Source organism: Dermacentor andersoni, chromosome 2 (genome assembly GCF_023375885.2).
Source record: "Dermacentor andersoni chromosome 2, qqDerAnde1_hic_scaffold, whole genome shotgun sequence".
NCBI lineage: Eukaryota > Metazoa > Arthropoda > Arachnida > Ixodida > Ixodidae > Dermacentor > Dermacentor andersoni.
Genome location: NC_092815.1, coordinates 174127274 through 174271452, shown reverse-complemented (window position 1 = coordinate 174271452; position 144179 = coordinate 174127274). Strand labels below are relative to the sequence as shown.

The 144179-nt window shown below is 47.1% G+C and overlaps 1 protein-coding gene across 4 annotated transcripts; it reads right to left on the bottom strand.

Moving 5' to 3' along the window:
• Positions 1–81189: 81189 nt before the first annotated feature.
• Positions 81190–143657, bottom strand: LOC126540424 (arylsulfatase B-like). Of its 4 annotated transcripts, XM_050187236.2 has the most exons (9): positions 143279–143657; positions 142701–142860; positions 114727–114839; positions 114262–114372; positions 111994–112122; positions 109649–109775; positions 108396–108695; positions 94320–94801; positions 81190–81667 (listed from the first exon to the last, which is right to left on the bottom strand). In XM_050187236.2, exons 1-9 carry the CDS (start codon positions 143609–143611, stop codon positions 81536–81538), a joined length of 1887 nt encoding a protein of 628 aa, XP_050043193.1. In that variant the 5' UTR covers positions 143612–143657; the 3' UTR covers positions 81190–81535. The 4 variants fall into 4 exon arrangements, with proteins under 4 accessions (XP_050043193.1, XP_054931995.1, XP_054931996.1 ...); XM_055076020.1 differs by lacking the exon at positions 114262–114372; XM_055076021.1 differs by lacking the exon at positions 142701–142860 and having other exon boundaries at positions 143446–143657.
• Between the last annotated feature and the right edge of the window lie 522 nt (positions 143658–144179).

The following is a 144179-nucleotide window of genomic DNA, read 5'->3' as shown; positions in this document are numbered from 1 at the left end:
CTCCTCCTATAACTACCGGATTTTCTCCAGCAAGTCTGAGTGTTTTCTGGAATAGGTTCTTGAATTTGTGTTTATGTAGCATGGGGTCGCTCAAAATGTTGAAAATAAATAAGCTACGTCCTGTCTTTTTTTGTGGGATGAGTTCCAATAGAATATTGTCAATGTGCGTTATGCCTGTGTTGTGCTGCACGCAAGTTATGTTTCTTTTTACCAGGGTAGTTAATGCCCTGGTGTCCCCTTCGGCATAGCCAAAAGATCTTTATCCTGCTAGCTTTGCAATCCCGTGTGTTTCCTGCAGAATTATGACGCCCGGTGTATCCTTGTCTTTTAAATACTGCTGCGAAACTGAGTTTTTGTTTTCGTAACTTCTACAATTCCACTGCCATATCCTGAACCCTTTTTTAGCGCGCCTCATTTCGGGTGCGACCATGGGAGGGAGACGGGAGGCTGGAGAGAAGCTGATCTTATATAATTATGTGGTTGTGAAGTGGGTAAGGATTGTGGTGCTTCTGACGCAATGGAGGGGAGTCCATTACCTGGTGACTGGTTTGCTTCTAGGATGTCTAATCTACTCATAATTGCTGCTATTTCCTTAGCCATTTGATTCATCATTTCGTCCCGTTTTTCATTTGACTTTTGTATTTCTGCTAGGGTCTTTTGAATATCGGCTAACGCTTTATCTACCACTGCGTTATCTTGTTTATCACTGATGGCTTGGGCCTTGCGTTTGAGTGGAGGGGGGTCATCCCCTTCGTCCATCTTATTGTCCGGGATTTTAGATGGCTCTTTCGTGCTCGCGTGTGGAGCGGGAGTTACCTGGTTTATTTGGTTTTTTTCCTTCCTTGAGAATTTTGATTTCATCACTCGTACGTGCTACGAAGTCCTCAACTGGTCGTTCTCGTGTTTTAGTTGCTTGATCTCGTTATTAATGGCAGTCTCACCGCCAGCCCCCGGGCGCACGCCATCGACCACGTCTGCCCAGCTCACCGTGTTAGTCTGGTTTGCTGAGGAGGATGGCCTAGTTCTGGATCTGGATCTGGATCGTGTCCCCGGTGTCCTGGAGCCGGACCGGCATAAGGCTCTGGTGGTGGATGGAGACCTTGTTCTCGATCTGGAGCGTCGTTCCCTGGTGTTTAGGAGACCAGGCGTTCCGCGAGACTCTCCTCTGTCTTCTCTTGAGATAGCGTCTTCATGTTCTTCTTGTCGTTCTCGTTGCAGTCTGTGCCATTGGCTCTGTTTAACGATGAAGGGCTTTTTGAATTTGGCTTTGCACGTCTTGTCTGCGGTCGGATGGTCCTCTCCGCATAACTGACATTTAGGTTGGCACCTGTGGTCTTTATCTGGGTTTGATGTTCTACATCCCGCACAAATCTTGTTGTCAGGGTTGGGATATACATCTCCTCTGTGTCCAAGTCTGTTGCATTGGTGACAGAAATCCACTTGTTTCCTGTACAGGGAGCAAGGGCGTAGCGCTGCCCTGTATCGGACGTACGTGGGCACTTTGTGTCCTTCAAAGAGCACAATCACTGTGGTAGTAGTACTGAGTCTCTGAGTAACCACCGCTGCTGTGATGTCTCTTGGGCCCTCGTCGAGTGGGATTCCTCTGATGACTCCTTTGGCCGTCATGTCAGGCGCTGTCTCGTAAGCATTGGTCTCGTAAAACGTGTCTTGAATCTTGATACGTGCTACTTCCTGATATTTGTTTGCACGCTCTTGATCCGATCTACTGACGATGAGGATATCTTGATAATTGTTGGGGCAGACAATGTCCTCCTCCCTTTCGTCTCGAGCAGGGCCTGCCGCATCTTGTACCGCAGCTGTGAGGGGAACTATACCGTGGTCGGATATTTTGAGTCCTCCACGCGGTCTGATCACAATCTTGTAATCCCCTCTTGGCAAATGTGGCATTCTGCTTGCATTGCGTATTTGCTCTAGCCTGCCTTTCCATGGGTTATTGTTGCGCTTGTCGAGCCGCGTCGGCGACAAGGTGCTCTCGCGATGTTGGGAGGTTCGCCGGTCTGATCTTCTGTGTCTGATCCTCCTTCCACCCCTTGCTTGTATCCATTTCTTCCTGGGATATGCTGCGCCCCTCTACGGTGACTTCCATCATTGAGAAAATGATCGGCTATTGTAGAGGAAGCCGGCTCCGGCGCGTGGCCTCGCGGCTCTCCCGCCACGAGGTCCGGCCAAAATATTGTCGTAGAGGCTTGCAAAATGGGAATCGCACCTGGTTTTCGGTATCCACTTGTTCCTGGGAACGAGCTGAGTCCGTTGGCGTGCAATAGCGGGTGGCTTTTTGGCGATTTGCGCTACAAGAACATTCGTGGAATACGGAGCCGACGTGATGTGCATCCGCTCCCTCCGGCTTCTTCTCGTCGTCGCATTTTTTGCTTGCTTACGGAGTATGAGCCATTGCGGAGGATGGCAGTTTTTTGTGCCATTGGACCGGTCGGTGCATTTTTTTTTCAATGCCGTCGGGAGTATGAGCTACTTAACGCTTTAACGTTAATAATTTGAACTATGTTCTACAATATGAAAATCATTTCCACAATATAAAAATCCACTGTTACCTTGAGAAGAGACCTTGTAAGCTAGAAACGGCACGAAAACAAAATACACGCGGCGAGGGCCTCTCGAAGTTGCGGCACCAGCTCGGCCAAACTTAATAAATTATGATGCCCCAACCGTTGATCGAGTTAATTTCTTTATTAATAATGATGCAGAGCATTGTATTGTAAATAGCCAAGGACCCTTGTCAACAAGTTTCAGAATATTCCTTCAGAGTCACAATGACCCAAGTACGAAAATTTATTTCAAATTCCTTGACGTGCACTGACGTGCCGGTTCTGGGGTTCTGGCGCGAAGTCCTGAAGATTGCACTTCATCTTTCAGTTTGTCTTCACGTCCTCACATTGAACCTATTGTATGAAATAAAAGACAAAAGAGTTTCAAATAAATATCACTTTACAGGAGTGTTTCTCTTCAGTGTCTCTGTAAGTCACATCACCAAGTATTCCTACATCGACGAAATAGAGAAACACCATTTACTGGTGCTAAACATAGCGGGGTGTGCCTGCGTGTATTCGTAAAGGGAAACTTGCTTTGCCTCTTCGCTGGGGATCGGCAACGCGCAGTGGCTCTCGCATGTAACGGCCCTGATGAAATACGAACAGCCCACTACTGTAATTGTTGCTGTGTAATGGAACTTCATTATCATTATAAGCGGCCTTTGATAAAGACAAGATGTAAAATTATTATTTATTCTAGATGTTTAACCAATCCTGACAAAATCACGTAGATTACGAAAGGAGACCAAAATGTTTCACAAAAGTTTTTTTTCTGTTGGTTTTTAAGATCATACGAACTCTCGACATGATTGCTTCTGCGACATCAGCGCTATGCATGATTACGTAATGTTTCTACTGCCTGTCACATGACAACTAGGATTTCACATCAGTTCGGTTGCACTGATATGAACGCAAGTGAATGACCCGGAAAGAAATAATCGTTGTGACAAGTTCTAGCGAGTAATGGTGATTATGTGAGGCGTAATATTTTAGTGAGAATGAGCGCATTCTAACAGCACAGAAAGAGAAAGTGTTACATAGTGCTCTTACAGAATGGTTTGGAATTCGGCGTTACCTAGAGGACTCCAGTTTGCTTGAGCACAGAAGACAAAATGAGATAGGAGAAAGAAGAGAGGTGGACATTGCAGCTGGCCAGTAATGAGGAGAAAATACACAAGAATACGTTGGTTCGTTCAGCTTTTACATGCATACGCTTGCGAAGGCGGAACTAACTGTGAGTGTGAAGTATGGTTAACATTATTAGGAACGGCACACAACTTGCAAATCCAAAAGGCTTCATCAAATCCATTTGCTACTCTTGAACGCCATGAGCCGCTACTCTCGCAGATGAGCAGTACGCACTCATGTTCTGTTTTTCGTATTGCGTCACTGAATGAGTTCTAGAAGTGGCTCCCATACATGAGCTATTTGCAGTGCAGATACTTAACAACAAGCGTCGCCAGCTCGCGAACAAACATGCCCATTTAAATGCATCTGCCTTGTCGTTATCGTTGGGTGAATTTTCTTTATTATGCAAACTATTGCAACGTACGATGGGCTTTTTCTCGGTGATCTGGGGCCGCTATAACGTAACTCTATTCCAAGCTTTTCTATTCCAATTGTGCAATCAGTGCTCCACGATGGTCAAAAACATTTATGGACCACCCCCACTTCACCTGTGTGTCACGCGTCGTCACGAAAACCGCGATAGCTCCCCATGTGATATCCTGTCTACACAGTGTTTATGCATGATTTGACCGAACAAAAGAAAAACAGTTATTTTTGATTCGGCGCCTTTTCGCCACGAGCCCTGGACTATTGGTCCAAAGTTTTCGTGCGGCACCCATTTCACCTGCCTGTCACACGACGTCACAAAACCCCAAAAACTCACCGCCTGAAAGAGACGTGTACGCGTTAAAGTGCATTAATGTGCCGAACAAATCTGAATTTTCTTCTGAATAGCCACAGGCTGCGCCATTCCGAAAGTAATAAAAGATGGCTGCCGCCGATCGCTCAGGCACTGGCTACTCGTACCTGCCGGAGAGCATGGGTTTATTTGCGTATAACAAAACTTATTGCGTGGCCCTGTAACGTTTTCGAGGAGTTTCGGCACGTTTCCGACATGGTTCTGCCAACTCTTCTTTACTGAGGATCCGGTTTAGCGTCATTCCTAAATTTCCGTTGCATGCCGCCGCGATTTTCGACGAGTCGCCGCAAGCCAAATAAGGGAAAGCGGACCAATCGCAGATGTTGGCACCAACCACTTCTTCTGGTTATCGATTTTCAATGCAGTGGCTCGGCGCCATCGAATCCCTCTCCACTTGAACGTGCCTCTTGCTAGCCACTTAGTTAAAACAAGGCGCTCAGTGTGGGCAATGTTATTCGTTTCTCAAGCAAACAAAAGTGACCTCCTATGAACGAGGAGAGCGTTTGAATGGTCTGTTCAGACAAACCTGCGGGCGAGCAGCCGATGCTTGCGTCAGCGATTACGCAAGTTTGACGTCAGGAGATTGGAACAAAAACATCTTGGAATAGTTTTACGTTATAGGGCCCCGGGAGTGAAAGAGAGGTAAACTTTCGTCCGAGGCCGCCGGGATTGGCGATTGCTCAATTTGCGATCGTCAAGAATGCCGAAGAAATACAGAAGCACGTGCAGCCTGTTCGCTTTGTGATTGAGCCACGTGTGGTGTCGGGAGAAGGCAAGCACACCCGTTGTGTGGTCGTTGGAAAACCCCTATAGGTAACAACGTTAATCCGGAGCCGTTCACTACGGACATACATAAGCATCAATGGCAACTGGGCACCATCTTCATAATTATCCTTCGCTGCGGTAGTCTGAGTCCATCTTCTGCATGAAATATGCTGTAGTGCCGCATAAGCGTGTACGGCTAGAAGACCTAACGGTGGCGAACAGCTGTTGCAGAAAATGGGTAAGGTGTGCAGACACGGATACGAGAGAAAAGTGCACAACACGAACGCCAACTATCAAATGAAGGAAGCACTGAGGCGAAAAAATAAGCACACAAAACTTATATGCGCATACTCTGGAATGGTAGCGCCACGTGTCATTCGGGTACACGTGCCGGTCTACGTGAGAGATAAATGTTAAGGCAAATGATCTCTTTCTTATGTAAGGTAATCGAAGGCTGACTCACGCATGCACTTCCACTATTATTGTTATGCCATACCTCGACCATAAGACGCGTATTTTCCTTCTTATGCCTGTACATTATCGCGCGTTCATCTAACTCAGGCGTGCAGTTACATTCTTGGCAATGTAAGGAAAGATTAGAAGGCGATCCACCGGTTAACGGCCTTTTATGTTCTATTAGCCGCTGACTGTTACACCACCCCGTTTGCCCTACGTAGAAATGGCCACAGCTAAATGGAACTTTATATACCAGACCCATACGACAGTCAGTAAAATTGTTCTTCTTGATGTCGTTCACTGGATAAATATCTGTTCTTTTTTTTTTGCTTTTCACCTGCTCCTTCTTCCTCTGCACGACAGCGCATATCTTATCTAGCTTATTGGGAGCAGTGAAAACAAACAACATCAACACAATATCTACTTGAAACTTTTCAAGCTTGTGCGATACTGAATGAATGTAAAGAATAGCCAATACTCTTTTCTTGCCATTACTGCTTTCTGTAATCACGTCCGTCCCCTAGAAATATACTTATTTAGGCGTTCAGCCACAGTCACCACTGCTACACTAGGATAACCTGCTTCTAATAGGCGCCGGACCTGTGCATTAAAACTGGCACTCATTTCGTGCATGTATGATTTGGTGAGAGAAGACTTAAGGCTCGACATGGCAATTCCGTTTTTTACTACTTTGGAATGCTAAAAAAAATTAAATTATGGGGTTTTACGTGCCTAAACCACTTTCTGATTATGAGGCACGCCGTAGTGGGGGACTCCGGAAATTTCGACCACCTGGGGTTCTTTAACGTGCACCTAAATCTAAGTACACGGGTGTTTTCGCATTTCGCCCCCATCGAAATGCGGCCCCCGTGGCCGGGATTCGATCCCGCGACCTCGTGCTCAGCAGCCTAACACCATAGCCACTGAGCAACCATGGCGGGTTTTTGGAATGCTGGCATTGAAAGTTTAACAATGACTTCGAAGATCTAGAGGAGTACTGCCAACACACGTGATTTTGTTCTAAAACCAAGGAAACGTCTAGGAACTGTATTACGCTTGTCTGAGGAAATTCCTTTGTAAACTTTAATCCTCCTCCATAATGTATAAATTGCTCACTGACTGAGGCAGCAGCGGAATTAAATTAGTTCTTATTGCAGAAAGTCAGGTAATCATCAGCGTGACCTTAATAACAAAATCGCCTAAGGCCTTCTCTAAGCATCTGTTAATTTGGCGGAGGTAATTTATATTGCTACGGCACATTATGCGCGATCACGAAAGGCCAGCAGTGTGAAGACGACGACGACGATTAGAAGCTAGCGCGGGCTGTTGCCTCTTGGCCAAGCGCAGCGTATTTTCCTTGTAAATATATTTGTAAATAGCTTTTCGTCTGCGTCTTCCTACGTAACATATCTGGTGGAGGTGGACGTTCCCTGTACCTCGTCACGGAGCTTCGCAGTGGACGGTACGTCGAGCCTTCCTTCATGGCTCCCGGCGACGACAACCCGACTCCGCCGGCTCCGACACCTGCTGCCACTTCGACGACCTACATCACTCTCCCCGCTCCCCGTGATCCTGGCGTATTCTCGGGCCAAGATGGGGAAGACGTCGATGACTGGATCAGCCTGTATGAACACGTCAGCCGCAATAACCGGTGGGACCCTACTATTATGCTCGCCAACGTAGTCTTTTACCTCGGTGGCACACCTCGAGTTTGGTATCGCACGCACGAAGATGAGCTCACCAGTTGGGATTCACTTAAGACACAGCTTCGAGACTTGTTCGGCAACCCCTACGGTCAACAACTTGCCGCGCAGAAGGCGCTTTCCGGCCGTGTGCAGACGTCAACAGAGCCCTATGTCACGTACATTCAGGACGTCTTGGCTCTGTGCCGCAAAGTTGACACCCACATGACTGAGTCAGACAAGGTTTCCCACATCCTCAAAGGCATTGCCGATGACGCCTTCAACTTGCTCGTTTGCAACAACGTAGCGACGGTGGATGCTGTTATAAGAGAGTGCCGCCGCCTGGAGCTCGCCAAAAGCCGACGTATTGACCAGCAGTTTGCCCGTCTGCCCAACACCCCAGCGACATCTTCCTGTGCCGACGCTCCTCGTCCCAACAACACTGCCGATGTTACCAGGATCGTCCGGCGTGAGATCGAGGCCGCCTATCCGGCTGCCTTCGACTCCAGTCCCACCAACACATCTGCAGTCACGGTCTCACTGATCCAGGCAGTTGTCCGCCAGGAGTTTGAAAACATGGGTCTTCACACCATCTGCTCGGCCCATCGCCCTAATACCCGCCCGGCTTCTTCGATTTCGCCCCGTCCCGCATCTTCTTACCCACCACGTTTCCGCAACCCATCTGAATGGCGCACTGCTGACGACAAGCCTATTTGTTTCCACTGCCATCGAATCGGGCACATTTCTCGGCACTGTCGTAGTCGCTGGAGTTCCCCGAGCCGGCCTACTTATACTGCCTACTCTCGCCCCTCAGGTGGCCCTTCTCGTCCCTATGCCGCACGCTCCGATAATGCCGCCACTGATTCTCCTGCAACGAACCGCCCCTATTCTCGTTCGCCTTCGCCCCAACGACGACAATCTCGCTCTCCCCAGCCCCGTCGCGCCTATTCGCCGACTCCCTTTGGACGCCGCTCCCAGCCGGAAAACTAGACGATGCAGCGCCTCGAGGTGACGCTGCATTGCTCCCTACGCCGCCAAATCCTCTACTGACTTTGCCCACTCATCTGAACCTTCTTGACGTGCAAGTCGACGGTGTTTCTGTGTCTGCTCTCATAGACACTGGGGCGCATTTGTCCGTAATGAGCGCTGACCTTCGTAACCGGCTCAAGAAAATTATCACGCCCGCCACGACGCCTGTTGTCCGTGTCGCCGATGGCGGAACAGCCCCCGTAATTGGTATGTGTACCGCCCGCGTCTCCTTCGCCGATCGCTCAACAATCGTGCTATTCACAGTCATCGCCCACTGTCCCCACGACATCATCCTCGGCTTAGACTTCCTTTCCGCACATTCTGCTCTCATCGATTGTTCCGCCAGTACTCTCCGCCTTGACCTGCCTGTTCTGGATCCTGCTGAACCACACCCCAGTCGCCTCAGTTCCGCCGACTTCGTTCGCTTGCCACCTTCGGCACTGACCTACGTTGACCTAGTGTCATCCCCACCAGTCCCCGACGGTCACTACATCGCGGCTCCTATGCAAGACGTCCTCCTTACACATGGGATCACAGTACCCCATACAGTTTTATCTATTACGGCGAATTGCGTCTGCCTGCCAGTGGTCAACTTTGGCTTGACGACACAAGTGCTGCCACGTGGGATGTCTTTGGCCCAGCTTTGTTCATTCGAGGATCACTCAGTAGCATCCATTGCAGTAGACGACACTTCATCCGATACTCCTCTACCATCGCAGTCGGCAAATTGTACCATCGCTGACTTACGGAAAATGATTGCCCCCGACTTGCCCTCCGAGCACGCTCGTGAACTCTACCGCGTTCTGTTTTCCTACCACGCTATTTTTGACTTTAACGATCGTCCTTTAGCCCAAACTACAGCTGTCAAACATCGCATTAATACCGGCGATGCCCCTCCTATTCATCGCCGCCCGTATCGAGTGTCACCAGCTGAGCGTCAAGTTATTCACGCAGAAGTTCGCAAAATGCTTGCCAAGAACATTATTGAACCATCATATAGTCCATGGGCGTCACCTGTAGTACTGGTCAAAAAGAAGGATGGCTCATGGCGCTTTTGCGTGGATTATCGGCACCTTAACAGGGTTACCAAAAAGGACGTGTATCCCCTACCTCGGATTGATGACGCCCTTGACTGCCTCCACGGTGCTCGCTATTTCTCTTCTATTGACCTTCGCTCCGGCTACTGGCAGATTGCCGTGGACGATCTCGACCGCGAGAAGACTGCTTTTGTCACACCCGACGGTCTTTATCAATTCAAAGTGATGCCGTTCGGTCTATGTAACGCCCCTGCCACTTTTGAACGCATGATGGACTCCCTTCTTCACGGTTTCAAGTGGTCCACGTGCCTGTGCTACTTGGACGACGTTATCGTATTCTCCCCAACGTTCGCTACGCACCTCGAGCGCCTCTCAGCAGTTCTGGACGTTTTTCGGCGAGCCGGTCTGCAACTCAACGCATCGAAGTGCCAATTCGGCCGTCGCCAGATTACCGTCCTTGGACATCTCGTTGACGCGAACGGAGTGCAACCGGACCCAGGCAAGATCCATGCTGTTACGCACTTCCCTGTTCCGAAGTGTGTCAAGGATGTGCGCAGCTTCATCGGCCTTTGTTCGTACTTCCGCCGTTTCGTGAGAAATTTCGCCGCCATAGCACGACCACTAACCGACCTTTTGAAAAAAGACGCTCCTTTCCAGTGGGGCGATAACGAGGCCTCTGCATTCTCTCATCTAATCGACATTCTCACAACGCCTCCCGTTTTGGCCCATTTCGATCCTTCTGCGCCTACCGAAGTCCGTACTGATGCCAGCGGTCACGGAATTGGAGCAGTACTGGCACAACGCCAGCGTGGCCACGACCGTGTTATCGCTTACGCCAGCAGGCTCCTCTCACCCGCGGAGCGCAACTATTCCATCACTGAGCGTGAGTGTCTGGCCCTAGTTTGGGCGGTTGCGAAATTCCGCCCATACTTATATGGCCGATCCTTTTCCGTTGTCACAGACCATCACGCGCTTTGCTGGTTATGCTCACTGAAAGATCCCACAGGAAGACTTGGTCGCTGGGCCTTACGCCTCCAAGAATATTCGTATACTGTCACCTATAAATCTGGCCGACTACACAAGGACGCTGACTGCCTGTCTCGCTACCCGGTCGACGAGCCTGACGACGCCGACAGTAGTAGCCCCAACGGCATTTTCTCTGTCTCTGCCTTCGGTAACATCGCCGATGAGCAGTACCGAGACCTATCGCTGCGAGCACTTATCGAGCGTCTGCGCTCTACACCTACCGACGCATCCGTTCGCCGATATGTCCTCCAGGGTGGCATTCTGTATCGAAGGAACTTCCTCCCTGACGGCTCTGACCTTCTTCTTGTCGTGCCAAAACAGCTACGACAGACTGTGCTCTTTGAGATGCATGACGCACCCACTTCAGGACATCTTGGGGTAACCCGCACGTACGACCGCGTCCGCCGCCGCTTCTATTGGCCTGGTCTCGCTCGCTCCGTTCGACGCTATGTTGCTGCCTGTGATCCCTGCCAGCGTCGGAAGACACCTCAGGTGCTACCTGCCGGTCATCTCCAGCCGATCACCGTCCCTGTGGAACCGTTCTTTCGTGTTGGATTAGACCTGCTCGGTCCCTTTCCCACGTCATCTTCTGGGAACAAATGGGTAGCCGTCGCGACTGATTACGCCACCCGATACGCTATCACTCGGGCTCTCCCTACCAGCTGCGCCACTGACGTCGCGGACTTTCTCTTGCGTGACATTATCTTGCTTCATGGCGCCCCGCGACAGCTGCTTACTGACCGTGGTCGAAACTTCCTCTCGAAAGTTATCGCTGACATTGTGCGTTCCTGCTCCATTCAACACAAACTGACTACTTCATACCATCCTCAAACCAATGGCCTGACAGAGCGGTTAAACCGTACTCTTACCGATATGCTGGCCAAGTACGTTTCCAAGGACCACCACGACTGGGACATTGCCCTTCCTTACGTAACATTTGCGTACAATTCTTCCCGGCACGACACCGCCGGATTTTCTCCCTTTTATCTACTGTACGGTCGCGAACCTACCTTGCCCCTAGACACGGCACTTCCTCCTGCTGCGGTCTCAACAAGCGAGTATGCGCGCGACGCCATCGCCCTCGCTGACCATGCACGCCAGCTTGCCCGTGCTCGACTGACGGCCTCACAGACCACTCAGCAGTGTCAGTACAACGCCCGCCATCGTGACGTACAGTTTTCACCTGGTGCGCTCGTGCTCCTGTGGTCGCCCTCTCGTCACGTCGGACTTTCAGAGAAGCTCCTTTCGCGATACACAGGGCCCTACCGCGTGCTGCGCCAGGTGACGCCTGTGACTTACGAAATTGCTCCTGTGGCCTCAACCTCGTCCTCTCCTGTGGCATCTAGTGATGTCGTACACGTCAGTAGGCTCAAGGCCTACTACACTGCTTCCGAGTCCGATCTTTAGTCGCTCCGGGACGGCGCTTTTGCAGCCGGGGGTAGTGCTACGGCACAATATGCGCGATCACGAAAGGCCAGCAGTGTGAAGACGACGACGACGATTAGAAGCTAGCGCGGGCTGTTGCCTCTTGGCCAAGCGCAGCGTATTTTCCTTGTAAATATATTTGTAAATAGCTTTTCGTCTGCGTCTTCCTACGTAACAATATTTCCAGTCAAAGCTCATATGCACTCATACAGTATTCCAATTAATAGTCGTTACGAAACACTTTGTATAAATGTGTCGTACTGTCAGGAAATAATATAGTAATCGCTGCTTACCGACCACCTGAATGCGATCATGCTTTTCTTCATGAACTGCACTCTGTGGTATATTATTTAAATACCCGGTTTCCTCTCTCTAATTTCTTTCTCCGCGGAGGCTTCAACCTGCCTGATATAGATTGAGTTAACCTGACAGCATCTTCACGGCCATCTAAAGATTTCATGAACTCTATCTGTTCTTCAACCTGACCCACATTACTAACACTCCGACTCGCGGAATCAATATCCTTGATGTTGCCATTGTGTCACAACCCGATCTCATTCAGCCACCTACGTGTATAAATAGCCTCAATGACCACCATACCTTATTATTTAATCTGTTGATTCCGAGTGCTGCGCATCGATTCCGAAAGAAAGTTATACGAGAATATAACAATGACAACTTTGAGGCAATCATTTCTGGGCAGGAAAAGTTTTCCACTTCATTCTCGACAACCGCTTAAACAAGAAGTGTTGAACAAAACTAGTCATTGTATGAACAGAAGATATTAAACACTAATCCATGAATACGTCCGCCTCGTGCATATTCATTGTGACACCGGCCATTCATCGTATACTAATACGCTCGGAAAGCTTTCGAAAAAGAAAAACCCGTCTATTTCACTTAGCGAAAGGCGACACCTCCGCTATAAAATAGAATCGACATTTTGCTTGTGCAGGAGAATACACCAGCATGCTGGAAAACCTAAAAGAAAGTGTTATCACTAGGATTTACTCAACATTATCCGAGATATCCCTAAAAAGTTTTGGAATATCATAAACCCAAAGAATTCATCGCATAACATTTCACTGAGAAACACTGATAGGTCACGAGTACCCCCTCAGCAACGTTCTGACCTAATGAATCCGAGATTTCCTGGGTTTTTTACTAAGAAACCAACCGACAATACTCCTTTTTCACCTAGAGATACTTTCCCCAGATGCCACCGATTACAGTGACCGCTGAAGGACTCCCGAGAATTATTAACCAGCTAAAACCATCAAGCGCCCCCGGATCTGGTAACGTCTCGGCAAAAATTCTAGAATCAACTGGCGTTATAACAAGCCACATGTTATCCATTATATTTGCTCAGTCACTTTCGGAATGCTGGATACCAGACTACTGGAAAATAGCCAACGTAACACCAGTATTCAAATCAGGTGAACGTTGTAATCCTTCAAATTACCGCCCTATTTCGCTTACATGCATTGCCTGAAAAATTCTCGAGCACCTTATTGACTCGCACGTTTCACTTCAACTTCAAAGTAATCGTTTCTTCTTTTAGAATCAACATGGCTTCCGACGTGGTCTGTTTTGCGAGACTGAGCTTTTCGAATTCATCACCGACCTACAAATAAACTTAGCCTCCTCGTTCCAAACTGAAATCTTATACATAGATTTCTCTAAAGCCTTTGACCGCGTTTGCCATAAACGCCTATAAAATAAACTCTGTTGTCTCAATCTGGAGACCTTAACCCTCTCATGTTTTAAATCCTTTTAATCCGATCGTTTGCACTTCAGAGTGATCGGTGATCATCACTCCGCCATGACACCCCTCCGTCAGGGGTCTGTGATTGGCCCTTACTCCTTTTCATTTATTTAAATGACTTGCCTTGAGGAATTTCAACATCCACTCATCTATTCACTGATGACTACATCATGTACCGCCGCATAACCACCACTAAAGACCATGAACTACTGGAAAACAATCTCTGTTTGATAGGACAGAGATAGTTTGCATTAATTTGCGATCCCTGATCGTTCGAAAAGAGATCGAACAGAGCTCGTGTGGGATGATGGAGACTAGTGCTTCTAAACGTAAAGTTTTGCGAGTATCGCACGAGCAGTCTAACTCGGAATACGATTACTCATTAAATTCAATGAACCTAGTGCATGCAGACAAATACAAGTACCTTGACATCCTAATCAGTAGCAACCTAACGTGATCCAAACACATTCCTCAACTTGTGACTAATGCATCAAGGAAACTTGGTTACATTAGAAAAACGTTGTGTCTGTGCCCACCCTCAGTCCATCAAATAGCATGTGTAACCTTCCGTTGCACTAAATTTGAATACGCATCGTATATTTGGAGTCCTTATGAAACCTACCCAATTAAGCTACTGGAATCCGTGCAAAATTGTGCTGCTCGCTTCATAACGCTTGCTCCTACCATTCGAGAACAGCTACCATTCAAGCATCAATAGTATTATGGAGTCGCACGCATTGCGATCTCTAGACCTCAGACGCAAGCTATCTCGACTCTGCTAATGTCATAAATTTAATTGTTGCTTTTTAATTTGCATGGCTCTTAATTACTATTACCTCCCGCCCGCCATTCATATCGTCTATTCAATTCTATGATCATCCAAAGACTTTTTGGTAAAATGACCGCATTTAGCAGATCACTTCTTCCTGTAGCCATTGAGGAATGGAACAACTTACCTCGGTCGTTGCAGAACGTGACTCAAATTCAAACCGCTAATAGTAAATCATTTTTGCTCAGAATCACGTTAATACTCTCACCACACGCCTGCCCCTTCATACATACATACATATGTATGTATGTATGTATGTAAGCATGCATGTATGTATGTATGTATGGTCACGTCACAATACATATATATATATATATATATATATATATATATATATATATATATATGACATTTATAATCACTGTTACTTGTTAAGCATTCAGGTAATCAGTATGTTGCCTTTCGAGCGGTCTGTGTACATACGCTTTCTGAGGCATCCCTTCCACGCTAATTGTCATATCGCTTCGGGCCGATCATGCTTTCTGCTATTCTTACTGATGCCCCACCTCCTCTATGTAATGCCTCTCAAGGGGCCTTTAAGGGTCTAATAAATGATGATCACGAAGTCAAGTGTTGCCTGCTTCTATTGGAAATTGTCTCGGTGAACATTTTATGCAGCTGAGAAAGCAAGCCCAGCTGCCTATAATTATTCAATTATTTAACGTTTTCCTTCTCTTAGGTGAATATGTAGCGGCTACCGACGCTGCAAAGCTGGGATGCTGAGGCCGGGGCTCCCAGAAAGTGCCTTGGTGCCGGCTGCGAAATTCGAGTAAAATAAAGATAGACAGCGCATGCTCGATGCGCAAGCACGGCACAGGTAGTTTTGTTCTATAAGCCCACTACGCTGGTCCTCTCGTTCTGGCGCTCGGCTGCGACCCCTCGACTCCCGACAAGTATATTGTTGGCGTGATTCCAGCGCTCTGGTACATTTTAAGTCGTGAAGCTTTGAATATAAAGGGCCGCAAATTAAAATAAATTATGGGGTTTTACGTGCCAAAACCACTTTCTGATTATGAGGCACGCCGTAGTGGAGGACTCCGGAAATTTCGGCCACCTGGGGTTCTTTAACATGGACCTAAATCTAAGTACACGGGTGTTTTCGCATTTCGCCCCCATCGAAATGCGGCCGCCATGGCCGGGATTCGATCCCGCGACCTCGTGCTCAGCAGCCTAACACCATAGCCACTGAGCAACCACGGCGGGTGAAAGGGCCGCAAGCTTTTCAAGGAAACTATGTCCCCCGTCTTTGATTAAACCGACTCTTATTCCATCTTCTCCTATAGCATTTCGCCTGCTCATGCCTTGTAAGGCCCTTCTAACTTTATCGCTACTCATAGGACAAGCGTCTGGATGCTCTTCATCACTACTTAGTTTGAAAATAGCGTGGCTACTCTGGATACTGTACAGGTCTGTAAAGAATTATTCTGCTGCATTTACTTTAGCATCAAAATTGCTGATGACATTACCCTGCTTATGTTGAAGAGCACACATTTTGCCTTGTCCTCTGCGAAGCTTTCTCCTCACTGACTTCATGCTGCGGTTATTTTTACTGTTTCCTCAATGTTTACCACGCTATAATTTCCAATATCGTTTGGTTTCTTCTTGTTGATCAGTTTGGACAGTTCGGCAAATTCTATTTGATCTCTTGAGTGGGACACTTTCATGCTTCGTCATTTCCTTCACAGATGATGTGATAGTAGGGATACCTCACCTACTGGTTGCCTTGGTGCGTTACCTCGTGCTTCAATTAATACTTCTCAAATCAGGCTAGTTACGATTTCATGAATTACCTCGATACTATCTTCATCTTTCTGTTCTAAAAATCTGCGTATTTGTTTGAGTGCAGCTGCGTGAATTCGTCTGCTTTAGCTCCTGCTGCGTCAAGGTGGGCCTGTTTCTTCTTGACTAATCTTACTCTTTCTTTGTTCAAATTCAGAGAAATTCTAGAACTCATTAACCTATTTTCACTGCTCTTTAACGTATTAACACTTGTACATCCTGCACTAAGTTGGCATCTGCTGAAAATATGAAATCCATTTAATTTCTCGTTCCTTCATTAGGGCTTTTCCAGGTCCACTTCCCCTTAGTGCACTTCCTGAAGAAGGTATTCATTATTCGGAGCCTGTTCGTTTCCGGAAACACTACCAACATCTCTCCTCTAGTGTCCTTAGGATTGATGCAGTAGTTGCCAATTTATTGTACCCAGCCTGCTTTTTCCACAAATTTTGCATCGAAGTCATCAAATACCAGAGTATATTGATTTTTCACTTTTCTCTTCGCTAATTGAAGATCTTCATAAAACCGTGACTGCAGGTTGGAGCGTGGGCTTGTACTACATTTATTTTACAGCTCCTCTTCATCATGATTACGGCAAGTGCTGCCCCCTCGTTAATGCTGTAGAATTCATCAATGTTGCCCACTGTGGCCTTATAGATTAGAAGTAATGCCCCGTATGCTGTTCTATCGGGAAGACCGTCGTAGCAGAGGACGTGGCCGTTAGTGAGCACAGTATACACCTCGCCAATTCTTTTAACTTCATGCAGGCCACTAACACTCAGGCTACTAATATCTCAGGCTATTTCTGATAATTCCTTGAAGAGCCCTACTAAGCTATCCTCACTCGAGAGGGTTCACGTGTTGAACATTGCCAGGTCCAAGATAACTTCGTAGTTGTTGGGGATGAGAAAGCCACCTCCATGTACTGGGATCTATGATCTAACCGTGCTCATAAGCTTGATCTCGTTTTCCCGGTTTCGCCATGCATATCACTGTATGGAAATTATCGCCCTCTGCTTAAGGTCTCAGATATCGATTACAGTGTTGGTCTCAGCCTGCTGCTGGAAAATTTGCTCCAGGCTGAAGCAATCTGCAAAGAGTTGATGAGGGAAGTTGAGAGGCGTTCATTTATTGCGAGTTTGTTATTGGGGCACACAATAAGGCAAATCGAAGTAAAATGCTTCAGATGCTCTGAAAGAATCTTAAGAAGTTAGCGCAAAGTCTCAATTCATGGGTTTCCAAAAATGAGGCAGCCCATGTAGAAAAATTTGAGTGTGAGATTTAGTGACGCTATCGCTTATGCGACCTTGTCAAATTCATAATTTTAGGCGGAAAACAAGTAGCACCTTCATTATTACTTGTACGCACGAATAAGAAAGCACCATAGCATTTCGTATTCCCATTGCATGTAACAAATCCGAGCATATTAACATTCGCTGTCTATATGTAATCAACGCCGGAGGTGCAGAGCTGCGGCTTGGTATCAACATAAATACGCTGCGCGTATTGGCGTATGAACAGCTGTTCAGTATCACCTACACTACCACGCCGACCCTTCTTATCAATAGGGACGTAGAACACAAGCACATCAGCTTCGGAACAACTGTCTCAGCCCGTGACCCATTAGGTTCTCAAAGGTTTTCGTACTAAAAAGTATCATTTCTAATACTTAGTTGAATATAGACGAATTACGGGAGACAGATGAGATCAACTGCGCTGCGCACTTTGCTAGTGACAAAGCAAGTGCCCATGCTTACAATATGTACGAGAAATACGTAAACGTTGGAAGAAGACATTACACCAGTAAGAATGTGCGTTACCCTGAAAAAGTAGAAACACATATTTTCAACGTAAGATTGAATATGTGAGTTACTCTGTGAGAACTATTAAAATAATACATAGCAGGTTGAAACCCGGGAAGCCACTGCAAAACAACAATAAAAGGATTTGGGAAAAGTATGTTTAAACACTTTGACGGCCAATCTATCAGGGTGACATGACAAGATATGCCGACACCTGCCTAGGCGCTGTGCACAAGGATGCACCAATGTTCGTGGCAGCAACAGCAACGAGGGGGTAAGCGAGGAAAACAAATGCTCGAATGCTTTTCCTTTCAGCTGCGCAAGCAGCAAGAAGGGCTTCGAGTGCTGACAGCAGCAATATAAATCAAAGTGATCCTTTGAACTCGTGAGATAAAATGCAGAAGAAGAATGATCCCGCTGAGTGCTATTAATAACGTGGAGAAAACTTCGACGCTCACAGGCAGATTCATTTCAGTGTTACCTGGCCGTCTCCAAAAGAACCGAGATCCGGCGGTTGATTCCAGAAATGGCGGTACGGTCAATATGGCCTTTTCTAGTAATTACCTTAACGCTTGACAAAGCTGCGTGCGCCAAATTCGAGTACTGCGGCAGAAAGCCTGGTGGGTCTCTTTTTCGTGTGCTTTTCTTTCAATTTAATGGGTAAACAGAGTTGATTCTCTTTTGAGTTATTTGATAGCAATTATTCCTTACGATGTAAAAATTTGTTGTATAAAAGATATATGTAGCCTACTACTTTTGCGTTATGTCAATGCACTAATACGAGAGACAGTTGTTTTCAGGCACTAGGCACTTTACGTAAGCCGTTTTAAGGTGTGACTCGCTGTCCCTCGCCGTTCTTAGGCCATAAAAACGCTATTAGGCACCTAGGCTTTCAAAAAGGTATGCACAAAGATGGCGGCAGTTTCATGTATCCTCAGTTTTTATGTCACTACCCTAAAATATTCTTGATGCTGGTTCCAAGAATAAACATAAAATGCACTGAGGTGCACGTCTGAATTACTGAAACAGTAATGGTAAATATGTCTAATGCTATATGTTGCGCTGATTTTATAACTTATTCATATTGTGAAGTTTGATGCACAATTCTATTGTTTCCTCTTATACATTGTTTTGGTTATAACTTCGGTTTACCATTTCACGATCATCGCTTTTCTAGTCCGCCAGGCTCAACTCGCCGTGTTTGTTTGGTGATTAGGGTGTTCGGCTGCTAAGCACGAGGTCACGGGATTGAATTCCGGCCTGAGGTGGTCCGAATTAATCCGGAGTCCCTCACTACGGCGTGCCTCATAATCAGATCTTAGTTTTGGCATGTGGGGCCCCTTAATTGATTCCGCTAGGCTCTGCATGTTAAGCCCTGTGTAACTTTGGTAGGCCTTACTTGTGTATCTTTAGGTCTATTTATTGTAATGTATTCTTTTTTTGAGCTCTCTTTTCATATTATTATTCGTTGCTGTGGCTGCTGCATCCTGCCACCATCTATTATTAACCTCCTGATGTTGAAGCCGTGTTGCCTCAAAGTCATTGCGTCTAATAAATCCACATTGTAGTTAGAGTCGCTCCTAAGCTCTTAATTGTTCTTAGCAGACAGGTAATTCTACCAAAATATTTAGCTACCAGACAGTGGCAAATAATTATAACCAACGACTCCTGGCTGTTTGACCACACTGCTACAAGCTGACTGCATTGTATATATTGTACATTAGACAAAACGTCAGCTTTCATGTTTCGCAGAAAGTAATGACATTAATGGAAATTTTCTAAATTCATCATACCATACAGCCGGCAGAAAAACTAACATCGCTGCTTTTCTGTCCGTACTTCGTCTGCTTCTGCGCCGTTGAAATAACATAGATCGACAACTAGTCCATTCCCACACTTTGGTTCAGTATATATATAGTTCGTCGGGCTCTCCTAACTGCGTCGTCGTCAAGCCATCGTCGCCATGCAGTCGGAATGCATTTTCTGTCTTTCCATTGCCGTCATGGCATCGTTGTGATAAAGCCTTTTAGGTACAGCCACCATCGTGTCATCATCGTCATACACTAGTGATCACCAATTGCCCTCATGCCATTTACATCGTTGTAATGTCGACGTCGTCATACAGTCGTCGCCGTGCATCCGCTCTCATACCGGCACGGTTGTTTCGACGTCTTAATTGTAGATTTCTCATGCAGCTGGCGTCGTGCTGTCTCCCTTACGCTGTCGTCGCGATATCATTGTCATCGCTTCATAAACGTCATACCGCTCTTATAATGTCGTCGTTATCATAACACCTTCGTCATTCCGTCTCGTCAGTAAATCGCAAGTACGCTGTCATCATTCGATCGCGATTATGCCGCCGTTGTCATAGCATTGTCGGCAGGGCGTTAACGTCAGACAGCCGTTGTTATGGATCCCTTGTCATACCGTCGCCGCCCTGACTTCGTGGTCATGCCATCGTTCTCATATCATAATCGTCATATCGTTGTCGTCAGGCCGCCATCGCCATGCCGACTTTGTAATTCCGTCGACGTCACTCGTGAGCTGCTGAGCACGAGGTCGCGGGATCGAATCCCGGCCGCGGCGGCCGCATTTCGATGGAGGCGAAATGCGAAAACACCCGTGTACTTAGATTTAGGTGCACTTTAAAGAACGCAAGGTGGTCAAAATTTCCGCAGTCCTTCACTACGGCATGCCTCATAATCAGAAAGTGGTTTTGGCACGTAAAACCCAATAATTTAATTTAATTTTAATTTAATTAACGTCACTCGTTCTTCGTAATTCCATGGTGGCCACAGCGCCGTTCCCATGCTGTCATGCTGATGGCCGACCTTGGAAAGCGACGGCGAAGCAAAATTGGCCGATGCATTAGTGAATTTATGGTGTATATATTTGAAGTAATAGAAATATCACAATGAACAAGTGTGCCCCCAGCAAAATGCTACCGTTAGGTTGCTTGAATACATATCGCATGAGCATAGATAGCCATCATGAGATGGCTTCTGCTGTAATTTATTGTTTGTCTCTGCTGAATAAAAACTGACACAGATTCAACGCGCTTGTTGGAATCAGTGTTAGGAAAAATTGAAACGGTTGAAGTAAACGCTGTGCAAAGACACCTAATGCGTGCCATTTTATCTATGTCTAAGAAAGCGCGCGGAACAATTTACATTCTTCGTCCATCTAAGAATTTTTATCTCATTTCGGTTTGCAATAACGCGCAAATAGCTGTTCCTGCCCTGCACTGCGTTTTGTAGCGCAGCGAATACGTGCATGCCCCGTGAGGTGGGAAGAAGTAGCAACACGGGTGGCATCGCGTGAACTACGTGATCGAATATTAGAGCTTCTGAGATCGAGATAATCTTGATTACACTGTTTGCGAGGTCGGCCCGTTATTAAAGCGTTTAGATCCTTCGGAACTAACCTCAATTTTTAGTGTCTAGTCATTGCCGTGGGCTGCTTTTGAAGATAGTGCAATCTAACGGGATTTTCAAACTAGTCCTTGAGTATGCGGCGCTTCAGGTGCCAGTTGTCTCACTTGTACAGGTAAGGCACGATGGTGCCTAAAGCACCAACTACAGCACATAGTGCAATATAGTGCTCCATATCCACATACCGAAGCATGCTGGGTGCATTCTTGGATAGTAACCGGGGTTGGTGGTTTCCTACGCCCTGATTTCCTGTGATCCTGGGGCAGACTGTACGATGTTTGACGCTGCGGAACGGTTCACATTGTGAAGCAAGTGGCTGAGCGAAACGCTTGCTTCGAGAACGAGCTGGCGCTCCTTATCCTGCGCCCATGGTGCGCCCGTGGTTTGCACATGGTGACAACGCGTACGCGCGGTCATCGAGCGAAATATGTTATTCTATGTCGTTAAGCTGGTGAAACTACTTTTGCTTACATAGTAAGTGAACGTATACCTTAACTAATACGTAAGTAAGTTGTAGATGCCTTTACCTATCTTCAGGCGCATGAACTACACTCTTGACCTGCATTCTCGGAAATATAAGGGGAACACACCAGTCTGCATAAAACGGGAACGGCCTCATATGCATTTCGTCGGATGCCGTTTAGGAAGGCTAAATATCTAAACAAAAGCCGTGCTTCCGAAGCAAAGGCGATTACGCCTAACGTAGGCGTTGTTGATATTGAATTAAATACTTCAAAAAGTGACTGTGGCATGATGGCCCAAAACGTTGTGGCCTTCTCTGAGATAGAAATACTTCAAAACAGCTCGTTGTCGGTTTAGCTGGTGACTCCGTCGCGCGTACCCATTGCTATTGATTTATGGTAGTGGCAGTCACAATAAGTAAGGCCAGTGAATAAACAGCTCAGATGCTATCATTGCCTGCAAAAAATGCAAGCTAAACTGCAGCCCTAATGATGGCACTTACTATTACATCATCATCATCAGCCTAGTTACGCCCACTGCAGGGCAAAGGCCTCTCCCATACTTCTCCAACTACCCCGGTCATGTACTAATTGTGGCCATGTTGTCCCTGCAAACGTCTTAATGTCATCCGCCCACCTAACTTTCTGCCGCCCCCTGCTACGCTTCCCTTCCCTTGGAATCCAGTCCGTAACTCTTAGTGACCATCGGTTATCTTCCCTCCTCATTACATGTCCGGCCCATGCCCATTTCTTTTTCTTGATTTCAACTAAGATGTCGTTTACCCGCGTTTGTTGCCTCACCCAATCTGCTCTTTTCTTATCCCTTAACGTTACACCCATCATTCTTCTTTCCATAGCTCGTTGCGTCGTCCTCAGTTTCAGCAGAACCCTTTTCGTAAGCCTCCAGGTTTCTGCCCCATATGTGAGTACTGGTAACACACAGCTGTTGTACACTTTCCTTTTGAGGGATAGTGGCAACCTGCTGTTCATGATTTGAGAATGCCTGCCAAACGCACCCCAACCCATTCTTATTCTTCTGGTTATTTCAGTCTCATGATCCGGATCTGTGGTCACTACCTGCCCTAAGTAGATGTATTCCCATACCACTTCCAGTGCTTCTCTACCTATCGTAAACTGCTGCTCTCTTCCGAGACTGTTAAACAATACTTTAGTTTTCTGCAGATTAATTTTCAGACCCACCCTTCTGCTTTGCCTCTCCAGGTCAGTGAGCATGCATTGCAATTGGTCTCCTGAGTTACTAAGCAAGGCAATATCATCAGCGAATCGCAAGTTGCTAAGGTATTCTCCATCAACTTTTATCCCCAATTCTTCCCACTCCAGGCCTCTGAATACCTCCTGTAAACATGCTGTGAATAGCATTGGAGATATCGTATCTCCCTGTCTGACGCCTTTCTTTATAGGGATTTTGTTGCTTTCTTTGTGGAGGACTACGGTGGCTGTGGAGCCGCTATAGATATGTTCCAGTATTTTTACATATGGCTCATCTACACCCTGATTCCGTAATGCCTCCATGACTGCTGAGGTTTACTATTACATATTCTAACTTAAATAATTATATGGGACCAGTTCAGCAAGCTTCGCGTTCCTGTTCATTGCAAGAATACAATAGCACTCTGCTTCTTTTACAGACTTCTGGCTTTTCGGTCATTTCTCTTGTTTATTGTTATAATAGAAGACAATGAACAAAATGACATATTAGCAAATTTTTTTTTCCATTAGCTAAGTCTCCTTTCTTGCTCTCCGGAGATGCTGGGCGTTTCAGCGAACACATTCAAGAAAATTGAGGAGGCATTCCACTCTGTGAAGGTGGATTATTACCAGTGAAACTGTAGCACATTACACTGAGTTAGACAAAAGTAAATGTACTTATTTTCATCATTTGGTAATGGCAATGACGATAGTTTTCTGATTACTGTAATAGGCACTGATTATTTTGGTAAGAATCATACGCAGAATCTTGGTCAAAGGTAAATCTGCACACTATCGTTTTCTAGTAGCTGAGTGACTTCTATTGGTGTGGCATTTCAAACCAAACTCTTCTAGCATAAACTGAGCGAACCATTTCTTGTCTCGTTTTCAAATGTCCGCACTGAAGCCTCCAACGATGATCATAGGGGAGCCGGAGGAAACTAGCCAGGAACATGATTGGAGCGCGGACAAACAGAGAGTAGTTCGCGCGCAGACATGGCCGAGGCCAGTTGCACACCGGCAAGTTGTAACAGAGTTGAATGGCTCAAAATGTTTTTGTCTAACGATACATGCCTTCCTATAGCATCTGCAGACCACAAAGTAAATGCGCTGCTCCGAGGAACCCAATGCTTAAGGGGGTTTGAGCCATTAATGATGGAAGTTTTCGGCATGCCATTCTGTATGTTTGTTGTATGCGTGATTTAGAAGAATGTAAGCACTTTTCGCTTCCCTTCGCTGAGTGCGTGTAGCCTCTGCATTGCGGGCCTATGAGCCATAGCAACTTTTTTCTGCTTCGTGGGTATGAGTGATTATGGGGGTGCGAGCAATTGATGGTGATAGTTTTTGTTGACGCACACGAAAAATGCATGGAACCCTAGCCATATACAGTTTCGCTGTAAAATTTTTAGAACTTGCCTGTGGCAGATAGCAAACTTATAGTACATGAGCCAGTCTACTTGAAGAGGGGGACATTACTTGCATAAAAAAATGGAATTGAACTAAAATTCAGTGATTAAATTTTAACTAATTACTTTATAGCGTATATTTCAATTTAAATTTTTTTTGACGGGGAGATCGTAAGGCGGATTCACTTGGTACGAATTCTCAGGATGACGCCAGTTTCGAGACCTTAGTTCCCGAAGTTTGTGGTCAAATGCATCGGCATTCTCGTCAGGTTTGTCCTTGAATGCATAAAACGACATTTTGTTAAGAAAGTAAGTGGAACGGCAGTGCATTTTACCGCAGGTTTGACGGAGCATATTCCGTAAATGGTGTAGTGCACACAATTCATTTCAAGTGGATATGCCTTGCAGTCTAAACCGTTAGAGTTTGTATATTGCAATATGTGCCATAAGGTAATTAGTAACATAAGGTAACTTAATTTCGCAGTGTTGTTTTATTAGTTGATTAGGCATTCCAATTCTTTGTGCAATTGATATTCGCCTCTTCAATTACAGTCCAGCTCATAGACTAGAATTGTGCTAACTGCCCCTACCAATTTAAAAATTTTTGATAGTGTTCAATGAAACACCCTGTATTTATGCTACATGCTATGCTGTATGCCGTGTTCTGTATTCGGGTTATATTGCCACACTTTTCTATCATTTAGGTTGCTCATACCATTTTTGCATTCTTCACGAAACTACTCCTTAAAATTTTGAGAATGTCCGCCCACAAGGAAATGTTATGAAACACAAAACTCACAGCGCATGCCTTTTATCTTGAATTATCTAAGACCATTAAATATTGAAGGCGGAAATAGCATAAGCGCTCAGATCTGAAAGTGGTGTCATTTTACTGGCGCGGCTCTGCTCGTGCCATTGCACAGGCAGCGTAGTGGCCTGCCTGTGCAATGTCATTACAGGCACTGTTAAGAATGGCCATACGGGGTGGCAAAGTGCCAGCTTTCAGCCCGCTGCACGTGTTTCAAGCCCACCAGTTCGGAGAACTGCGAAGAGCCGACAGCCACGAGGCGCGTGATCAACTCCGGAAATTGGTACTTGGCCGCACCACCCGGGACAAAGCAGTTCTACGAGGCCCTCTGACGTCGGCACTAAAAGCTGGGCAGTACCGAGAACTGCGGATGACCGGCAGCCACGTGGCGCGCGGTCAGCTCAGGCATGTGGCACTCCGCCGCGCCACACCAGACGGAGCAGTTCTACGAAGCCCTCGGTCGTCGACTCCGGAGCCTTTGTGTGTATGGTTTCGCACCTGTGTGTTTGCGTGTGTTTGGGCGATAAACGATAGTGCGGGGCGGCGACAAGTTTACAATGCTTGGACGAACCTTCCCGACCATTCCTGCTCCGACCCACCTCATCCTCCAAGCCGGCACACCTCACCCTCCATTCCTGCTCCGTCCTCGTCCGAACGATGACGTCAAACTATGACGTCAAGCGGAGAGCTGATAAGCAGCGTTTGCCGGCTGCTAGGTGTGCTCGTGTCGTGATCATTGTCGGGAGCTGACTGCTCTGTCATACTAGAAATGTACTAGTGAGCTGTGTGCTCGTAAACTGTTTGCTGTATGTTAGTTTTGCGGGCTCCATATGGGAGTCGCGCAAGTCTGCCAATGTATTTTGCTTAATCTGTTAATATGTAAATAAATCCTGTTCACCGAGTTCCTGTCTACGACCTTCATCTCCTTCAAATGGTGGCAGCGGCGAGATAGTCCGACGACTCCTACATCTAGTCGACAGCGGTAGGACCGTCCGACGAATCTGACAGCACTACATGGTATGGTAAAGCCTTCAATGGTGCGAGAAATTTCGCCGGACCCACGTATATCCATCTGCGTTAGAACAACGTTCTAGAGGTTGAAGCTCAACGGTAAACCCTGATATCGCAGTCAGTTCTCCACACTTTTCTGGACTACACTATCTCCGGTATCGGTCCACAAAAGAAGTTTGAAACATACGCGATACGGAAAACTCGTGACAAGTTACTTATACAGAACTTTTCATTAATAAATTAGCACAAATGAAATTGCACGACGGCAGGGTTTCAACAGAGTACCCCTAGCACAACAGCTCTGTCCTCTAACCACTAGGCCACGGGCGCGTGTCGTGCTTCAGCAAATGAAATATATTATTTTAAAGAAATTCTTCCGTGGAAGCCGGCGCGTTGCGACGCTTGGCGCGTTTTATCGACACTCCATCGATGTATGGCTTTCATCAATAGTTGCACATAAACGTACTTATTTCTTTAATTGTATTATGTTTTCTCAAGAGCGTTGCTCGCATTAGCTGTACGATTTTCCGTCATGTCAGTATTTGAACGCCGGGGGGCGAAATATGTCAAGACGTGTTCGCGTGCCAATCGCAGAGAGCGGCGCACAAAAGAATCTGTATTACAACATCTCCGGTTAGACAACTTTACCTGCTGGAACGAATTGCAACACAGTCTACGCAGACTATCCAAACCGAGCAGACCCTGTCGGTTTCTGCCATCGTTTCCTCACATGTAGTAGCCAATGTAAGTTGTGTAGAATAGTGCCTGGCAGTGCGTGGTTTCCGCAGCGAAGTCCTTCACATCGTGCAATCATGCCCGCCACGTGTTGTCAGAACGCCAGCCGAGAAGCTCCAGCGAAACGTTAATCACAATAAAGCAAGGCGGACCCGCAAAGTGCGAAGACCACTCCACTAATTCAGATGCAGAAATACTGTGTGCTGCGCAACACGCTGCCGCTCAGCAGCGGAGGCGCCCGGACCGGGCGCTGCGGGAACATGAGGCCGAGGTTAAGTGACAACGTCAGCAATGTCGCGCTGCTCAAGGGCACCAAGCGGACACACAGATTTTGCCCGCCGTCAACGCGAGGACAACGCAACGCTGATCACTGTCATCGCGTTCTCTCTGTTCACGGGTTTACAAACGCCACACCACGCATATTTAGTCAGTCAGGTTATGTTTTCTGCAATTCGTACTGCCACCGCAGCTACGAGTCTTACACTTCGTGTAATACTCTCACAAGTTGCCATCGCATTATTGCTTTGACCTTATAGCGAGACTGTAATTTCTTTCCTCGCAATGTGGCGAGAAAAAATTTTAGTATGAAGGAATGACCTGACGATAATGGCAATACCTTGACAATGCTGACGACACTGAAATGGAAAGGACGCACGGGCGGACAGAGAAAATCTATGATTAAACCTTATAGGTACTGCAGCTGGAAAAAGAAAGCACAAGAAGACGCTTGGGAAGGACGAACAAAGCCCAGAAATATAACCTTAGCACTTGACCATTGCTTTATTGCGAAGCATTCTTTGCGGACTTCAGGCGTTTTGAGTGCATCTAGCTGCCCTCCTACGTGGTGATGCCGTCGCGATGGTTTCTTGAACTAGATACATATGAGAATAGGCATGGGACAACATGTCATGCATGCATATATAACATGACTGACATGTAATGACATCAATGATGTCGTATAAATGGTATGAAAACATGATGCAGTCGTGGCCTTTTCTTCGTCTCGGTATATATCAGGGTAAGAATGAAATGCATGCATGACTTTGCATGAATGAGATGGCATGAATGACACGCGTGCCATGACATGAATGACATAGGTTCAATGAGATGTCATGCGCGTCACTATGCGAATGACAAGGCATACAAGAGCATGTGATGTCATGACATTAATGACATCAAATTCTTGTCACGGAATGTATGTCTTAACGTAAATGGTATGAGTGCAATGTTGCTGTCATGGTGGTTCTTTAACTAGATATATATCTGGATATGAATGACATGACAGAAATTTCATGGCATGAATGACATGCGCGGCGTGACATGAATGTTATGAATTATATAACATGGCAATATTTACAATACATGTGTGAGCATGTCAGTCCGTCACATTCTTGTCATTACATGCACGCACGTATCGCCCCACACATTTTGACCGATATCAAGCTAATTAAATGACCACGACATCATAATCTCGGGTAATTTATGTCATTCATGAAAATCACGTCATGACATGCATGACATTTCATTCATGTCTTGGATATCCTGATATACAACTTGTTAGAAAATGAAACTGACATGAGTCACAGTCATGTCATGACATCAGTGTCATAAATGAGGGAACTGTAGTCTAGTGAGTGACATGAAATATATTTCTTTTACTGGACATATCCTAAATATCCATGTCATGACATCCTTGTGTGACAATAATAATATGTAGCGCCATTTATGTCATAAAATGTTTGAGATGAATGACATGGTCTATATGTCTAGCCATGACATGATTCCCAGGAAAGTCATGACATGCATGGCAAAAATGTGATAAATTAATGCCATGCATGCATGCATGCATGCACGGCATGACATTACCATGGCAATAACATATGGCCACCCCGTGGACCAAGCTGTCTAATAACATGGGCCGATGAATATATGCTTGGGCTCGTGATGCCGTGATGGTGGTTTTATCGTCATTCTAGCTCCGTAATCTTACTCTCGCCTCTGATTCTCGCGTGCCATTGCGCGCGAACCAGGCGGCACGTTTAAGGTCCCGGCATCTCGAACGCAGCACACCGGATGGTGGTTCATTCATTCAAACAGCGATTGAAAAACAATTTCTCCACGAGCGTTCATTTCGAGCGCCAGACAGCAACGGACTGCCTCCCCATTTCTCCCAAATTTCGTACCGGACTTTGACCTTCCTTCTCGTCGTCACCAGGCCGCATAATCAATCAGCCAGGCGTGCTCTTTCCTGGGGCACATAGTGACCGAACGCGACAATGCTGCAGCGAATTCTCCAATGGTAGCGTCATCAGAGCTCGGCCAAGGCGAGCACCGCGTCACTCGTCCGAATGGCTATAAAACGATAGTTTCAGGTTGCGCTACAGCGTCGCCGTCAAGTCATCCATTTGAGTCGTCCAAGTGATACCGCTTGCCGCCGTCAGTGAGCGTTCAGGGGCCCTATAACGTAAAACTATTCCAATGCGTTTCTATTCCAATCACCTGACGTCAAATTCGCGTAACCACCAACGCAAGCACCGGGCGGTCACCCGCACGGTTGTCTGAACAGACCAATCAAACGCTTTCCTCGTTCATAGGAGGTCACTTTTGTTTGCTTGAAAAACGAATAACATTGCCTACACTGAGCGGCTTGTAGTATCTAATTGGCTGACAAGAGGCGAGGATAATGCTCAAGTGGAGAGGGATTCGATGGGGCCGGGCCAATGCACTGAAAGTCGATAACAGGATGAAGAGGGTGGTGCCGGCGTCTACGATTCGTCGGCTTTCCCTTACTTAGCTTGCGGTGGCTGGTCGAAAATCGCGGCGGCATGCAACGGAAGCTCAAGAATGACGCTAAAACGGACCCTCAGCAAAGAAGAGTTGGCAGAATGAGGGGGTAAACGTGCTGAAAGTGCTCGAAAACGTTACATGGCCACGCAAGAAGCTTTATTATACGCAAATGCACGCATGCTTTCCGGCAGGTGCGAGTAGCGAGCGTCTCAGCGATCGACGGCAGCCATCTTTTATTCCTTTCAGGACGGGGCAGCCTGCGGCTATTCCGAAGAAAATTCAGTTTTGTTCGCCATACTAATGCACCTTTATCGCGTACACATCACTTTGACGCGGTGAGTTCTTGCGGTTTCGCGACGTCGCGTGACAGGCAGGTGAAGTGGGTGCAGCCCGAAAACTTTTTACCAATAGCCGAGGGCTAATGGCGAAATGGGGTCGAATCAGAAATAACAGTTTTTCTCTTTTCTGTCAAATTATGCATAATCAGTGTGTACACATCATATCAGATGGGGAGGTATCACGATTTTGTGACGTCGCGTGACAGACAGGTGAAGTGGGGGTGGTCGAAAAAAGTTTTGGACCAATCGTGGAGTGCTGATAGCAGAAGTGGAATAGAAAAGTTTGGAATAGTTTTACGTTTCAGCGCCCCAGATTTTGCGTTTCTTATTCATCTTCTTATTCAGTTGGTTCACCGCCAAATGTAAGTTGACCCACTCCCAAATTTATGTTAGCCTACCCCCCAATTTCAGTTGGCCCCCGCTAATATAGGCTTAACCATTATTTTATATGGAGCCCTACGTATTACTATGGATATGCATAAATCTTGACATGTGGATATTCTGTCTTACAATTTGTACTTTTTTTTTAATTAGCAAGCATTTCTATGCTGACCCAGCGAGGAAAGCCGTCCGTCCGTCCCACACATAAGACGATCGCTGTGAAGATTGGGCCCGCAGGAGTGAGCGAATTAACCTTCGTGCTGTCTCTCGCTTCAACGCGAACAAAGCAGCGGGAACACACGGCTCACGAAGATATCACACTCACCGCACTTTGCCCCAATCTCACATCGCTTTGAAGATAGAGACCCGCACGTCTAGCTTTAATGCGAACTAAGCGGCGACAACAGAGTACGCACGAAGGTATGAGCACTGGGCGCTCTCTGTCTCCATCGCAGATCCATTTAAAGATAGATGTCCGCGCGGCTGTGTCATATGCAGTCGTCGCCTGAGTGTGGCTGATCACGGTGCATAATAGTATAATAGTTCGACGGTCAAGAATACGGCACTAAAGAGTGATAACGGCTTATAATGACCGGAACGGTCATCAGCGCACTCGGTGCTGTCACCTGCAATAGTTTGCTTGCCTCATCGATTCACTTTGCGCCACCGTCTGCAGCAGTTCGTTTCGGCGCATAGCTGTCGTTTATACTGGTCGGATCAAGTTTCATAATTTTCATAACGACTCCGGGCTACGTGGGGGTGAGCAAGTGACACAATGTTTACGCATACCTAGACAACTCCCAGAGGAGTTTATGGGTGACTTCTTTTGGTTTCAGTTGTTCCTTAACGCGTATAAAGTGAACAATCTACATTTACACTATTATAACGATTAAATGTTTTAACTTCGCAAGTTACGTATTTTCGCGCAAATTTAAGTCACTAATCTTTTCGCGCGATGAAGAAATCTTGCTGGGGTATTCCCTAAAAAACGCTTAAGCATTAGAAGGCATGTCGCTATTTTAGATTTTATTTGCGAGACCAATATTGATGTATGCTGAGCTTTCACTCTCGTATGAAGAAAAATATCGCTTTTATTGACTCACTTTTTCATTGGCAAGCTGCATGCTTTCAGTTTCCGATCTCCCTTGGCGTTTATGAAGACTTCTTATCCTTCAGCAATATTTCAAAAATGGTTCCAAACGCAAATTTTATTTTTTATGTAACTTGTTGGGTACACACATGCGATATCCTACAATGTGCCCCAGCTAAGCAGGTGTTAGGATTTTATTTACGTAAGGTTGGCCACTAGTGTACGACTATGGCACTAGTCAATCAGTCTAATTTTCTGCTGTCCTCGCTCTCAGTATCGCAAATTGACGCATAAAACTGGCCGGGATATAAAGCACACGACATTCTCAAAGGCTTCTGCATAAGCTCGGATGCTGCACTAGCACCGCCTCAGAAAAAGAGCAAAATATTAACTTTCTTTATTTGAAGACGAACACTCCTAAATACTCAAGATATAATGATGCATTATGATCATGCGATTATAATCAGACGTCAACGCTTGGTCCTATTTTGTGAAACATTACCTTTAGGAGCTCTGTACTGTAGTTCTATTTGACTCCAACAGGTATATTGTTTTTGACATTTTTTCGAATATGCAGAAATAACTAGCTTTCGTGGTGGTGGTTTCCAAGCGTTTATTGTGCTAGAAAAATTACGCGTCCTGCGGATCAATATTGTGGATGGTGGCAAAGTATAATTACCACAATTTTTTCACAGGTGTCGTGACAGCGTCCCGTGGAGCAGCGTTGGCTACCAAATATATCCGGAAGTGCGGCAAAGACATCATTTTGAGCTACCCTTGGACGACGTCCAACATGATTCAGGTATAGGGTAGTAGAGTGGGGGCTATTAGAGGGTCGCTAGACTAACCCATTGTCACTTTTCAAGAGGACTAGCTAGCCTATGCCATGGGGGCGTCACACGAAGGATAAGCGGGGCCTAGCCTTCTTCGGCCTTTCCAAGCGGAGAGGCTTGCCGGTGGGGAGTTAGTGGTGGCGATATGCGAGGAACCACACAGGGATAATTTTACATACCTACAGGATGTGTTGGAGCGCCCTTATTTATAGAATATAGTGGTCTCTAGTTAAGCTATTGGCTTGCGACAAAACTTCACAACTACTACGGCGACTTTTCGCTTGAGTAGAGCATGTCTAAACGACTTTATAATAATGATGTGCCGCTCCTGCTGGAATATGTGCTTGCCATTAGTTTAGTCATCGCACCGACGAGCCCCGTCAAGCGCAATGCCATTCTTGACAGCGTTGCAGTGATGACGCCTGTATACCCCAACCTAATAGAATGCAATTCGTAACTGCGGCCACTTATTGTTGTAAGACATATATATCAGCCATTATTTATCACTGCAAAGAGACGACATGCACTGATGTTTAATTTCGATGTTTCCAAGATACACTTTATTATAAGGTAGAAGCGAGAATGTGAGTGTAGGCGACAGAGTGCTTTTCTTGTAACCCATGGATTTCTCTTACAGATGGCTGGGAAATGTTGCCTCGCTGCACAAATATGCTACGAATATCACAAAGAGAAAAAACAGCAGGTAAAACACCTTTAACAGTATTCGAAGTACAGAAATATCAGGAAGGTTCACAAGCAGCGCTACTCGATGACAAACTCACTGTAACTTATTCGGTCAATGACTAAATTTAATACTTTTGTACAAATAAGTTTTTAGTAATGTTGCTTGTTGCTTTGCTGACATTGTCGCAGCACTAGATTCGGTGGCAGGATCAATATTTGGTCGAGTTGGTAAGGTAACTTACTTGTTGCCACGCGAAAAGAGGAAGACGAGGCGCGCAGGACACGCGCTGTGCAGGACACAGGACAGCGCTCGTCCTGTGTGTCTTGTCCATTTCGGCGCGTTTTCGGTATGTAACAAGTGCGCAGGTTCAGTGTTTAGATGACATGACGTCGTTGAACCGCACCTGTAAGTATTTAGTGAAAGCATGAAAGCCAGCAGTACGCGTCGCCTTCAGCTATATGCAATGTCACAATGGATGGCGTGTACAAGCCACCTCTATAAGAGTGTCTACTTGAAAGGAATCAGCCTTAAGTCAGTGTAGTTATACACCGTAATGTACATGCTGAAAGGCGTCCTGTATCAGGTATGTATTCAGCCAACCTCCTTTCTCACACTTCTCTCTAGACATGCTGCGCCATATAGCACTGGCCCAACCAAGTTCGCAGTTGTGCGTGTGTCAGTGAACATTAAGACATGTTTGTGTTAATATATACGACGTGGTTTGATTCTGCTCAGCAACCAAGTAATCTGAAGAAGTGTTTTCTTCAAAAATCTGGCAAATACCCAGTGGCACATAGGCAGACACCCAAATTAATGGAAAATTGGTTCGTTGAAGAGCGGCCCTTAGCCATTGCACGTACCCAGCGACTCAAGTTGGCGTGAAAGATGTTGAATGAAGAGCACCTATTACCCAGCGTTACATAACCAGTGACCCAACTTGGTCCAAGGACAGGTTTTGAACCTGAATTTCTGAACCTGAGGAAGAGACAGACATACACCGGAAAGTTTGTGAAGTATCATAATAATTCTAATCGTATGAACAGTTCTCTTCTAATCTTAAAGGCTATTCATTTTGACCACCTTCATTTTCATTATTCTTGCTCTTGTTGATGTCCATGGCGTTAGGTATGCCGGCGACAGACCCTTCTCTGTGAGACACACTACACTGGAGAGCACGTCAGGGTCCTGCGGATGTTTTAACACTTCAGAACCATAGCAGTCGAAGATAATGATGACTGGAGGAGGTGCGCACGCTTTCAAAGGGAAAAAAAATTACGGCAGAACCAATCTCATGGTGAAAATTGGAGGATGCTCAAGCTTTGTCTTTAAGAGTGGTGCTCGATAGCATTGAAAGATCCCCTGAGTGCTTCTCACGATCCCCGGCAAGTGCAGGCTGTGTCACCGTAATGTTTATCGGGAAACGGTGGTGGTACGCACGCTATGCTGGAAGGCGAGCTTTCGCCTAGAAACGCGGCCTCTTTCGTGTGCCGCGGCAAGAAAATTACGTAATTTTCACGTTTCTGTTATTGTTTGGCACTTTTATAATGAAAGCCTGAAATTTAACATAAACGCATTGGTTGTGGGAATCTTGTTTTATAACATTTATTTGTGGGCGTCATTCTCGAAATTCCGAGAAATAATTTCGTCAAATATGTAAGACAAGCAATGAAGAAATTTGGTGTTAGAATGGCGCGGCAATATAACCTGCATATACCACAGGTCGTATAGTAAAGCGTGGCACATACGTGTCCCTAAATATATCCGGAAATTTTTGCTCACAGACAACTCCGCCGACACCAATGCCGACACTGTATTTTCTGCGACACGCGGCCTTTCACGCTCTCGCGTTAATATTGACCTTAATGCGAGAAGCAGTGTCGTATTGCGGGCACACACGGTATTGCCGCCGCAAGACTTGTCATGTTTGGGGTCTGCAAGCAGCTTGGTACTTCGCTCTCGCTCCTTCAGGGATACGAGGGCGCTTTAGGGATTCAAGGGCGCCACCACGATTTCCGCGCATTGTTATGGTTGGCGTCTGGCACAACGTGCAGAAAGGGATTTCACCCGACCTTCTCTCACCATGCCTCGTCGAAATGAGACGTGGCTGCTCCTGCTATGGTTGGCGTCCCGCACCACATACAGAAAGACATTTCTGTCACCCGACCTTCAAACGCCTTGCCTCGTCGAAATGAGGCGTGACTGCTCCTGCTACGGTTGCTGTCCCGCACCACGTGCAGAAAGGAATTTCTCTCAGCCGACCTCCACACACCTTGCCTCGTCAAAATGAAGCGTGACTTCCTAATTCGCCATGACCATTTCGAGTGTCTGCCGCTCTGGCGGATGCCCAGCAGTGCGCACAGGCCTCTTTTGTGTGTTTGTGTGTGTGTGTGTGTGCGACTTCAGAGGGACCCTTTCCTCGAACGGCCAAAGGCTACAGGAGAACTTCCACGAACCAGCAACGCGCAAAGGAGACGGACAGGCGTCTACAATTCGAGGAGGCGGGACGACCTCCTCCTTGCAGCAGGCTTTCTGTGCCGGTCACGTGACGTCGGCGGAAGCAAGATCCCTCCCATGATTGTAGAGAGCCTATTTAAGGGGCTCCGAAATGTACTTTTGAGATCACTTCATTCTCTTCTCTTGATTTTTCATCAACTTTTGAATAAACCGTGCAAGTATTGCACTAGCAATCGTCGCGTCCTTGCTCGGTTGCCATGGTCTACCGGATGCCTGCAGCCCGCCGAGAACGCCACGCTACCCAATGGTAACGTCGGTCGAGCTTCGATAGGCAGGCGTTGCTACTACTCGGCAGCAGTACGATACGCTACCCTGGAGTATGCAACAGCATGGCGCTTGCGTGCATATAGCATTCTAGCATTCAAAAAAGCTTAAATATTGCTACGGAGATGTGTAAAAATGGTTTATGTAGTGTATTTTTATGGCGACAGCGAGTGGCACCAGTACCAAAATGACAGTTACCAGGCTACATTACCCCCTGTTTCTCGTCTGCAGTACAACTTCGTCCGCAAGATAGGTGACAGCGACGGCTTCAAGGTGGTGAGTCATCGGAAGCAAAGAACGGTCGGAATCCCAGTGATAGTTTTACCAACAGAGAAAGGTGCTGATTTTAGAGAGCAGAACCCTATCAGGCTCTTCGAAGCCATTAAAGTGCTGCTGGGATCTGCTCCGATTCGCAGTCGCTTCACAACGCAAGGTGCTCTTCATCTAGATATCGCAACGGAAGAGCAAGTTGACGTTCTTCTCCGGTGCTCTCAGCTTTGTGACATAAGAGTTAAAGCCCGGTTGCCCCACTCCTACATGACGAACACATGTGTTATTAGGGGAGTACCAGTGTGGTATTCAGAAAGCGACCTTCTTGACTACTTGAAACCGCAAGGTGTATTGCACGTGAAACGTATGATGCGCCGGGTGGAAACTCAAGAAAAAGAATGGGCAGCGAAGCCTACTACCTCTGTTGTGCTAACGTTTGCTCCCAACACCGAGCGCCCAGAGAAAATTAACCTCGGTTTCACCAAGCATGCAGTCAAAGAATTCGTTGAAACTCCTCCCCGATGCTTTAAGTGCCAACGCTTTGGGCATGTAGCCAAAGTTTGCATCAAAGATCAACGTTGCAAACGATGTGGTGGCGCCCACGATTACAAAGCCTGCAAGGCAGATTTTGCTTGCGCTAATTGTGGGGGCGACCATCCAGCGAGTTTCGGTGGCTGCCCCTTCCGTGTAAGCGCCTTACACCGTCGAGTGTCCTTCATTAGTGGTCCCAAACCACGACCTACTGAGAAGCCGACACCTGGAAGTGACAAGTTCCCTGCGTTAGAGTCGGAAGTTGAGTTCCCTGCGTTAGAGTCGGAAGTTCGTGGCTTGGTAACAAGCGACGTCAGTGAGCGACCTGACCCTAGCAAGACGGCAAAGTCCTCTGTGAGTGAGTCGGTTGTTCGATCTGCTTCAACCAAAACTGTCCAAGTTCCTCAGCGACCAGATCACAACCAGACTCGAAGACAAGGAGGACATTCCCTTGCCTCAAAAGAGACGAAGAAACCAGCTGCAGCGACGAAGAGTGAGTCCCAGTCCGCATCTTTTGTTGAAGTGGTGAGGCAGTGCGTTCAACAAAATAAGGAGCTCAAAAATCGGGATCTGTCCGACCTTCTGCGAGTTCTGTTTGAAGTCCTCCGCTCCTATGTTCAAGCGATGCAGGCTGGCACCCTGAAGACCTTTCTACAGCTCGTTCTTTCGTTTGAGTCCATGATTACCGCCTTCGCAGCGAACTTTGCCTTATAATATGGCTAGTTTTCTTCAACCTCGTGCAACCAAAAATCACCGAAAAGTGCCGTTTATTATGCAATGGAACTGCGCTGGGATTCTAAGTCGATTAGCAGAACTGAAATTATTTTTGAAAGAAACTTGTGTTCCAGTATTGGCGCTCTCGGAGGCTGGCCTACCAAGGGGGAGATCTTTGACTGGATATGTTGCGCACAAGAATTGCAGCATAAAGTCATTTCCCACAGGAAGTGCCGCCCTTTACGTACGAAGAGAGATTCCTCATGTGGCTGTGAACGTTACCGATCTTTGCACCGATAGCATTGAGGTAGCGGCTGTGAAGATACGGCTCGGCTTTCGAACTCTTTCAGTTGCATCCGTATACGTGTCTCCGCGGAAGAAGGTAGCAATGGATTTGTTTCTCCAGCAGCTTTGTGACCGTTGCCCAGCGCCCCGAATTATCTGCGGTGACTTCAACGCCCATCACTCGGTCTGGGGTGACAGGAACACAGACTCCCGCGGACGCGAACTGGTAGAAGTTATCGACAGTTTGGACCTGTGCGTGGCCAATGACGGAAGTCCCACTTTCTTCCGGCCTCCCGCCTCAGCCACATCTATAGACCTCACTCTGCATTCACCTGACATTCGTGTGAAGTGGTCAACTGCACCTGACCGCATGGGAAGTGATCACTACCCAATTTTTGTGTTTACTGCCGACTTCAATACGCGCGGCACTAAAAGAAGCCATGTTGTTAATTGGGACAAATACAGGGAGCAACTTGCACGTGTTTCTGGAGATGTGATAGAAAAAATGATTTATGGCAAGATGGCAGCTACCACGGCGGTCAAGTTGCCTAATCATTTTCCGACTCCAGATTTAAAACTCAGGAACCTTTGCGCAGCGCGCAGAAGGGCGGAGCGACAAATGATGCGGAAGAAGGACGACAGATCCTTGAAGACGACCTATAACAGGCTTAACTCTGCCATTCGTCGCCATACGAACAAGCTCTGTAGGTCGCAGTGGGCGTCCTTCTGCGCCAGCTTGTCTGTTTTTTCACCAATGACGAGAATTTGGCGAGTCATTGGCAGCCTTGCTGGGGATTCTCGTCCTCGTAAGCCTTTCGAAGCGCTTGCACTGCTAAAGCAGAAACCTCTCGCTTGCTTGGCAGAGGAATTTGCAGATGCATTTGTACGTGCAAGCTCAGGAATTCATCAGTGCGCTCGGCCTGCAACATCTACGTCTGTTATGGACGCCCCGTTCACACTTCGAGAGCTACAGACAGCACTCAGCAGCCTGCGGCGTCGATGTGCACCAGGTCCTGACGACATTACCAACCAGATGATGCAGAACCTACCTCTAGAACACCGGAAGATGCTCCTAAGCTTTCTCAATCGAGTATGGGAGACTGGCGACGTCCCTCCTTCATGGAAGGTGGCTTGTGTTGTCCCAGTGCTGAAACCTAGCAAAGAAATGACAGACTTGGCCTCGTATCGACCTGTATCATTGACGTCGTGTGTGGCTAAGCTCATGGAGAAGCTGGCAAGTAAGCGTTTATCATGGTGGCTTGAAGATAGAAGGGCTCTGCCAACATGCATGACTGGATTCCGCACAGGTCTAAGCGCGCAAGATAGCGTCTTGGACTTGATAAGCCACATTGAACATCAAAGAGCTTCCGGCCTCTCAACACTAGCTATTTTCCTAGACGTATCAAAGGCTTATGATAACGTACTTCAAAGTTCAGTACTAAATAGCTTGATGGACATAGGCGTACAGGGCTATCTTCTGCGCTTCATTCACTCACTTATCAGTGATCGTAAAATCCAAGTGCGGTTAGGAAGTACCATAAGCACCGAAAGGGCGGTATCGCGAGGTGTACCTCAGGGAAGTGTTCTTTCCCCGACGCTGTTTAATGTTGTAATGGCTGGTCTTCCCGCTGAAGTGCAAAAACATTGCAGGCATATCCATATGTCGATATACGCGGACGACATTTGTATTTGGTTAAGCGGATATCAACACAAGCGTTTAGCTCTGATAGCTCGACAGGCCTTACTTTCAGTTCAAAATTACCTTCAAGGTGTAGGGTTGACTCTCTCGGTGGAAAAATCTGGCTTCATCATGTTTCCAGGTAGAGGAAGACGGTATGCGCGGCTGAAGATAGACATTGATCAATCTTGCCTTCGTCAATTGAAGTACAAACGCTTTTTGGGCGTAATTATTGACTACCGTCTACAGTGGCGACGAGCTGTGGACTCTATTGTGACATCACTATCTCCGCGTCTCAATGTGATCCGTAGAGTTGCAAGTGAGCAATGGGGAAATCACCCTTCTTCAATGATCAGGCTGCACGATGCACTAGTGACGAGTCGAATAATGTACCAGCTCCCTTTAATTTCCCCCTCACTATCACAGCTGGAACGACTTGAGGTTTTGCACAGAAAGGGCCTAAGGAGGGCTCTTGGCGTTCCGCAGTCTGCTCCTAATAATGCAGTACTTTATGAGTCTCTATCGAGACCTCTTAGCCTAGTCGCTTCACAAAGGCTATTGATGCAAATTGGCCGCCTCAAACAGACGATAGCCGGTCGAGCCCTTCTACAGAGCCTTCGAAAGAGATCCGAGTCCCGAGCGTACTTGGCCCTTAATACTATTGGTTACCTGGGTCTTGACGCTAGAGGTCGAACTAAGAGGTTGAATCCACCTTGGTCTTTCGCGAGCCTCGATTGTTCGTTGACAATTCCTCACGTTCGTGCTAAGCGGAGTTCTCCTTTGGCGGCAACACGTTCGCTCGTACTGGAACATCTTGAAACTGAATATGCACGTCATCTTCAAATTTTTACTGATGGCTCTGTGGACAAGGTCAGAGGATCTAGTGCAGCTGCTTTTCATATTCCCGCTTTAAAGTATGATTGGTCGGTTCGCTTCACTACAGTCGTGTCCTCCACAACGGCCGAAAGCGTTGCCATTGAGGCAGCCCTAAAAAAGCTACGGCTTTGTACGCCTCAACCCGTAGTCATTCTTACAGATTCGAAATCCGCCCTTCAAAGGTTAGAGTATGGGTTCCCTACTGATGCTTTATGTCTAAGCTCCCTACGCTCGGTGCACACTCTCCTTATCAAAGGCTTCTCCATACGATTCCAATGGGTGCCCTCGCACATAGGTATCATAGGCAACGAGATGGCGGACAGCCTTGCCCATAGAGCGCTGTCTGGGAATCCTTTGAGAAAAGTGCCTCAAGAGGACAAGAGACTCTTCAGAGAAGCGGTGTCGTGCCACTTCCACTCTTTGTGGAGCTCACCTCACAAGCCATGTGTGACTAAGGGTCTCAAAAGAAACCAAGCCACTTTACTGCTCCGCATTCGCACGGGCTCTGCTCGTACCCCTGCGTGGATGTGTAAGACTGGCCTGGCGTTGTCACCATTATGTTCAACGTGTGGTGTGTGCGGTGACATAGAACATTACCTTATGTGCTGTACTCTGTATGACGCGGAAAGGAGCGTGTTATTCGGGTCCCTCAAGAGGACAGGAATTCCCCACAGTTCTATACAGGACATTGTTTTCCCGCGCGGGAACCGGTTAGATAGGAAGGAGGTTTCTCGCCTTCTTTTAAATTACCTGCAGGACACGGATTTGGCCTCCACATGGTGACCTTAGGTGTGACTATGTGTAGTGTAGTTGTGAGGTCTGTGTCTGATTTATATGATTTATGTATTTAAGTGTCGCTACGGTGGAGCAATTGCCGGCAGCTACTGCAAGGCTAATCCCACCAGTAGCCTACAACCACTCAACTCAACTCAACTCAACTCATCAAATTCCTCTATGGTGCCGAAAGCACCCACTCGGTGGCGTTCAAGCATGTCGGCACAGAAAAGGTTGCTACGGGGATGTGTAAAAAATGGTTTATGTAGTGTATTTTTATGGCGACAGCGAGTGGCACCAGTACCAGAATGACAGTTACCAGGCTACATTACCCCCTGTTTCTCGTCTGCAGTACAACTTCGTCCGCAAGATAGGTGACTCATCAAATTCCCCTATGGTGCCGAAAACACCCACTCGGTGGCGTTCAAGCATGTCGGCACAGAAAAGGTTCGCTGCACACAGGATTAATCTGTGTCTGGGGCATGATAGGACTTCAGGCGAACGACGCGCAAAATACAAGTGCGGGGTTGAGGTGATGGAGACGAAGACAATGGAGCGATTTCTTTCGTTAAGTCGGTCATTTGGCAACACACTAAATATGGGTCGGTGTACGGGAACAGCAACTTTTGAGAAAGCCTGACAAGTTGCGTTGGAGACCAGAGGAGGACAGGGACCGAGGTGGGTAGTGGTTAGCCTTGTGCTGACTATTGTACCGAGACGGCTCGTGGAGCTGCAATTCAATGAATCGAGTGCTCTAAACTTGACCTCCATGGTCGGCAGGGGCAATAACCGCTCGAGTATTCTGGGTAGGGAAGCATGTGGAAGACCGCATTAACCTATCCATGGGCAGCGTAGGATTTCGGCCGAATAAAAGAAAGGCGAATAACCGGAGCCCTCATGGCTTGACGTGCTCTACGCAAATGCCACAAAAGGCAATGCAGTCCTGGTGGTGGGTGGACACATACATCGCTAGAATGTCAATAACCGTTCAGTTCCGTCGTTCTTTCAAGCCACTTGTCTGTGGCTATCCGCGTACCATCTTTGGGAGAGGCGCACGTTACAGAAGGGTGTTCCTAGTATAGGAAGCCAGCTGAAGGTAGAATGGATGCTCAGGAAGTCATGGACAAAGATGACGTCATAAGGACACGTGCAGAATGGCGACAAGAACTAACGTCTGGTGGCTACCGAAGCTCACAAGCACAGAGCACATGCCGATGACGCAAGGTGTACCACTTTCAACAACGGGAACGACAGGCGACGTGGCGGGCGAAAGGACCTTCTGGAGAAGAGGAGAAAGGCGAGTGCTCATGACTCTTAGTTGTGCCCCAGTGTCCCTGAGCGTCGAAGCAGGCCCGACGTCCACTTCTACGTCGAAAAGCTGTTGTCGGGTTTGGCAGGGCCTACAGAAGATTTCCGGGTCGGTTGGCCAATGCAGCATCACCTCTGAGAGCTGCACTGGTTAGTTTTCCGAAGGTGCACAACGATTATATGGTGACGGCAACACACGGGGCAGAAGAAAGCGAGAACACCGTTTATGCGGTGATGGCAAGCTGTATTAGCGTGGCTTCAAGGAAAGAACGACATAGGGCAGAGAGTCACTGCGAGAACAAAACGACGAGGACCGACTGCCTGCCTTGAGATAAGTGTACGCGGGTCGAGAAGGCGAAGGCCGGAGGTAGTGACAATAGTGAGAAATATGGCCTATTTCATTACAGATGAAGCATATTGGTCCGTCGCCACGTGTGTGCCACTGCATTGAATTGCGGTATGCGGGATAGGTTGATTGTGGGCGGTGAGGTCGAATGAAATGGCTGACCACAAGACGACTTACAGCACAGTTAGAATGAATGCATGCGTTCGCCAACTATTCGCGTACGACGGCTTGGATGAACGATAGAGCCGGGTGAGACTTGTCGTAAAACTGCGCTTGAGGAACTGACGGAGACGCTGCCTCAACCTGGCGCCGCACAAGACGCCGCACGTTTTCGGTACGAGGAGGCTGGCCGTGCTCAACTCTTCAGGTAACGGTGGTGCTGAGTAGCTACACTAATTGTTCAGCAGCCGCATGAAGCGAAACACTTTACGATGACTCTGTTTCTTTAAAGCCCTGGCACTCTGTTATGATCTCGTCAATCGACGAGCAGTCCTTATATGACAGTAAATTGAAGGCGTCATCGTTGATGCCTTTAGATATGTGGCTGACTTCATCATCTTCGGACATATTGCCGTCAACCCACCGACACAGATCTGAACACACCCTTAATGTACACGACGTGTGGATCAGTTGATTCTGGGCCCGGCAGGAAAGTTCCTTCTTGGCGACCCGCTGGCACCCGGCTGGCTTCCGGAAGAGCTCCTGTGGTTTTTGCTTTCAAGTTACCCAACTGGTCCATTCCTACTTGTTTCTCTGAAACCATACACGGGCTGTTCCCTTGAGGTAGTAGATAGCGGTAGCCAGCATGATGATTGGGTCCACTGGTTGTTCTTGCTGGCTCGCTCGTATTCGGTTAACGACTCTTCGACGTCCATGGCGTCAGTAGCGAAGAAGGTGCCATGGTCTCGCAATCGGGTAAGGACAGCCAACGCTGTCGTAGCCGAGGCTGAGGCAACGGGCCTCTCAGTCGACGCGGTCGTATGGCCCACAAGGTGTCCACTGCGAAGTTCTGTGGTGTTATTTTTTTATATACCCCGCGCTTAAGAAAACCTTAAAAGTGGATATTCAAAACGATTTGTATGCCATATTTACACGGTGACAGCTGGTGGCACACAAAGATTGCTTCTTTGTTTGTTTTCCTCCAAGAGTGGCTCATATACACTATGGGACATGATGATGATGATGATGACGATGATGGTCTTTTTTATGGCTCCTACCCACGAAAGGGCATCTGCCTATTCAGGATTGACGGGCCAAGACACAGCTTCTCCACTTTTTTGTTTGCTATGCAAGAACTTTTTACTAGCAGGATACGTTGCTCAAAGCAACATATATGAAGGGAGTTTGACTTCACCCCGCAATGCACAAATGTTTTTTTTTTGCCAATGCAGAGCTACGCATACTAGGTGGCGCATAGTTACAAAAGCTGGCGTAGAAGAGGTTCATTGAGCAGTGACGTGTACCCAGTTGCGCGTACTTAGTGACCTAAGGTTGCATCAAAGAGGGTCACTGAAGAGGGGTGCATAACCTGTGGTGTATACTCAGCAACCGAAGTTGGCGTAAATGGGGTTCAGTAAAGGACGGTTCGCACTTAGTGGCACATATCGAGTAGCCCGCTTTGGCCTGAGGTTTATTCAAAAGCGGAACTGACCAATGTCACATACCAAGTGCTCCAAGTTGGAAGCAAAGAGGCTCTTTGAACAGTGGCACATGCCTAGTGCCAGATATCCAATGAATTAAGTCGATACAACGGCGTGTATCCAACCTTGTCCCATCAGCACAGCAACTCGATGCGTTACCCATTAGACCATGAATTACCCTCTCCCAGTGACCCAACTTGGCGGAAAAGTGGTGAAAGGCATAGATAGATAGATAGATAGATAGATAGATAGATAGATAGATAGATAGATAGATAGATAGATAGATAGATAGATAGATAGATAGATAGATAGATAGATAGATAGATAGATAGACAGATAGATAGATAGATAGATAGATAGATAGATAGATAGATAGATAGATAGATAGATAGATAGATAGATAGATAGATAGATAGATAGATAGATAGTATCGTTAGAATGCTACTCGCATTAATAGCTCACGTAAGCAAGTTAGAGGTATGATGCTGTGCTGAAGAAATAGCTTCCTGGCAATTATCGCCAAGTCAAGCAGATAAGTCGATGCATGCGAGTTATACACCAGGCCCAATTTGGAGATTGCTCGGTGAGGCCTGCGTACTGCAGCGACCATAAAAATAGGCTGGTGATGCTGATGATTAAAGTAAGAAGGCAACCACCGAGCTTTAAAGAGAGCATAAAGAACATTGCGTGCATGAGAGTACTTGCAGCAAGCCTAAATTAGACTGTATGGTCTTGTGAATGAAAGTTTATATGCCTATACATATGTTTCTATGAGAGAACAAGGCTAAGCCTACCATAGAAAGAACACTGTCGACTTGTTGCTACCTTGAGGAATCACGGTCAACTTCTCAGCGAAGCTATCTTATTTCGGCAGCTCTATAAAGAATTTGTATTACTTGTAACTAAAACACACTTTAAAACTCTGCCCACACATTACTTATGACATGGTGGAGCTCTGCGTCGCGTCGTTTTTATGGACATTGAAGAAACTGCGTATGCGTTGCGTAAAATACGGTTCTCACGTCTTCTAACATTTGTCTAAAGACATTGGTACAAGAACTGAAATTACAATGCACAGATCGCAGTATGATCCTGAATCACCCATAACATGTCCCTATCACAATGCTAATTGAATATCGGTGTCATATTTGGTTATCTCAAAAACCTGACAAACAATGTGCGTTTTAGTTAGACGCTTCAAGAGGAAGAAAAGGACTGTTTAGTATATTATTGTGACAGATCCTAATGACGCTACGAACTTAAAACTCTCGGTAAACGTAATATGTGGCATATTCCTCATCGCCTAATCTAAACTCTGTGAGCGATCTAGTTCTCGAGCAATGCGTGACAAATTGTGTGTAATGTTTTGTAGCGTTCACCTCTAGTGTTACTGCAGCTTCACTGTAGGGGCATTCTCTATTCAGGTATGTTACTTTGGCCTGATGTGATTGGTGCTGGAAATGCTGGCGATTGTAGACGGACGAGTTGGTCGATTGCAACTACAGCGGTCTCCCTTACTGGTTTCTCTCGCTCTGTGAGGAGGTGCTCCTCATAGCTTCCTTAGAGCTGTTATCTTACGACGCACAAATTAGGCTCATTTTCATGATACTCGTGCTTCCGCTAGCAAGAAAAAAGAAATAAAAACACATGTTAACGTGAATCCTGCGGGAAACTTTTCAGTCAATGCACGCAAATAAAGGTGGCACTTGTCCTTCTTTTATACGACGGTGACAAATATGACGTCATTCCTTTATGTCTGAAGCAATGGTATCTCCCTCTAATTTGTAGGATGTCCAAGTTTTCAGAACAGCCATACGGCAGTGCTTGGTGGAGGGAGCGCTGGCGCTGTACGCAATAAAACCTGTGAGTATAGCTGCCTGTCACCATTAGCCCTGCTAGACTGGCTGAAACTGGTTGTCTTGTGCACAATATTGCCTTTGGAGGGGCAATGGCATATTGACACTGAATAGCTACAGAAACGCGAAGTTCGATATATGTACTGCTTGAAGCCTAATATATTCTATTAGTTCTGCAAGATTAAGATTCTTGTTTTCATGCAACATAAAAGGGACGCGAGCTCAGAAAACAAGGACGCAGGACAGACACTATTTTTCATTGTTGTGTTGAGATTTTTCGGCTGTTCCTCCAAATAAGCCTCATTTACTGATTCGAAGTGATCGATTACTCTGCTCACAAAATATTGGATAGAGAAGTTGGCGGGCGTATCGAGATAAATGTTAAGTATTTGTATCGACGAAAGCATCAGTACTCATTGAATTGAAACTAAGCTGCAAAGGAACGTACTAGATCTAAAGAGAGAACTGCATGTCTACGCGCTCGCGCTTTTATCTCTTGTAACATTCTTTAAACAAGTTACTTCTGTTTCATTCAGACAGGACGCACGAACAAACTAGCGTAGTTTTAGACTCGGTCCTTTTGCAAAGTGGGGCTCAATAATTATCTTCTTCGTGAAGCACCCTTTCGGCTCTTGATGCGATATAAACGGCATAGAGGTAATCGTTGTGGCGATCTATTTAGTACAAAGTGCCATAAAGTCAGTTGTACGGATGGTTAGAAAACGCTTAGGAATGCTAGAGTAACTACTTTGAATAGATAGTGTAACAAACACGTTTTTAGCATGGCTATGATACTAGTGGAGATCGAGGCATGAAATCCGTTACTTACAGTAGCGCATGACGGAGACAGAGGAAGGTATATGTTGCCTGCATCATTTGTACTTTGCAGGAAACTTTCTCCCTTCCTCAAGAAGAGTTCACGTCAATGATGCAACATTTCAACGTAAGAAAAAAAATCATTTTCCACTTCTTCGACTGGCTTCGCGTAGTCACAAGAAAATTTTCAGGGTTTCCCAACGATTTGACCTCAATGGTGGCGGCGGCCATTTTCCTTTTATACGACCGTGGTTGCTTGGTTGGGAGGGAATAAAACGTGGATGACGCTTGAAGAACTTGTTAACAAAATGAATTGCGGGATAAAAACGTGGACGTAAATGCTTGGGGAATGGCGCAAGCTAGTTATTCAATAGGGACGCTATAATAGTTAGTTATCGCCAATCAAACGCGCCCTTGGTGGTGCTTGCGCTCCTTGTTCAAAGTCTTGCACTGGGAAGGCTACGGTGGAGGGGGACGTGCCTATAGCGCTCACCGAGCGTCACCGTGGCTCGCTGTTCAAATTTGACTTTGGATGTTAACGTAGATGCTAATACTTCCGATTTTGGCGCCTATGACGCGCAAACGCGCCCAAACGCGGTTGTCCTCTAAAATCCGCATGGCGCTCAGCCGGGTGGCTCGTCGCGGCACCCCGTGGCGGTCGCAGCGTGCCAGCGCGGCTGTAGCAAACAGCGGCTGCACGCAACTGTAGTACGTATGACCAACGTATGTTTCGTGCACAACAAGGCACGAACGCCTGCTCGTGCTCATATGCTCTAGTCTCACCGTGCTACGTGATGCGGACGAGCTTTGTCCTTCCCCAGCTTGATCGACGGATGGTAACCACATCACACTTGCGCATTTCGAAGTGCTATCAATCAATTTGCCAAGGCGCATAATAAGGAGCGGCCAGCAGTGAGCGCGCGTTGGCAAAGATGCCTGTAGTGTGACGTCAAGTTTCGCGTGGCTACTTGAGCATTCAAACCTTGTGAAAATGAGTGAGACACGATGGCTACGACGCCGATATGCAGGTTGGCGAAAGTTTAGTTCCCATGCGGGCGGCCGCGGCCGAGCGTGAGCAGAAGATAGTCGAGTTCTTCCGGAAGTACGGCATTATTATCGAAGTTTGACAGATTTTCGTTTACTTCCGCCTGTTCAATAAACTTCGTCAATAAATATACACAGTAGCAGTAGGAAGCAGGAAGCGCATTGATCCAAACATCCTTTTTGATTGGTGTCAGCTATTGGTCAGTAGCAACCACGCATGGCTATGTGCTATATTACGAGAGTAAGCGTCCAGAAAAAAGCCAGGGGCAGGCTTCGGTTGAAAAGAGAGCTTTTGATTGAAAGGGTGCTTGGCGCTCCTTTTGCGAGCTCCACCCGCAGTGCATGCCTGTGAAATTTGGCTGAGATTTTAACAGCAGTGTATGCTATTCGCGGACTCCGTTTTCTTACCTAACTCTAGGGGTGGTTGTGGAGTCCTTTAAGAACTGTTTTTCGCAATCTTCACGCGCGTATTAATCAAACAGCGGGTTCGTCAACAGAGCAACCGTTGTGTTAAATGATGGAATGCGCGTGTCAAAGAAAGTTGGTTTGCCAAAGCTTCGCCTCTCGTCTGCGGAAAGTGGGTGCGAAAGATTTGGAGTGTTTACGTGTTAGCTATTTTTCGAACTTGAGAATCTCACGCATTTATGAAAACAATGAGTTAAAACTCGTACAATTTAAGTTGCGCTCAACTGTTTTCGTCTATAGGATTTTTTGAAAATGAGCATTCAAGTGCACGGCGCATCATGCAAAAAAAAATATTGCGCAGCTTTTTCGAGAGTAAAATTGCTTGTTAGTCTTTAAATGTCACATACTGTCAGACTGAACGAGAAGAAAGGGGTTAACCGAGGGGCCCAATTTTTATTAATCAGATCATAAGAGCCCAAGCAATTTCCACCATGTTGTCCTTGGTGTCCCTGTATGTTGCCTTGTTGTCATACCGTCAGAATGAATCATAAGGTCAACCTTAAGCGAAACCATACTCGAAGCTCGTCTAATGTTCATTATTTTTGTCTCGCAACTTCGAAATGTGGCGCCGCATAACCTAAAACTATTTCATACTGATTTTATTCCAACCACCTTAGATAATGCAAAAGGATAAAAAGTTGGGCGAGTTGGTACGTTAACATGATCTTCACACGGACACAAGCTAGAAGCAGACAGGACGAACGCTAACTCTCAAATTTTTATTGAAACGAAGAACATATATAGTTATTGCAAAAAAAAACCGCTACAGTTTTTTGCAATCACATATATATATATATATATATGTTCTTCGTTTCAATAAAAGTTTAGTTCATAGTTAGCGCTCGTCCTGTCTGCTTCTATTCTGTGTCCGTGTCCCTTCGCGCTGCAACCCAAGATCATGCTCCTTAAATAAAACTTCCCCGCGGACACAAGCATCGGGTGGTAACCAAAAGTGTTTTTTGAATAGCCCGATAAAACGCTTTGCTCCGTTATGGGAAGTCACCTTTCTTTGCTATGTTCTTTGCTTTGAAATACAATTGCAGGCCCTACGGTAACAGCTTTTCTTTATCTAACTGGCTGACGTGGACAGGCTACCGGTAGGTCCGAGCTAGCGCAGTGAAAATAGACAACCGGATGAGGAGGGTGCTACTACTGTCTGCGATTGTTTCGCCTCCCCTTGCGTAGCGTCCAGTGACTATGAGGTCTGTATTGTGTACGATACCAAGTGGGAAATCCTAAATATTAAATCCTAAATACACCATCCTTGTGGTAATCTCGGAGACCGTGCAGAACTGTGGATAATATGGATGACAACGAGCACATCAGACGTATTCATTTGGTGACACAGTAGGGCGCCTTAACAAAGAGGCTCTACGTTTTTTTCAACATAAAATATCAGCTCCTTTCAAAAGCACACTGTAAATAGGCTGTGGTGAACGACGACGACGGCAGACGTGGCACAACGTGGGAAAATAAGGCCAATCCTCCCTCGTGGGTAGGAGCCACACGTGTCACAGGCTACAACAACAACGACAACAACATAAGAGACAGGCTCGTGGGTTGGTGAAGAAGAAGGAAGAAGCGGAAGACGAGCGGGAAGCTGCGGGCACGATTCCATGGGCCAATCCCCCATCGTGGGTAGGAGCCACACATGTGACAGGCTACAACAACAACAACTGTTCAAACGAGCTGAGGAGGTCCGAACAACGTGTCCCGAGAGGGCTACCCGGGCTGTACTGCTGGGCAGCCTCGTGACGGGCCATCGAGGCAGAGTCCGCCGTGTCCTGTGCCTGGCCGGTTCCAGTGTTCCTGTGCTCTCGGAGTTCCGGCAATACCAGGGGTCCTGAGCCACTACCCCAGCGATTGCCGCCGTGCCACTGTCACCGCCTACGCAACCCGCGCCGTCTCCGCCGCGACAATTACGCCCACACGTGAGCGCACTCGGTTGGACTGTGTGCCGCGACGCCCGGACTTCGCGTGTTAGTGGGCGAAGTACGGGAACTGAGCAGTGTGCTGGCGTCATGGTGTCTCAGGCCGCATTAGGAGGAAAGCCTTAATTCGTGAGACGCTCTATATTAGTGCAGTGTTGTTCATTATAGGTCCACCGGCACAACCCGTCCGACTATCACCTCGAGTCCTTCCTCACCGCACCTCACGTCAACAAACGTGATGTTCCACCTTATTACTATACATTATCTGGCCTCCAGAACAGGACTAAACTCTCGTAACACCTTTGAAAGTCTCACTTTGGTCACGTGCGGTGCTTAAGGATGGATGCCGGAAAACTGATAGCATCGGTAAAGAGTTGGGATTCGCAGCAAAGGCACTCCAGCAGTGGATGGATGGGGAGCGCAGCAGGCAAAGAGAGCACCGTGCACAAGAGCGTGAGGCTGCCAGAGTGGACCATGCACGAGAGCTGGAGCGGCAAGCTAGAGAACGCCAGTTATTATAACTATGGCTGCGCATGCAAGAATTGCAACAGAGAAGTCAAGCAGTCGCAGCCGAGTCAAGTGATAGAGAAATATATAATCAAGGTTTCCGAAGTCACCGGAACTTAATTACAGCATTAAATGAAACTTGGGATGAGCTGGACTTGTATATTCAGTGGTTCGAGCGAGTGGCCACGGACCAAGGGTGGCCTAGCGACAAGTGGGCCCTGTCTCTGAGTTTTGTTTAACGGGGGAGGCTCTCACTGTCGTCGGACGCATGTCCACTGAAGACGCAACGAACTTTGCAAAGCTTAATGCAACACTGCTCCAGAGGTTCTGGTATACTGAAGAGGACTATCGAATCAAGTTTCGAGAGGCCAATCCCGACAATGACGAAACAGGCCGCCTGTTTGTAAGTAGGCTGCTTGCTTATTTTGATCACTGGCAAGAGTTAGCAAAAACTGAAAAGTCTTATGACTCATTGAGGAACAAGATTGTCTCGGAGCAAATATTACGTGTATGTGACGAGAAGCTTGCATCTTTCTGAAGGAGCGAGGTTGCAAAGACCTTGACAGTTTGGCAGAAACAGCGGATCACTACCTCGAAGTTCCAGGTCTGACAAATCTGGCTAGATGTCGCGAAGAAAAGATGTATGTGAAGGGTGGGACGCAAGCCAGTGAGCGATCAAGCGGTGAAGCAAAGCACCATTGCTTCATACGCAACAAGTGAGGAAACAAGCCGTCAAACTGCTGGTCTGGGGCTAGCGGATCTAAGACTGCGATCGGTTGGAAAGGGAAGAAGCCTGAAAATGTGCCTGAAGGCTTTATCAAGCATACGAAGGACTACAATGAGGCTTCGCGTTCACTTTCTGAACCTGACCGACCAACCCGAGAAGATAGGCTGCACGAACAACACACACATGTTGTAAACATAAACACTGAGGGCAACAGTTCTGGAAGGATTGGGTCAGGGGCGCAAATCACCGTTGGGCCAAAACTAGAACAGGAAGGTATGCTGACAGCAAAAGGGCTTGTCGAAGGACAACCTGTAACTCTTTTGCGAGATTTCGGTTGCGACACTGTCGTAGTAAAGCGCTCTTCTGTGTCAGCCAACAAGTTTACTGGGGAAAGCGCACTGCCTATTTATTAGTTGGTTCAGCACAACACTTTCTCGAAGCTGAAGTCCAAGTGGACTATCTATTCTTTAAAAGAACCGTCCGTGCAATATGTATGGAGTGCCCACTGGATGGTGTTGTGTTAGGCAATGTTAACAGTGTTTGCCCCTCTCTAGAGTTACCGGGAGCCAAAGATTCGCAGATTGAGCCTATCGTGCTACATTCACAAGAAAGTGCAGAGGGTGGTCCGCTCGACAAAAAAAGCACCTGCCCAGTTCCCGATAATCTCATAGTTGCTGCGTCACGTTCCGTCAAAACAAGGCTGCCAGTAGCCCTTGTAAACCCGCTAGATGTCAGTCCCGATGCATTGGCAGTTGCAGAAGGATGATCGAAGTCTGAGTGTTTGCTTTGCGAACGTGGGCAAGACCAAAAACCAGGCGGTTTGCGACTGTCACAGTTATTCTCCTCAATGATCTTCACTTCCGGCGTTAGAAAGCTGCGACAAAAAGGGAAGTGGAACAGCTTGTTGTTCCAAGATACCTTCGGAGATCAGTCTTGAAGATTGCACTTCAACGAATTCCCTCTTGTCACCAAGACACAGCCTTAGTGACGGCCAACAGGATCACAGAAGGCTTCCACTGGCCTGGCGTTCAAGCAGTTGTCACTCGGTTCGTAAAATCATGCGACATTTGTCAGAGAACCGTCCCAAGACATCTATTAGGACGTGTACCCCTCAGAAACATGCCGATAATCAATACGCCTTTCCAGCGGGTCACTATTGATATTATCAGACCACTGTACCCTACTTCTGCTAATCGTAACCTATGTATGTTAAGCATGGTGGACTTCGCAACACGTTACCTGGACGCAGTTGCTTTGCCAAGCGTTGACACGGAGAGGCGTTGCTTACGATGTTTTGCCGCGTTGGAATTCCACGGGAAATAGTTACTGACCGAGCTATACAATTCACCACCGGTAAGGTGTCCAAAGAGGCCGACAAAATTCTGCAGGCTGGCAAGGAGAACGTACCCAACGGCCTAATTAGAATAATATGGACGCCCGCCCATAGTGGACTCACAGGGAACGAGATCACCAACGAGGTCGCCCGAGGACTCACACACCGGGTCCCAGTGAAGGCAGACTACTTCCTGTCCAAAAAGTGAGACATAACCTTATACAGAGAAGGAAGAAGTAATCTGGCGAAAACTGCAGACGGGTACGTTACCGAACCCGTGTATCCTACACAAATGGCATACTGAGGTGCACTCTTGCAAATGCAAAAACTGGGAAGGCATAGCGACCCTAAATCACGCGCTCTGGGCTTTCCCAGCACTAAACGGTCTACATGTAAATAAAGAGTCATGGGAATCGTCCCTCTGTAGCCAGGAAGAACAAGCCCAAAAACAAGTCATCGGTCAAGCCCAGGCCGCCGCCGGAAGCCAACTACTTCCGGCCGACGTCTAGGGGGGAGGTAGAGGTGAAAGGGGGAGCTGCGTCTCACTCCGATCACCCATACTCCCTGATGGGTGCAAATAAAGTGCTTTCTCTCTCTCTCTCCTAGTAACTCATGAAAGAGCTAAGCCGGCTGTTTTCATTCAGACGACTACCGACTACGCCGTACCACACCATGGAAAATGGTTTAGTGAAGCGCTTCAACGGAACGTTGAAACAAATGATTCGGCGAATGTGCCAAGAAAGCCCCCAAAAATGGGGATCGATACTTCGCTCCACTGCTATTCGCATGCAGAGAATTCCCGCAGGCAAGCTTTGGCTTCTCGCCTTTTGATCTTCTTTATGGCCATTACATGCGCGGACCTAGACCATCCTCAACGAGCTGTAGTCAAGAAAACATTTGGACGAAGAGACCAAAACGACGTACGGCTACGTAGTAGAGCTGCAAGAACGGCTGCAGCAGACATGTCAACTCGCCCACGAGGAGCTTCGAAAATTGAAAGTTACACAAAAACAATATTATGATCGTAAGGCAAAGGCGTGCCACATTGTCGTGGGAGTTAAAGCCTATGCAAGACTTATTCAACGACATTGGTAGGCTGTACAAGCTGGTAGCAGTTCTTTACTACAACAGCGCCGAAATCCAAGGCAGAAAGAAAAAATGTTGGTAAATTAGGGCCAAGCAACTTGTACGGTTTCAATGTTTCACTTCATAGATCAGGAAACTGCGCGCGTAGTTAATTACTGATACCACCTGAAAAATTGCACTGTGTCTACGTCTGTCAAGTCAAAATGCAATTTCTTACCGTTCATATGGATTTCGTTCAACTACATCGTGAGTTTATTTTTCATCCTTTTAAATTTTTGGGCATTGGCCTAACAGGTTAATACACAAGTAAGCATGGAAGGGCATTTCGATATGACCCATGAGAGGGTTTACATATGGCAGTATTTAAATAAGAGAAACAGTTCGACGATTCAGATTGAGAATTGATGATCAACTGCTTAGTTACTTTACAAGAACTGAAAGTTGAGCAAGCTTGTGCGTATGCATCATTGTCTTATACTACGATAAAGATGACACAAGAGGAAACAACACAACATGCTCCAAGTTCAAAGTAAAGCTTTTTTCTTGACTAAAAGCACTTTTTCTAACCGCCATCACGAAATCATGAAAGCAATACAAAGTCTGGAATTCTCAGGATGCGCGCTCACTCATTCCTGTTGCTTTCACGTAAGTTTTTCGTTAAACGTCTCTGGCTATGCCACCGCCATCTCCATTGACGAGTCTTGATGTCTGCATTTGAACGTATAAGTTCCTAAACTAGTTGGTTATCAAGTCAATTTCACTTTTTCAGGTGTTTATGTCCTTTTTATTCCATAATCATCATATGTTCCTTATTTCTCTCAGTTTTTGTGCCCGATGACGTCGCTTAGCTTATGCGAGTACACAGTCACAACTTGTGCATCCATCCAGTCCAAGCATTCCCGTTGCAAATTGGTTATTCGAAAGTATGATTATTTCTATAAGAAAAAAACGACGTCGCCAGGAATCCGCGATACAGTTTCTACTATGTTCATAACATTATGGGTTCATAAAGAAACAGCAGCGAGGAACTCTACAAGGCTCATGCCCAAAGTTCAATACAGGTGAAATGTGCCACGTCGGTCTCCAGATAAGTGCGTCTATTTAACAGGTTTTACCCACTAGCTTTTCATTTTTTTCTCTCTTGAGTATATCGCATCAGGATCGGCGCTATTTCAGTTTGCAGTTTTTTTTTTTTGGCGCTAGCCACATACGAGAAAATGTTCGGAACAGATCATTCTAAGTATTTTCAGAAACACATGCTTACTTGCAGAAAGAAAGGAATGCACTTTCTGTGCGTACAACGCGCGTTCGCCCGAGCTGTTGTGTACAGGCTACGCTCGTGGAACCCTTGATCAAAGTAACATGTGTTTCCCAAGACTCTCAAAAGTAAATGCTGAGATACCTGGCCATATTCCGTGCACTGAAGAAGGAAAACTCAGAAGGGGGAATCATGAAACTATGAAACTGTATGCTACGAAGAGGTTGCTTGCCACGTCAGATTATGCCGTCACCGCACGAAGTTAGTCATTAGCGATAAATCAGGGCTGTCGCAATTAACCGAAGCCGCAGACATCCAAGAGGTTCTCGCTTACACTGACATTAAGAAACTTCAGCTTACAATGCGCATTACACAATGCGCGCTACACGTTGCCACTGGCTTCTGACTACAGATTGACTGTATACCGCTCCTCAGGAGCACCTGCCTGGGTTCTTCTCATACGTCACCGTACACTGTCTTCATAACGCAAATATTGTCGTTCTTTTGTAGACTAAGGCCTGCCGTACACTAATTATGTTTATTATCTTATCCATTTATCCCAACGAATGAGTGCTTTCTCCATTAGCGATGCTGCTGGAAACTGCTTTGAGTAGTGAATGGAGTGAAATAAACATACCTTAATAGATCTTGTTGACGTTTGCTTCCCATACTACGTTAATGACGTATGGTGCGCGCACATGCACGAATGGGTAATTAATGGAGTGTCTACTTTATTTTTATTTACTTAAAACTTTAATGTTTTCCTAAATGTATTTCCCCTTCTTCTTTCTAGATGTGTCTCAGAGGTGACATGCTGCCTACGGATCCCTCTGTATTCCAAGCAGGCTTGCGCTACCTTGTTAATACTTTCAGCTTGGGTCACTCCATGCGGTAGGGCACAGTGGGGCACACGCAGCAAAAACATTTAACACAAAGATATCTTTTTTCATCGTAACCAAATAATCACTCCTCTGTGCCTTCATTCATAGCACAGTATACTAAAGGTACCATGAGTTTGACATGCAGCCGTCATCCCCAAAATTAGACATACTAATTCGCATACGACTGTTATGACCAGTACTAACTTTCTGGTGCCACTTTACAACCTATATTCTCTTTCTTATTCGTAACACGAATTGAACACGAGTACTACTGAGTGTTCTTGAGCGCCGGTCACAAAGTTATGGGCAGATAGTAATTTACTGGTGCGGCAACAGCCATAAGAAAACAGAGCAGCCTTAGAATTGAAGGCCCCTCGCCTTCGCTCAGGGGGTCCGCGAGCCGCGACCAGCACGACAAAGGACCAAAGGCGCAAGGAACAAAAACCGCTTTAATTTACGATAGAATGTAACACTCAAAATTACCGCAGCCTCGCGGCGAATAGCGGAAAAGAACAAGGCAAAGAAGCAAGCAGCAAAGAAGCAAAGCAGCAATAAGCAGCAAAAGCAAAAAAGCAAGCCGCAAAACAGCGAGGCAACAAAATATACAAGCCAAAGAGAGCGACGAAAGAACGGCCGTTACAAACCATCAACCAACACAACCTTTCGGTCGATAACAGAATGCATAAAGCGCAGAAAGCAAGCAAGCACCGAACCAGGCGCGCAAACACAGTTCCAAAAGCGAACGAACAAGAGCACTCTTTCCGCGGACACAAAACGCTTTTCCCCTGCTCTGCAGCACGCACGGAAAGAAACCTAGACGGGCCACGCCCCACCAGCGCCTCCCCAGGCCCGCGCCCCGGAAAGAAAAGCCCCGAGTGCCGTCTCAGCTGCCTTCTTATCGGGCAGCCGCCTTCCCGGCATTCCCCGCGCGAGTTCTCACGATACGCGATCGGTACGCATGCAGCATGCTCCATGCGACGAGTGCCGTTGTGGTGCGCGTTTCAAAGGCTTCCCCCGTGCGCGCTGCAGAGAGGGCCCAAGGGTCCGACACTGCTGGTCACAAAGCTATGGGCAGATAGTAATTTACTGGTGCGGCAACAGCCATAAGAAAACAGAGCAGCCTTAGAATAAAGCTATTGTCTGTCCTGTTATAAGGGCGTGCCGATTAGCCCGCCAACGGTGGTACCTATAATTCATTAAATGATTTTAACGCCCTCATTGAGAGTTACTGTACTCCCATACTATTAACGCCCACTGTGAGACGTTTCAACTGTCATACAAGTCCCAGGCCTCTGTGGAGTCACGCTTCGTGTGACTTTACATAAATGTGAAAGTGTCCTCGAGGATCATCGATGGCGAATATGACAGTAGAGAGAAGCCCGTTTGTGATAGTCAATTCCAACGCAAAACACAACAGGTCGCAAAGAATATTTGCTATGTCCCAAAGAAACCGTAGTACTTCTCGTGCAAGGAAATCTGCGGAACTCAGCACGCGCGACCAAATTTAAAATTGTGCGTATCAAGGAGCGGCACCGTCATTTTGGTAATATTGAAGACCATGCATAACTCTGGACAATATACGCTCCAACGAGCACAAGAAACCTATTTGGTGACAGGGCCCCTTAATAAAGAGGTTCTGTTTTTTTTTTTTTTTTTCTGGAGAGCACGTTATCGCAGTTATTTCAGTTCTTTGTTGCATGCCCCAAGCCGCTAACGAGACTCAACCTCGTTGCTTAGCACCTTGCCAAGTGGGTGCGCCAATGCACAGTATGGCCTGCTCTTAAAGGCGACACGTAGACATTATTCAAACCAACATGTACCTTAACGTATCAACTCCATAGAAAAAAGGGATTTGATGTGAAGTGTTAGGTAGACTTGTATTGGTGCAAATTTATTGACCCGGGCACTCGGCCACCATTCAGCTGTAATGAGTCCTGAAACGCCAATTCGGTATTGTTTTCAACCAGTGGACTTCGCTGTAAAGCGTGCAAGGGCATGAATTTGAATGAAGCCTAAATAACTGAGAAAACCTAGAAAACATCACCGTCGAATATGGCGTGGTCGCTATTGAGTGTCTCCCAAAGAATTTAACCGCTTACCAGTTTTCGCTATGTCGTCGTCGTGTAAATGCACTGCTGCAATTGGAGAATACCCGAAATTAAAAGTTGCCCTTGCTCAAAAGAAAAAGCAAGTCAATAACATTTCCGTTTGCACTACTGAGCTTCGGTGCGATACGTGAAGGTATGATTTATTGCGCTCTTCTATCATCGTTACTGAGATCACGTGGCTAAACACTTACGTAAAAGTCGCCTCAGCAACACGGTCAGAGAGCGCCTACAACAGCGGTCGAGAACCGATGCAATGCGGAATCTTTACTTATATGCTCGTCGTCACACACGTCAACAAATAATATTGCCGGATTTCACCTACTCGCGATTGTGTATTCTACGAATGACGTGAGACATTGCATACACCCGAACTATCCCTTCGCGAAACAACTTTGTTCTGTTGCCTTTACGAACAGTTATTCTTTCCTCATAGGATGGTACACCTAACCGCCTGCAGTTTTTGCAGATGTGACGAAACTACGCAAAGCATTTTGAGCACAGGTGCATCCTTCGACGGTCAACGATATGTCTATTGTATACAACTACTTGGACAACAGAGTGTGCTCGGATGTAAAGGCTCTTGCACATTGGCTGAATATGTCTTTTTTGAATAAAACCACCAAAGATGCAGTGACCTTCTTGAAAGCAACCGAAATATACGAGCGCGTATGGCTAAATACATGACGGGACATTCAACTCGGAGGCGTGTGCAAAGTGGCTCTTGTTCCTTATCCTACCCCGGCCTCCTCCTCCTACTCTAGAGCATTCTCTCTCATACATTCCAAGAGAAGGAAGACTTAGAGCGAAGCACTTGCAGGTATTCAAGTAAAGCGTACCAAGAAGCTCTGTGTGCAACCTCTCCGTTAGCCGCGCCAGCGGGAGAGCGTGAAGGGAGAAGAGAAGGGCAGTATTTCCCCTGTGCTTCACCATCACATCGAAACCATTAAGGCCAAACTACACGTACCCTTGCCGGCGCGTGAAAGCTGGCGCTTGCGCGCCTTGCATTTGCCGCACCTCGTGAGGAATGGCGATTTGAACCTACAAGACACGCGCCAGCGCGCACCCACTTGGCTCACTATTTTCGCCCTGGTAGACATCGTTTCGTGTTTCTATGAGGCAGCCAGAACACTGATATTGCCCTGGCGAAAACAGCTGCACTCGTGCGGCGCTTAGACGCATACGATTTGTTCCGCAACATCTGCGCATGCGTAATCACGCGGGCTTTTCAATGAGCCCCTCAGTGCAGCCCCCCCCCCTGACCTCTGCCACCTGTCTGACATGGCTAATTAAGGAGTTTTGTCTTGCCAGATTGAAGCGGGCGAGCTGTACCTCCCACTTTTTTATTGTATCAACGTTATTTAGCCTATAAGGGTGCCTTGTGCACTCCCCGGTTAGGTATATTAAGGTAAGTATGCCACCGCACCAAGGACAGGTGGCCCGAAAGCGAGTGGAATACATGGCGTTGATCAATTTTAGGTGGCGATACGCCCCGGTACGTATTTTCTGCCAATCGACAGCCTCTTCCCCACAACGTTGTAGGTGTGGCGGGGGATATTTTCTGTGGACTCTGCGCTCATAAGCAAAGAAGTATTTGACAAATAAATTGATGGGATTTTATGAGGGATAGTGCGAATAGTTGAGAACATAAGAGCACGTCATCGCTCTGTTAGTAGACCCTCTAGCTAAGGCGTTATCCTGTTTGTTCTCCTGTACGCCGGATGGTCCGGACACCAAAGTAGGCGATGACAGTTGTTGAAGAATTTGGGGATAACTGCGAGGCTAGCCGCTGTTACGTGCCCCTTGAGAAACATGCGACACGTCTCCCGTGAGTCTGTGACCACGGCCGAGTTCCTTTGCGAACGCTCCGCGTTCGCGAGGCAAAAGCCCGCGCACAACACATTCAATCGACGTACTCCAACAACATGGGTACAATATGTACTACACGGACTCAGCTGCGTACGCGGAGGCGGCCGGGGAATTCTACCAAAAAGGCATGCCCTGGCTGTCCTGAGCGTGATTTGCCAGCAGCAAATAACTACGGAAGCCACGGCGGGATTCCCCACCTCGGCCGAAATGTCAGCAATGGCGACAAATGCTTAACTTGCTAATTTATGCCCTAAATGAAGAAGCCACTGAAACTTCAGATGCTCTCTTTCGTGGAATAAAGACATATTTTCAAAGCAAGATTGCGCTTAACTGTTACTAGTACTGAATGATATTACAGAAAGAAACAAAATGAGTGTCCTGTGATCATACATTTTCATAATTACCGTGAAAAACGGGGCTCAAGAGATGCTTGACTCTTAAACGCGCAAAAATGTCGATCAAAGAGGGCTTGTCTTATAATTTCTTCACCCAGAAGACATTATCTTCACCCAGAAAGATCACGTACTCGTGACGCCTGAGGCCGAAAGGATGTTCCGCATCCGCCGCCAAGGTTTGTAAGTGGTCACGTGACGCTGGCTAACACTCCCAAGATTAGTTCTAGTAGTAACACATGAACACCCTAAAAACCGGATGAGGAAATCGAGGCGCGTTAGCTCAATGGGTTAGAGCATCGCACGCGTAAAGGCAGTTTGACATGTTGTGATTGGAACGACCAAAATCGGTGCAGTCGCAAACGTCGCAATTAGATTTTTAGGGGGCCCATTTGACATGATTCTGATTTCAACAATGCGACTGGTGCGACGCCCAGGGTTTCTTACTGCCAGGTTTCGTGGCACACGCTGCACTATTCTTTTAGTTTATTGAATAACACGTTTACATTATATTGTTGACTTTTCTTTATTAGGAGCCAATAATATGCGCGGTTTGTAATTTAAAAACGTGTTGAAGTTAAGATTTGTTTTGGAGTGCAGAACGGCAGTTTCCTAAGTTCAGCGCGGCACGGCGCACGTAAACAGCTGTTCCCAGCTGTGGTTCCGCGCTGTGTGTTGTCTCATCTTCCTTCTGTGACCGTTTCGTTTTGCCTGCGCTACAACCATCAACAAGATGACCTATAAACAAGTTCATGTAGTTACCCTCACCGCATATGCAATATTTGGAATTCTGCTCCCATGAAGTCGTTGTGTCAGCCCTACAGGATGCTCACGCTACCCGTGCTCAGCGTGAGCTTCTGGAGAAATTATGTTTGCATGTGGCTCGTGATTGCGCATGTGTGGTGCCTGTTCCTAGCCATATCCGTGCACGAAACGCAACAACAAGTACCAACCCGAAAGCCCACATCTTTCCCTGAACGAAGCCGGAAATTATTTGTGCGATTACTGCACGTGGAATGGAAATTGTGTTGTGTAATTTAACCGTAGCGCTAGCCTGGTTCATCCGTCGCGGTGCGGGTGCTGTGAATATACATATATATGGGAGTCTTCTCAATATCTTTAAAGGCGCAAAAGCCGACGCATAAAATTTGTTGAGCAGTCACTGTCACTTCTGTAGAAACCTGTACGTGGTATCACAGCATTCTAAAAGACACGCTTCTCGTCCACTTTGTTGTCCTGTGTCTCTTGCCTAACCGCTCTCAGCAGGCTAACTGCTCACAGTTAGCCTGTGGAAATAGGTCACAACCTTAATGTCACGTAATGTTTCTGCAGTACACTGTTCACAAACTATACCAAAATGCAAACGGCAGTTAATGTAAATGCACACTGCGAGACATCAACACGGTGTCGTTTGTTGAGGAAAGGATTGTGCGAGGTTTATGTAGATGAATGAATGACATGTGCTTATGTACTTATTTATTTATATGTCTCGCAGGGTGCAAGGTTGGAGTATTAGGTGAGGGGGAATAAGAAAGTAGTTAGAAAAGGACGAAGGGCCCAACATTGCGAAAAAACCAACAACAAAAAAAGCAGCTCCAATACAATGCACCAACTAGCGCAACAACATGTTTTACTGACACAACATTGCAATACTTAACAAAAATAACAGAAAAAATTACCGCCAATGCACCCTGTACAGATGGTGAACCAGTGAACCTGAAATATTCGGCCCCGGTTTTTATCACTGTGTTCATTCCGACGGCTTATTAATGTCTTTCTGAATTATTGGTTATGTCTCTGTTTCTTTATGAGGTTATGCACACGTTTGGCTTGGGTTTATCACATTGTTTATTTGAAATGCCGCACATTGTGCTTCACACACTCACCTTCATGGAGAGTGCAGTGAGTGGTTCATTGTGTGAATCCAGTGGGTTCATCAATGTCTTTCTGAATTATGTTAGGCATTTGTGTTTTGTAATGCTTTAAGCATAGTATTTATGACTCGGTTACGCACTGTAGTTACCGAGTGACACACCGGGGCTGCACATTTCATTTAATGCAATACAGGGACACATTTTTGAATCTATTGTAAAGCCTGAAAGAGACTGCTGCACTTGCGCTCTGCTGCGAAAGAGAAACGACCTCACTCTCGGTGTAGCCAATGGCCCGTCACACCTTTGCTGCGAGATAATTATGTCATCATGATCTTGTCTTAACCCTTTGAGGGTCGAATTATTTTGAAAAAAACTTTCCCAGGTGGTCAAATTATTTTTTTGCGGATCTTGAATGTCCAAAATGTATTAAGTCGGGAATGAATAGTCAAAAATAATTAGGAACGGTATTTTGGTGTCGGCATCACTCAGAATTGCAAAATGTTCAATAGTATTTCCGAGCGTGGTACTCCTTGTAACACGGGTCTACGCACAGCGCCTTATCGCAGTCTGCACACCTAAAATGCGTGTCTGTTCTCTTGAAGCGAGGAGTTGTGTTGGCGCACACATGCCATCTCTGCGTGCGGCTGCCTTGGGCAGAGGTCTGAGGCACCCTCTTGCGTAAGCGCGTTGCCGCGGAGAGCGAGAATACCTCGCGAACGGCGCTGATAAGCAAGTGGTGATAACCAAGCTAAGAGAAGTGCCAATCAAGATAGAAATCAACTTCCACCGCCCCTGCGAGAGCGTGCCGACAAAGAGAAAAACAACGTTTCGCGCGCCTCCGTTGCGATCACGCGGCGGAACCGAAACCGCGAAAGCGCGTTGCCACTGAGAGCGGGAATACCTCGCGAACGCCGCTATAAGCAAGCTAAGAGCAGCGCCAATCGAGATAGAAATCAACTTCCACCGCCCTGCAAGAGAGTGCCGACAAAGAAAAAAATGACGTTTCGCGCGCCTCCGTTGCGATCACGCGGCGAAACCGAAACCGCCAAAGGGGCGTTGCCGCAGTCTGAGCGACGCGCTGAAGCTAGCAATCAGCTCTGTTTATCTCCCCAAGAAGGTAGCACCAATTTCAAACGCATCTTGTAAGTTCTAAGAGGTGGCAGCACCTCCCGATGAGCGCTCATCGTCATTATGGCGCGAAATTTCAAACGGCGGGTCGGAACCGTACCCGTACGGCAAAGACCTTGCGGGACAGAAAACCGCCGCCGTACATGTACGGCTAAAACCTTCAAAGGGTTAAACCCGTCCCCCTCTGTGTCCCTTCCCAGCAATAATACGTAGATAAATATATGTTTTAAATGAATGAGCATTTCTATGCCTACCCAACAAGAACATTGTCTGTCCGTCACGTAAGACGGACAGACAATGTCCCCCTAAACCCCCTAAACAATGGCTAATACCCCTGCAGTAAGGTTTCTGTGGTCAGACAACGAGTGCTTCGCCTAGGCACATACAGCTTTGCTTTAAAAAGAATGTACACCTTTCTGCTAGAGACCAAGACGATCATAAGGCGCACTAACAAATGAAAGCTTATTGAATATGCAGAGTAAATGATGGTTGACAAGCAATAAATCAAACTTACACAAAAAGGAGAAGCAAAAAGAGGTATGTGTCCATACAGGTCCCAACAGGAAACACATTCATCTCTGAAAGTGTAACACACGCCATGCTGACACAAGATTCTCCGAGTGTCCTTGCATCTACAGATTCCATAATTTCTTTGGGCAGCCGATGTCCACAGAATGCTCTATTCTTCCTCTACGATGCACTCTCAACATCTCAGCATGCATTGTAGAGGAAGAAGCTGGCATTCTGTGCCGATCTGCTGCCTAGAGAAATTATGGAAGTTGTAGATCTAAAAACGCTGGGAGAATCTTGTAAGCATGGAATCCGTTAGAAATGGATGCGTTCACTGTCAGGAAACACACAATAATTTTTGCTTCTCCTTTTTGTGTATGCTCGGTTTATTGCTTGTCAGCCAGCATTTACTCGGCTTGCAGATTAAACTTTCGGTTTTTAGATCATCGCGGTTTTCTTGTTCGTCCTATGTGTTCTCTGGTGCCATTTGCAGCCAGGCAATTCTTTATTTTTTTATACTGCAACAAGTCACGTTAATGGCCCTTATGATGCTTCTGTGTACCTTATATAATTTTTTTATTTTTGCAAGAGTTGCAAGAGCGTACAGTGTGAAGCAGTAAAACAGGGTACGCCAACTTGTAATTAAAATGCGTATTGCGAAAATGCACTGACTTATAAAGGTTACCAGAAAGTAGCGCATCAAGAAAGCATGATAAAAACTAGTGCTTGATGAAACCATACATAATCAAAAACAGAAAGGAGAGAAAATACAGATAAACATACACGTCCAGGAAAAAAAAAACGTGATCAAGTGCGCATGTGGCTGCCTTCTAAGAACTGATTTTTTTGCCAATGGCATGAAACGGGAAGAGTGTGCTTGCATGAGCAAGCTGTCAGTCTGTCTATTGGAATAAGAACGGTGCTTCTGTCTATTGGAATCAGAACAGCGCATCCACAATTGCCGATTGTAATGATTTTTTTCCTGCACTTGGAATTTTTTTTGTAGTTTCGTTCCGTGTGTGTGTGTGTGTGTGTGTGCGTGTGTGTGTGTGTGTGCTTGTGCGTGTGTGTGTGCGTGTGTGCGCGCGCGCGTAAATTTGGATGTAAAATCGGGGCATTGGGCGGGTGTATCGTTCGTCTCCTGTGCAGCCTCATGAATTTATTAACTATAGTGCAACATAAATACAATGAACAAGAACGAAGTGAGCACACAGAGCGTTTCGTTCTTGTGCGTTGTCTATCTGTTGCGCTTTAGTTAATATTGAATACACACTAGTTCGTCCAGTTTCACTTCTTATGTCGGAATCGTAAGCCTGCTTGTGTCCTGGAATATCTGCAGGGCTATGTACCCTGTAATTTAATTTTTGGCCATGTGCTTGCAAGTCGCGTGTCAATTTCCTGATGTTCCTGACAATCTTGTGTGATGTGCAGGCCCCGACAGTTTCTGGTGAATCCATGCAGGTGTGCACGGTGTTGTAGTCTGCAAGTTTGCACTGCAAGTGCTACTTTCATGTCTTTCAGTTCAGCTTTTCTAGGTGTAGGATGACCTCATTTGTGTGGGGTTAAATTATATGCAGTGTCGTACTGCTGTTTCGCTGCTATTGCCACATCAGTGTACTATATGTGCTTGATGTTTGCTTGCATCTTCATGATTAGCAACCTCCTCTGTGTGTTTGGCAGTTGCATATAGTCTCGTGGCCTAATTGTTTAGCCCCATATGGCACGATATGGGCCTGTTGTGTTTCAAGTTCAGGTACTCCTGAGGTTGTGTTTCTGACGGGAGGGGTAGTCATCTTTGCATCTCATATGCTAGCTGTCATAATATCTTGGGACCAGGTTTTGAGCTCTTAAGGCAAAGAATTTGTGCTGAAGGCTGCAGCTCTACTCTGTGTAGGTGCTTGTTCGTTTGCTCTTTCTCATAGAGGTCTTCAAGCATGGTAAAGTTGGAAAGACCTGTTGTGGTTGATTAGTTGTCTTTTTTGTGCGCTGCAGGTAATTCATACCGTACAATACCTTCGACACAAGCACAATATCTGTGATTTTCCATAGTATAAGCTCGTCCACCCTCCATGATTTCGAGATTATTTTTTTCACCAGGTGTAGAATTTGCGTTCAGGCATGTCACAATTGTTTCGCCCACGTGTTGGCTCTGCTGTCATGGTCTTACACTAGCTGAGGATTTGTGGATGTTGACCTGCGGACCTATTTGTCCAGCTATGCGGAGTACAATGTGCAATCTGTGGTAGTTCCTAACTGTAGTTTTTTTCCGGTGTCGGTGTCAGCTGACTTATCAGAAAGCGAGAGGCCAGACTTCCCAAGAAAGTTTGCAGTGTTGTCGAGAGCTTGTTGCATCATTCTTGATTTCTGTATAAGATAGCTTTCCGATAGGCTGTAGTACACCATTGACTGTAGTACTTCCAATAGTATGCCTGTGTTGTTGGTGTGGCTGGGCCAATTATACATCCAAATCTCACCTGAAATTTTCTATCTTTCAAAATGTTATTGTTGAATTTAACTGCCTTGCCAGAAATTTTCTTGCTCATCTTTCCTCTTATTAGAGTAGCATGAGGTACTGCTGTTAAAAGCTCTTCACTCTCTTCATTCTATCGTAAGCGGTATCGCACAATGCCCTCTAATAAAATTTCTGCGGCTTATGGCCCACTCATATCTGCCAGAAGGGACAACGTTTGAAAAAGATCTTATTTGTGCTGTGTGCGCGGTGTAGTACGAGCATTCATCTCTTTTGACACATACACATCTGTAGGATCAGCTACCTTATAGATTACTTAGTTATTGATCTGCTTATTTGTGCAGTGCTGTTGAACAATACATATTCATGCATTGAATGTTTACACATTCAAAGTGTCAGAAAAAATGCTCGCTTTATAATTGTGCCCTTTGCTTTCGGTTGGTGTTAGTATTGCTTGTTAGATTTTGCCTATGCATGCCCTACTTATGCAATGGCCTTTGGGTTCAATAAAACATGAACGAAATAGCAGTCCAAGAGCTTTTTTACTTTTGACTCCCATCGTAAGGCGACTGCCACGGCTGGAAACTCAACCCCTTACCTTGTGTTAGCAGCAGAATGCCACAGCCACCGTGGCAGGTGAATAAATTTAAGAACAAGACACATATGTGTTTTTTTCTGTATATCGGTGAAAAGTGCAATAAATTAGTGTGTCAGAGTGAAAAAGCTGTTTGTGGCCCCTTATTGCATATACTGCATATTGCGTATAGCTAAAATGCAGAAATTTACTTTAAAATTTCAGTTCTTGCAAGTAGCATGGTAGTTATAAAGCTTATAAAGCTTTAACTTATAAAGCTCTAAAGCTAAAACTTATAAAGCTAGTAATCACAGTCGATATCATTATATGGGTTTACACATTAATATATGTGATTACAAACTTATTAGAAACCGTTCTTAGAAACATGTAAGGCATGGATGTTTCTGCACACTTGATCAGCTGCGAACGTGCAAGAATCGTTTGTACTTAAAAAATTCAAAGATTAACAGGAAAGGATGCAACTGGCTGACTTCACTGTACAGTTTTGATTTACTTTTCTTTAACGTGTCTTCTTCTGTTTCGTCTCCACAAGAACAGGCTCTTTGCCTGCTTTTCGCATTGTTGCACGAGTTTTACACGATGGTGCAGAACGGTATGTTGTCACTGGGCCACTATAGCGAGCAAGTAATTCACTTAGTTTACTAACTGTGAAGTTAATTACCGTTCAAAGCAAATGTCAATGCAGGTGCAGTAAGGATACAAAGTCCGCAACATATTCAATGTTTATTGGTTTTTGTGCAAGGAAAAATATTCTCCAGAGAAGAGATGTAACTTAACGTGCATGAAATATTCGATAACAAATTAACGACGCTGTTTGTTCAAGCCGCAGAGTTAATGCTATTGTTTAAAATTCATTACGATAGCCTACACGTTTGCTCTCTCAAATTTAATAAGTGAGGTAAGATAACCATCCAAGATGCATCGGAAAATTCACGCTTGAAAACCGACAATAATATGCAACTGAACGGTACCGCGTTCAGCACAACGTTGCAACTTGGACACTTTGCTGTCTTGTCATTTGCCCTTGCTGAGGTTGAAATTATTTAAGCCGTCCTGTACGCGCGCTATTTGTATGCTGTTCAACAAAAGAAATTTGTGAAGACCCCAAAAGGCCATGTCTTCTCGTGGCAACTCGCAAAGGTTTACGAAGCGAACCTGAAAATGCACTTAATTTGCTGCGTAGCGCGTTAACGAACGCTTAGAAATGGGAGAATGGAATCTACGGTACAAGTTTTTTATTCTCCCTTCTCATACGCACCGAATTCGGCAACCCACGTCTCCGCGCATTGCACTTGCTGAGCGAGATGCCATTTTCCAAAACAAATCGGCGAAATAGCTCTGCGCAGAATTTCGATGGAAGATCGCAGCGATCGCAGCGATTGTGTAACCAACCGGTTAGTGGCAGCCGAAGATCAAGGGATCGGCACTTCGACTGTAATTTTCGCCGCAAACGACGGAAATCGTTTGTGACGCATGTGACGCATGTGAATCGCATGTGAAAGCTGGCGTCAAAAATCGCTCAGCGATGTCCGCGGCAGCAACAAATTTTTTCGCTGGAGTCGCTGCATGTGGAACAGCCTAATGGCGTTGCGGGTGTCGTGCATTTACGGCGCCCGAAGTTTGACCACAGGAAAATAGTCGGCGTTTCTAGCTGAACAATACTGTTGGCTCCTGTCCGGCCTCACAGCATGTGCACAGATCCGAATAGCCTAAGCGCTATTTTGTTCCCGCGCAATGGCTTGACGGTGGGCAAACTTGGCTTCGTTATTTTTGAAACGAAACCCACTGCGGGTCTGTTGTGCGTCTCTCAAATTCGAACGAAAATCTAGTGTTTGCATAAATGATATCGCAATTATAGTAATCTGAGGACCATAGGCGGAAAATTTTCATTTTTCCGGGGTGGGCTGGGTGGGACCATTTTTTCGGACCCCAACTTTAATAACAGTTGCACTTGAACAAAGTTAGTGTGATCTCAAAAAATGTTTCACTTGGAAGAATTTTCATGCACTTCGTTATAACTAATATTGCTCCGGCTTTTGATCAAAACTGCAGCCTCCTCTTTTCTTCCTTTTTTTTTACCGTAAGTTCGAGTGTAAGCGCTGCGGCGCTTGAGTGCTGTTGACTCTGATTTCGAGTGGATCCCACTGGGTCTCATTTTGGTTACTGAGTGAATTATATATATTTATGACCTCTGCATGCAAGTGGCGATATTTCCATCTGTAGTAATTGCTGTAAATTATTAGCAGACTTCTTTGTAAGTCGCTAGCAATGTCGCTAGCGACATTGCTAGCGCTACTTTCAGTCGCTACTGAAAAGATAATCAAAGCTGAGAATGAATGAATCAATCAATCAATGAAGAGAGAGAAAGAAAAATCATAAGGGAAAGGCAGGGAGGTTAACCATGCTGAGCCAGCCAGGCTACCCTGCACTGAGCAAGGGGGAAAGGGGCTTAAAAGAGGAGAAGGAAGAAAGAAGTTCACAGCTTGCACTGTTACACGCACAAGCGCTCATCGTTGAGTCAGACATAGGTGGGTACACAGGCTGGTTGATTTCAAAAATGCACCGTTGTGGTCTTGCGCATAGCAGGCGCAAGAGGCTATGGGCCTAAGATCTACTCTTTTTCGAAAGGCCTGACGTCTAAGTACCCCAAAGCTGTCCGAAGGGCACTCCTCTCATCTTCGTGCGTGCAGCAGTCACACAGGAGACGTTCGGTTGTTTCTTCGACACCACATGTACTGCTGCAATTTGGACTGTTCGCCATTCCAATTACGAATGAGTATGCATTTGCGAAACACACTTCTACTCGCAAGCTGCACAGTAGCGTTTCTTCCCGTGCGTTATAACGAGGTAAATATCATATGCGGGCCCATGGTATATAAGCGCCCGTTGATGAACTCCGGTGTGTTACATTTCCTTCGAGTAATAAATAATATGGGCAAGACCGCTGAAATGCACCGCTGCGTCCGTTCTCGACAAAAGTATCGAGGCGATATCACATTGTCGATGTGCATCACGGAGAGCTTTGTTGGCACTTTCATTGCCAGTAATGTTGCATTGCCCAGGTCCTTTATGAGAGAATGGGGAGGCGCCGGTCCTCTGTGCAGATGTACGGGGCGTTGCTTGATTACGAAGTCGTTCCCAAGGTCAGGGTTTCCCATCGTTTCAGTGATGTTCACTTGTGATGAGGTTTTGTGCGGTAAGGACAGTCGTTTATCAGTCCCTCTAAACCACCTTGATCAGACCGCTGTGACTACCATATCTGGCAAATAATAGCTGCGTGTTAGGATCAGTGAACAGCGCATCACGATAGTAGGTGTACGCAGAACATTGCCATATTAAACGATGAAGATCTTCGCTGCAGCGCAGCCCCCAGTGGGGGCACGTCACTGTCGTAATGTCAGGTTGTCACCATTTCACTGTATAGAGTACGGCGAGTAGGCTAAATTTGCGCAAACCAATTGACAAAGACCTCTTGAGAAAGTGAAACGGAAGGCTTCCTGTAAAAGAGGACATGCGGGGTAGCGTGCTGAAGACGTTGTTTACTTGAAGTACGCAGGGACGTACGCACATAGTGCAGGGTGGCTACCGAAGGAGCCATTTGGCTTAGGAGCTCATAAGGGTTCACTCTGAGGGGGGGGGGGGGGGCTGAGAAAGATTGGTCGACCCACCTGCGGAAGCAGCAGCGGCATGTGCCACCGTATTTCCCCCGGGTGCACCCATATAATCCGGAATTTTAGATAGTTTCTATTGAACTGTTGATTTTTCATGCCTATCAAGGATGAGTTGAATAGCGGAAACTGCAGCATACTCCGAGGCTGTGCGAAGTATTTCAGAGCAGGCTGTGTGTGAGTTAGTAAAGAGACAGACCGGTTTTTGTATGGTGTATGCGAGACTCGTAGTCGCTTCCCTGATAGTAAGAAGTTCAGCATGCACTAGGGTACCAGAAGGTAGGCGGAAGCTATAGGTCCCTGTGTAGGTGGTGGTTTGCGTGCAAACCCATTCCCTATAGGCCTGTTCATCAGGGAGAGCTGCGTCAGCGCAGATGTCAAATGTTTCTAAGCTCGCGGTGTTGAGTTGTCGCGTAACATGTTGGCGTACATGAGCGTTATTACGAGGTATAGGACGATGGAATCGTCGAGAAGCAATCAGGGTTTCCCATGGAGGTAAAATCAGATTGACACGGGCCGCATCGTCATGTCGCTGATAATCCCAGGCCAGATGGCGACGGCCTTGCGGCTTCTTTTCCATGCGGATATGATGTCGAGTGTGGGCTTCGTGACGTTCTGCAGTGGAGGCCAACCCACAGCACGTTCAAGTACATGTATCTTGGTGTGTTTAGGGAGTCCCGTGATAGTGTAGAGGGTGGCCCTATGAAGGCGTTCCAAATTTCGAGTATCCGTAGGAGAAAAACTGTATATGGGCGTGTCGTACAAAATCTTGCCAACAGCCACAGCTCTCGCGAGAGTTCGACAGGCGTGTTGTAGCGCTTCCCCGTATTTGTTGGAAAGTCGGCGCATCATATGTAACGTGGCCGGAGATGCCTGCCGCAGTAAGCATATCCACTTTTGCGAGCTGTTGCAGCTGGATAAAGGTAGACCTAGTACTTTGGACTGTCCGTTTTATTGCGGTAGCATTTCTGACACCCGCAAAACTTGCTCGAAATGTGACCAGTGATAGCGACATGGGCATGCCTAATATGGGTGTACGTACAATGCAAGAGCTGCTCAACGACATTGGGTATTCTTTTCGCAAATGGAAGAGAAACTCTGCTCCCCTCGAGAGAAACGACATCATATTGTGGTGGTGGGAGTACCTGCGCACCATCCGGGAACTTCGCACCCAAAAGCGGTATGTACGATAACCAACCCTTTTTTTTCAAGTTTTATAGTGTATATGGACGAATAAGTGTTTTTTAACACCCCGAAAGCCTGAACCTTTGATTGTGCCGTAAAAAGATTTCTTCCCGAGACGCAAGAGATGCCAACTGCGTTTTACTTTATTCTTAGCCTAAAAAGTGGCAGTGCCCAAGGTTTCGCTGGTCACAGAAGCTCTGTGTGTACAAACGCAAGCGTTGTTGCTTGACACTTCGGTGCGTTGTTTAGCCTCCTGGAACAGACATTGAGGTTAGCGCTGCAAGTGGCAGCGTTTTTTGTGGCCGTGTGTCGTGCATCGCCATATTTCGATGCCCGATGTGCAGCTCACGCCAATCACCTGGCCAGCGTTTGTACGCTGCGCAGAATAATAGGGTTCGCTTACTGCCTCTCACTAACGTGTGGTGCCTGGATATCGCTGAGCAGTACGAATTTACTCAGTCCTCAGTTCCTCAGTTCACAGTTCACCCGTCTTGAGAAATTGCGAGGTGCGTATGCCTGGTGACATGCTTCAATTCTTTTCGTTGTTTGTTCGTTTTTTGCAGGCACATATACTACCTTGGATCAACGCTGGACATACCAAGAAAAAGCTCTGGGAGGACGTGAACATCGTTTCACTTGATGATGCTTCTGGGGAAGGTTTGACAACAGGCCTTCGCGCACCCTGCGGCAAAGGGGGTAGGCTGATCCCATTGCACGATGGTAGCGAGGATGGCTTCGTAAATGGTGTTTGCCTCGTTTTTTGAGCAGCGAAAGGAGCTGGCGACTACCACAAATAAATGGATGGGCCATGGTTCGAGAAGTGGTTTTCTGAGCAGCTTCGATCAAACATCGAACCACACAGAATTATAGTAATGGACAATGCACCTTACCACAGTGTTCACTTCGAAAAACGTACTGACAGCATCAACACGAAAGGTCGACATTGTCTTGGCTAACAGAGAAAGGCATCGCGTTTTCTCGCGGTTAATTAAAGCCAGAGTCGTTGGACCTCGTTAACCAGCACAAAATGATGTTTTCAGTCGATTGCTTGGATGTGGTTGCTAAGGCTGCCGGTCATGTCGTCGTGAGGCTTCCTCCATATCACTGCGAGTTGAATTCAATTGAACTAATTTCGAGCCGGGTGAAAGGTTATGTAGCGGTTAACAATACCGGATTCACCCTTGCAGCTGTCACAAAGCTGCAGGAAAGCGTCAATATTGTAAAGGCAGACAAGTGGCTTAGGCCGTGTTCTCATATTCAGAGGATCGAAGACGAATTCTGGCAGCGTGACGACGTCATTGATGGTAGCCTCGACAGGCTTGAAATTTCACTCGTATCAGATACGAGCAGCGAGAGTGATGCGAGTGATAGCTAGGTGAGCCTAATGGACGAGCCGCTGTGAATGCGGGCATGGTCACAGAAGCCTCCTGTCTTGTGTCTTCTGCTTGGGTTTCTGCCTCAAGTTTTACTAAGCACGCGGTATATTAAATAATTGACTGGGAGGTTTTACGTGCCAAAACCTAAGTATGATCCCAAGAAACGGCGTAGAGCTCCACTCTGGAACTACGTGTGCCACTTTATATTTTTCCTTACAATTTTGAAAGTTTCCCCTTAGGCGCAACCCAGCAGGCGTGAAAAATACGTGAACAAATGCGTTCTTTCAGGTACAGCAAAATGTAATGTACGGGCGCTTTTACATTTTGCCCACATGGAAGTTTCGCCACAGCGATCGAACTCCGGAAATTTGCGCTTCGCAACACATAACTTCTAAGCAGTCGTAGTGGCTGCAGGATACGTGTATTTAGATGGCGGACAGAGCTGTTGTGCGAGTCTTTATGAATAGTTCTGGAATTCCGCGCACATCTGGAAAGCAAGTTTGTATAAATAACGACGTTAGCATTGCTCCTTGCAATGAAACACATCGCATGGCGTGTCTCAGAGCGGCATGCCGCGCATTGCATATGTAGAATGCGCGGCAAAGTGCATAGTCCGATTAATTTTCAAAAGGTGGAGAAATGTTTTTTTTTTGCATAAGAGTTCAACTAAAATTGAGTTCGTACGTAGCTACAACGGCGATTTCTCAAAGCTTACGGTTGCTCGCGATAGAAACAGTTTTTGAACATTCATATATATATATATATATATGAGCTTCACATAAATATGATGCGATATGCGTATGATTAATATTTACAGTGCGTTAACGGAGATAGTATATATCTACCACATGCATGCACGAAATCAGTCATCAAGAACGCCCGTTTGCGGAAAGCGCTGGGGCAACCCAGAACCGAAACCGAATCCTTGAGCGAAAGGATCAGACTACTTGCACAGTAATACATTTGTATAGGCTCCGCCCATGTAGCCTTCGCTTCGCTGCCACAGAAAGTTGTCGCCAAGTGTAGGGTGCCTCGATGTCCTCGCCCGCCGCTCCGCACAGACTTGAGACAACCACGGCGTCTTCTACGAAGTTGGCCACGCGGATCGCGGACGCCGTTGGAGACGCTTTTGGAGAACGCCGTAGGACGCGTTGCTAGTGCTCGTGTGTCTTGAAAGCGATCTGCGACGTGGTCAAAGTGCGCGCTCACGCGGTTCTAATCTTCAAAGCGACCTGGAATGCTTGCAGAGGGTGCGTAGGGCCGGTAGACTGGTATGCGCTTTGCTTTCAACTATTCGTTCGCGTTGAAGCAAGAGACGCATAAAGGTAAATTCGCTTGCTGCTGGCGCGATTCCTCACTTCAGCATTTTGACAGCGACTTTCCGCGCTTATCGAGCAAGATGTGTTGATGTTTACCTGTGCGCGCGTGACCATGCTGGCTAATTTAGCTAAACACGTTGGCGGGCTAGTTGGTTAGAACTCATGATAGAATGTGTAAGCGCGATTTAACAAGGACGAACAAAGAAGCAGACACACAACACAAAGACAGCGCTGTCTATGTGGGTTTGTTTCTTTCTACGTTCTCGTTGAGTGACACTTACATATTCTATCATTGTTAATTTCGTTAGTAAGCGAATGTTTACAAGTTTATACGGCCGATAAAACTACTATCCTTACTTCGTACAGCTATCTACTAATTCACTATCGCAATCGGCGCTTCGCCTTTTAGGCGGAACTGCGAATTTCTTTGATTGCATGTTGTGCGGTCCAGTGTGTAGCGAGATACACATGTTGATGTTGGTGAGATGCTTGCAGTCTATGCTGATAAGTTACGTTTTATGCGCAGCGAGCTGCCGACCTATTTTATTAAGAGTGGCCTCTAAACTAAGGAGGGCTGCCTGCACCTAGGTCTGTATCATTTCTTTGTCAGTATAGTCTGCTACTTCTGTCCATATAGTAATGTCATCGGCGTAGACGACAAATCTAGGGGCCCTATAACGTAAAACTATTCCAATATGTTTCTATTCCAATCCCCTGACGTCAAATTTGCGTAACCACGAACGCAAGCACCGGGCGGTCACCCGCAGGGTTGTCTGAAAAGACCAATCAAACGCTCTCCTCGTTCAGAGGAGGTCACTTTTGTTTGCTTGAAAAACGAATAACATTGCCTACACTGAGCTGCTTGTCGTATCTAATTGGCTGACAAGAGGCGAGGAGAACGCTCAAGTGGAGAGGGTTCGATGGGGCCGAACCACTGCACTGAAAGGCGATATCCGGATGAAGAGGGTGGTGCCGGCGTCTACGATTGGTCGGCTTTCCCTTACTTAGCTTGCGGTGGCTGGTCGAAAATCGCGGCGGCATGCAACGGAAGGTCAAGAATGACGCTAAAACGGACCCTCAGCAAAGAAGAGTTGGCAGAATGAGGGGGTAAACGTGCCGAAGGTGCTCGAAAACGTTACACGGCCACGCAAGAAGCTTTATTATACGCAAGTACACCCATGCTCTCCGGCAGGTGCGAGTAGCCAGTGTCTGAGCGATCGGCGGCAGCCATCTTTTATTCCTTTCGGAATGGGGCAGCCTGCGGCTATTCCGAAGAAAATTCAGTTTTGTTCGGCATATTAATGCATCTTTATCGCGTACACGTCACTTTGACGCGGTGAGTTCTTGCAGTTTTGTGACGTCGCGTGACAGGCAGGTGAAGTGGGTGCAGCCCGAAAACTTTTTACCAATAGCCGAGGGCTAATGGCGAAAAGGGGTCGAATCAGAAATAACTGTTTTTCTTTTTTCTGTCAAATCCTGCATAATCAGTGTGTACACATCATATCAGATGGGGAGGTATCGCGGTTTTCGTCACGTCGCGTGATAGACAGGTGGAGTGGGGGTGGTCGAAAAAAGTTTTTGACCAATCGTGGAGGGCTGATAGCAGAATTGGAATAGAAAAGTTTGGAATAGTTTTACGTTATAGTGCCCTAGCTGTTGTTTCCCGTTCAACGTTTTCGGCTACCCATCACATCACCGGATTAAAAAGCGTCGGTCCTAAGATGGATCCCTGTAGAACACCTTTATCCAGGTAAAGTCACAGTTTCGCACGAAAGCAAAGCACTGATCGCGATAGCAAATTAGTAGATAGCTATACGATGTAAGGATAGCCGTTTTATTGGCCGTACAAAGTTGTAAGAATTCGTTTACTAACTAAATTAACAATTATATACTGTGTAAGCACGACTTAACGAGGACGTAGAACGAAACAGACATATCGAGACAGCACTGTCTCTGGGTGTCGGTTTCTTTCTAAGTGCTCCCTCAGTCGCGCTTACACATTCTATAGCATGGATTCAAACCAACTAGCCCGCCAACATGTTTCAACTGAATTAACAAGCACAGGGTTTACTTAATTGACAAGCACGGTGTCATGCGCACACATCTTGCTCGATGAGCGCGGAAACTCGCTGTCAAAATGCTGGAATGAGGAATCGCGGCAGCAGCAGCACTCCAATTGACCTTCGTGCATCTCTCGCTTCAACGCGAACGAAACATGGGAAGCACAGCGCATACGGACCTACCGGCACTACGCGCACTCTGCAAACATGGCAGATTGCTTTGAAGGCCCGTGCGGCCGCACACTTTGTTCACGTCGCTGGTGGCTTGCAAGATAAGGCGCTCGCACGGCCACGCTGTCAGCAGCAGCCGCCGGGAAAGAACGCCCCCTCCCTCGCCTCAACCCCGTGCCTCGCGCGCGCGACAGGAAAGGGCGCGCTTCCGGCTCGCCTTCCTCACTCGCACGCGCGAGAATGAGCAGCCTTCACCGGCTCACCTACGCATGCTTTCGCGCGCACATACAACATACGACGCGCGACGACGATTTTATCGCCGTTGGAATTTACATCGAACCTCACGGCGACGGTGACGCCGACAGAAGAAATGCCTTTGAAATGATCATATAAGTTCTAACGCAATAATAAGTCCTTGGAATCCGTCCAGGTGACGCACCACTTAACCGAATGGGTCGGGCTGCAACAAAATTTCTTATCCATGTCTGGGCATGTTGGCTTGGGCAGCAGTTAGCTAGCTCTTCAAAATTGACGTCATGGTGAACATTATTAAACGCTTTAAGCTTGTCAGAGGCCAGCAAGTAATCAGGCAGTGCTTTCCTTGACGTGCGAATACTGCGCTGTAGCAGCGAAAGGCAATCATGGGTGCCAGGTTAGGGCGAAAACCCACCTGTGCTGGGTGGTAGCCTGGCCGGAATATCTCAAGGTAATGGTACATGCGTGTGTTAATGATTTGTTCAATGAGTTTACAGAGAGTCGCGGTCCGAGAGATTTTTCGGATGTTCTTATAGAGGATTGGTTCCATTCCGTGTTTTCGAACGGGATAAATGAGAGAGAGCTAAAGTCAGTCCGGTACGCTTCCTGAAGCCCAGAGGTCGTTAATTACCGCTAGGAGGGTGCCCTGAGCTTCTTCACCAAGCTTGCCGAGTTCTTTCCGCGTTATTCGGTCGTGGCCTGGCGTTGATCGAGGCCGGCCTTGCGTGATTGCTGCAAGCATTTCTCCAATGCCAAATTGGCGATCAAGGTCTGGATCAGAGAGTAAACGTTTATTGTAGTATAGGTTGTTTGGTAATGGTGGGTGGAGCCCCTCCTCCAGGGCCCCACTGGTTACAGCGGCTCGCCGAGCGTGGTCAAGGGTCGCCAGTTGGCTTCCCATTTCCACTTCCGCGAGTCGCGCCTCCCACGACCAGTTATGGAGAGTTGTCTAGCAGCGGCGAGGTGGCAGCCGCCGGACGTAACGCGCACTGGAATGTTGTGTGTTCCAATGTCGGTGTTCCTTCGCACCACGGGCATTTGTTGCTGTATTTGTCTGGGTACATTTTGTGTAGCCTGTATAAATGCGGAAAAATGTTTGTTGGCAGGCGGCCCCAGTCCCGTGCTTGCCTCCTGTATAGGTCGGGGTGAAGAAAGGCTGTGGTTCGCCTACTTAGCGGTTGTAATTCGAGGATTTCTCTCGGCGCACCGGGTGTCCAAGTGTTCTCTCGGGCGGTGTGGCCCGCGGCTCGGCCTGTGATGCCTCGAGCCAAGTGGTCCGCCCGTTCGTTCCCCGCTATCCCTGTGTGCGCCGGGCACCAGGTCACGCAATGATCCATGGTGAGTTCCGTTCCTAGGATGCGGAAGACGCAGCCCGGTAAAGCCGCCCCCTCCTCCCCCCCCCCCCCCCCCCCCCCCTGTGGTCTTCCACGGGGCAGGCATCCTGCAAGTCTGTCAGAACGTAGGCCGATTGGCCCTTAGCTTCCGCGGCGCGTATGGCCAGAACTATGGCCACAGCTTCGGCCGTTGCAACCGATTTCGTGTGTATGGATGCTGCTGTGGTTGTTCGTCCTTGGCTAGTCACGACTGCTGCAAATGTATTGAGGGTGCCTGTGCTTCTGTGATCCGAACTCGCGTCTGAAGATCTGGATCAGGTTCCGGTATAGCGAAGGCATTCGGAAATCTGGGCGGAGTGGGCGAAGCTTGAGGAAAGAAGCTCGTAATAACTTCCTTTTCTACAGTTGCGGGATCTGTTTTTATGAAGAGCTCGGTCAGAGGAGAGTTACCTTTTGCTTTCCCGGTGAGGCTGCGAAAAATGTGCCAAGGACTCTGGAGTCCCGAGGCGCGGCCAAGGCACTCTCAGGTGGAGATCGCTTCGTAGACGGAGCTGATATTCGCCGATAAGCTTATACTGGCGCTTCATTTTCATAAGGTGAGTATGCCATTTGCCGCGCAACGGAGACACACACAATTCACGTGTTATCTTCACGTGCATAATTCGCGAGGCGTTGATAAAGGACTCTACCGACGAAGTCGTTGCAGTCTACAGGCTTTTTTTTTTCAGGATAAAAAGAACCAGTGCTATGGGCAACCTCTTACGTAGATGGGCCCGTGCTGGGAAGTTGATCGCAACAACTACAATGCCGTGTGTTGTGGTCAGTAAAGCATAAAGGTATCTGCAGGCTGGAGCTGGAGCGAATATCATGTACTGCTCAAGATTTGAAGGTGTTTGCTTGGCACCCAGTTTAATATCGAGTGATTGATCACTGGCATCAGGAATGGTTCCTAAAGTTTCGCACTCTACTAAGTGCTTATTCTTGGCGCTTATTAGGAAATGACTATTATCATTGTCCCCACTAAAGCACTGATGGGCACAAGTTCTAAGATTGTCTGTGCACAAGTGGTACCACACTTGGCCATTTATCTTGAAATGCCATAACATTGAAGTGACACTTTAGGGAGGCTCATTTGGGAAACATTTGTAGAGGAATTTCTATTGGTAATAGGAATGCCTCTGCAATAGGTTTGCTTTTAAATGCGGTGGTGAAACTTTGCCACTTCGACAGTATATTGTTACGTAGGAAGACGCAGACGAAAAGCTATGTACAAGTATTTTCACAAGGGAAGACGCCGCACTTGGACAAGAGGCAACAGCCCGCGCTAGCCTCTAATCGTAGTCGTCGTCTTCTCAATACTCGCCTCTTCCTCATTGTAAACACTGTTCCGTAGCGCTGCCCCCGGCGGAGAAAGCGCCGTCCCGGAGCGACTAAAGGCCGGACTCGGAAGCAGTCTAGTAGGCCTTGAGCCTTCTGACGTGCACGACATCACTAGATGCCAGAGTAGAGAATGAGGTTGAGCACACAGGAGCAATTTCGTACGTCACAGGCGTCACCTGGCGCAGCACGCGGTAGGGCCCTGTGTATCGCAAAAGGAGCTTTTCTGAAAGTCCGACGTGACGAGAGGGCCACCACAGGAGCACGAGCGCACCAGGCGAAAACTGTACGTCACGGTGGCGGGAGTAGTACTGACGATACTGAGTGGTTTGCGAGGCCGTCAGTCGAGCACGGGCAAGCTGTCGTGCATGGTCGGCGAGGGTGAGGACGTCGCGCGCATACTCGCTTGTTGAGATCGCAGCAGGATGAAGTGCCGCGTCAAGGGGCAAGGTCGGTTCGCGACCGTACTGTAGGTAAAATGGAGAACATCCGGCGGTGTCGGGCCGGGAAGAATTGTACGCAAATGTTACGTAAGGAAGGATAAAAAAGCGCGCAATGCAATTTGAAGTGAGGTGAATATACAGCAACATATTCATTCTGGAGACATAGGCTACGATTAGAAATACGATTAGAAATAATTGTTAGATGACCACCTCCTTCTCTTTCTAAAATATAACAAACTTTGACCTGTGTGTATATTTAAACATACCATATCTGTGCGCGGTGTTCCCAGTGTAAATTAAAAAAAAAATGTTGAAGTGGAAAATTTCGGATGAGGTAGCCACCACGGCAGCTTTTAATGCGCTTGTCCTACAATTGCGAGTATTTTAGAAATAAAACCAAAGTATGAATTAAATGCCGCGCATTTCTGCGCCAACCCTGATGCAGTAAAATTTTAGCTACAACAACATTTTAAATGGAAAGGTAGAGGTAGCTAAAAATTAACCTCAAATGATGATGGTAACAGAATTCGGGTAACGACACTTTAGGCTTTGACATCGATGGGAGGAGGGGATGGCTCTGCCCCCTCCCCCACGAAACACTTCGGAAAGAGCTCGGGCCCAGGAGACCACTCCCTCCCCTCCCCCCGTAGTCAGTACCTACGGCGAGGAAAGTGAAATGACCACGCAGTAAAGTTGGTAAAATGTTCAGATACGACACTTTGTTGTTTTTATTTTTTTAGTTCTTGGCCTTCCTATTCTCTACATAGTGATAACATTCGTTATAGGTTATCGTACACAATTATTTCAGTTTTCTTTCCGTCGTTCTAGGTAATGCCCATATGGACCTTTAGGTTAAATATTAAAAAAGAACATAAACAAACAAACAACAAATTCGCATTTAAGCGAAGAAGGACACCGGTGCTAACGCGCGGACATAACGTGCTCTGCACAGGGTGCGGCTCGTCGAGCGAAGCTGCCGCATTTAGTTCAGTTATGTGAGATCGGAGCATCGGAGCAGCTGCCGACGTCACAGCCTTCGCTACTGGTCTCGCCACGAAACCCAAACATTGCTATGGAGGGCTGGATTCGCGAGCTCGTCGGGTTCTTGATTTCCAGGTGGCACGGCAGTCTCCTCGTAGTAGTCCAATCGTGCCAGGAGCCTTTGAACGACCTGGACGTAAAAGATGACGCAGTTTTCTTTGTCACACTTTGCGCATTGCGTAAAAATGTCTGCATTACCCAGTTTGCTTCAGAGGAAGACAAATACAAAAGTAATTTGAGAATTACTTGCAAGTTACCCGCCTGCAATAAAATAAAAAGGACACTTTTGTTATGAGAGGCAGAAAAGGCAGAAAACACGCACGAAGGAATGTGCTCTAGCGAAGCGAGCTAACTTGATCTTCGCGCAGCAGTTCCCCGTGACGTCGCCGATTTCGATGACGTCTGCTCACGCACAGGTAATTGTATATTGGTAGAGTGGGTCTATATAGTATCCCAAGAGAGCCGAGTAATGAACTTAGCACTGCGGTGAAAACTTTTGCTGGGCAACGACCGTGAAAAACAAAAGAATATATTGAAATTCGTGACCTCTGACTGACGTAACGCTGCTATAATTTTTGGCGCGAAGTTGAAAGAAGTGGCACTTTGACATTCATTTTGCCTTTTTAGTTATCGACATATTAGAACAAAAATGAGAAACAATAAAAATTTAAACGATACAATTTATTCTAAAGTGATGTAATCTTTAAGTTTATAATTCTATTAGACACAATAATTCCTCGAATTCTTGATACAAGAATCGCTAGAATCCCTAGGCACAAAAATCTATTAGAATCGATTTATACACAATTTCTTTTTCTTTTTTTCTGATTTAGCCACTTGCGGCGCATGTGTTACAAAAGGTATACACGTCGTTCATTGGACTCAGAAGTTTTACACATCTCGCCCTTACTCCAGGTGCGTTACTGAGTTGATTTGCTTGACCGTTCAGTTATTTATTACACTCTAAAAGTGAGGGATATCGAGCATACATGTGAAACTGACATTACATTTCATGTGGTCTGTTTTCAACACTCACTTGCCGTTACATCCGAATCTTTTCCCGTAGTTAAACATGTATTCGTGAGCTTTTAATGTGCACGTGCTTTCTTACTAAGACACAAACTGTGTATCACTTGGATGCTGTCATTGTCAGCAAATTCGCAGTTGTACATTCGTCATTGAGGAGCAGGGATGACCCACCCTGTACTACTGTTACATTTGCATCTTTCGAGTATCGACAATATTCAGGACTTCGAGGGTACGCTGCAGACGAACAATGATGTCAGCAAGATCCGTAATTTCGTTGATGCTCAGTTTAGTCTCTGTCACGTTTTTTTTTTTCTTAAATGACATTAAATGATGAGGTTTTGTTGAAGGCGAACGTCATGCGATGGTCAAGTACTTTGTCGTTGTTCGCGTAAAGGAAAGAAAAAGACGTGATGGAAGCAGTCGGTCCGTGCCGGTTGCCGCATGCCGTCGTGTTGTGTTAGTGCGATATTTTCACTGTAGTCGCAGTCAGTGACGCTGAATGTTAACGTACCCAGGGAATATATGAAAAAAGAGCTAGCACGTTTCTGTTACGCTTACATACTGCTACAGGTACGAAATACTTTTATTTGCCGTTTTGGGTTGTACAGAAGGCAGTCAGTTCATAAGACGGAATGCGGTGACTCGCTTGCTCTTCAGTGCAGAAGCATAAACATTCGGCACACTTGTAATTTAGCCAAAGCGGGTGCTTCTAAATCATTCATTTTTGACATCTTGTTACGAAGTGCAGGCGCACTTTAGCGCTGGAGGTAAAACGCTGAACAGCCATCTGCTAGCCCGCGTGCGCCATTTTTATGGAAAGCTGCCACTCCGTGCTCTGTTTGAGATCATTTACTTCACAGGCACGGAGTGCAGAGCGAACAAATATGTCAGTTACTTAATGGTCACCTACATTTCGTGAAAGGCATGCATTTTATAGTTTCGCGTGGTTCACGCTCGGACGTATGCCAATTTATTTCATACTACTAGTAAACATACCGTACCAATATATATTGGCATTCGATATCTTGATATAGTGAGAGTTTCAGCGTTTAATAATTTAGGCTGTGCATAATTTCTGCTTATAGTGTAATTTATTAGGAACGGTCTTGCTGATCTACCTTACTTGAGCTGTATCGATATGAAAAGCACCTGGGCGCCTAAAGAGAAGTCGCTGTTAGAGACGTACTCTGCAGTGGAACTGGCAGAGCTGTGCCATGTTACCAAAGCATTCTCCACGCGTTATACACTGATCGAGCAGCATAAGGATCTATCTGGGTTAAATAAATATCCGCTGTTCAGGTGCCCCGTTTTGTGCACTGCCTGTCCACTTTTTCTCGATATCAAAAAAGCATGCGACAACGACACTCATCAGGCCATGCTAAACTGACTTGAGGCCTTTGTAACTTGGTGGCCAGATGCATAATTGGATTCGTAAATATCTGACTGAGGGCTGCTTTTTCTTTTACAGCCTGAAGACAGACCAACTTCGAACAGTACATCTGCCATGGTGTGCCACAGGGTGGGGCGTTGAGCCCCATATTGCTCATCTTTGTCCTGGTAGGACTTGCTGTGTACTTAACGCGGACGGTTCACGTCTCAATATTGCCGCCTGCTGTAGTGGGCACATTACAAGAGAAGAGGCAGGCGAACTTAACAAAAAGTGCGCGCGCTAAATTATCGAATTCCCGTTTTGTGGAATACGTTGAAAACAAAAATTTGCCTAGTCCATGCCAAACAGGATTTAGACCAAAGCCGAACTAAAATTTAGTCGATTTCTTTCTTGTTTCCTTTCTTTTTCGCAGAGGCGATTGAGATAGGGACATCGAATTTGGCATGGCCATGTAGATTTAGAAAGACGAATAAAATTAGCGCGATTCCAAAGGCACGTTGCTGCTCTTGTTACTCTAGATATTCCAAAACTTACGATAGTGTGTAAAATAAAATTTTACTACGCACTCTAAGCAACGTGCAATTACGAAATTATTTTGTGGCATAAATCGGTAAGTTTTTCAATGGGAGGGAATTTTAGTGTCCTTTAGGAGGCTCCTCGTCAAGTACTTAGAAGAAGTCGCGGTGTTCCTGAAGGAGCTGTTGAGTCACCTGTATTATTGAATATATTGAATATTGTACTCAGTTTTATTTCGTGCCGATATAATGTGTACCGGGTATCGCAATTAACTTGGATGAATATTTACTAAAAACGCAGGAGCTCTAGAGAAATCCTACCGGCTGCCTATTAGCCGCAAGTCGCGTGTACTTACAGCTAGTAGTTTTTTATGACAAAGTTTTAAATAATTAATTACTTTTATTAAGTGAACTTTTTAATTAATGCTTGAATCACCAACATATCAATTAAAAAGTTGTAGGGTACCTCAAATAACCCCCGAATCACGCCTTTGCTTCTCACTCAGCTTTGCCTCGTTGTTTTTTCTGAGAAAAGAAAACCAAAAGGGCGAAACTAGTAAAATACGAGATAGATACGCGCTCGCGCGACGCTACTCAAGCGCTCCCAAGCGAATAGCCAGATATACATTGCTTTACTAGCGGCGGCAGCTCAATACAGGGCTTCACGCCAGGTGATGTTCGCGGACTCTTGAGAACATGCCGCTGACCCATTGATAAGCATAGCGGATCCGTAGGGGGGCAAGGGGGATTTCGAAGCCGGGAAACCGTGACAGCGCACTTGGGACTGTAATCTTGCGCACTCATTGTTCTGTAGATAGGCGAGCCCGGAACGTATGTTCCTTTTGTTCCCCTTAGTAATAGAAACGAACTTTGGACAAGCTACACCCAACTAATGCGTTTTGGCGGATCTGTACGGCCAGCATATACTGTTGTCGATTACGTAAATCATTTTCGCTTCACGTGTCAGTTCGTAGATAATAACGGGAGAATTCAACGGTACCACGCCGGTGACCTGCTCTTCAAGAAGACAGTCATGCCTTCACGAATGATCAGAAGGCTAAAATGACCCTGGCTTTGGGGGCGGCGCACGGCGGCAAGAGGTAGGCAGCCAAGCTGTGCCAGATGCGGCATTGTGGGGGACACCCTAGTCTGTCAGCAATACTTAGAACGTACGAAGTCCTTCGGAAGACGGGTAGCTTCACGAGAAAGCGACACAGGACTGCGACGGTAGTTCAAGAAGCAGAAACGGATGCTTTGGCGTTCTTTGCTGCTAACCCTCATGGTAGTGTGCGCGACACCATTGCAGAGGCTGGAACGTCAAAGTCATCAGTGGGAAACATTTCTTCAATAAAAGGTCTTATGCAGTCGTACCATGTACATCATCAAAATTTTGAAGACCGAGATTTTGAAAACAGACTTGACTTTGCCAATTTAATTTTCACGAAACGTGAAGAACAACCGGACTTTCTCACTCGCATGCTTTGGACGGATGAGGTCCATTTCTCCAGAAACACACAAGTTAATCTCCACAACGCGGAATACTGGAATGATAGGAATCCCCACTCGCTGGCCCAAGCAGGACACCAATACCAGTGGTCGTGTAATGTGTGGAGCAGTATTTTTGATGGCAACATCATCGGACCCATCTTTTTTGATAACACACTAACGACGCAAAGCTACCTCAACGACATCCTCGAAGGCCCCGGGAACGACGTCCGTTGCAAAGTTCCGCTTGCGCACCTTCGGAACAACTGGTTTCGACACGATGGTGCTCCTGCGTATAGTAGTAGTCAGTCTCGAACGTGACTCTACAAGCTTTTTCCTGGACAGTGGATTGGCCGGCATGGACCTGTACCCTGGACTGCGAGGTAGCCGGACATCACACCGCTGGAGTTCTTGTGGGACTACGTGAAAGATCGGGTGTGTAGCAGCGAAACTACTACATCGGACGCCCTAAAGGCAAAAATAAGCAGAGTCTGCAACGAGATTCCAACGTAGTTGGTCAGAGCTGTAACAGCACAAGTGTTGGAAAGAAACAAGTACTGTATTAATGGAGATGGTGGCCTGTTTGAGCACGTGGTATAAGTGGCAGTGGAAAATAACCGCTCAAAATTGATGCAAGACGTGACTGTTAGCGCACCTTCATGTTGTCACCCCATCCTTACATAAAAAGAAGCTGCGACAAAGATAGAAAGAGGTAAAAAAAGTCTGCCTTATTTTGCTTCTTTTCCGGAGTTTAAGAGACAGAACAAGTAAATGGCCAAAGCAGTTGCACCTTTACATGTTTTTTTGTGCGCGGCTCATATGCCTTAGGTCCTTTCGAGTTTTCTCTAGAGTTCTTGAGTTTCTTCTTTAAATCTTAGTCCAAGTTAACTGGGACACCCGGTATAAGTATGTATACGCAGGCGACATAGCGTCTTCGTATCAGATATAGACATCTGCGCACTATATAAGCGCTTGCAGACATACTTGTGCGTTATTGTAATATTGTTAGAAAATATTAGGCTCATCATAAACGTTAAGACGTGTTCAATTTTAATTTTACATTCGAGCGATTCGGTGAACGTATCACTTCGCTATCGCTTACAAAATATAAAAATATACCACAAGTAGACTAAGTCAAGTATTTGGCTGTAATTTACGACGAATCCCTTAGCTGCAGGACATGGGAATGTTAATAAAAGGAGTGAGATCGTTTGGAGTGTAATGAAAACTATGAAACAGTCATTAAGGGTGCGGAGAGATCTGGTTTTGATGATTTAGGAAACTTATATATGTCATATTTTAGAATTTAGTTGCGTGCTATATTCTGGTGCAGCAGCTTATTAATTTCGGCCTCTGCTCCAATTAGAAATGGAGGCTTTTCGGTTCCTCTGTGGATTATTAAAATTTTTGCTAATACACTCCCTGAATCAGGAAGTACGGTAACAATCTCTGTCGCGCAGATTTCGTTCGCTAACTGTACATATATTCTTAAAAATGTACGAAGCACCATTCAGACGATTCAAAAGCATTTGTATTTCCCAGCCGGCATTACTCTTTTGGAGTTCGTTGCAAAATTTCATACATATCAGCTGGTCTTCGTACGGAACCTGGTTGATCGTGTGAATTTGTGAATCCTGTGAGTCCTGTGAACAATTTGTGGTGGTACGCGAGAATCGGTAAAGATAATTTTTGATAACTCCCGTAACAATATCTATAAAAGTAATGCTACAAATGTTGCCTGCAGCATTTTAACTGGGTTGTTATAGGATCACTCGTGCGTCCAGGAATAGACTATATCGTTGCTACAAATGCATCAAAATGGGAAGAAAAGTAACGTATGCCATTTTCTCCCCTGCTCTTGATTGGTCTTACTCTCTCGAAATTCCTGATTTCCTACCAGTATTATTGCTGAATTTCTGGCAGTAATATTAGCCCCGAAAAAAACTAGTTCCACCACTTTCATGAGTAGTCGCCATAGAGGTTTGCTGGGTCATGCTCATCGCTCACTGCGAATAGTGAATCTCACATCTTGAATACATTCCATTCTCTTATGCCTGCAGAATGTAAATTAATAAGGCTATTTTGGGTACCAAGTCATACGTTATTACAGCTATCATAGCTATATCGTTATCATACCTATATGTTATCTAGCTATATAGTTATCATAGCTAGAGTCACCTCATATGCTACCATGCTTGACTCTTTTAAGCCCAGGTATAACTAAGTTTGAAGAGTATCGACACCTGCTATTCTGTTGGCGAAGAAATGTATTTCAAAATTGGAAGAATTAAAGCAACTTTCACTTGATTACGGTGTCTAATGCATTTCTTAAAATTATGTCAAAACAGAGCTGATGTGGCTCCTTCGCCGCTGTGCCCATTCTGTGGTGAATCGGAGACAAATGACTTTTTTTTTCTTATTCTGTGAACGGTTTACACAACAACATTTAGAAAAATCTGAGTAAATTTTGCAATCCCTAAAATTATTTCTCTCGGAGCCTTTTCTCTTGGGCAACGGCACATGGATAGTGGCTCAAACGTTGAAAAATATGTAGTTATTTGAAAAAACAAAACATTTTATTGCGACAGAAATTATATTCACATTCCAGGCGCATTTCTGCCGCCGCCGTCGCTATCGCCGTGAAGTTCCGTATAAATTCTAAGGGCGATAAAATCATCCCCGCGGGCCGTGTGCTGTATGTCCGATCGAAAGCGTGCGATGGTGAGCCGGCCATCGCGGCTCCATTACGCGCACGCAAGGGAAGGAAGCGGGGAGAAAGGGCGACGTGTTCCGTCGCGCGCAAGGTCTCCACGGAGAGGGTAGAAAAGACGCGGATGGTGGAGGGGGAGGGGGGGGGGGGGCGTTCTTCTGCGGCCGGCCAGGAAGGCTGCGCCCGCCCGCGCGGGTCGCGGTATCTTGAAAACCATTTGCGACGGCAACACAATCCGCCGCGCGCTGTTTTTTTCCGTGGCGTAGTTCGCGTTTATGCCCACGACGCAGCAGGAAGACAAATTTGCTCTCTGCTGCAATCGCGATTCCTCACTCCAGCGTTATCACGGCGGGTTTCCACGGTCATCGAATCAAATGTGTTCATGTTTGTTAATTTAGTTTGTATGCCTTTTTTACAAGTATATATGGCGGATAAAATTACTATCCTTACTTCGTATGGCTGTCCACCAATTTGCAATCGCAATCGATACTTCGCTTTCGGGCAAAACTGAAACTTTTTGTTGAATTCATACTTACTTGCTATTTTCTGTTTCGATTTTTTCCCACTCTCGGAATTCTTAATCATCTTCAAATTGCATCCCGTATCTTGGCCAATCTCCAATAGTGAGTATGAGCCAGTTACAGTGGACAAACAAGCATACTCCAGTCGATGGCCAGGCCCTACTGACGTGTTTCTTAAGGAACCAGCTGCTCTCAATAAACACAGCCAGTTGCTTTACAAGATACAAGACAATATACGCCGATGACATTTGCATCTGGACTCCTGCGGTGACTCGCCCTGAGGTGCGGGCTAGGCTTCAGCGGGCAGCAACAATGACGGTTTGATCTGCGAGCACAAGGCCTGAGTGTGTCTACCGGAAAGGGTGCATTGGTTGGCTTTACATGCAAATAAATGTCATCGCATCCGACTTCAATAAATGGTCAACGTGTATTTTATGTTAACACGCATTGTTTCTGGTTGTCATTACTGTCCACTACCTCTCGTCGAGCCCCCGCTGCATCTACATATATATATATATATATATATATATATATATATATATACCAGAAAAGAAGCAGTTCTGGGTCCGGGTTAATATTCACAGTGAAGCTGACGCGCGTATGAAGCGGTTTATTGACGTTTCGGCCGGGGTCCGGCCTTCATCAGCAAGGCCGGACCTCCGCCGAAACGTCAATAAACCGCTTCATACGCCGTCTGCTTCACTGTATATATATGTATATATATATATATATATAGCATCTAATATGTGAAGAAATTATCCGGCTGCTAAGGTTGTCAAATGGCTCTGCGGGAAAACTTGGGTTACTCCAGTTCATTTTGTCCTACAGCTGTGCAGGGTGCTGTTCGTGGGAGACCTGCGTTACAGGCTACCAGTCCTGTCAAATACATGCAAGACCAACATTCGCGCTCTGGAGAGCATACAAGATCAAGCCTTAAGTACGTGTCTAGAGCTGCTTCATTGCACTTCAACACCAGCAGCTATAGCCATGGTGAGAGGCTATACGAACCAGACACACTTAGTGGTCGACTCTCTCAAAGCGCGCATTTCCCATCTGTCAAGAATCTGCGACCACCACTAAGCTTACCTACCAGCCGAGAGACCTCAAGCGATCTTTTAAATTGTGATTGGCGCTAATCAAGAGCGCATGCCCTCATCTTATACGCCTGCTGCGAAAATTTAATTTCCCCTGAGGTATCTCCGAATGCCTCAAGTGATCCTTGTTGTTCCCGGAATTACAAAAAACCAGTCATCCATTCCCGGCTCTGAAGCAAATGACGCTGCTACTACTTACTAGGAGCATTATGACCGTATACACATATATACTACCCATGGTTTGGCTTCACCTAGCAGCACAGCTGCCGCTTTCGTCATTCCAGTGAAGCAGACTACCGTTAATTTCAATGTTTCACAGGTACCTACCTACATCTACGGCGACACAACAGTAGCCCTATGTGCTGCTAAGAACTATGTCACAGATGAGCCGGCACAGAAATGGGTCATATTGCGACTATATGGCTGCTTCTGCCAGTATCAAGTCTGCCTTACGTTACAGAACATGCGAGCAGATGGTATCCGACATTACGGAAACGCACCACCATGCACTGTATATAGGGCACAACATAATCGTTCGGTGAATTCCTGCCCACTCTGGTATTGCCGCAACGACTTTGCTGTCAGAGCTGCCCGGTCTGCCCACGAAGAGGTCCAGACGCGTCCAATACATTTCGCGAGGACGGATGCTGCCAAGACACTTCGTCTACTTGCACAGGAAAAGACAGACGCTTTATGATGTTCAAGTACCTTCCATTGCCGACTGTACAAGCTGGACCTCTTGCTACGGCTACAACGGCAATCTAGTCCTTCGCGCAGCAGAGCAGCCTTGCTGTGCCCCTTCTGGCTGGGAGCGGTGTTTACGAACGCTTACTCCTACCGTATGGGAATGAACAACAGCCCGATATGCGACTCCTGTAGATGCGCAGAAACCGTCGACCATCTCTTGTGTACCTGTCCTCGCAACGACGTCCAAAGTCTCCCTCTCCAGATAACTTTAAACCAACTGGATTCGAGACCGTTCCCTGAGTCCAAGATACTCGGAACGTGGTCATATTTGTCACTGGCACAAAAAGTGGTTTGTCCATTAGCACAGGTCTTGAAGAGCACTGGTGTGAGAGCGAGCCTTTAGTGCTCCTTCGCATCCTTCCACGCACAATCAGTGCTCACTCTCGTCATCTTATCCCTGTTTCTATTTACGCTTTCCGCTACATCCCAGTAGTACAGCAAACCAGGAACTCGTATGGTTGACCTCCCTGCCTTTCATCTTCTGGTTTAGTTCAAATGAACACACTTAGTTCTACGTAAAGAGCCAAATTAACGCAGAAATCTTTGAACCAAAGTGATTTCTCAAAGTTTTCATGTTCCGTGCCAGGAGCAGACGTGCAAATAGGGAGGTCGAACGAGCCACCTTCGCCTTAGCCAAACTTAACATGCCATTGCGCGTATGCGCTCTTCTGGACGGTACATGCTTTTGTTACTTTACATTACTTTAGTTTTCTGCAGATTAATTTTTAGACCTACCCTTGTGCTCTGACTCTCCAGGTCAGTGAGCATCCATTGCAGTTCGTCCCCTCAGTTACTAAGCAAGGCAATATTTTCAGTAACTTGCGATTCGCTGGTGATATTGCCTTGCTTAGTAACTCGGGACGAATTGCAATGCATGCTCACTGACCTGGAGAGGCAGAGCAGAAGGGTAGGCCTAAAAATTAATCTGCAGAAAACTAAAGTAATGTTTAACAGTCTCGGAAGAGAACAGCAGTTTACGATAGGTAGCGAGGCACTGGAAGTGGTAAGGGAATCCATCTACTTAGGACAGGTAGTGACCGCAGATCCGGATCATGAGACTGAAATAATCAGAAGAATAAGAATGTCCTGGGGCGCGTTTGGCAGGCATTCTCAGATCATGAACAGCAGGTTGCCATTATCCCTCAAGAGAAAAGTCTATAACAGCTGTGTCTTACCAGTACTCACGTACTGGTAAGACACAGCTCCAGGTTTCTGCCCCGTACTCACGTACGGGGCAGAAACCTGGAGGCTCACGAAAAGGGCTCTACTTAAATTGAGGACGACGCAACAAGCTATGGAAAGAAGAATGATAGGTGCAACGTTAAGGAATAAGAAAAGAGCAGATCGGGTGAGGGAACAAACTTGAGGTAATGATATCTGGGTTGAAATCAAGAAAAAGAAATGGGCATGGGCCGGACTTGTAATGAGGAGGGAAGATAACCGATGGTCATTAAGCGTTACAGATTGGATTCCAGGGAAGGGAAGCGTAGCAGGAGATGGCAGAAAGTTAGGTGGACGGATGAGATTAAGAATTTTGCCGGAACAACATGGACACAATTAGTACCTGACCGGGGTAGTTGGAGAAGTATGGGAGAGGCTTTTTCCCTGCAGGGGGCGTAACGAGTCTGATGATGATGATGATGATGATGATGATGATGATGATGATGACGATGATGTACCGTCTGACCAAGATTTAAAAAAAAATACACACTAAAAATGAGAAACGTTTTATGGAATTAATTTTATATAATAGAAAATTATAATCAAAACTTGTTCCTCCATTCGCATTAATCGCCGGAAGGGGTAAATGCTAAATATCGCGGTTGATATCATAAAAAGTCGCCAATTGGCCTAGCGTGAAAGCATGCTATGATATCAAGAATTGTAGGTGCTCTTGATTAATGTTGAAAGCGAAAATCATCATATATTTGTAACCTACGCGATGTAGGCTAATGTGAGAAGAAAATAAATTGGGAGCCTTCACTGAAAAGGGGGGGGGGGCAAAAGAATTTAGTTAACAAGTTTTGTCCTGAAGAAACAGAAAGACAAGAAATTATGGAATTTCGCTTACACCGCAACATTTCTCACTTTGTTCAAAATGCCGTCAGCATGCAATCACTCGCCGCAGTTATTAGTTTTATTCTCCTTATGTTTATGGCTCAGAGCTGCCTCCTCCTTGTCTCGTTAGCATTTAGGAAACTACGCGATCACACTTCACACCTCTTCTATCTTGTGTACTTGCAGGGTGGCTCGCAACAATGCTCTTAAGATTTCATTTTGCAGGGTTGTTTGCACGACATCCAGAGGGGGCCTGAGAAGCGACCGATCTTCTCTGGTTACGGAATTTACTCGCACAAATCGCGAATACCGCTCCTCACGGTTAGGCTGTAGTGCAGCCTGCGTTTCAGGAAAATTGCGCATGATCTTAAAGTCTCTGAAGATCAGTCAGAATACCAATCCTTTACAATTTTTACGGCACGTTTCTACGCACAAGAAGAAAGTCACTAACATAAAAACTGAGAATTCATTGCATTAACCTTGCTTTATCATCATCATCAGCCTATCTCTATGTTCAGTACAAGAGGAATCCCTCTCCCTCGGATCTCCAATTACGCCTGTCTTGCGCTAGCTGATTCTAATTTGCGCATGCAAATTGCCTAATTCCATCACCCCGCCTCTTTTTCTAACGTCCTCGACTGCGATTCCCTTCCCTTCGCAGCCTTTCTGTAACTCCAGTGGGGCACCCGTTCTCGACCCTATGCATTATTTATCCTTCCCGGCTCCATTTTCTTCTCTTATTCTCAACTAGGATTTCGGCTATCCCCGTTGGTTATCTGATCCACACCGTTTTCTTCCTGTCTCTTAACGTTGCGCCTAACATTTTTCGTTCCATCACTCATTGCGCGGTCGTTCACTTGTTTTCGAGCTTCTTTGTCAACCTCCAAGTTTCTGCCCCATATGTTGGCACCAGTTCAGTATTTTTTTTCAGCATTAGTGATAGGCTCCCAGTCAAGATTTGGTAATGCCAGCCGCATGCACTCCAAGCCATTTTTATTCTTCTGTATATTTGCTTCTCATGGTCAGAAACCTCTGTGGGTAATGGGTGTGGATCGGTGTGGATCAGATATATACGATAAGCGTATCCCTGTACAGACTTTAGAGGTTCACTAGCAATCCTGAATTTTCATTTCCTTGCCAGGCCATGGAACATGATCTTTGGCTTCTGCATATTTATCTTATTAATATTAATCTGCATATCACCTTACTAATATCTTATTTCTAAACTCGTACCTCGGGCATTTCGTCGGCGATATTGTCGTACTCGCATGGATCTTCGACCAAGTCGAAAAGACACGGTGCCGCTTCAGAGTCGCAGTGTGTGTGAACTTCCACGTTCCTGCTGCCACAGTCCAAAGGCGCCGAATAATGAACCCCCTCCGGCATAGGTTTCGTCGGTTCTCCACAGATGGGGCTCAAGTCACCATGGCTGCGAAGTACTCGTACGACGACAGAAGCTCTGCACGCGTCCATGGCCCTACCGGCTGAGTTTCCGTCGGGATCCTGGCAACCAGCTGTACAAATCCAGCGGTCACTCTGTCCATTGAGGCTGGTGCCAATGACCAGCTTGTATCGGCCATGTATAATGGCCGAGTTGTTCAATATCGGGTCTATGTTGATTAACAGCTCGTTTCTTGGCACTTGACTTTCAGGGTAGCGAAATGAGTGCAGGTGGCTGACGCCGTCCACGTCTCCCAACTCTCCCACAGATCCTCCTGCATAAGACGCACTGACATAAGTATCGTTCATTCAAGTTTGTATTTCAATCCGCTAGGCTGTGGAGTGAAAACACTACCGTTATCAGGACAGATATATTAAGCAAACATGGTCTGTTTCGTGTAATATGGTGTAATAATCTGGTGTAATATGTAATATAATATCGTGTAATACATAAACATGATTCGTGTAATAGATATATTTGTGCGCTTGACAATTATGATATATTTTTTTGTATTCGTACTGATATGATCGTCGTTCGCTTTCTTCCCGTCCTGCTCGGGTTACCATGCTGTGAAAGTGTCTAATAGCTTACCTCCTAGCTTCATCACATACTTTGCTACTCAGTGGTGCCAGCGGCAACTGAAACGAAATTATGCAGATCCATCAGACACGTTCGTATCTATGTGAAGCGAGGTTTTGCTTAAGTGGTTAATTACGTTTTATAAAATAAGCTTCAGGCATATAGTCGTGTTTATTGTCATGATATGCAATATGGTACGTCATGAAATCTATATGTTTGCTATAGCATCGATTGCTATAGCAAATTAGTGGACAGCTATACGAAGTAACGATAGTAGTTTCATCAGCCGTATAAACATGTAAACATAGGCACACTAACTAGATTACCAATCATGGTGTCAGGTGCAAACAAGCAAGCATGAACACATCTGACTCGATGACCACGGAAACTCACTGCTAAAACGCTGGTCTTAGGAAATGCGGCAGCAGCAGCGAACGAAGTGACATTCGTGCTAGCCGTCGCTTCAACGGACAGTGAGCGACGGGAACACACAACAACCACAAAGCTATCAGCTGCCGAAGCACCTGCACTCTGCCATGAACGCAGGTCGCTCTCAAGATACGGGCGCGCGACCGCGCGCGACCACCATGCTTCCCAGACTGCAGACTGATTCCATTATCAGTTATTCTAGGCTTTATTTAATCACTGGCGGGAATTACCACCCCGTCTGTACTAAGTGCGACCATGGAGTGTTCGCCACTCGGGCACACAATCTCTGGGAATGCGAGGGTAACCCTCCTCCACAATCGTTACTGCCAGCTCCCTCCGAGAAGGGTTGGAACCAGCTGCAGACAAGAGCAGGCAATAAAACGCAACCCGCACTGCTCTCGTTGGCCCAAGACGTCGCCCCCACCTGGGAGCCACACTAGGCCCTACGTGCCCTAACTTCCTACCCTACAGTGACAAATAAAGTTTCTCTCTCTCTCTCTCTTGCCACATGCGCAATTTCAGCCGGAGAGAACGCTACCCCCCCCTCGCACCTCACAACGTTGGGTGCCTCGCGCGCTGGAGAAGTTGGCACGCTTCCTCTTCGCATTTGGCCCTTTGGCACGGGCGAGGTTGAGCCGCCATCATCGGCTCCTGGCACATACAGCGTATGGCGCGCGGCGACGGTGTTATCGTCTTTGGACTTCATACGAAACCTCACTTCGACGTCGACGCCCACGCCCATGCCTACGGAAGAAATGCGCTTGGAGTGGCAGTATAATTGCTATCGCAATAAAAAGTAAGTGTAATGTTAAGATACCGAAATACACCGGTGCAAATCAGAGAGCAAATGCAGATAACCAATATTCTAGCTGACCTTAAGCGAAAACATATTAACCTATTACAATTACAGTTATTTCTCTTTTAAAAGAAGTCGCAGTTTCGCCCACAAGGCGAAGCGTCGATTGCGATAGAAAATTAGCAGGCAGCCATACGAAGTATGGATAGTGCTTTTACCAGCCGTAACAACTTATAAACATTCACTTGCTAATTAATTAGCAAGCATGGCTCCAGAGCGCACAGCAAACATGAACACATCCCACTCGATGATCCCGGACACTCGCTCTCAAAACGGTAGCATGAGTAAGCGCTTCAGCAGCAGCGAACAAAGTGACTTTCGTGATGTCTATCGCTTCAGCGCAAATTGAGTGCCAGAAACACAGCGTGCGCACAAAGCGACGAGCCATAGACTGCATCTGGACTCTGCCCACAACGCATAAAGCTCTCAAGATACGGCTGCGCAACTGCGCACAGAAGCCACATAGGCAGTTGCAGCCAGATAGAAGTGGTTCTGGTGGGAAAGGAGGAGAGGCTGGCACTATCTTCTGCAACCCATGCGGGAGCACGGCTCAGCGCCAGCAGGGTGAGGGAGATGGGATTGAAAGGAAGAAAGGGCAGGAAGGAGAAAGGCAGAGGGTCGTCCCAGCAGCATCAGAGCAGCCCGGCCGGGAAGGCCCAGTGGGTTCGAGCGGAGGAGTAGGCTGGAGGTAGAACGTATCGGAGGTGGCCCAGTAGAAGTGAAGTAGTGGCGGATCAGGAAGCCCGAGGTGGTGGGATGGCCGTTAGGCCATCCTTCTTTGTAGAAATTTTCTATAGTCTCGCCGAGAGCCCCGACGAGTCGAGGTACTCGACGACACTTAGGAAGGCTGGTAGCTGATTACGACAGAGGAAGAGGATATCTTCCTGTCGTGAACATGGGAGCCCCAGGTGGTGGAACTCTTGCAGAAGTCGGCCGCGGTGCTGCAGGTGAGCACGGCAGGCCAGCAGGAGGTTCTCCGGAGTCTCTGGTTCACCACAAGAGGCACCGGCTAGCGAGGTGGCTTTCCCAAGGCGGTGCCGGCGGGCTGCCGTCCAGTAGCAGCCAATTCGCATTCGGAGCAGCAACGAGGCATCCCTTCGTAGGAGGCCGTGCTGCGGAAGAGGCCGTGGAGGCCGGCCCAGGGATACCCGTTTGTCCGGGTGGCAGCCATAGTAAAACGCCACAAACCTCCCTGCCCTCCCCCCGGTGTCTCGTGGGTGACGAAGACGGCGCACTTCCTCTACGCTGTCCTCCCTTTCGCACGGGCGAGATTGAACCACGACCGTCAACGACCGTCGTATCCCCTCCCACGCTTTCACTGGCACATGCGGCTTAGAGCGCGCTGAAACGGCGTTGTCGCCCTTGGACTTCATACAGATCATTACGGCGATGCTGACGGCGACGGAATGCGCCTAGAGTGTCCATGTAATTTCTATCGTCATACAAATTATGGCAGAACTCGTCTCACGATGACTGCCGGGGGTAATGCGAATAACAATCGAGCAACATAGCGACAGACCACATTCCTGAAGTCACATTTATTTAGCACGTGCAGTAGTAATTCTGAGACTTGTTGATTTTTCTATACGCAACATACTACGATATCATCCCACTTTGCTGTGGCACTCGGTTGCCAAGGTGACCTTGTCATGCCTCCATGACCATGAAGGCACGATGACGACTGTATGACGCTCACGCACTGACGATGGAATGAGGAAGAAGGGAGAAACCAATGGAACGACAAAGGCGTCTAACGACGAAGACATGCCGACAATGACATATCGATTATTAAATTATGACGATGGTATAACGACGACAAGGTGATGACGACGCCATGAGGGCAATAACATGACGACGACGGTGTGAAGACAACCGGATGAAGGAACGAGATAGACGACTATCGCAGAACCAAGACGGCATGGCGACTACGATATGACAACGGATGCATAATATCGTCGTGTGACGACGAAGCAATGGCGACGATCGCGTCACAACGATATATTAATTACGACTCAATGACGGCAGCATTTTTACAATAGGATGACAAACAAGGAATGACGTCGATGGATCGATGATGGTGGTGTGACGACGACTGCATAACAACAATTGAATCACGATACTGAGGTGATGACGATGGTAAAGTGACAGCGTGACGACGATGGCATGATGACCACGGTTTGCCGACGAATGCCTGCCGACGATGCAGGGACGGCGATGGCAAGACAACGGCATGAGGACAACGGGATGACGACGAATGTATGATGAGCAAGGCATGAAGATGGCTGCACCGCAAAACCTGTATGATGGCGACGGCTTGACGACGACGGTATTAGGAGAATCAGATGACGCAGCTGAGCAGACAATGATGGCATGAACACGACGGCATCACTACGACGGTTTGCAATGGAAGCATAATAGCTACTAAGATGACGGCCTCACAAGGGGGTCATAATCCTGACTGAATGAGGACAGTACGCTTAAATGGAATGAAAACAAAATGGGCATCAATGGAACAACGAAGGCGGTATGACCATGATGGAATGCCGTTATTGAAGTGATGACGGTGACAAAAGGATAGCGTAACGACCGCGGCATAAGGACGGCTGTGTGACGACAATGACGTGCAGATGACGGCATGACGACAGTCGGATGACAAAGCTGTAACGACTACGATGCAATAAGCACGATGGCGTGACAACCCCGAACATATAACTTGTAACCCATGATCTTTGGATGAGTGGGTCGGAGTATAAGTCATGACGGCGACAGCGTGACGAGTCAGATCACGAAGCTGTAATGATGACGATTGAACGACGATGACAGCAGCACTATGGCGCTGCGAGAACGAATGCATGAAGATTGTATAACCACGATTACGTGACCACGACGGCATGAGGAGTGTCGAAATGATGTCGATGCCACGACCACGTTGTCATCACGTCCAGGAGCCCATACGAAGTGGCCCAGGATAGTATACAAATTGGGTCACTGGGTCCGGGTAGATGACGTGACGATGAGGTCATGACGAGAGTAAGATGACCAGGCAGGAATTACAACAATACAACGACCACGGCGCCATTTCGACAAGGAGTACATACCTAGCTGCCCTGGCAGGTAGACAACTTGGGCCACTGGGCTAGCTTACGTAAAGGGCTATAGATATAGACATATATCTATATCTATCTATCTATCCATATATCTATATCTATTGATCTATATATCTATATCTATCGATCTATACATCTATATCTATCGATCTATATATCTATATCTGTCGATCTATAGATAGATAGATAGATAGATAGATAGATAGATAGATAGATAGATAGATAGATAGATAGATAGATAGATAGATAGATAGATAGATAGATCATCATCTTCAGCCTATTTTATGTCCACTGCAAGACGAAGGCCGCTCCCTGCGAGAGAGAGAGAGAGAGAGGGCTCTTTATTAGAAAAACAGAGAATTTTGCCGGTGCGTATATAACCGCTGGCATGCTACTCTGTATAGGGATGGGGGATGGGATTAAACGATTCCAGAAAGGAGTGGGAGAAAAAAAGGATAAAAGTAAATATGAAATATCCGAGTGGACCTGATACTAATATTTACAGGTGACATGGCGGGTAAATTTAGGCTTTTGTATAGGAAGGATGCAATTTTTAAAGCTTTCCTATTTGACCAATTTCTGTCAGGTATTTGAACAATAAATCCAAAACCCGTCGCTGTTTTGAAGGGCCGGGCATTGGACCTAAGATGCTCGGTAACGTTAACGGTTCGTGGCAAATCGTGTCCATCTGGTGCTCAAAAAATTGTCTCTCGTCGCGGTACGCGGGGCATTCTAGTAATATGTGCTCAATTGTCTCTAAGTTGCGACAGTTATCACAGTATGGGTTAGTGGTAAGTCCTATGCGGTACAGATAATTGTTCGTGTATGCCACGTTCAGTCGAAGACGATGGTACAATGTCTCTAAGTGTCGAGGAAGTGGTCGTGTAATTTTCGGTCTCATTTCTGGGTCAATGTAACGTAGGAAGTTATCTTTGTGAAGCGGCAGATTCAAGATGCGGTCTTTTTCTTGATAGGCATATTTTTTTGCCATGTTTGAAGCGTCAGCTTTTGTAAAATATGTTCTTTTGAACTTGCGGTATTGGAGTCCATTTCTGGCAGCTTCGTCCGCTCCTTCATTTCCCGAAATGCCGGCATGGCCAGGTATCCACTGGAACTTTATGCAATGCCCAGCAATCTTAGCCCTGTGGTGAAGATAAGCAATGTCAAATGCTGCTGGTCGATTATTGCAACGCTTGTGCCTGTTCCACATACTTTGTAGGGCTGCTTTTGAGTCTGTGAAAATCACCCATGTCTTTGGCGGCTGCTGTCGAAGTACATACACAAGGGCCTCCTTAATGCCATATAGCTCCTCTGATGTAGATAATGTCGCTCGCTCAAGACGAAGCGAGAATCGTTGCCCTGTAGAGGGAACAAAAAGTCCGCATGATGAACGATGTGGCGTTGTAGAGCCATCTGTGAAAATGTGCGTTGCGGCTGCGTATTCTTTGTGCATATATTCTAAAGCTATGTGATAAGTCGCTGCTTGAGGCATTTTCTTTTTCGCACTGATTCCAGGTATATATGACACGATTTCCAGTGGGGACAGTGTCCATGGTGAAATGTTTCGCGGCATAATTTGTGACGCCAGAGCAGGAATCGAAATAGATATGCTTCCGACGGCCTGCCCAAAGCTAGATGTAGCATGGGTTCTGGAAATATCCTTTAAAAAGTGAGTCTTCGTATGAATGACGTGGCGGAGGTGTATCCGAAGTGTCTCCTGCGAACATAGCACTTCCAGAGGCAGGCATCCAGCTTCTGCTACAGTCCCTGAGCGGGACGACCCCTTCGGAAGGCCAAGACATACGCGAAGGCAGGTGTTTCGTGCTGCCTCGAGTTTTCTCTTGTTTGTGGGAGATATTTTGTGCAGGATCGGGAGGTAATATCGTAGTGTTCCGTCGACGTAGGCCTTATGGAGGAGCACCATTGATCTACAGTTGCTGCCCCACTGTGATCCGGCTAAAAATCGGAATACGTGCGACGCCGAGGAAATCTTCTCACTCAGTTTTTTCACTTGGGGCGACCATGTGAGGTTCCTATCGATCGTCACTCCAAGAAATCTTTGCGTCTTGACGTATGGAAGGGCACGACCACCCAACACTAGTGGGTATCTTTCCATACACCTCCGCGTGAAAGCCATGACAACGCTTTTGTCGGGGGACAATTTCAGACCCCTTGGATTTAGGTAGGCCGATATATTTGCTAGCGCTCTCTGGAGGCCTTGTTGGGTGGTACTGCGGGAACGCGCCGCACTCCAAATGCAGATGTCGTCCGCATACAGTGTGATTTTGACGCCAGGGGGCAGGTTTCTTTTCAGATGGATGAGGGCTAAATTAAATAATACCGGGCTTAACACAGCTCCTTGTGGCACTCCCTTCTCGACGGCATAAAGCGCCGTGGGGCCATCCGAGGTACACATGAAAAGTTGGCGTCCTTGAAGATAGTCTTCAATCCATGCGTACAGCCGTCCTCCAAGACCAAGGGTTTCCAAAGCGTCAAGTATTGCTTTATGATAGACCGAATCATATGCTGCCTTAATGTCTAAAAATAATGCAGTAGGTATGTTTCCAGAGACCAATTCCTCTTCAATTGATGAGACCAAAGCAATGACATTATCAGTTGCGGATCTATTTTGCCGGAAGCCATTCATTTCCTCCGGGTAAACTTTTGCAGTTTCCAGGAACCAATTTAGTCGTTTGTAGATCATTTTTTCGAATAGCTTCCCTACGCAGCTAAGCAGAGATATGGGTCTGAAGGAGGCGTAATTTGTTGGCTGCTTCGCTGGTTTCGATATAGGAATGACTTTCGCAAGCTTCCATTCCGTAGGAACCTCCCCAGTTATCCATGAGGCGTTGTAGTACTCCAGAAGGCGTAGGCGAGATGTGTGGCATAAATTTGCGAGCGCTTCATAACTCACGCCGTCATGGCCAGGTGATGATCGCTTGTTTACGTCGCCGATTGCTGCCGTGAGCTCTTCGATGGTGAATGGTAATTCTAAGTCAGGAAGGGTAGCTCGATGTGGACTAGGCTGACGACTTGCAATTTGCCGCAAAGGTTGTGCCCCGTTGGAAAGGAGCCTGCAGTACTGCTCTGCCACCTCTTTCAGGGATGCGCGCTCATGTAATGAGAGGGCGATAAAAGGATAAAGCTGTTGCGGCTCTTTGCGAATGCCTCTGACGACTCGCCAGATTTTGCTCAGTGGTTGTCGTATGTCCAGTGCCCCACAAAAGTCCCTCCACCTATTTCGGTCCAGTTTGGTGAGGTAACGTCGTATATGTCTTTGTGCCCGTCGACAAGTTCTGAGGTCTTCGATATTCTTAGTACGTAGAACCTTCCTTTCGGCACGCCTTCGAATGGCACATAACCTTTCAAATTCCTCGTCGTTTGTTGGTACATTACAATGCTTAGTGGCAGAGCGGGTACTTTGTTTGAGGCAATGAGCTATTGTCGGTATTATTTCTGTATTCGTAGTCGAGGCTGTGATTACTTTGGCTACGGCTGCTGTGTAAGCTTCCCAGTCTACCGACTTCAGTTTCACTTTTCTGGGAGACGTCCGAAAATGAAGGGCAGAGATTAGGATCGGGTAGTGATCACTACCTCGAGTCTCGAAATCTGTACACCGTCCGAACATAGGGGCCACTTGACTTGGTACGAATGTGACGTCAATGCAGCTAACAGTCTTCGGATTTTTCAGGTATGTTATGCTGCCATCGTTCAAGGGCTCTATATTGTATTTTGCAAGAAGCTTCGCCAGCTTGGCACCCCGAGCACATGTATGCGAACTGCCCCAGATCTCGTTATGTGCTCCCTGCGATCTCCAATTACCTCTGTCCTGCGCCAGCCGATTCCAACCAGCGCCCGCGAATTTCCTAATTTCTTCGCCCCAGCTAGTCTTCTGTCATCCTCGACTACGCTTGCCTTCTCTTGGCACCCATTCTGTAGCACTAATGGTCTTTAATGGTAATTACGTAGGTTAGATTACCCAATGACAATCTAATATACGCATTACATGGATGGGCCAGCACCATTTTTTCCTATCTTTTAATGTTATGCCTAACATTCTTCGTTCCATCGCTTTTTGCATGGTCCTTAACTTGTTCTTGAGCATGGCTCAAAACGGCCGAAGTAGGCAAATAATGCGATTCGCATTAAAGAGACATGGGCAGGCCATGCAGTGCGCAAGGCAGATAATTGATAGACCGTTAGACTTGCAGAATGGTGCCAAGGGAAGGGAAGCACAGTTGAGGATGCCACAAAAGTAGGTGGTGTGGTGGAATTACGCACGCACAGTCTCAGACGTCACGTGTTTGGTGAATGCGGCGATAGAAAAACGAAGGGAATGGCTTCACGGAGAGTTTTTACTCGCCAATGCTGGATGTGTGACGTAATGCTCCCTCGTAGTTTACTTCCTTCCTTCATGATACCAATCGGGTGACTGGCGCGAAACCGTGGTGAATTAGCCATGGTTTAGCTTTACAAGAATTCATTCTCTTTAGTGTCATGCTGGGAAGCCTAAGAAACAAGCAGTCCAATCCCGCGCTGATGGTACGTAGTATTTAGTTTTAAAGGAAGGAGCTTTCTCTGTGAACCCTAGCGGACTTTCCTGGCCATGACCTCGCTGGATGCTGCTCTCTTGCCGAACAGCTCATACGTATACACGACAGTGTTATCATCTTTGCTATCGTTACAGGTGTCCCTGCTGGTCTTGTTTTCTACGGTGTTACGCAGTTATACAAGATATTGTACCTATATATGCTCATGGTAAGAAATATACCTAATCGTGATAACAATTTTTTTAAGTAAATCAAAACTTTCTTTATACACTTTCTTGGTTCGGGGTTTGACCTGTATACTTGGCCGTCTTTTTTTCTCGCCGAGTAAAGCGCACTTTGCTATTGTACTATCTTAAGCAGCGGCCCGCTCTAGTCGGCACGCTGGCCCTGGATACTGCATCACAAAAAACGCGGCCCATTCAAGGGCGCTATAACGTAAAACTTTTCCAAACTTTTATATTCCAATGCTGGAATCAGCCCTCCGCGATTGGCGAAAAACATTTTTGGGCCACCCTCACTTCACCTGTGTGTCACGAAAACAGCGATAGCTCTCCATCTGATATGACGCGTAGACACTGATTATGCATGTTTCAAGCGAACGAAACAAAAGTATTTATTTCTGATTCGACGCCTTTTCGCCATTAGCCCTCGGCTATTGGTCAAAAGTTTTCGTGCTGCACCCACTTCACCTTTCTGTCACGCGACGTGACAATACGGCAAAAACACACCGCGTCAAAGTAACGTGTACGCCTTAAAGATGCATTAATATGCCGAACAAAACTGAATTTTCTTCTGAATAGCCGCAGGCTATCCGTTCCGAAAGGAATAAAAGGTGGCTATCGCCGATCGCTGAGGCTACTGGCATCTGCCGGAGAGCATGGGTTTATTTGCGTGTGAAAAGGCTTCGTGCATGGCCGTGTAACGTTTTCGAGCACTTTCGGCACGTTTAGGACCTCATTCTGCCAACTCTTCTTTGCTGAGGATCCGTCTTAGCGTCAGTCTTAAGCTTCCGTTGCATGCCGCCGCGATTGTCGACGAACCACCGTAAGCTAAGTAATGGAAAGCGGACGAATCACAGACGCCGGCACCACCTTCCTCATCCGGTTATCAATTTTCAGTGCAGTGGTTCGGCCTCATCGAATCCCTTTCCGCTTGAGCGTGCTCTTTGCCTCTTGTGAGCCAATTAGATAAGACAAGCCACTCAGTGTAGGCAATGCTATTCGTTCTTCAAGCAAACAAAACTGACTTCGTATGAACGAGGAGAGCGTTTGATTGGTCTGTTGAGACAACCTTGTGGGTGACCGCTCCATGCTTGCGTCACCGGTTACGCAAATTTGACGTCAGGAGATTGGAATGAAAACATATTAGAATAGATTTACGTTATAGGGCCCCAAGAGACAGTGTAACGTACCGTAATGTGGGTCACGTGGCGTATTTCTCAGCGTCTTGCCGTCTCACACGAAGGCAGATAATTGCTATGATGCGAAACGCTGCGAAGAATAGAATTATTTACATGGAATTTCTTCACCAGATTCACAAAAGCTTCGCTTATCATATGCCAACGTGTGGGTTTGATGTGATATCATAATTTAAAGTGTAAATATCAAAATGTTTGTACTCGGGAGCCCAGATTATTTATTGGCAGAAAGTTCTATAACAGCGCTCACTGTCTATCAAATTATTTCATCGAAACACCATGTCTTCACTTAACGAGTGTCGAGGCGTATCGCAGTGACGCCAGAAACTACCAAATAGGCGAAATCAATCTTACGCAGGTAGTGTCCTCCATAGCAGCAGTTGAAGTTCTCTAAAGGTGGTGTTTTTTTTCAGAATACTAGTTTGCGCTAATTCTTAACAGCTCGTTGTAAAAACCAATGCTCCTCAAATACTGTTGGAATATTTCAAGTTAAGAAAAAAAGCCAAATTAAATATGATTCGTCACTCGAGACCGGCCATCAAAGCGTTCGAGAGAGGAGTCGCCTCCGACCATGCGTTACACGTGCTCCACGGCGTCGATCCTAGTATCCTGAAGCACCACACCGTCATCTGATTTCCCGGCCACTTGCGAAACCTCAACAAGACAGCCTACGACGCTTGGCGCACGCTTACCGACCGCGCAATCACCCCCGTGCAATCGCCTCTCGACGAGTTGGAGACGAACAGGGACGCCCCAGTAACGTACAACGAAATCACTAAACGCTTTTTTCTTTTTCCGCTCCCGCTCCCTAAACGAGACTGGCCGCAGACGCTAACGCTACGCTTGTTACAGACACATACCTGTCCTAATCCCGCCACATTAGACATCATCTAGCCGGACATCTGCCTCGACGGGAGCCCAGACGGGAGCCCCTCGAGCGTCAACAAGGCGACACTCGTACCCGTGCTCTGGGAGTGTAGAAACGCTCCGCCCGAGTCTACCTCGGACAAGTGAGAGAAGGCCCTACGAAGCTAGCTACGCCAACATCAGCGATGGGCCGGATCCAGCAGGCCTGCGCAGCGGCCGCCAGGTACTCCCTGTCAGTCCCTGCGTGGGAGACGCCCGCTGCGCGCTGACGCGCCTCCTGCTGGGCCTTCATTAACGTTTAGCCAATCTAATCATCGCTCGAAGTGACACCTTGTGATCGACATTCGTTCAGGCCTCAAAGTGAACGAAATAAAACTTGAACAAGTCGTACGCACGACAGCAGGCCGTTAACACAGACATCCGTACTTACACGGAACTGCGAAATATTCGGAACTTTCTAAAAACAAGCAAGACCTTGCTTTATCCAATTTGGTCGTCTTATACGAATAGTCACCATAAGTAAATGCGAACATTTTTAAATTTCGCATATTTCAGAATCGGAAATATGATTGTTCATATATAATATGGGAGTGGAATTTACGATAAACGTCGTCCCTTCGGTCGAAGTAGGCATGGAACATGAGGATTTACATATTTGAGTAGGCAATGGCGCTCAGGCACCGTGGCATCGCCGTCTAAGCCACAATTATTCGCACTCTGAAGAGTTCCGAAAATGCAAGCAAACTACAGAATAGTTCTTAATGCCTCATTCATTCATTTCAAAAGCAAGGCTTCATACCGTGCAACAATGTGACCGAAACTTGCCAACATTATTGATGAGAACATTCATTAATAATTATTCTGAGAACAACTGTTTGGTACAGGAAAACTATTGGAAAAGTTATTTCATATTCGATTCGCTTCTTACACTTTACAATTCCTATTTGATTATGTTTCCAAAAATTGTGCAGAATATATCAACAATGGTTATAAATATATAAGCGAGTAGCCGAATACTTCAAGAACGCTATTCGACTTAATAAAGGGATAATCTAGTTGACGGCGTACATTTGTTACTCTTAGGACATTTATGCAGCACTTCTGATTTTATTGCGTAATTGCGTAAAGAATACCGCCGTTAATTAGCACATGTGTGGCCATAGAACAGAGCATATAAGCCGATTTGTCATTTGCGTGTTCTCTCTAGTTGCGCGAGCACCGGCTTGAAAGGCAGCTGCCGTCCTCTTCTCCCGTTGGAGCACTCTGCCGCCGAACTGCCAACGCCACCGCACTTGCCTTCACTCTTCTCAGTTTACTGTTTCTCTCTTTTCCACCATCTTTTCCCCAAACACAGCCTGTGAAGTTTCGATCTGGGTATGAAACAATAACCGTGGTTTTCCTCTTTTTGAAGCCATAGCTGTAGCTCTCTCTCTCTCTCTCTCATACACACACACACAGCTCATATGAGGCGAAAGCAGTGGTGGGAGAAGGGTATGGTGGTCCTTGCTGAGCACTTAACAAAATCATCTAAGTCTGCAGACGCCAGAAAGATCACATGCGACAGCACGTGCACCTCAATAGCTGAATAGCCAGGTTCGGCTGAAAGAGCTGGTCGGCATTCGGCGATGAGCGCGCCCTGCAACTCGTTTAAGCGAGACGCTCGCCTTTTCTATTGGCGCCTTTGTTTCGCAAGTCCTCCCGCCAACGGCCAACCAAAAAAGCGGAAAAAAGAGGCAAACAAAGCTACTCGCTTTAGAATTTATATTCGCACGCTCCCATACGCTCGTTTAACGATGCCGCTCGTGATGACATGCTCTGTTTATCGCTGTCACTGATGATCGGCTAAGCTTTTTACATATTCAGTGCTTAGCTGCTGAAAGGCAGGCATGCAAACACGGACACAAGAACCAACGAAAACGTCAACACAAAACGTGTCGCTTCCTTTTGGCGTCCGTGTTTGCACGCCGGCCTTTCAGTAACACTAATCCAGATAAATCTTGCTGAAATTTCAGTTGTTTCGTTACTCACTGTTGCTGGGGCAGCGCTCTGTTCAAACAGCTCACCTGCCATCTCATATAACGTGGGCAGCCAGTCGGTAACGTGGAAGAAACGCTCATAGACGGACCCAGGCCCACGCCAAAGAGACTGGGATGTCCACATCAGCCCAGGCACGCGAACACCTCCTTCCCAGAGGGTATCCTTCTCTCCCTTCAGTGGCCAAGGGGAAGCTGCGTCCATACCAAAGGGCGTCGAGCAGGCGCCGTTGTCCGATGTGAATACGAGGACGCTGTCCTCCAGCAGGCCTTCCTCGTGGAGTGCCTTGAATACATCGCCAACCGACTCGTCCAGGGCAGAAACCATGCCTGCAGGTGTAGTCAGTCGGTTGTACTGCCAACAATGCGGTGAGCGAAATTGGTTAAGCTAATCCGTCCAGACAACACGTCCATCATTAGCATGGGGGATGGCATCGAGACCTCAGTGCGGCTGCGCAAGGCACCCAAGGCACAATGAAATCAAACTTTACATCGCTGCTCTCTTCCACGCCCACTACAGGTCAAAGGAGGACATAGATAACTAATGACGCCACCAGAAAAAAAAATGCAGCCCCATATATTGTGCACCGAGACCTACAATCGGTGGCAGTTTAACTGTTAAAGACCAAAGCCCATGCATTAACCGGAGTAGCCTTCGAAGCTTAGCGTAGGAGATACCATCCTTTTGTGTACAAGGCAATTGTGTTGGGAACTTTTATAGGTTCACAAGCACGCGTAGGCAAATCGTGGCGCTCACCTAGGGACGTAGAGGCGAAGCCAGAATTTCACGGACCACGGATTTTAGAAAACGTTACGATTCCCCAGCAGTATCTGACAGAATAAAGATTTACTTCTGCACAACACTACATTGTTCACAAATATACTAGGACCAGTTGGATCTATCATTACCGTTCTGCGTGTCCCAGCTGCAAAAATAATCGGTTTCGTGTCGAATGCCATGATCTGTAAAATTTGACGTCCCCTATTCCAAGCTAGAATATTGACTAAACTCATCTCAACTCATTTATTACGATCCATCTACTTGCAATGCTACGAAAAGGAGAAAAAAAAATGTGTCCTCTATGTGCTGCCGATACTAAAAAAATGGCAGACCTATCAAATTTTCCTGGACGTCTTGCAATGATATTGCTGGTTTCATATATGTGTGCAGTGGATCGCAAACAATGTATTCGACCGGGAAATGGAGCTAAAAATTACGCCCATGGGGAGCTTCCTAAAGCCCATCGTTGAGGTGTGTCTATGGTAGACTGGTTATGCCTCACCGGCGTACAGAGTCCTGTTGACGTGTCCGATGCCGTCGTAGCCACGCAGGTATATTTCGGGAACTTGTAGACGTTCCCTCTCGGTGGCAAAGTGTGGGGCCAAGTGTGCCACATAGAGAAACATCGGCTGTTGGCAAGCGAAAATTCGAACATTCTAATCAACACAACTTTAGATGAAGGTTACGCAATCACTGTTGCTTTCGCCGCTTTTCAAATATCCCGCCTGCATGTGCATGCTTTAATGAAGCAGTTCTACGCCTCGGAAAGCTTCAATGCGAAACGTAATTGCAGTAAAAATTACTGCGCTGTCAAAAGCAATCCTAATAAATGTGTCACTAATTTACGCATCGTTAACAAAGTGCCGCGTTGGCGTTATTCTTCGGAAGCGGATAATTTTTGCCGATAAATAATTCTTCGAGATCAACTTCTGAATAATTCGCTTTCTGAGCTTTCATAAACTCAACGATCAGAAGTATGTGACCTAAAATTTTGAGGCAACCTTCGAATGAAGGAGCGAAACAATGGAGGGCACTGTTCTTGTTTTTCGGATTTATGGTGGGGAACTTAGACTGCATCACTTTTTAAGCAGCCGCTATGCACCATGGCGCAAAGGTTTGCTTGTAACACGTAGGTTCACAGCGAGGCGGATACTTTAAAAGTTCTTTACACAGTGGCCGAAAAAGGATGCATCGGTGTGGAGGAAGCACGAGTCGTTTATGGTATTGCCTCACTCACCACCTAAGTTCGACATGTGCTGATTACTAAAACGTAAAAAGCCATGCAATCGCAGAGGCATAAATCTTGAGAAACTGGGCTGACACTCTACCGTGGCAGAAAGTAGCACAATGCACACGCAGCTATACATGTCTGGCAATTAAGGTATCGGTTGCATATTTGGTGAAGGACCGAAACTCATATATATCATCATTACGTCTTGCAGGTATATTTGTGTGTGTGTGCCGACTGTTTTAAATCGTCCAGTACAAACCTGCAAGACGTAATTAAATTAAATTATGGGGTTTTACGAGCCAAAACCGTTTTCTGATTATGAGGCACGCCCTAATGGAGGAATCCGGAAATTTCGACCACCGGGGGTTCTTTACCGTGCACCTAAATCTAAGCACACGGGTGTTTTCGCATTTCGCCCCCATCGAAATGCGGCCGCCGCGGCACAGGATTCGATCCCGCGAACTCGTGCTCAGCAGCCCACCACCATAGCCACTGAGGAACGACGGCGGGTTGCAAGACGTAATGATGATATATATATGAGTTTCGGCCCTGCACCAAATATGCGGCCGATATAGGAATATGATAAGAAGCCAACAAACAAAGACACCAAGGACAACAAAGGGCCCCTTTGCTGTCCTTACTAAGTATGCTGCCATAAATTTCGATCTACGAATTATAATCGCTAAGTTCGTAAGGAACATCCACTTAGGACGAATTCTCTGGACAGCATGAGTTCTGAGATATTTATTGTTTTTCAGCGAAAGTGTCGGACAAAATGCATTGGCTTTGAATGACTTTTTTAAAGAAACCGCTGTTTCTTGCATTGAAGCACAAAAGTAACTGGAACACGAATGCATTTTGACGGACGCTATGAAAATTGTAATCTCAGAATTGGTGCGGTCCAGAGAATTCGCGCCTTGCGAACACTACGGCTGTAATTCGTATATTGAAATTTATGGTGGAAAGTAATTTCGTGAATTTATGAGTGTAATTAGGTGAATTATTCAATTGAACGTGTTAATTTCTCGAAGAAGTAATGGCCGCCTCATTGAGTAATTTAGACCACGGGTTAAATTTGTGCTACCTGACATAGACAATCTGTAAAAACATGGTGCAGCTAAAAAAAATACAACAAATATATATATATATATATATATATATATATATATATATATTATGGCACGTAAGGACGACATTTTTCAAGAACATTGTTCCAATCCGTCAATTTCTTACACCCAGCTATTGCTACCAATTGCAACATTGGTTCTCTGGCACACAATAGGTGAAAACAAGTGCTGATGAAACGGCCATCTTGGAGTATATAAGTGAAGAGAAGCTTCAAGGAGGCTGTAACTGACTATTATGCAAAGGAACGGGATACATACTAAAAGGGCTTCGCTTCAAAGAAAGAAAGACATTGTTGTCTCTCGTAAGAGCGGCGGGGATGGATGAAGGGCCTGTGGCTCTGCTCGGGTCTATAGAAATAGCAGTGCTGGGGGTCTCATCACGCTGACAACACCCTATATTTAGGACGACCATGCATTTTGGTGGACTACACTTGCTTAGTTTTTAAATTAAAATTAAACGTGGACGAAGCTTACCCAAAGCCAACATACCTTTTCCTTTGGGTGGCTCCTGATAATAGACAAGGCCTCCTTATTGATGATGTGCGTATAATATGCTCCGTCATCTCTTCTGGACGGCCTAAGGTCACGATAAAAATCTAAGCCATATGGCATGTCAGGCTGCAAAAGGATATAATAATATTTACATACGCAATTAATTATCACGACAAATGGCAGAATAGGTGACTTCAGCCTTCAGTCAGCATAGGCAGCTCATGCAATTGATGTTTACTTAGTGAAACACTTTGCTATGACAAATGACGTTTACTGAAGCAACATCACAAATAGTTTTGGTCTAAGAATGAACACGAAAATAGGCTGCTCGAGCCAAGCTGCCAGAGCTAGCGACCTCATTTTTCATAAGTAAAGAATGAGGTTATTATACAGAAATTTTCGTGCTTCGTGCGTAGCCGCTTTGGAGCGGAATAACCCTTCATTAACAAAGAACAAGTTGCAGTCTCATGAAGCGTAAGTCTCGAAAGCCACGGAAATGTTTTATTACTGAAATTTTCATGCTATGGATTTACACATTTGTTTGAAACAAAATGCATTTTTTTTCATATAATGAGAATGCAAAATTTACTTGATTTGTTCAAGGCAGTTGGCTGGCTTGATAACTTGATAACTTCAGGCGTCACAAGTTCAGAACTACATATATCTGTATCCGGTATGGTTTAGCCATCACTGTCTTAGGCAGACGTATGTGATGCAGCAAGTGGCTAAGGGAAAACATGGGGAAGTCGGGAGATGGAATTTCAAGACGATGGGAAAAACGAAAACAAGGTATAAGCGGGAGCCAACGTTTCGACAGTGGACTTGTCTTCTTCAAGGCGACATATGCTTTCCTCGGCACAGTGTTTAGAGGTAGGGTCCTTCTATCGGGGATAGGGGGCAAGGCGGGTGGGTGCCGCAACGACCGAAGGTGTGTTAGCGGTAAGGGTGTAGAATTGAGAATCAAGAGGTGCTGTGTACAAGGCCTGTGACACGGCCGTGTGTCAGTCGACGTGTCAACATCCGTGTGCACAGCACCCCTCTATTATCTGCTTCGCTGGAGGTCAGTGGGCTATCGGCTCTCAGAAATAGATAATAAGAGGAGCGGCAGAAAACGGTGCTCGTGAAAAAAAAATTGCTGAGATGGAATAAATATAATAATAAAAGCAAAAAAGGGGAGGCTTCAATGTTCCTTCAGTAAGAAACAATATATCGGGGAAACAGGACAAACAATGTACGTCAGAGTAAACAGACATCGCGCGGACACAGCTAACAAGCTTCTCCAAGCCTCACCGAGCATTTCAACCAACCAGATCACGTCTTTTATGAACTTAAACTCTACATCTTATAGTGAAATTTCCGTTCTGAACGAGAAAGAAAATACAGAGAATCATACCTTGTCCATAATTTCAAAACATTGCAACCAATAGGCATAAACGTTTCAAAAGGGAGCTTTAGAATCTATTCGTTATGCTAAATTTCAAGCTATAGACAAACACACTTAGTTTGGTTGCTTAGTGGTCTTTTTCCTCCCCCTTTTTTGCTTGTCTTTACATATGTATTCCATCTTAGCAATAATTTTTTCTTTGACGAGCGTCGTTTTCTGCCGCTCCTTTTGTTATCTCTTTCAAAGAGACGATAGGCCACGACTAGATGATGTGCACACGGTCGTTGACACGCTGGTTGACACACCGCCGAATCATCGGCCATGTGCAGAGCACCCCTTTATTCAAAATTCTACACCCTCGGCGCTATCACACCTTCGGTCATTGCCGCAGCCGCCCGTCTTACCCCTTCTCCCCTTTAGAAGAATCTTACCTATATATACTGTGTTGAGGAAGGCATAGGTCGTCTTGAATAAGAAAAAGTGCACTTGTCGAAACGTTGGTTTGAATTCTTTCTCGTTTTGCTCAACAATTGGTTAAGTGCTTTCTTCCGGAAACGTTATGATTGGAATCGAATATTTTGGTTTATGACAAGAACTCGGGGATAACATATTCTTGCCTTCGCTTCTGTGACAACCTGAATAGGACTTGCACTCAATAGTTGTCACACATAACTTGATTTGAGCAAATTTAGTATTGTATCCATAAAGTTCCTTTCAGGCGTAGTAAATATCACTAAATGCTCGCATTTCCTCAAGGGTTACAAAGAAACGTGTTTCTCAATTATTGCTGCCAGTCTTACGCCGAAAAAGCATGCATTCAGGCCATAATAATTGTCAGATCGCATTACAGCTTGCGATATATAACTTCAAAGCGAGCTTACCACGCGTCGATCGTGAGTGTAGTAGTCGACGAAGCCGCCCCAGGATCCCACATGACTAGAAAATCCCCTTCTCGTAGGTGTGTACTCAGTTTTGTGAAAGCCGAGATGCCACTAAAAGAATACATTCAATGAGTACGGCACCTGTAGAAATAGCTGATTTTACGTAAGCCACGAAATATTTGTACCTATAGCAAAGATTAGAAGCTGGGAGAGAAAATATTGTGGGTGTGGCTTCAGGTTGACTGCTTTCTTATTGAAACATGTCTGCATATGTTAGGAAAGATTTATCGTCAGCGTCTTTCGCCAGTTTTCTTGTGGTTACGCAATAAGTAAGAGAAGTTGAAAAAAAGATTAACATTCCTCATCCTTCAAATGGCGACAAATCTACACGAGGTAAAATTTATCACATGTCACGCCAGATGAAAGAACTGCTTGAAATGCAGAAGACGAGAAAGGAACACTCACCTTTCCAACCATGTAGGACGTGTAGCCTAGTCCATTCAGCCATTCTGGAAGCAGTTTCAAGTACAGAGGCAATCCTCGGGGCTCATTCTGCATTATTAGGTGATGCTGCATTCCTGACCACGGAAATTATGAAGAATAAATATTTTGAGAAGTATAGCTCCAGATCACATGATGAAACAGCGCCAAGGACAAACACAAAAATAAGAAATAACAAATGAACGTCCTGACTTTCAACTAAAGTTTATTGTAGTGAAAAAGCGTACAAAACTTTGAATATGCGCCATCTCGCGAAAACACGAGAAACATGGCAGAAATATCTAAGTAAACAGCAACCGCAGCACCAAAAGTGCAAATTTAGTGGAAACGACGCATTCACAGAGGCCTATGCCATGAAAATTGTGCCAGACATGAATACTAAAGCTACACTATTTTTCCGTTTCTAAGTGCGCTAGACTGTTGGCTTACACAGTTGTCTTGAAGGCTGTAAATGTGAAACGCTTCTATAATACCCAGATAGGTTAACTATGATCGCGGGCCAGGATGTAATTATAACAAAAAGCAGGAGTGCAGCCACACTTTTTCAAAGCTCCGCTATGTGAAAGTAAACCTACTCATTCCCTCTTATTCTCACATTCATGCATCAGCCGCTTTGACCAAAATAAATTTTTCTTAAAATAGTAGCAGCTGATATACAACAGCAACTTTGCATGGGACAACGAACTGGCATTTATTATTACCAGATTCCCCAGACCACTGTTCTCTACCCTTAGCTTCAACAAGATTTCCTACTCCGGGCAACGTTATTTTTATTTTAAGTTTTGGGGTTTTACGTGCCAAAACCACGGTTCGATTATGAAGCATGCCGTAGGAAAGAACTCCGGAATAATTTTGACCACCTGGGGTATCTTAACGTGCACAGCATGCACGGTACGCGCGCGTTTTTGCATTTCGCCCCCATCTACGCGCACCCGCCTCGGACGGGGTTTGATTACGCAAAATCATGCTTAGCAGCGCAAAGCCAAATCCATTAAGCAACCACGGCAGTCCGAAAACGCTGTCACACTGTGCAACTGTTTGCAATAGTATTTAAGGGTTGCGGCGCTTTTTACAGTGCCTTGGAGGTACGTTGTGTAAGTTTGACGCATTTATATGCACTCAATCATACTTCACACCTAGAGGGGGCTATATTACTTTTCGTCGTGAAGTGCGCTGCGCAAGTAAGGTGACACACTCTAACATAATGTGATCAGGTATCTTGCAGGAGCCGCAAGGCACAGATGATTCAATGTGGACAACTCCTTCTGGGTAATGGTTCGCATACTAATACAAAAGCGACTATTCGATTAAATAATAGTGTTTTAGGATGACGAGGCAAGCCTCGACCAATCGACTCGAGGAGGCGACTATTAATTTGCAACACGCTGATCTATGTGCTGCGCGAGAAGGTGTCGGTGAATCAACTGACAAACACCGCATGGCCCGTTTCCCAGCATTCGCCTGCATCGGCGCGCCGTGCATTTCGAAGGACACGCGTAGGATACGCGGGCGCGGCCCTCAGTGGATATTAGTGTCCTCATAGAAGCGCGAAAGGCGGGTCCCAGCGCAGTACGCGACTTACACATAACTCATTTCGATGGCGGCAAAGTCTTGTGCCACTAGTTGAGTCTGTGCTACACGTGTCATGGCGCCCTTGGACGGAAGAACACGAAGCTGCAGAAATTTTGCGTCTCATCTTTACGCGAAAGCGTCAGTGGCCCATTGAGCGAAAACGCTGAGGTGTCTGTAGCAGGAGAAAAAAGCGGTGCCTAACTTCCTATTGGCTGGGACGGCACATCACGATAGCGCCTCGCGCGTTCCTGACCCTGGCTCGAGCTTGCTGGCTCAGGCAGCACGTACAGGTATGGAGTACGAAGCACCTACACCATCGGCGGCGGCAGCCTCGGCAGTAGCTCTACGTCGGTGCTATGGGGCATTGACACCGCAGGCTGCTGCTGCTGGCTTGGGCAACACGCACCGTTACGGAGTGTGATGAACAATGAAGTGAAGAATAGCTTTTCTCTGACGACGCGTAGTGGCGCTACAAGCGCAAGACGCTATCCGCAAAGCCAAAGCACTATCTTAAAACTGTTCGCTTCTGCGTGCCCAAACGCTCACACCCGCAAAGCTGTTTAGGGCCCCAAACTTTTGGGGCCTCTATTTTAAAACTCTCTATTAACGCAAACATTACTCGCAGTAACAGACAGTTTTAGTACTGCGTCAAGACGATATGCACGCACCACGCAAGCGCTTTGGGGAACGTAGGAGTGCGTGCCACGTCAGGGCTTTTAGTACTGGGAAATGCCTACGTTCGCAAGCGGGGGAGGGGGGGAGCGTTCTTAGACCATGTTAGACGCCGGGTGCGTCGGAGCGGGTTGGCCGCGTCCGCCAGTGCGTCGAACCATTGGTCGAACTATAGACGATGTTGATCTCGCCAAGGCGATGTAACCTGTGCGCGCGTTCACCCTACGTCAAACTATATTCAGGCCTTTAAAAGGCTCTACATTTAATGCAGATGAAATACACGAATATTATCGAGAAAAATGAAAACATCGTACTCGCTTTCTGAGGCTGGCACGGTCATTTGCGACGAACTGCGCCAACAGGAGGTCGAGCCTTTCACGCAAAGAGCGCATACTGAACACTTTCTCGAAAACAAAGTTCCTATTTTTGCTATGCATTCCCACCGCGCAGGATCTTGGAATGGCTCCTGCGCGTTCACTTTACGCAGAAAAGCCAAATCGCAGGCCATTGAAAAGTACAGCCTTCCGCTCGTCGCCTTTGACGCTGCCATTTTTGGTAAGCTCTTCTGTCTCGCATTCTCTCGAACAAATGAGAACCACGAGAGCAGCACACAAGCCTCCCTACGTACGCACGCAAGAATCGGATGCGTGCGCACGCAGCGGCCGCTTACGCATCACGTGCCGTTCGTGTTGCGTTCTGCACATGCGCACTTTGCACAACGTAGCGATCTTACGTAGCAATGCCGTTTCAAACGCTATGTATGCAGTAATAAAAACTAGGAGGACGCTAAAGCTTCGCCTTAAAGAGTGGAACGCGATGGCGTTATCGCACCCCGTTCGCGCCGCCAACTCATTCGCTCGGCATGCTCTTGAGCCAAAGACCAAACGTGTGCCTGAGCAAGCAGAACGAACCAAAGAACTCAGTGTCTCGGAGGGAGAAACGATCTACGCGAGTCAAACGTCGTGATCGGCACGGACAGGCGGGCCGGGACCCGCCATGAAAGCGGGCGCGATGATGGGGCTGACGCCTCGATGGGCTCGTCCTCTACCTCGCTTGGGAGCATCACGCAGACGCATGCCTGCTCGCGAGCAGCACGGCAGACATCGCAAAGGACGCTTTCCTACCAAACGCGCTACGGAGCAGTGCTCACGTCAGAGGCGTCCCTTCATCGGACGCTGCACCTAGGAATTGCGCTGTGAGCGGGAAGGTGGTGGTGGTACAAACTTTATTTAGTGAAGGCCAAAAAATGAAATGATAATTAGGATGCCGCCGTTCTGTGGGTGGCCTTCAGGCTGCCGGCCGTGGCCACTAGATCATGCCTGGCGGCGACTTCCGCTGCCCCAGATCATTAGCAGTAGCTTGATATCCGGCTTCGAGCTGGACAAAGCAGCCTCCCACAGCGGCGGACTAGATACTTGCCAAGAGAAATGGGGAGAGTGTTTCGGGCATGAATAGAGAATATGAGCATAGTCTGCTCATGGGTGTCTGCAGAGCATGTATTCAGGTGAGAACGTGCCGGGGTGAATAAGCGCAAGTCGGGCAGGAGAGAGGAAAGTGTGGGCCTGTAAATGGCGCCACGTGCTCTGTTGCAACTTAGAAAGGGATTTGTGAGGGGGAAGGAGGGATAGGAGAGAGTTGGGGTAATGAAGGGTGATGTCATGGAAGGTGAGGAGGGAGTCTCGCGTGTCCATTCCGGAGTGGAGGGGGCCAGCTCGGTCTGTCATCTCGCGAGTGATGGAATTTGCTGCCTCGTTGCCAGGGTGCCCCGCGTGAGCCGGAACCCAGAGGATCTGGATGCAACGAGAAGGGGGAGGGGAGTGCTCAAGAATGCTGAGCGTAGAGGAGGAGATGCGACCCTTCGCAAAGTAGTGGACTGCAGCTTTGGAGTCGCTGAATATGAAACGGGCCGGGGTAGTGGCAATGGCGACCGCAATAGCTGCTTTCTCTGCGGCAGTGGAGGTGGGTTCAGGTATAGTGGCAATGGTCAGGGGAGAAAGTGTATTGGAACTGGTGGCAAGGGCGTAGGTGGGGTGGGACTTGTATGGCGCCGCATCGACATATATAACATTAGACTGTGTGCCATACTGGCGCCAGAGGGTGGAGGCGTGTGCAGAGCGGCGGGCGGCGTGATGCTCAGGGTGCATGTTTGTTTCTGGGAAGCGGGTTGACAGTGAGCATGGAAGATACAGAGGAGGGTAAGGGGTGGGTTATACAGGCAGGGGACACAGGGGTCAAGCGGAGGGAAGAGAGGAGGGCTCTACCAGAGGGGGTGCGAGAAAGCCGGTCGAGTTGAGCCGTGCGATGGGCATCCACAAGCTCTGAAAGAGTATTGTGGACGCCCATAGCCAGTAGACGAGAAGTGGGGGTGTAGGTGGGGAGCGCAAGGGCCGACTTGTAGGATTGGCGGATGAGACAGTTTACCTTGTTTTACTCGGCGCGAGGAAGACAAGGTGAACTGCGGCTGAGAAGAAATGCCTGGACAAGACGACGGAGGTCGTGCTCACGCATGCCATGGTGCCGGTTAGCTACACGCCGAATAACTCGGACGGTCTGGTGTACAGGGGTAGTTAGGCGGGAAAGGACAACAGTGTTCGTCGTTGAGTTGGAGAAGGAGACCTAGAGTGCGGAGGCAGGAAACAGAAGGGACAGAATGCGCGTCAATAATGATGCTAAGGTTGGGGGATAAGGTAGCGGCCGTGCCTCGAGGCAGGAGGAACAGAAGCTCCGAATTTGACGGGGAGCAGGCCTGCCCGTCTGCGCGAGCGTGACCGGCAACCACGTCCGCGCCCGCCAGGAGGACGGTCTCCATCTCTCCAATATTTCCGGTGGTCACCCTGAGGGTGATATCATCGGCATAGAAAGCAGGGGACAGGTTAGGAATGGTAGCGAGAGCGCGTGCAATGGGGAAAAGAGTGATGTGTCCCAGAGGATGGGGGTCCCAGAGCGCAGTCGCCCCCAAAGCGACCTGGGTGTTTGATATGCGGCGGGCTTCGTGCCCGTCAAGCATGTCCCCGGTATCGCTCCCGTGGATGCCACAGCTGACGTCTGCAGCCTAATCCGCTTCATGCGTTAGGGGCTGGTTGTCGGACGACGCTTTTTCCACGATATCGAGGTGTGTTCCGCATCGTCCTCGGACGAGTCCAATACGAAAGCGCCGAAGGCGCGGGCGTGACCCGTCGCCTGGCGGCGTTGCCGTCTCGGCTACGTTGCAAGTGTCGGTCGGTCCACCAGTGCTGTGGGCTCAAGAGAAACCACAAGCCGTGATCGAGTCGACACAACCAGTCTATCAACCAGTCTAAGGTCTATCAACCAGTCGACACAACCAGTTTAAGAGGGAGAGAGAGGGGGTGATGTTGAAGAGAACGTCAGCTTGTAGAGGCTGACGTTGTATCCGTGCATCGGCTGCCCGCGAGGACAGACTACGTGCCGGGAATTATTGTTCGTTCACAAGGCAGGAGACCAGAGATGCATGGCTTAAGAAAAAGAATGACCTTCAGGACTAAAAAACGTGAATTTTCTTTCCAGAAAATTTGACTCGGCAAAACAGGGCGCTTCTACAATCCGCAAAAGAAGTGGCAAAAGAGAAAGGGTATACGTTTGCTTGGTACGTTAACGGCAATGTGCTTGTTCGAAAGACCGAGGGAGCTCATGCCTTTCACATTAAGGATAGGGGTGAACTGGAAGAGCTATAATGGATAGTTTTTTTGTGGGCGTGTGTGTGTGTGATAAAGGAAGGATACAAGAGGAGGTGAAGTTTCACTTGCCTAATGATGTAGATGAAATTGTCGCAGCATTTTCTGTACCCTGCATCAAATGTATCCACCTGAATACACGATCTGTGAGAAATAAGGTGTCATGTATGGAGGAGCTGTTCACCAGATTTTCTTTTGAATTTTCGGTTATCATGCTAACCGAGACATGGAGTACTAATGACTGTGATGTTGTTAGCTTGCCTAATTATAATACCTATTATTTAAACAGGTCACACTCGAGAGGGGGTGCAGTAGCGCTGCTCATTATGGGTGATGATGAATTTGGAATCATTGAGTCTTATACCGTAATGTCTCCAGACTATGAACTGTTGCCATTGTGCACAGATAAGCATGTATTTTCATTGTGTTATCGGCCACCGTCAGGTGATATATCAGCGTTTCTAGAGTTTTATGACCATTTTCTAGCATTTGTGGCTCAAAATCATAATTCCAAGACAATAATGGCCAGTGTAGATTTTAACTTTGACATGAGTACGAACAGTTATTCATCAAATGCTTTCAACATAGTTATATTATCAAATGGTTTTGCCAACTTAATTAATGTGCCTACTAGAGTTACACCGGAAGGCGAGTCAACTCTTGATCTATTTGTCACTACTTCCATGCAGTCAAACATTAAATCTGGAGCTTTATCATTTTCAATCAGTGATCACCTGCCGGTGTTTCTGTGTGCAGAATAAGCGAGTCAAAAGGAATAAAAGTTGCCACCAGTGTTGTACCAAGTAATTACAGATCAGACACTGAAATCCTTTCGCAGCGTCCTGGTGTCAATAAAATGGAACATGATCACTAACCTTACAGATGCCAATGAGGCTTACGACAAGTTCTTGGATATACTGACCCAACTATACCACAATAGCTTCCCTTTCAGAACACGTAGAAAAGGTAAGAAAACACGGAAACCATGGATTACTCCTGAATTACTCAATGAAATGAAAACTAGGGACAAGTTATATCAACATTTCCTTCAGACACGATCAACCAATGACCTTGTCGCATTCAAAAAGTATCGCAATAAGCTAACAAAAAGGTTGCGACATGCACGCACAATATACTCTTCAACTTTGCTGGACAGTAAGTGTCGTCAACGTAGCTTGCTATGGTCGAGGTTGAACACTCTCCTAAATCGAAGTCACTCACATAGGCCTTTACAAATTACAAATTAATGGCAAAGATTTATCCGGTGTTAAGCTCGCTGACGCATTTAATGATTTTTTCACAAGTATCGGTAAGACTCGGTCTCCGTCCTCTCAGGCTAGTAACCACGTATGCGCTCACAATGACAACACAATGTACCTTTATCCTGTAACACTGAATGAAGTTGCGTCCGTTGTAAAAGCCTTGAACAACAGCACCAGTTGTGACATTGACGGTCTTCAAGTCGGCCCTATTAAACACGTGGTTGACATTATTGCCCCAGTACTCGCTCATATTTTTAACACGTGCTTGCAATCAGCAATTTTTTCGACGGAAATGCAGTGTGCAAAGGTTACTGTTATCTATAAAAAAGGAGATCGTAATGATCTGGGAAATTACAGGCCGGTATCTGTTCTACCCGTGTTTTCAAAAGTGTTTGAAAAAATTTTGTGCTCAAGGATGGTATGTGCCATGGCAATGCGTTTCATAATTTTTCTGCTCCGTGTTCGTGAATGATTTTGCAGCATTTTCTTGCGAATTGTGGCCTAATTTTTACACCAGTCGATCCGTGAAGATACCAGGACTCCGTAGACGCCTCATTTTCAGGTGGGATACTCTATTTCCCTGTGCTACGGACATTTTCCTGTGCTGCGAACGTTTTTGTGAATCGCCTACGCCGCCCCCGCGCGTGCACGGATGGGCGCACCGGATGCGCGGCGCGCACTCGAGCGAGCTCCGTATCACCGATCAAGTTTATCTGCCCCAGCAACGAGCATGGACCTCGAAGTGGCCGCCGAGACGGGCTGGCGAACAACTCGCCTTCGCCAACCGGCGAAGCTGAGGGACGACTCTTCACCCCAAACTGACTCCACCCAAACCTCAAGCACTCGTTCTCGTTCCAAGACCAGGCCACCAGTCAAAGCACAAGTTCTCAAGGCTGGACGCATGCCTCTGCTACCTTCCAACCAAATCAAGATTATCATTCGCCCCAAGGGAGCCGTCAACATCGCCAAAATTCGTAGTCCTACCGTGACTACAGCCTTTCTCCAAGCCGCACAGCTCAGCCCAGCTGATATTCAACAAGACACGGTGTGCCCCAACACCCAACAAAACATTGTCGTTGTCAGAACGCCAAGTCTGCAGAACGCCGACCGGTATGTCTGCATAAAATCCATTCAAGTCAATGGGGTCACGCACGATGTTAACGCGTATGAGACGGTCGCCGAGGACACCACGAAGGGAGTCATCCGCGGAATCCCCCTCTCCGATACCCCACAGCAAGTCAACGCCAATATCGTCAATACTCGCAACCCCCTCGCACTAGCCGCAAAACGCATTGGAACGACAACCACCGTTGTTATCGCCTTCAGTGGCCCCGACGTGCCATATCTGGTCCGTTACGGAGCTACCTTAATCCCATGCTCATTATTCCGCAAGCAAATAGAAATTTGCTACGAACGCGGCCGCCTCGGACACCGCATGGATGTCTGCTCTTTTCCCAATAACAAGATCTGCAGAGGTTGCGGAGTCCGCAACCCACCTCCCGATCACACTTGTAACCCCAAATGCTCACTGTGCGGCGGCCCTCATCTTACAGCGGACAAATCGTGTACGGCTCGCTACAAGACACCATACGTTATTCGCAAGCGCATTGGGGAACGCCGAGCTGCAATGCAAGCCACCCTTCAAGAAAGCGACTTCCCGCCCTTGAACTCCAGGCCCCGCTCCAGATCCCGCACTCCATCACGCTCGAGGCAACATTGTTCCCGGACCCCTTCACGTTCGAGACAGCGCCGTTCCCGATCCAGATCTACTTCTGCCCCACCCGCCAAGTCTCCTACTAACAAGGTGAGCTTCGCAGAAGCCCTTAAGGGGGCCTCGCGAGAGGGTCGCAACACACCTTCTCCACAGTCCACGAACACCAATGATAACGCAGAAATAGCTCACCTCAAAAAAGAAAATGCCATTATGCGCGACCTAATTCACAAGCTCTCGCAAGAGGTTCGCGATCTTAAACAATCCAAGACACCCGCTCCTACACCACCCGCCGAAGCGTCCCACTCCTCTAGCCACGACGCTCCACTGACACCAGCCCCCAAAAAGCGGGCCCTCCAAGAGGAAGCCACGGGCCAAGTGCGCTCAGAGGTTAAGGACATGCTAGTCGCACTTCAAAGCACGATGACCACACTCCAGAACGCAGTCGAATCCATGCAACACGCCGTTCTCGCACTGGCACAGCGCGTCACAAACATTGAAACCCACCTACAAGCTCTCCCCATACCCGCTCCTCCTACCCTCCAAACCCCAGCACTGCCCCTGACGACATGCCCCAATCCCCATCATGGCCCACACTAACAGAGATACACTTATCTGGCAGTGGAACTGCCGAGGCTATCTCCGCAAACAGCCAGTCATCCGTCAACACCTTCGTACCGTCACCCGGCAACCGGACGTCATCATGATTCAGGAAACCCATATCGATTCGGTCACCCTCCCAGGTTACCAACCTTTCATCCCGCCACATGCTTCTCGCCGCCTCTGCACTTTCGTTCACAAGAGAACCACCGCCATCGAACACAATCTCCACGACCGAAACATCGAACACCATCTCGTTGAACTTATCCCCACGAGGAGACGTAAGGAAAGTATTTTTCTCCTTAACGTGTACAGCCATCCCTCTGCCAAAGTTCGAAGCCGTTTTCTCACCCTCTTCAAGAAGGCCCTTAACGTAGCTGGAACCAACCCCCTCGTTATCGGTGGAGACTTCAATCTCCCCCACACGGTATGGAGATATGGCTACTCGACGACGGCGGCTCAAAACCTCTGGAAACACTCCCAAGACCTCGGCCTCACTTTCATTACAGACCCCACGTTCCCCACACGCCTCGGTAGCTCCACTTCCCGCGACACGACCCCCGACCTGACATTTACCAAGAACGTCACCAACGCCCAATGGAGCAACACACAACATGATCTCGGTAGTGACCATTCCATCATTGCCATACGTATCCCTCGGATAGCTGCAGTTACTGCCAAACCCCGTGAGTTCACTTGGGTTGACTGGGATGCATTTCGCAAGCATCGATCCGCTGACCAGCACGCGGAACGCATAGCGGACATTGATGCATGGACCCGAAATCTCCACTCCGATACCAATGCAGCCACGCACACCGTTACCACCGATGCCCCCGTCGAGCGCATGGACAGTAGACTGGCCCACCTCCTCGCGGCTAAAACAGTCATCCTATCCCGCTGGAAAGGGCAACGTCTCAACAGGCGCCTCCGCGCTAAAATAGCCCTCCTTAATAAGGAAATCGACGCCCATTGCCTTACTCTGAGCCGTCAGCAGTGGACTGAACTATGCAATACTGCTGACGGACAGATCCATTGTCCCTTTTCTTGGAAGCTTCTCAAACACCTCCTCGATAGTCAAGCCACCCGCTCTTCCCAACAAGATCGCCTCACTAAACTTCTCTATAGAGAAAGGAAGAAACAGGGCCGCGCCCAAGTCTTAGACTACCTCACCAACAAGTATCTCCCCGTGGGCCCAGTGCAATCTCACGGCTCCTACAACGGGGCCCCCAACCCCCCACTGGACGAAGACTTTAGTGTCGCTGAGATCCAAGCCGCCCTGCATAAATTAAACAGTCGTTCTGCCCCTGGGCCCGATGGGGTCACTAACAAAGCCCTCCGTAATCTGGATGATGCCTCCGTCACCCACCTGACAGATTATATCAATGACTGCTGGCGTAATGGTGCCATTCCGCCGGCCTGGAAAACAGCAAAGGTCATCCTCATTCCGAAACCTGGCAAACCTTCTAGCCTCGATCATCTTCGCCCCATCTCACTAACTTCATGTGTGGGAAAGGTTATGGAGCATGCCTTCCTCACGCGAAATAACACCCATCTGGAAGACACTGCTGCGTATCCTCACTCTGTTATTGGCTTCCGGGCCCACCTGTCGACCCAAGACGTCATGCTACAACTTAAGCACCATATACTAGAAGATAGAACATGTACTGCTAAAACTATACTCGGCCTCGACCTCGAAAAAGCATTTGACAGCATAGCCCATTCCACCATTCTTGACCGCATCTCACGCCTTAATATCGGTGCGCGCGCTTATAATTACGTCAGAAGCTTTCTCTCTAATCGCACAGCCTTCCTTTCGGTGGGGGATCTGCGCTCCGACGCCCAGACGTTGGGTAGCGTGGGAAATCCCCAGGGCTCCGTTATCTCCCCAATGCTTTTTAATCTTGTCATGATCGATCTTGCCAAGGAGTTGCAGCAAGTGGACGGTGTCACCCACAACATATACGCTGACGATATAACCATCTGGACCCACAAAGGCAGTGACGGCGAAATAGAAACGGCACTACAATCCGCCATTGAAACAGTCGAGACCTATATCCAAGGCACGGGGCTTCGCTGCTCCCCTGCAAAGTCCGAACTCCTTCTCTACACGCCTACTCTCCGTGGCCGCCGTCCAAAATACTCCACCGCTAAACGCCATTACGAAGACATTGCGCTTCATCTCACGGATGGCAGCCCCATACCCCTCGTCACCAATATCCGTGTGCTCGGCTTGCTCATAGAGGCGAACGGAGCGAATGGCATGGCCCTCGCCAAAATCAAGATGAATACAGCCAACACCATGAGACTTTTGAAGCGGGTCTCCAACCGCCGTGGGGGTATGAAAGAGGAGAATCTGCTCCGATTAATCCAGTCATTCGTAATTTGCCACATCACCTACGTTGCTGCGTATCTAAACTGGTACAAGGCTGAACAAACCAAGATCAACATCCTCCTACGCGGTGTCTATAAACAAGCCCTGGGCCTCCCCGGTTGCACCAGCACTGACCTCCTCCTTCAACTAGGCGTCCACAACACACTGAACGAGCTCATCGAGGCCCAACGTCGCTCTCAGCTGGAGAGACTCACTCTCACAGCGACGGGTCGCCATATCCTCACCTCGCACGATATCACCTACCACCATCAACACGGCCATAAGCACCAGATCCCCTCCACCATACGAGCTTGGATTCACGCCGATCCTATCCCCAGAAACATGCACCCCGAATACAACCACGCACGTCGCACAGCACGTGGCACGGTTCTCACCAAATCCCTTACTCGCCACGACGGTGTGAGTTTCGTCGACGCCGCCGAATATCCCCACGGTACCCGCTTTGCAGCCGTCACCACGCGTGAAGGCTCTCTCCACCATGCTATCAGCCTAGTAACCCCACACGCTGAGGAAGCTGAAGAAGTGGCCATCGCGCTAGCCACACTAGACCTAACACGCCATACCATCGTCTCTGACTCCCGCTCCGCCGTTATCGACTATATCAACGGCCGTATTTCACACCAAGCCTTGCGCATCTTGCAACAAGCGCCCCGCTCCACCGACCATCAGGTTACACTCGTCTGGTTCCCGGCTCATGTAGGCACCGTCCACCCGCACTTCCCCAACCTCAACGAGGTTACCCACTCCCTAGCGCGAGGCCTAGTTAACCGCGCGGGAGAAGAGGAGGCTGCCCCCACCGGTAGGGATCGCCTGACACGCTACAATGATCTTGTGAAGTCCTTCTACTTGGAGCGTAGAACCTTCCCCGGCCCACAGAACAAACTATCCCGAGCGCAGGCTACAACTTTCCGCCTGCTACAAACCAATACTTACCCCTCGTTACAACTTTAAAACAAGATCTACCCAGACATTTACCCCAATCCCACGTGCCATATTTGCAAGACACAGCCAGCCACACTTCCACACATGCTTTGGGACTGTACACACCAATACCCCGACACTAACCCCACGACCCTCTCGTCGAGATGGCACGCTGCCCTGCGTAGCCCCAACCTTGACGACCAACTCTGGGCGACCCAGCAGGCCTACGAGGCCGCGAAGAGGCAACACCTCGACGTCCCCACGTGAGAGGCCTAGGCCCAGCCACCATCTCTTGCTGGTTTCAATAAAGTTTATTCAGTCAGTCAGTCAGTCAAGGATGACAAACTTTATTGAAAAACGTAACTTGTTAACACCACATCAATACGGTTTCCGTAAGAACAAATCAGTCGAATTAACATTGCTACAACAAAGGGAATATATACTAACAGAGTTCGAGAGCAAAGCAATAGTTGTTGGTATTTTCGTAGACTTTTCTAAAGCATTGATTTTGTTGACCATAATATTTTGCTGGAGAAATTACAGTATTATGGGATACGAGGACAGTCACTATCTCTCATAAAATCCTACCTTTCCAACAGATCCCAAGTTGTTAAAATAGATACTTTTACTTCAAAAGCCAGGACTGTCCATTGCGGAGTGCCCCAAGGAAGAAGTTTAGGCCTTACACTTTTTAATATTTATATTAATGATATCGTCAACATAAACCCTCAGGCAAGATTTATTATCTATGCAAATGACACCAGTATTTTTTTCGCAGGTAATGATATCCATACTGTCATTAAACAATGTAACAGTACAATGAAATCCTTAGAGGATTGGTCGAAACTTAATCTAATAAAGGTAAATGAGAGCAAAACAAAAGCAGTTATATTTAAGCCGAAAAACAAACATATACCTCCGCATCACGATATTAAATTAAACTCGCTAATTATTGAAATAGTCGAGCATTTCAAATGTCTGGGTGTCATCTTTTCCGCGAATATGTCTTGCGATATTGATGTCAAAAATGTTGTAATCAAATTAAGCCAAATAACAGGTGTAATAGGCCGCTTAAAGTATATTATTTCTACGCGCATCAAACTCTTGCTGTATAATTCCCTTTTTTCCTCACACTTGAACTATTGTGAGTTAGTGTGGAGAAACACGACATCCAACAATCTAGAGCATATACACTTACTACAGAAAAAATATCTGCAACGTACAAATAATGCTCCCTACACTGCATCGACAATCACTTTCTTCATGAACACCGGTGTAATTACAGCGTATAACCTGTACAAATATCGATTAAGTCGTGCCTATAAGGCAGAATCTATAAAAATATTTTTAATCTACATAAGCTCGCCCAATTTGCAAACTAGAGCACCAAATTATACCACAAGACACTTCGAAGACTGGGCAGTACCGACACCACGGTCAAACTATAGAAAACAGTGTCTGAGGTATACATTACCCACACTTCTAAACTATTACAATTCGGTTCGTTTCAATCGTTTCTCTACGTCTCTCAATGAGCTCCGGCTGATGTATGTGATTGCTTTGTAATATTTGTATGACCATTCTATTGTATTTTTCCATTGATGCTCTTTGTGACTTTTTGAGTAATGTATATGATGTGCAATATTATGTATGTACGGTATACATTTGTATATATTGAATGAATGAAAAATGTGATGCTGCCTCTGCCTAAATGAGGGATGGTGGACTTGTCAAGCTGTCGAATAGACAGATTTTTTTCCGCCCCTCTCCCCCGCCCCATCTGTAGCTTACAAGACCTGTACTTTACAAGATGGAAAGTAAGCTTTCATTTCGAAGGACGGATCCCTGGGGGGTGCCCTGATTTCCAAGAGCGAAATTTAGAGAAGAGAGAGGGCCCAATGGAGATCTCAGCCGTGCGACGGGCAAGGAAAGCCGTGATATAACCGTGGATACGATGACCCACGTTAAGGGTGGAAAGAGCATCTAGGATGGCGGAATGGTGAACGTTGTCAAATGCTTTCGCCATGTTCAATGCCAAGACTGCACGAGTGCGCTTGGCGTGGAGAGGGTGAAGAACCTCTTCAGAGAGATGGGGAATGACGTCATGGGTAGAAAGGGAAGGCCGAAAGCCGAACATAAAATTGGGGAAAACGTGGTTATCGTCTAGAACGTGCGGTAAGCGGTCGAGGACAACGTGCTCCAAGAGCTTACCGAGAAAAGAGGGGAGGGAATGGGGCGGAGATTTTGGATGTCTATTCGCTTGCTATGTTTGGGCATGTAAGTTACCTTAGAGTGGGTCCACTCGAAAGGCAGAGTGCTTTCATGCCAATGTTGGTAAAGAGGTCAGTAATGGCCTCGAGGGATGGGGTATCCAGATTACGGAGGGCCTTGTTAGTAATTTGGTCGGCCCCCGCTGTGCAGGTGGTGCGGAGCTTATGTAGGACAGCACGAGCCTCGCCGAGGGTGATGTCTGCGTCGAGCGCAGAATTAGGGTTGCCGGTGTAGGAAGGGAGAGGGGAAGGGGGTTGGTGCAGAGATAGCTATCACGAAGAGCACGAAGAAAGTCGGAATCAGAGAGTGGAGATGAGTGAAGGAGGCATGTCACGCCCCTACGGTGCGTGGCTTTGGAATGCGACGGGTCAAGGAGGGCACGCAGGAGAGCCCACGTATCCCTCAGCCCATGGTTACCAGCCATGCGCTGGCAGGTCTGGCCCCACTGTTGTCTGGTGAGAGAGGAGCAGTGCTCCTCCATGTCCAATGCCAGGCGAGCAAGGTGGAGGCGTAGCGAGCGGTTGTGTTTCTGGGAAAGCCAGCGGCGGTGCAGGGAGCTATACGCCTCCTAGAGGTGCAGGAGGCGACTATCAGCCGTGTCGGAGTGAGGAAGGTGGGGATGGCAGAGGTGGCAGAGTAAACATATTGAAGCAGGTTGGTGGTCCACCGAGAAAGGTCGGAGATGAAGGTGGAGGCCTGTTGCCGCGACTGGCGGAAGCGATCTCAGTCCACCGCCTACACCAGGCGTTTGCGGGAGGAAGATAGGGTGGGAAAGGAGAAAGAGACGGACAGGATATAGTAGTCGCTACCGAGAGAGACCCAGGTGTTTGTCCACACCGCGTCTGGGATATTTTTGCCGATGGAAAGGTGCGGATTAGTGGTCTGTTGTACGCTGGAGCCAATGCAAGTGGGTTCCGAGAAATCGTTAATGACCGTCAACTGTTCGTTCTGCACGAAGGTCCATAGCGCCAGTCCCTTCCTGCAGTTTTTGGGGTAGGCCCAACTTACGTGATGAGCGTTGAAATCCCCAAGGATAAGGAGCGCGTTCCGGCTCGCGCGTGAGATGGCGTTGCGGAGCAGGTTGAGGAGGGGAGCTGCAGTTGTGCGGGGAAGGCTGTGTACATTAAGGACAAAAAGGCTGGCATCTTGCCGCCGCCAGAAAAGGAGTTCCAAGAGGTGAGTGCACTCCGGAACGTGGAGCGGATGCTGGGTTGCCATACAGGCGCGATGAACTAGCGTGGCGACGTTCGGAGGGGAAGGAGAAGCAGGGTGGAACGCTGCGTAGCCACGTAGTTTTACTGGGGGGTTTCTTGAAGGGCGATGATAGCGGGGAGGTCGGAGGGAGGTATGTTCTGGATGTGGAGCTGCCGTGTGTTCCGCTTCGCAGGGAAGCCGTGGCAGTTCCAGTGCCACAAATTAGGGCGCGGCGGTTGTCTGGCCATCTTAAGGCCGGGGTGCCCCTGTTGGTGCAGGGTGCTTGGCAGTTCAGGATGAGGGGAGGAGGGATGAGGCAGTAATGGTCATTTGGGCAAGATTGGCCTCGAGGGAACTCTGGCGGGCCTCAATTTTGGCCACGCGGTTGTTAATTTGAGCCATCCAGGTCTGCGTGTCCGTACGCAGAGCTGTAATGGCGGCCATGAGGCGTTGTTCATATGCCTCGAGGAACGAGGCCGTGTGGCGGATGACAGCCTCCATCTCCGTGGTGGGGGCAGGTTCGGTAGAGGAGCGCCTCTTATGTGGAGGGCTGTGGGAGAGGGAGGCGGCACGAGAAGAAGCGGCCGAAGAGGAGGCGGACATAGGAGCAAGAGGGGGCGCGGTGGGAGCGGGAGAGCGATGGGTTGTGAGGCTTGGTGAGGGGAAGAGGTGGAGAGGTGGGGGCGCGCGAGCAGCGCCTGCAGCTGTTCTTTTAGTGGGGAAATCTCGTTGCTCTGGGCTGCGATTTGAGCTTTGAGCTCTTCTTTTTCAGGGTAGGGTGTGGGAGGCTGCGATCGCCAGCTCACCTAGGAAGCAGCTGAGCACCTGTGAAGCAGTCTTGCCCCGGTAGCTGTGGAAATGAGACTGAGCGGCGGCGGGGGCTGCTGTTCTGGCTTGAATGACAGCTGGATCGTTGACGGGGACGGGATGAGCGGGAGTCCTTGGCGGATGGTGTTGACTGCGCTGAGTTGGATGACATTGACTTGGCACTGGACGTGAATGGTGAGGGACCTCCCCGTTCGAAGTGGAGCTTACACGGGCGGGGCCCTGTGACGGGACTCCGTGATTCATAGCCTGCAGATCCTCAATTATCTCCTCTTGGTTTTGATTGTCCACGGCGTTGTGGATTATGCCGCGGAGGGCGTTGTCGGGTGCGGCCACATAAGCGCGCAGTGGGTACAGCTGGGTGGCGAGACGCAACTCAGAGGTATGCACGTAGCACTGCCGGGGTGCGTTGCTCCGAGGGCGTACTGACTGTGAAAGAGTTGTTGTATGGGTTTATATGTACGCGGTCCTCGCCACGGGCGTCGGCGTACTCAACGCTGGCGCTGCAACAGAGTGAGGCAAGGAGGGCCCCACTGCTGGTTATGCGGAGGTCGAGGCCACCTCCAGGGCGGAAGACGATCTTGTTGTCTTCCGCTGAGAGTCGCAGCAGCGGGGCGTGGCGGCGTAGGCGGTGAGTCTTCAGCGATGGCGGTGGTGCCATGGCAGACTTGAGGTGGGTGTTCGTGGCTGAAACGGCTTCCTCTGTATAGGCCGCACGGTGGGCTTGGAGCATTCGGGTCCAGCAGAGGTCGTCATCAAATTCATGTTGGAAGATGAGTGTACCGTCGCCTATACTTTTCATATCGGTGGCTTCGAGGCAACGGGAGCGAGTGCCGGCGCAGTGGACGCCGGTGCGACGCCAGGTGAAGCTGTGCGCTGCGGGTGAGGTGGCGTTGCGCCGAGCTTTGGGCTTAGCTCGGCGGCCCCTTAGCTGGTCAAAGATGAGGCCCTGGTGAAACAGTGGTCGGCGGATCCGGGCAAATGAGGTGTCGGGAAGATCCTTACACCTTCGCGTGCGAGGTAGCAGAAACTGCTGAGTGGAAAGAGGAGCCGCGTTGCCTAAACACGAAGGTTCGAGTGACGCACGCTGGAAGTTGGAAAGGGAGAGGGCAAGAAACTTATTAAACGCAAGGGTATTGTGGCATCCTCCTACCGGTCCCCGCACAGCTCCAATGCCCTCAAATGAGACGAAGGGGAAAAGTGGGCGAGTGGCGCGCGACCTGTCGGGGCAGCGCCCTACATTGCGAGGAGGGGGTCTTCACTGTTTGCCGCGACATGGCTCTGCCTGTGCGCCAAGCGCAGAAGAAATGCAGCGGAAACGTACTTCGCTACGCGTTTAACTGCGACTTTTGTAATTTACATGCTCACAATTACCGATATACACCGCAGTAAAACTTTCTACGGCATGTTTCTAAGGCAACACCGCATTCCCTAGAGGCGCTTTTGTTTCGCTTTGAACCATCGAACTCTGACCCATCGAGCGTGACGGACGTGTGCATCGTTGTCTCCCAAGGAGCGACTTCAGCGGCCCAGCCGGGTTGCGGTATCAGGAGCGCTGAAATGCCTGCCCAGGATTATGAAATGATTGTCCCGCATTTGCCTTCAGGTTCGAGTGTTTTGAACACAGTATTTTTGCATGGTGATGTCACCGCCAGGCCATTTTGAGCATTTTTGCGGTGCCCTAGCGCGTCTGTCATTGCTGCCGGATGTGGTTGCTCTTGGGGCATATCATATGAACCACCTGTGGGCCGTTACTTTCAACAGCGAAGAAGTCAAGGCAAACATTTTGCAGGCCGAGGCTTTCAATGTGAAAGACCACCGCTGCGTGGTTATTGACCCGACCAACCAAGGTGTCAGGCTGAAGCTGTTTTAGCTGCTTCACGGTGTGCAAAACGACGACGTGTGAGTGGCATTAGCAGCGTTCAGAAAAGTGACCGAAATAACCCGCGATAAGTGGAAGGTTAAAGGCAGCGTCGACAAAGCTTCAACAACACGGTCTGTTACACTGAAACTGAAGGCGGGTGTTACCATCAAGGACTTGCCCCATCAGTTGCATGTTGGCGAGGACGTCGCTCTCATCGATGTTCCTGGTAGGGCTCCGCTCTGCCTTCGGTGCCGTGGAAAAGGACATATACGCCGTGAGTGTCCGGTGCCACGCTGCGGGTATGTCGGCGTTTCGGCCACGATGAGAGCTAGTGCGTGCGTACCTACGCTAATGTTACGGGCCAGGCACGAAGTGATGAAGCGGCCGAACACATCATAGATGAAGCAGACGCGGTCGAAGCAACCCGCGGAACTGGCGGAGACGAGGCTACCAAGGAGTCAACATCCAAGGAAACCGCACCCGCACCCCTTGCAGATTCCAGCCAAGCCGTTATGGGCCAAACCCAGCCGTCCGTCGCATCAAAGCCAGCGTTACTTCCGGAAAAAGCGGATAGCGTGAATTCTGTAAGCTTGGCTACGACTGGGCAGCAGGGCGACAGCCAGGAAGACGCCGATGCCGAGACGCCCCAGCGTCAAGTGTACCAGTGAAGCGGTTACACGAGGATTCGGATAACCAGGAACCGAGACTGGACGGTGAACGCGGCGAGTAGCCTCCGCCGAAGGCACCTCCGACGCGCCGCAGACCGTTGAAGCCCAAACCTAAATTGCCACCAGAACGCAGTACTGCGTCTGCTCTCCGCGGAGGCTTCTTCTGCCACAACGGTAGAAGCCCGGTCTTTGATCGGGTCAATACTAAGCTCAAACGCCTGAATGAATATGGATTCTTCCTGTTTGATGTGTGAGTAGACTGATCGGCATCTGCCATTTTCTTAGATGGCTACCAACCGCGCGTCCAGCCTACGTGTGGCTACGCTTAATGTAAGGGGCCTGGATTCTCCTTGTTTGATGTGTGAGTAGACTGATCGGCGTCTCCCATTTTCTACCAACCGCGCGTCCAGCCTACGTGTGGCTACGCTTAATGTAAGGGGCCTGTCTGGGCGTAGAAGGCAACTGCAACTGAACCGCCCTTTGCTTGAAAACGAAATAGATTTGCTCGTGGTTCAGGAAACTAAAATTGAAGGCAAAGAACAAACAGACAGAGTGGTAGAGGTCCATCGTAGCAGATGCAGCGTTTGCGTATGTCATGCTTTCAGAAGAGCGGGTGGATGCGTTAGTTTTTTAAGAAATGGTATTGGGGCTGTTGATACTGTGATCTCGTGGGAAATGGTCGTCTTGTAATATGTGATCTTGAATCAGATGGAGTGGCATGGAGAGCTGTATGTTTATACGCTCCGAATGGTATTGCTGAAAGGGAGAATTCTTTCCGGCAGGTGAAGCCTGTCCTGCTTACTGAAAGGCGAGTGACCTTGCTTGGTGACTTCAATTGCGTCTGTAGACCAGAGGATAGGACAACAAACCGTTCCTTTTGGGACAGCAGTGCCGAGTTACTTTCAGAAATTGTAAGTGAGCATGGACTTGAAGATGTAGGCTTGATATCGACGCATGAAGGCCGGCAATGTACACTCACTTTCAGGGAGGCAGTCATGCTAGACTGGACCGTATATACGTTCGTATCGAATGTTCGCTGTGATGTTCTGACTACCAGACGATCTATGTCACTTTTAGTGACCACTGCCTGGTCATGGTTACAATCGGTACGAAGAGAACAATTGCGAAATTCAATTGGGAATTGTGGAAGTTTAATGATACATTACTGGAAGATAAAGAGTACCTGACTAAAGTCAAGGTTTATATAGCGAACATGCTGCGGAGGAGCTCCGGAAGTTTTATGCAAGTATGGGAGCAGTTCAAATGCGATATAAAAATAGCTGCTATTGATAGATCATGTGCGCTTCGGCGAAAAGAAACACGAGCTAAAGAGCTGCAGAGTGCGCTAGATTTTATGCTAAGTATGGAGTGCTACGAGCCGCGATTGTTCACAAAGGAAATTAAAGAGACTAAAACTAAGCTCGAGGCAATAGACGAAGAAATGTACCGTGGCGTAGTGATAAAGGCGCGTAACGAAAAACTGTGGTCCGGAGAGACGTCCACCAAACGCGCACTTAGTGATGAAAAAAAGCATGCTCTGTCGAAAAAGATAACAGAAATATGCTATCAAAACTAAATAACAAATCGAAGAGAAATAATCAAGCAGGTATTCGTTGAACATTACACAGATATATTCAGCCTTAATACACCGAATACTGACTACTTCAGAACAGAATTCCTATCGCTGATGCCGAGATTAGAGGACGACCTTGTGCAGGCTCTAGAAGCCAGTATTACGGCTCAGGAAATTGAATCAGCGATTCTGGAGCTTAGTTCAAACAAGTCTCCTGGGCCAGACGGTCTCGCTGCATCTCTATATAAAGCCTTTAGAACAGAAATGCCAGTCGCACTTGAAAGACTGATAAGCGAATTCTATGAAATGAAAGCAACTCCTCCATCCTTCCGAGCGTCGCACGTAGTACTAATTCTTAAAACGGGTGATCCGATTAAGTTACAGACTGTTCAATCATACCGTCCCATCAGTCTAACAAACGCGGACTATAATATATTCATGAAGATTTTAGCTCGACGCCTTCAAAGTGTTATTAAGTCACTTGTAGGGCCACATCCGGCATGCGGCATAAAAAGGCAGGAGAATCTTTACCAATGTCCGCCGTGGTTGCTCAGTGGCGATGGTGTTTGGCCGCTGAGCACGAGGTCGCGGGATCGAATCCCGGCCACGGCGGCCGCATTTCGATGGGGGCGAAATGCGAAAACACCCGTGTACTTAGATTTAGGTGCACGTTAAAGAACCCCAGGTGGTCGAAATCGCCGGAGTCCTCCACTACGGCGTGCCTCATAATCATAAAATGGTTTTGGCACGTAAAACCTCATAATTTTTTATCTTTAGCAATGTTCACGCGGCTAGAACTGTCCTTGAATGCTGTGGCGGAATGTATGGGTGCGTGGCCATGTTGCAATTAGATCTGCACAAGGCGTTCGATAAAGTCGTACACGAAGTTTTCTTCTCGATCCTAGACCATATCAATGTTGGAACCCTTATTACAGAAGGTGTTAAAATGATGTACAATGATTGTATAGCGAAGCTGATAATTAATAGGCAGTTAAGTGATGGCATTACTGTGCAGTCGTCTGTGAGACAAGGCTGCCCTTTATCTGTCCTGCTTTTCGCTCTCTACCTCGAGCCTTTATGTTTGCGGCTGCTGAAGAGCCCAAACATCCGGGTTTACACTTTCTATAAAACTGAAGTTCGAGTTTTAGCATATGCTGATGTAGCAGTGTTTTGTACGGGCCATGACAGTGTTGAAGCAGTTGTACAAGATGCTGTAAAATTTTGTACTGCAAGTGGAAGTGCTATTAACTGGAACAAGTGTCTTGGTTTTTGGCATGGGAATTGGTAATACAAGCCTGAGACTTTTTGTAACATGCAATGGGCGGCAACACCAGGCACCTACCCAGGTGTGCCCCTCGAACATAATCGTGATAGCAAAGAACATTGGGACAATGAAGTAGTGCGAGTGAAAACCCAGACCGGCTAATGGGGTGGGCATAAATTTTCAATGCTTGCAAGAGCCACGGTGTGTAATTTGCTTATAGTCGCTAAAATCTTCTATGTGATGCAAGCGTTATGTCTGACGAGGATGTCTGTGCAAAAGCTGCATAGAGTATTTGCGACGTTTATTTGGGCTTCAACATGGGAACGTACAAGTCGTAGTAATCTGTTCCATAGAGTGTTGAATGGTGGGCTGGGGTTGTCACATTTGTTCCTCAAACAGATTGTAGGCAGGTTTCTTTTTTTGCGTGATCAAAAGGATGGTTTTTCGAGAGCAATGATTCAAGCTCGACTGCGCGATTCATTGCCTGATTATGTAGTGTCGTCCATGTATACGGGGCCAATGCCTTTAAGTGCTTTTTTGCGCGAAGTGGTCGCCTCTTTCCACATACTAAAAGCAAGATTTTCTAGTGAATATCTAGCGGCTATTACTAGTAAGCAGTTGTATAAAGATCTTGTTGATGCATTCTTGCCTGTACCGTTGTATCGTACAGTATTTGTTTTAGGTTCAGAACGAGATGTTCTTAAGAGAGTTAAACGAATGCCGGTAAGAGCTTCTGTTAAATCTTTCTTCAACTACATACAGGCACTCTCCCAGTGAAACCGTGGTTGCTTGTAAAGGCATTTTTGTACCTAGGTCTATGAATTGCTTTATATGCAAAAAACCGGAGATGATCGAGCATATCTTTCTGGACTGCCATGACGCAGTGTTCTTGTGGGATATTCTAAAACGCAGCTTTAAGAAGGAATTGCCGTTAAGTGCTTTCGGGATACGTTTCCTGCCATGCGCGGAACCAGTACACCTGTCGATCTGTTAATGCTTCTGTGCATGCATAGCTTGTGGCGAACGCGTATGGATATTAGACATGAGCGGATTGTTCAGGCCCCAGCACATGAATACTTCATTGAAAGTGTGCTATATATACGCGAATTTATTTGTGCACAGAGTAATCCTCATGATTGGCTAAGTGCTTTGGTCAACGTGAGTAGCCTACATCGTTCTTATCACAACACACTGGTCCGGCATTGACGTTGTTTTTTATGGCCATGTAATATTCACAGTGTACTTTCTTTTACCAAGCTGGTAATAACAAAAAAAAAAAAAACTCATGGCTGAGTGGTAGCGTCTCTGTCTCACACTCCGGAGACCCTGGTTCGATTCCCACGCAGCGCATCTTACAAGTTTTTATTTATGGATTGCCTTCCACCATATTTTGCTCACGGCCAACGCCGACGACACTGGCTTTTCTGAGACATGGGCTCCTTAACGCTGTCGCGTTAAAACTGTCTAATGTTCTTCATATATTGAAAAGGTGCGTGCATGGCGCGCTGAAGAGACAGATCTCGCCGCCGCTGCCGGAAGCGGCTCGATGAGTGCAGTCTAATCAGTGCTGGTCCGCTTGCCGCTCGTCTGGCTGAACGCTTTTTTGGCCGTGTTCATGCGACGACCCCTAGACACGCGGTGCCAGAAAATGCCGTTAAACACGCTGAAAGTGGGGCGGCCTTTAATATCCCATTGAACGCCGCTGAGCGGTCCATAGAATTATGAAATCCCCGCGGGCCAGCGAGCGGTTTGAGATTCTTTGCACGTTTTCATTTGGCCTTACCGAGACGTAGTTAAAATGCAGGCGAGCGCTTGCACAGACAAGGAACGCAAGCAGTCTTAAGGGTCGCTGCCGAATTATTATTTCGAAACTCCAATTTTGTATTCTGTAATATGCGCATACACTAGAGCTTCTATCTGTATCCCACAAACTTTGATTCCCACAAGTTCCAAATACAGGCTACGTTTCTAATCATATAATTCTGAAAACTCGTATTATTATTTTTTATTTAACATATGCACCGCCCAATTCATGCCAGATACCCCAGAGAGTGCTGTGCCACGTCATTAAGGAACAACAACAGCAAGCAATAAAGCAGACTGGCTTTTATCCTGGCAAGGGTTTGTGTTCTAGAAGCATCGTCTCTGCAGTGGTAATCTGGAATGGCCGAACACAACGCTTCCAACGAAGCAACGGCGACCATCGCATCATGTCCAAGGGCTCTTCAAGCGAGCATTCTCCGCCTTCCTCGTTTCTGGGCGCAACATCTCGAAGTCCGGTTCGTACAAGCTGAAGAACTGCACCGCCTACACCGTATCACCTCAACATGCTCGCTTTGCCCGCGTCCACTCCTCCCTCCCTAGTGACGTAACACTGGAAGTGTGCGATTTCCTCTCCAATTCACCCGCGCCAAACGAGTACGACACTCTCAAGGCTGTCGCGCTGAAGCGCACCATATTGTCTTAACATATTCTCTGAACAAACAGCTTATTACATAGGGGAAACTCGGTGGCCGCCGACCTACACAGCTTCTCCGACATCTGCAAGACGCGTCCTCAAATGAACATCTCGCCTACTTGGATCAGTGAGTAAGTGGCACTAGGTATGCGACTAGTGAGTGACTAATTCTCAGCGTTCGCAAGCACCCGAGCGCCACGCTTCTTGTATCCTCCTTTTCATCAGTGCGCTTTACTCTGAGACGGAAGGTGACATAAGCAGTCGGCGTCAACTGGGCACCGACCACTGTAGTAAGCAACGAAGTATCATTGAAGTCGCAAGGCCTACCGAGGCAACGGGCCAGCGAGGTCTCGCTGTTCAACAAGACACCAGAGAGAATAATGGTCGGTAACAATTTTCAAACGGCGGCCGCAGAAATTTGATATCTACATGTGGATCGCAAAAACAATAGCGAGACATGCCAGTTCCGTGACTATGTTTGCTGTCTGCCTTCGTCAAGCATTCGCAGCGTGTCGCTGTCCGCCGTGAACTAGACCAGCAGAATCAGTATGCACTTCCGTGAAAGTCTTCGAATTAAACTGGCGCAAAACTGACCAAGACAAGATAAGGAACTTCAGCTCCTCGAAAGTAGACTGTAACTGAGTGGTCTACACGTAGGGGGTGTCGATGCAAAGCAGGTGTATCAGTAGATAGACAAGTTACTCGAAGATGTCTTTCATCCCCCCCATCACGCTCCCATGTGTAGGGTAGCAAACCGGTTAGGCTAAACTGGTTAACCTCCCTGCCTTCGTTCTCCACTTTTTCCTTCCTTACTCGAAGATGCTCGAACCATTCGTACATGAATTTTGTCTTGCTACTCAAATGTTCTCAGTTTAGGTCCGGCTAGCACAGCAGCAGACTCCATAAAAGCGTTGACTTTCCACAAGAAAGCACGTTCATGGATAGCTTCAACAACAGGATGAGGGACCAGTCTATTCTTTTTAGTCGCGTTATAGCCTGGCTCGACAAGGCCTCTGCCGGATTCTATCAGGGCGTGTGAAGAACTCACGGGAATAAATTTTGGCGTCAGACCAGGCAGAAACATATCTTGAGACAAAAAAATGACGAAGGTTTGATGAGCATAAAAGCATCAAGTATGGCGGCTGGCAACGGGCTTCGTAGTTGAATATATCTAGTCCCGCAGTCGAGCGTTCCTCCGCATTCACACAGGCGGTAGATAAGTGAATTAGCATCATGAGGTGCGCGGGCTAATACAGTGATCTCGACTCTGAAGTTCTTTCCTCCAATCGTAACCAAAGCCCAACAAGCACAAAAAGCAACAGTCACGTGCCCAAGATTTTTATGCAGTACGTATTGAGTAACAGACAGCTGTATCGAGAATTTTCGTGTTGGTCTACAATTTTCTCATTGACACTTTTCCTCTAATTGTAATACTTGAGAAGTTGAATAAATAATTAGGACTACTTATGTCTTACGCTGAATTCAAAACATAATCTGAGTGACAAGACGTCAAGCTTTACTTCACGCACTAAATATGCGAAACAACGTGCCCTTCGTATTGTTTGTCATATATTCCATGGCTCCCACTGACCTGTTGCCTTTCTCAAATTGTATGCTAATGTGGCTTCAGCAATTAGAGTGCCCCTCGGTACTTTGGGGTGGAACGTGGAAATGTAACTGTGAGCACATTGATCACGTTCTAAATAAATATATATCTATTTTCAAGCACCGCTTTTGTCATTCTGGAGGCCCCTAGAAAATCAAGACGTAATGAATCCGACCTTGTGGTTCCCATACCGGGTTTCCCAGGTAGCTTGAGCCAGACTTCAAAGTTATCCATATGCCACGTAGCTGGACAGAATCAAGATAATATTGTTTGCCGTCACTTGGAGACACTCAGATTATCGTTTGAATTCAGCTTAATTACATGACTAGTCCTAATTATTTAATCAACTTCTCAAGAATTAAATTTAGAGGAAAAGTGTGAATGACAAAATTGTAGAGCAGCATGAAAATCTCTCAATACAGCTTTCTATTGCATAACACGCGCTGAATAAAAATGTTTTTCCAAGCAGGAGATAAGGCCGCGAATACACGCACAATTTGCGTTCGACTGGCCGCGTCTATTCACACATTGCGTGTATTCGTAGGTATCTTTCGTGCTTGGAAAAACACTTATGTAGTACGTATTGAGCAACAGAAAGCTGCATCGCGTTTTTCATGTTGCGCTACAATTTTGTCATCGACACCGTTAATTAAATTATTATATCTGATAAGTTGACTAATTCATTATAGCTCATTGTGTAATTAAGCGGAATCCAAAAATCATTCGAGTGTCTTCAAACGACGGCAAACAACATTGTCGTTGGTCTGTCAAGTGACGGTGCATTTGCATGTTTAAAGTTTGCTTCAACTTACGTGGGACACCCTATATAACGTGGTCCATGCCGTTATACAATGTCCAACGCTTCTAGACCATGTCTGTATTCTGCCGAGGTATACCTTGCAGCTTTCCGCATTTCCTGCGCGGCCTTGTTGCATTACACACTGTTTTATTGCTTGACCCCAAAAGAAATGTAGTAATTGTTCTACTTGTATTGGAGTACTTCAGCGTTAAATTGCTCTGTATTGTACATATGTAGATAATCATGTTTTACGGTTGACTCCCTTTTACACCAGCTTCCTCGTTTTCTCTTTACAGATTTGCTTTTCTATCTCAAATTGTTGTCGACCCCATTTGTCTTCACTGTACATTTTGTCTTGCGTATTGTTTTTAAAGCGCACCTCTACGAAGGCATAGTTGTTTCTGGGTACATTTCATTAATTGCTCCGTTCAGCAACTGGCTACAGATGGAGGTCTATACATCGCTGCTTGTGCCATCGCAGAATTTTCGCATGTGGAGGGGAAAATATACACTAACTTTGTTAATATGGTAGTTGGATTGTTTTTCCGTCATCTATGCAGTGCTTATTTGTATATTGTGATGATATTTATTTACCTGTGTGTATCGGGTAACGCCCGGTCATGAGAGCCGCACGAGAAGGTGAACAAAGAGGCTGGTAGTATAGTCGGTCAAAACGAACGCCATTCCAGGCAAGAGCGTCGATGTTGGGAGTTCGAATCTGGTGGCTTCCATGGTAGCTGACATCGTTCCAGCCCTTACAGGTATAAACGGTAATAATAACGAAACTTTGAAATTGCTTACAATTGCATCACCTGAGTGCAAACATAAATGATGAAAGTATATGCAATTAGGCAAGTACTGTCTGGTACACATACGTGTATACTTGACGGCCACTACTCATTTCTGCATAATCAGTTGGTTGTCTCCATAATTTCACAATTACTGATGCATACGTTCTAATTTTTGCTACGGCATTGTAAAGCACACTCATAATGTCATTAGATAGACAAGTATTTCATGAACACCCTACTCAGCCGTTGTTAATGTTGTGTAATGGGCTTTGTGAAACTAGCTTACAAAGCACTATATAGATCAATTCATCGCCTAAGTGTCATCCTACCGTACAGGCGAGAAGCATACGACTTTTCGCAGCAACGAAAGATAAGCCTCACCAGGTCATCGGCGAGTATGAAAACGATGTGCGGCTGCTTGCGCCTTGAAGGCCACATGACGCCCAACGCCACGAGCACAATCACAATAGCTAGCGCCGACGTCGACCGGAGCCAGCAACGCCGATGAGCCGCATGCGACCGCGAGCGCACTGTCTGTTGAGACGTACCACTCCCAACCACAGTTTGCTTGAGCCCGCATTGAAGCCCGAGCTCGCGTGGACATCTCCAGGTATGCTTCTTCCATTGGTGAATGACTTTCACAGTTTGTGTGGCAAAGGAACCATAATAATCCGTAGCAGGCTGGCTGTTTATATCGAAAAGTTTCGGCGCCATTCTACTTCGACCAAACCATTTCGCACAACGCCAAATGCCTGCAAGCTGCGCGGCATTGCTCTTCTGGAAAGAGTGGCATATTTCATACGCACAGCTGCTCTGCGCCAGCAGGAAACAGATGTGCGATTAGCTTGGAGAGCAGTCTAGTGGAACGAGAAAAAGAGACAGTGGAATCTTGTCTGCTTTTACCATGAACGATACACATGACACGCAGCTGGATCTTTCCAGTCGTATACAAAAACGACGGAACGTGGGAATCGAAACAGCTGAGGAACTCTGGTGGCGTCGACAGAAGCTTAAAAATGCCACTATATGGGCTACTCACGGAGTTCGCAGACCGATATTCAGAAAGTTATAATACAAAAAAACATTTATTCGGATAGTAACTACGCCGAGACTGCAGGCGTATTTCTGTCGACGCCGTCGCCGTCGCCGTGATATTCCGTATTCAGTACAAGGGCGATAACACCGTCGCCGCGCACCCTACGCTGTATGTGCGAGTGAAATAGTTTGAGGGGAGCCTATGGTCGCGGTTTTCTATCGTCCGCGCGAAGCGGAGGAAAGTGAT

Excerpts from the sequence above, each read along its gene's own strand:
- LOC126540424 (XM_050187236.2), bottom strand. The coding sequence starts at position 143,611 with ATGGCGCCGAAACTTTTCGATATAAACAGCCAGCCTGCTACGGATTAT. Across the intron at positions 142,861-143,278 it reads TCATACTCGCCGATGACCTG|GGCTGGAACGATGTCAGCTA; the intron begins GTGAGGCTTATC and ends TATACCTGTAAG. Across the intron at positions 94,802-108,395 it reads CACGTTATATGAGATGGCAG|GAGGATCTGTGGGAGAGTTG; the intron begins GTGAGCTGTTTG and ends CGTCTTATGCAG.